Source organism: Brachyistius frenatus, unplaced genomic scaffold, assembly GCF_029030835.1.
Source record: "Brachyistius frenatus isolate BFR_SWC_R1_liver_20210118 unplaced genomic scaffold, ASM2903083v1 Contig_19, whole genome shotgun sequence".
In the NCBI taxonomy this organism is placed as follows: Eukaryota; Metazoa; Chordata; class Actinopteri; family Embiotocidae; genus Brachyistius; species Brachyistius frenatus.
The window spans coordinates 316,586-431,268 of record NW_027210618.1 but is presented as its reverse complement, the minus strand read 5'-3'; the positions used below and the strand labels follow the sequence as shown (position 1 = coordinate 431,268).

The window sequence follows — 114,683 nt, the reverse complement described above, 5'->3', positions numbered from 1 at the left end:
TGTCGTCTCTCAGACCTGTGTGTGTATGTCTTGTAAGTCCTCTGCGTGGTCTGCAGGCCTCAGTCCCACAGTGAGTCAACCACCCAGCCTCCACACGGTGACACACTCCACCAGCACCAGTACCATTCTTCACAGAGAGGAGCCTATAATTAGGTGCTAATTTTCTCTGGTTCCACAGTGACATGATGCTGGGGGCCATGTTGAGGCAAGACAGAGCGAGCGGGTGCATCTGATGAACAGTGGCGAGAGCTCGACTCCGGACCATCTGGCCAAGTGGCTGGCGCTGCCCGCTGCTGTCTGTGGTGACGCTGGGAGCAGGGCAGGGCCCACCCACGTCAGTCTGTCCACCCCATCCTGCTCCTCCGGACTGGGACCTAGGCGTCTGTCCACCACAACATGTTTATCTCGAGTGGTTGCCAAGTGAATCGTGGAATGTACGTACTGCTCCTCTGCGTGCAGTCAGCAGCGACCAAGCAAGCAGAGACAAAGAGGGAGATAGAGAAGAAGGGGGGCAAGAGGAGGGAGGAGAGGGCAAAGAGAGAGGAGGAGAGTGTGGGAGGAAGAGAGCGAGGAAGATGGATTAGAGGAAGAGAATGGGATTAAAAGAATCCAGATGGAAGAATGGGAGACAAACAGGCATACAGACACACACAAAAACACAGAAACAGACAAGCAAAAGTACATTTGAGACAACCTGCAAAAATACAGATTGTAAATGAATCAATCACTTCCCCAAATTCATCTAGAACATGCCAATGCAGTGTATATCTTAACCTTCAAAGCTATCATCAGTGTTGGACTTAGTGAAACGGGTGATCAGTTATTAATTCTGTTCTGCATGGAGATGCTTTTGTCTCTCTTATATCTCTCTCATCCCCATCCTCGCTCTCTCTCTGTCTGTCTCTCTCTCACACACACTAAGAAATCTGGATTATGTTAAGAGTAAAATTGTGTAAATGCATGCCCCCAAAATCTTTGAAGTGGGTGCTCTCAGGGCAAAAATCTAATTCTCTAGCTTTCCCCTATCATGCTGACTCCTGCTCTCTTCTCTCTCCATCTATTCTAATCCAGTCTCTCCCTCCCTTCCTCCAATTTAATTTTTCCTCCCTCTCTTTAAATTCCAATCAATCTAAGCCTCTGCAGATCCAGTGGTTTATTTCTCGTCTCACTTCTTCTGTCACCACAAGCCTTGTCCCTGGACCGGCTTCTTCTACCTTTGACCTTTATTTATCAATGCGGTCTGTCTCCTCAACTCAGTTGGAAATCCCTATAGATTGGGTCATGAGGCACTGACATCTCCAGAAGCCGATAAGAAAAAAAAAGGAAAAACTTTCATGGCTGAGCGAACAGACAAACAAACAGCTAAACGAATGTTTGCACAAACAAATGGCCGCCCGACTGGGTTAATGAATGGACATGTAGAGAGAGTAGGGAGAGGGATTGTTGTAGGGATTCATCCATTCGATTTCCATCCAAGCCCGAAGGCTCTGGTATGTAATTGCTTCATGCATAGTTGATACACTGCATAATCAACCAAATACATTAGATTTTCTCTGTGTTTATGTAGAAAGCTGCACTTTGCAGGCGTTTGGCAAAGTTAGGATTTGGGTGTCTTGTAATGGAAAGCTCATTCATATCTGATTGCTCATCTCTCTCCTTTAGAATGGGCAGATACACACGGGACCAGTGAGAGGTATGCTGTCCTGTAGTTGAATCAGGACCGTGTTGTGTTTTATTCATATAGAACAAAGATGAAATATTCATACCTGAGCGTTGTTGCTATGCTTTGTTCTGTGCCTCGTACCTCTCATGTACACAAATACTGATTAATAATCAAATGGTCTATGGCCGCAAATTGGTTCCCTTCTTGTAGGAGTGTAAAAACAATGCAGATGGATGGAAGGAGTTCCCACTGGGCGTCAGCAGATTGTGTTCATGCAGCATGCAAATGCATGAGGCATGAAGCTGGTCCAACCTACCTCAACCCAGTTGCTGAACATGCTGCACTATAGAGAGGGATGGATTTCTGTTGATGGAAGCCTCGGACGAGAGATGCATGCCAAGGCATTTTTACACCGGCAACAGAGAGCAAGCAGATCCACAAGATCATACACATCTCTCCCATAGACAAATACATACACATAAGCTTGACCAGCCATTCATGCTCACAGGCTCACACAATCGGGGAGCACCACACACATGAAAAGAAATAGAAAATGGTTTGGCTTCATGAGGCTTATGAACAGCAACAGCCCGAGGCAGGTGAAATGACAGGAAGAAAAGCTATCCTTTTGTGTGAGAAAGGTGTGTTCACACTTATTTTGTGGAGCAGCAGGGACATGTCAGGGGCAAAGTCCCCATGTCTCCATCTCTAATTGGAGCGCATCCCTCTGACCTGTCCCTATCACACTATGGTGGAAGCAGGATGCTGGGCTAATGGATAGCCCACCTGTGGAGTGCTTGTCCTTGATGTGCTGGGTTGACGGCAGCCATGCTGAGGGTAGACTGCAGATTAGAGGCAAATCAGAAGATTTGTTTGTCCTTTCCAAGCGGGGCGGGACATTCAAGGAGAGAGACCAGCCATGTGCTGTGATGGAGTGGGTTGGATTGGTACGACAGATGTGTGTTAGTGTGACTGATGTGTTCTAGGTGAGCAGGCTGTGCTGGGTCACCGACACCTGCAGAACGAACATAAGCCTGTCCAAGAAATGCCTGGGCATACTGATGCTGTGTTTCAGTCAATCAATGTCCAAATGGCAAATGAACAGAGCCGAAGGTAGCTTTTTGTGATAACACCTTTGGTGAAGATTTCGGAGGAGATAACAATGTTGTAATTACCTGTGCTGAATTGGAACTGTGGATGCTCAATGAGCTATAAACAAGGTTGCTTTGGTCTCCTTGGGGTAATTGTTTGAAAAGCCTGCAACAGCCTGGTCCAGCGATGGTGAAATTGGAAGGGGTGGTATCCTGTAATTTCTCAGACCACTGAAGCATGTCCTGTGTGTGGGCTGAAACTCAGGCTGATTTGAAATGGAAGCATAACTTTTTGTTCCCTCTTACTGTAAGAGTCAAAGTCATTGGTCTCAATCAGCTTTTAACCTAGAGATGATAGGAGCGTGTGGGTCATTGGGCACCACCTGCACTGCTTTTTACATTTCACTGAGTATGCCAATTCCTATTACAGAATATTTCTTTGGTCATGGCTACAGAGTTTCTGTGAAATGTTGGAGTGGAATATGTATACAGGTGGTTAAATCAAGGTTCCCTGAGCAGAAATAGCTGGGAAGAACAGGAATACAATCTATTTGATGCTCCTTGCAGATGGCCGTCAGGTAACATTAGCATAATGGTATTCAGAGCACTCTTGCAGAAATTCACTAATTCATCACAGCATCAGGCCAAGCTAAATAATGCTGTGGCCCTTGAGCTTTGAAAAAGTGACGTGATTCCAAATATTGGAGCAGATTGACTGTGTGCAGCCTAAACAAGTGCTGGACTTAATTGTTGAATGTTAATAAAAGCAGGCAGCATTGCATGGCGAGACAATGTGTCAGTCATGCAGGCTTGACCATAGGAATACTGTGAACCGAAGGATTTTCCCTCTGATCTTGCTGGCTTACTCCTCGGCCCACATCGCATCATGTAACTGGAAATCGTATGCACAATCTTACTGCTGTGATCTCAGTCCGATTTACAACCTTCTTTGCATTTTGTCCTTTGTATCTGGCTGACTAGCAGGGATCACTTAAATACAGGAGCCACAGTGAGTTTTATCAAAGTTTGATTACTACACAGTCTCCAGCTTTGACTGTTCCGAGCGAACACTGGATTTTCTGTAAGACTGGAAGATGAGAGAAATCACAATAAATGTGCCGCAGCATACAGATGCAGGGGATGTCATTTTTGACTGCTGTATGAGAAAATGTAATATAATGCATCACTGCTGTGCGAAAGTCACAAGGTGTACATAGATTAAAACACCCACACAGATGGACACACACACATACACACATGTGCGCACAGACAAGCACGCAATGCATGCATTGGAGGCACTCTGTTTTCCCGACGTGCTCCCAGCCATGATTAATAATGTGTTGCTTACATTATTTTGAATCTTTAAACTAGATGCCTCCTCATTAACATGCATATTACATTATCATGTAGGTTCAGGCTACATTAGTGTCATGTAGGACCATCACAGTCCCCATGAATTTAATTGAGTATGTTGCCTTTAGTGTGTGGGGGTAGCTGCAGGCTGCTGGAGAGGACATCATGTCCAAGAATGTTGTTAATATTCTACATACATCAGGCATCCCGTGTCTTTATTAGATACATTCAGTAGATTTGTCATCCCTGAAAAGTGGGATGATGAAGGTGGAAGGGAGGAAAGATTGACTTATTGGAAAGACTGGAGGACAAATCCGGTAACAGAAGTGATCATGACAGTGATCATCATAGGAAATCAATCCCTAATCTTTTAATGAAAGTAAGCTCGTCTCCATATCTAGGGTGCTATAATTACCGCATTAAATATCCCATGCTGACATTTACATAGAAGATACGAGACGATGCTGTGCCTATAAAAAAGCAGTAAAAGCAGAGAGTGTCATTTTTAACCATGGAAATTAGATATTATATTCATGAACTGATGATTTTTAACTGAATAAAGTGTTTGATAACTTAAATGAAACCTGTTTTACTGACGTGTTCACCAACATGACAAACCCTTAGTCCTAACCCTAAGCCCCGATCCATCAGAAAACACAGATATCTTTGAGTTAGCTCTTGCCTTTCCATCAGCCAGTGCATTAAAAGACCAAGTAATCACTGTTGGAGTCACGGAAGGTTTTAATACGGTTTTTAAATTTTGATGATAGACTGACCTTGTCGTGTTCATTTCTGAATAGTTTTGGATTATGCGGAGCTTGTGCTTTTAAAGCTCCAAAAATCCACAACAGGTCAGACAACTATATGTTGTGTGTGTGAAAGGAGTCACTGAGTGATAAACAAGCGCACAGATAATTATTATCAGATTCTGTAGCTGCCCTCAGTTCTATGGACCTTTTTTAGTGTCTTTTAGCACGTTGTTTTGGTTTTACAGCCTGTAAATTAACTACTTCTGGCTACCTGCCAAGGACACAGTCAACAGGAATTGCATTGGTAGAGTGGACTGAAACAAAGCTTCAATGAAGGCTAATGTTGCTTCAGGTCTGCTTTATGTGAACAGACAGCTGTTTTATAACTTTATAAGATGATAATATGCCAATATTGATACTGCCCTAAGTGTTTGTGTTTCACATCAAAGCAGAGCAAATGAATGACACACTAAAGGCATAATTACATGGATCAAGTTGGTAATGAGATGTGGATCGACCTTGATTTTCATTTACAACATGAGAAGCCTTATTGTCATGTGCATTTATTGCCTCTCTCTCTATGACGAACATTTAAAAATTGTTTTTATTTACACGACAGAGGAGGGGTAAGGGAGAGCTTACAACTGTGCTATTATTCCCAGTGTGTCCTGTTAGGCTAAACACTTCAAATCCATCAGAAAAGACACAATTAATCTGGTTCATTTGAATGGGATAATAAACCCTGTGTAATAAGTATTATATGAAAATGATTGGCAGCTTGTCGTTTGGCCTCTAGGTAAGTGTTGGGAAGCGAGGGAAAGCGAGGGAAAGCGAGAGAAGGGATCACATGTGCTCGTGTGCTAATGTGTATGCCCATGTGTGCATGTGTTGTTGGTCTATGTGTTTATGATCGTGGGTGGTGCAGTACAGTTTTGTCTGTTGTGATCCAGTCCCAGCTGTGTCTCATTAACTGCTGTCATTTTAATCCTCTTAGTCAAATCCCATAATTTTGTCCATCAACAAAAACATAAGCAACAGGGCATTGATTAAGCTACCCTGTTTCAGCCGTTCCGAAAAGAGGAAGTCAAGATAGAGTCAACGCAAATTCCAGTCACATCCACCCTGGTGTTATGTAAAACAATCGTGAAGCCTTTGCTTTATATTTTCATCGACTTCCTTGGTGCAAAGCTACTGTTAATCTGGTTTGGACTCTGTAGATTTCATAGAAACTGAAAGGATTTGTTGTTTGTAGCTTTACTCTGTTCAGCTGCAGAATCTCTGGGGATGATGAGCAGTTCGATTGCGTTATGTACCACTCTGGATTCCTGCAGTCAAATTCTGGTTTACCCATGTGAATTTACTTGAAAATATATGACTGATTCAGTCTCTGCCTCCCCGTGGCCCAACAGTCCTCTCCCCTTTGTGATGAAAGCTATTTTCTTCTCTTTCCCCACACTGACAGCTGGTGTGTGCTCTTCACCAGCAACACTTCAGCTCAGACCAGCTCTATGTATAGATTGCTGTCATTGAAAAAGCCTATTTCAGTGCCTCTTGCTGCTATGAATATATGCGCAACATTCTGCCGTGGTTTATTTCCAATGCAAATGCCTCTTTCTCTCCAAATGAGTCCAATAATGCTGCAATGCACAAGCTCTTCAGGGTACATAAAAATCCAACTTTCTTTGTGGGGAGAAACTCGACATGATTGTCCAAATGTCAAGCTGTCCCCTGAGAGGTATTGTAATGTACACAGAGCTTGTGGTTGGTTTTAATTGTGACATTTATGAGATGTAGGAGAGCTACATTTGTGCTCCCTTTCTCCTGTGATAAATCTCCCCAGAGGATTCTTTTTTTCCATGAGAGTGAGTCGTCCATTAATTGTGGGTACAACTAGTGAATCGATCTATCAGGTAGTATTTTCCCGAGCTGTTAGACGAACTAAGAGAGGGTTGCAGTATGTCTCTACCTAGTGTATGGTAATACCACACTGTTTCCATAGCTTCCCATGATGCCCATAAAGTTCAAAATCAACACATTGCAATTACCATCTATTCCTCAGTGCATGGATGCCTGTAGTGACTGCCTCCACCAGGAGAGTTAGGACAAGCTTCACTGCTTTATTCTCCTGTATGTCATCCTGGGCTGAAAAAACAGATTAAATTGGTTCTGCTCAACTATTTGCTGTCAGCTAAAAGTAGATGGTTCAGCCTGAGAGAAAAAAGGTATTCTGCGAATCTGCGCCCAAACACTCACTCAAACAGACAATAGAGGTGTGGGCATGCGCATCCTGGATGCATGTGGATGCAGATGCACACGCACAACCTGCCACTCATACGCAAATAAACCAAGGAAATTCAAAGGCAGCTTCAGAGATGCACAAAAAAAAGCATGCACAGAAAGATGCTTCCACACACTCACACAAACCAGGAAAACACACACAGAAGCACACAGACCACACAGTCAAACATTAGTGGCGTGTCAGAAGTCTGTCATTTCTTGTTTGGAAGATGTGAAGGCGTAGGCCGGATTTGTGACCTTTGTTGTGACTGTGAGGCGTGTTTCTCCCTCTTTGGAGAAGATGATTAATTTCTGTTATTTACATTACTGCCCTGAAGGCTTCTCAATAGGCCTCACACATTTGTCATTTCCACAGCACTGTTTTTCAAATGGAAATGAAATAGAATGTACAGCCTCCTGGGTCTGTCTCGCCAACACTCTTTTGAGCCGAGAAGATGCAAGAAAAAATACTCATGATAATGCTCATAACAAACCGTCCGTGTCAACATGGCGCCGCTGCGTCCACTCAGTGGAGTCCATTTAGCTACAGTAAACAACACGCTTTCACCAGTCCACCGCTGCTGCTGCTGCTTAATTAGTGCTCTGATTGGATGGGCACAGTCCATAAATACTGGTTCTGTACAGCTGCACTGCTTTTTAACAGTGGTTTACAGCCCGCAGGAACCAGGACATCCCCAGATTTCTGTCTGTGTATTCCCACATATGCAGCCAGCACACACACACATCATAGAGAAACACCTCGTGGATTTATGTTCACCTTGTTCTCACTTTCTCTCCGTTCAGGGCAGATTTTTTTTCCCCCTCCTGGGAGTGTGGCAATGGAGTAAAAAAGTGTGAGGAAGAAACAGGGAGTTAAAGGCAAAGTGAAAAAGACTTGAAGGTGTCCTGAGAGTGCTTTTGCTTTGTGGAAAATGCCACAGCTAATCCTTCGAGTGTCACTCTCCGCATCCTGAATAAGAACATCCTTTGTATGGTAATTACAGATTTCTCACAACGTGACTGCCTCTCCCCCCCAAAAAAAACAACAAACCAAACACACACACACACACACACACACACACACACACACACACACACACACACACACACACACACACACACACACACACACACACACACACACACACACACACACACACACACACACACACACACACACACACACACACACACACACACACACACACACGCACACACGCACACACGCACACACATACACTCACACACACTTCTTGTCCCTTCCACAATTGCTCATGCAGCCTTGAAAAAACAAGAAAACACTAACAATCAACATTCACGACTTTTTCTTAATCATGACTTAATCATCATTAGGTTTCACTACCTAATTTAGACCTTTTTGCTGTTCGAAGAAAAACAAAAGTGTACATTTTGTGTTTTCTTCATTAGAGCTGCTGAGTTTCACTGAAATGGTCTGATTGGAAAACAGCAGCCTCTGATGAGCCATAAATGAGTTATGGTCATTGACACTAATTGAAGCCACACACTACACACTACACACACCTCAGTCCATGTTAAACAAATGCTTTATTTTCCCAATGAGAGGGGTTGGCATTTGTTCCCCGGGGTTGTATTACTACAGCTGGCCTATAGCTATGATCATAACTTAATGGCTCCATAATGGGCTTGGCCCTCTAAGCAAGCTGACCTGTTAGGCCTGGGACTGCTTGACAGTGGTAATTACACATGAGCCATTTAAATGCACAAGATTAGCCAGTAACAAGGTGGGAGAGTGAAAGGAGGTGATAAGACAACTGTATGCTGATTCATCTGCCTGTGGGAAAAACCAACCCACTGCAGGTGAATTTTTGTGTTGCTTTATGCAGTAATAGTTGCTCTAATGATGTTTATACTCATGGTGGTGAGTCCAACCATAATGAGAATCTTAAATTGTAATAAAATGTGGTTTTACTACTCTAATTTGAACAGAAGGTACACCAAGGTACAGTGAAATGGAAGTGCTTTTATGATGCTGTGCCTGCTCAGGCTGTGGAAATCTAGTTAATATCAGCAGTTCAGTTTGGGTCGCTCACTTTGTGTTTATTTCAGGCTGTTGTTTAATTTAACCACATGCTTGTGTTGTCAACATAGCCCCTGAGCTACTCTCAAAGCCCCAGCCTTGCCCTCTGGCACATTTCTCCCTTTGCAGATAAAGAAACCCATGGCTTAGCAAATCAAAATATTGCACTTTAATATGGCAGGTTTATTTATAGGATGAGGGTTTTATAATTATTTTAACATCAAAAGACACGCTTTGTGTCATTCTACAGCTTGTATGTACTGCTTTCCATCATAATATCTGACAAGCAGCTCCAGGCACTTTACCATGTACTGTGAATAAGAGTCCAATCCTGACAGTGTTTTTGTGAGATTTCAATAATGCTCTCTGTCCAAACTTTGCTCCATTTAGATATTCATGAGCGGAAACACATCCCTTCGCAATCACTTTTTCAACCACTGTGGGTGTACAAATGTTTAATCACCTATACATTAAAACATTTATGGCCAGGGCTGTTTCTAGCTATTTGAGGGCACTGTGCAAATTGTGTTTGGCGGTGCCCCCCTTCCTATTTCAACCACTAAATACCATGAATACAATAAATACACAAATGAATATGTACCTTATATATCATGTTCCATATACTGCGCAGATAAATGAGACCAAATGCTACCTTTTACCTATACAAAAAAAACCTGTATTAATTCAACAACCTTTTGACAATTGTTAACATTGATTATAACATATAAGAACCTTTAAAAAAAAAAACCTATTGTTATTTATCTTTAGTATGTAATCACGTGAACAAATTCCAGTGTAGCAATACAATTCTGTGTTGGTTTGGAGTCAGTGGGTCACATGACATTGAAGCTATTGGAAAAAAAAGAGACTGAATTTGGATAAAAATATTAATTTAAAATAAATTAAGTACTTAAATCCAATTACTGCCTCTGCCGAACAGTGAGTTGTACTTTACATCCATATCTGTCCAGACTCATACAATAGCTATATGTAGTGAAGCCTGTGAAGGAATCCTTATGTTCACACGCTTGGCCAATAAAGGTGATTGACAGCAGACAATATGCTTTCAATATAGATACTGCTGCAAAGAAGCAACCAATTCTAAACCTAAAATGCATTATAAACACTTAAATACATTATGATATCACATTGAAGTTTACCTTTGACCTTTGAGATATAAAAATGTTGAAATTTCATCATTTTATCCTGTTGGACATTTTAATTAAATGTTTGTCATAATAAGCTCATCAGATTCTTGAGTAATGGCGAAAGATGTGAGGTGATATCTTCAAACACAAAACCTAATCAGTTCATCCTTGAGTCCAGGTACATTTTTATATCACATTTGAAGAAATTCACAAAAATGTGATACTGAGTTTACAGTGAACTTGATTTTTGACCTTTGATGTGAAAAACTGATAATGACTTTGAAATTAATTTGCACGTAAGGCAAAGCTCTCAGAATAAAAATGACCTTCATACACACGTTCTATTTTAGCCTTTGTGAGCTTTAACACTTGACATTTGAACTTGACTCCACTGTTATCTTACAGGAAGCCAAACACAATCAAATGTTTGCATCAAATTAGAATCAGTGATAAGTGGCCTTCATACATGTCAGTAATAAAGCAGGACACATCATTAGTAAACGCTCTCAAATGTACATAGCCATGCTCAAGCACACATTCGATAATGATCTTTCACTCAACTTGAAAAACGTATATGGCAGTAGGCCAGCTCCAGCAGCCATTGCCATTAATAACATATTAAACGATGTATGTCTGCTTTGAAATTATAATATTTTTGCAAGGGCTCAATTTTAAATCCATCACGAGTGTTGGGGGCTCATTAATGGTATGTAGCTGAGGAATTATCGGAACAAGGCCCTTCGTTGCCTGTCTGTCATTACAACACTGTCAGATGTGCTTTGGGTAGGGGGGGCTGTTAAAAGGAGCACGGGGACTTATCTGCTCAGCTGTAAAATGATTTTCTGTCTCTTCAAGAGATACTATGAGTGTGTGTGGGGGGTATCAGTGATCTGAGAGTAATTAAGATATGGGCTCACATCACACAAGGGCTTTCCATGTGGGAGACGAGCAGATAAAATTGAATGTGAAATAGTTTGAATTTAAAGGGGGGCACTTTGATTAATTACAAAACTCTCAAAGGATGGTCCACCCCCTCTTAAATTGAACTGCCACCCAATAGCAGCTGCTCTGGAGCTGATGACCTCAACACCTCCACTTTATCTTTAATAGGCAGGTTATCTAGTTATTCGTTGCAGCTCACCCATTCACTTCCTATATTGCGCTTTCTGCAAGACTGAAATACATCATTATCTTTGTATCAAGCTGTTCCATGTAAAGATTTTCTTTAAAGGGTAAAACAATTGTGTCCTTGGTGGAATTTCAATTGAGTTTATGACACATACCTCCATTCGGCTTTTCACTTTCATTGCTCAAGATGTTGATTACAAGGTTCCCATATTGGTACATAACTCTGAAAATAGCCCCTGACATTGTTCTGATACCTCAAAAACATAGAAAAAAATTTTTAAGGAATAGTATGAGACATAATAGACAGTTTGGAGGAAACACTTTTTTTCTTGATGGAGTTATACAATATAAGAATAACATCACTCATATCTGTTCAGTGAGTAGCTGGTTAACTGTGTTTTTGGATGATTAACAAACAGGACAAAAGTACAGACTTTATGTTTAGACACCAACAGCCTAGCTGCTTCTCTCTGTTTCCAGTGTTTATGCTGAGCTAAGCTAACTGTCTGCAGGCAAAATATTAAAGAGAGATATGAGAGTGGTATCAGTCTTTTCATGTCTTTCCGAAATGTCCAACTATTCTTTAATCTGTCTCTGCTGGAAACACCGTCCTCCTATGAGATGCTGTAGTATGCATTTGTTCTGTTAAATTCTGGATTGCTTGAGTTCGAATTCTCTCAGAATATAATTGTTAATTGTGGGAAGACAATAATAAAATATGCTCAGAAAAGTAGCTCTCTATTGACTTTATTAATGATTGATTACCATATGCAATCGCTGTCATTGCCTCTTTGACCATGTAATTTTCTGTTTCTAGTAAAGCAGAAATCATTTTATAAAACCAGTTCAAAGAAGCTTTAGACTAAAGTGCTGATGCTTATGGCAATTTACCGATAGGATGTATTTAGAGAAATCCTTGCTTTGTTTAGTATTTCTCCGAGCTGTAATGCTTATAATTGCTAAAACTTTCAAAGGTAGTAAATTAATATTCCTCCTCCTGGCAGGTTAATAGGCCACACTTATATACACTCAAAAACACTCAAGTGTTCAATTTGCCTTTCAACACTTGTCTCGCTCGGCTTTTGAACTAAAGCACAAGATACCTGCTTCACAGATCGCTGCTCACTGGTTGTTCCACTGAGCCCAATTCACAGATGACTGGCGACTCCTCCAAATGGGACAGAGACACAGATATAAGCCCCCCAAAAAAGGAGGGGACATAAGACAGAGAGCAAAAGAGAAACAAATTTTGCAGTCCACATAAAGGGGGAGGTGTGAGAGCTGCGCTGTGCCTTCATGATGATATTTCACCCTGAACAAACAAGCTGAGCCTCACACAGAGAGGAAGGCATCGATCTACCCGGCTCCAATCATAATACATCCACTTTTCCCCAAGTTTACTTTCTGGCATTCTATCAGGACTTTATAAATTATTTTGGGTGACAAATCGATCTGTTGCTTTGCCCCCCTCTCTCTCTCGCTGCTGAGAGAGGGGAAACTTGATTGTGAGCGGTGTGTGTGTGTGTGTGTGTGTGTGTGTGTGTGTGTGTGTGTGTGTGTGTGTGTGTGTGTGTGTGTGTGTGTGTGTGTGTGTGTGTGTGTGTCGGTGTGTGTCTGTGTCTGTGTGTGTACGTGCGTGTTTATGTAAATGTGTGCTTGTCTGTGCGTGTGTGTGTGTGTGCGCGTGTGTGTGTGGATACACTTGTGTGTCGTCTGCTTCGGAGGCATCATCTGCCATCTGGCCTCAAAGTACAGGGGCCACATGGTGGGAAAGCAAATGTCACTGGTCAGGCTAGCCAATGCCAAGTCCCGACAAATGACGTCAGGAGAAGCCCACACTGTCACCGCCTGAACAAACAACCCTGCCACCAAGTCTGATCCTCTCCTGACCCTTTGCTTCCCTGTCGGTTTGCTTGTAATGATGGTGATGGTATTCTAGGAATTAAAGATTATCCCAGTGTGGTACTCAATGACAGTCCCTCTGGAAATGAGCTGAATCCTTAACACAAGAAAAATCTATCTTTGGGGAGTGTTGAGAACTTTAGGGAGTCTGAAAAAAAACACAGATGGCCTAAACTTGTGAGTATTTTTGGGCTGTCTCCCCAGTCAGATCATCTAAAAAAACAACAGACAGCAGATCCAAAAAACTGGATTGAATACCTTTGTCTGAGCCAACTCTATTCAAGCCAGTGACATTTAAGTATCAATCCGTGGAAATGGCAATGCAATTCAGAATATAATCCATTGAAATGGTTCCTCACATCTGCCAAACAAATATGATTTTAATGGTAAAGTAGATTCAATTGTATTTTTTTCTATTTTGGATGCCATCCCGTGTGCTCCAACATAAATGTCATACAAATTCATGCGCACTAGTGATGAACAATGAACTCTGAACGTCCTCGTTAATGTCTGATCTGATTCTGAGCTGAACTCAAACAGCTAATTTCAGTCTTTTCGCAGCCATCACCTCTCTGCAAAGAAGCAGCTGGAACATAAAGGTTTCAACACTTGCCATGTTTGAAAAAAAGAAGAAGCTTCATTTCAATTTGGGTCTGCGGCTACACTGAGACAGTGTGAACCTGTTAAAAGCCTTGTTTAGTTTCTCACAAAGCATCTGCTCAGCACCTCTGCAATAGGGAATGTGTTCACCAGATGAGGCGGGTAACCAATGCAATGTCCTTGCAAGGAATTACTATTTCAATGAGGGTTTGCCAGTCGGGCTTCATGCTGTCTTTGGTTTTTAATTACACTATATGAGACAAACACACATACAGCATTTCTCTAGGCGTCACAAGGCCAAAAGGAAATACTTACAAGGTTGAGCAGACAAGGTGAGGTAAGGGAAAAGTGCTTCTGCTTAGTTTCATGGCCGTGCTTTACATTTTCCAGCTGATGTGCCCTTGTGCAGCGTTGGTTGAGGGACTCACGGCTGATCATGCAGTGATGTACTGTACTTTACTCAAAGCCCCAGACACACGCTGCAGTGTATGTGCTTTAGCTATAGGCAACAGCACTCACTGTGACAGACACCTCCTTTTCCCCTGTAATCCCTCCTGCACCTCTTCACCAGCTGACAAGAGCTACTTTCACTATAGACACAGTGAGAAGGAGCCAGGTGAACAACCTTGAATAATTTGCGATGGGTGAAACACTTGTCCCCATCTTATTGTATCCCATCCAGAAAGTGCTGTATATATAGGATAGATTGATTTAATGTGTATTTATACAATAAATGTATGCTTTCAGTCTGAAATGCTTTAACATATTCGGGTGTCTCTAATGCCAGCAGTGAGTGAAGTAACACAATTATATGCTTTTAATTAAAAAAAAAAAAAATGCAGGTGGAATTACAACTGTTGTGAACCACACATGTCTTATTTGCAGCTTTCTGACAACCAGCAGTTGTTAAATTACAGATTATCCCAGCAATCCTGACAGGGATAAAACTAGTCAAACAATCCCCAAGCATCAGCCTCCCACTCCGGGCAACTCTCTTCCATACGGTACATAGCATATGAACACATATATAAATAGCTTCACACATGACTGCGTGCAATTGTGTACACACACACACACACACACACACACACACACACACACACACACACACACACACACACACACACACACACACACACACACACACACACACACACACACACACACACACACACACACACGCATCACAGACATAAAGATGTAAACACAAACACACCAGCTGCCATGTGGAATAAAGAGCCAAGAAGACCTACTCTATTTTACACATCCGCAGGGGGTCAATAACTCATTAGGGCCAAGGAGAGGCAGAGGCAGCTGAAGGAGATGACGTGGTGGGAGATGGGCTGTGTGGCGGTGAGCTGTTCACCTGAGGATATCAGCATGTCATTGTGCCCAGAGGTCATGAGGACGATTCATGACTTCATTAGCAGCATTTCACAAAACATGCCAAGGTGTTTCCAGGCCTGAAATAAGGTGCTACATGTAATTTGCCTGTTTTATTCTTCTCAAACTTTTTTTTTTGCTCCCTTTCTGGGGTTGTTACTGCTCATTCTATTGTTTTTTTTTAATTTTTATTTATTACCCTTTTATCGCCTGTCATGAACTTGCATCTCGTTGAAGTGCTCCATAAAAATAAAGTTCATAATGAGGTTGAAGTAGACATCTGTCCCTCTAGCAAGCCGTTGTAGAGCATTGGCCTATGGGATTGTCTTTAGAGACAACAGAGGCATCGAAGCAAGTATATGTACCGTCCATGATTCATCATGCTCACTTGTTATTTCTGTCTTAAACTCATAAGATTGCTTCAACAGTTTCAAATATTATGAGTTTCTTTATTGATGACCTGAATCAAATGGTGGCTGGCCCTTCGCTTCTTCCTTAACAAGCCCTGGCAAATCTCCAGTGAAGGGGACTCATCTGTTTAATCATCTCAATCACTGAGCAGGACCTGACTAAATATAGAATACAGAAAACAGGCAGCTGTGTGGGCTGCATCAGTGTACTACAGTGGACAGACTGCTGCTGTCAATGGATAAATGCAAATATATATATATATATGGCTCTGTGTATATCTGAGCCCACATGAATGTCTAAAGGTTTATCAGACAGGCAGTGTGCGTGTTTGTTTTTGCTGCATGCCTTTGAGTTACAACACAGAGCACAATTTAAGGACCTGTTTACAGAATTTATCCTGTTACACAACCTAATCCCAAAAGCTTCAAAGTCACTTCAGTGGTACAAGTTCAAAATATCAGCAAGCACTATGTGGAACCAGAGCTTGATTATATGTATTAGTAAAATCCACTGAAAACCACAAAATCTGCATGTTGCTTTAATAGATTTCGGAATTTATTTCAGACTCAGAACAATGATTTCCATCTTTGAACTGATGTCCACACAAAATACCACAAAAATGCCAGGATGAGGTGTTCAACCTTGTTAAGGACACATGCTAATTACTTGATCCAAAGACTAAATCCATAAACACACAGACAATGTAATTAAATCATGTGCACAGCTCTGCGTCAACACCAATCATCTGAAATGACCTTGGAACTTCTTGGAAATGGGCGTATTCATAAAGTATGTCAGCACCTCAGATGATGTCATTAATGATCATGTATCATGCACCATGCATAGTAACAAGTTCATATGGTTCTTTGGAAAAGGACACAGGGTGAAACTTATTTCACTTAGTGAAAGATCTTCTTGACTGAAGGCAAATGCAAATGAAATATGCAAACTGTGTTCACTTCATCACACACCCATACTCATTTAACAGAGTAAGTGAAACCTTGTTTTTTTTTTTTTTTTAAATATTGTAAATTTGGACCAAAAGCTCAGCTTGATTTAGATTACAGGATATGTAAATGCTAAATAACCACTTTCACTACCTTTTAGATTAAAACACCAAGCTTGCAGCGAGTCTGGCATCCAACTCAGCTGGGATGCCTGTGTTTGGTGCCATTTGGCAACCACTGGATTATTTAAATGCCCTGATGAATACATAGCCCCTGGGCCAGACTGCTCAAACTGAACACTGAGTGTGCTCTGACATGCTCAGCATACACTAATGGGACTTCTGACAGTACTGTGCATTCATCCTACAAAAACCCCGGCACAGTGCCAGAGGGGACCAGTGGCTGGGTGTGAATGTAGTACACTGGCTGAAGATCTAGAAATGAAAGGCCACAGGTCTGACTGGTGCAACATCTAATGTGTCCATCAGTGGCCACTTATACTGTCAAACTGTCCTTGGGTGACACAAAGAGCTCCTTCCTGCTCATTTGTTACAAATTACAGTATTTTTGACTGGAGCAACAGCTGCAGTAAATTTCCTAAATAGAATGGATTTACATCTCATCTCGATTTTCAAGAAGCTCAGTGGCTGTGTGAATTTAAGCGTGACTCTGAACCCCTGTGCGCTAAGCTGAAGCTGGAGAAGATCCACGGCTATGTGACTGCCGTGTAAAACATGTCAGGAATTAGCAACTTGCACGCATGCAGTGGCACGAGACACCGACTCGCGCTGCAGTGTTGATCGCTCGGGTGCTGTCCATGGTGCTGAAACACACACACACAAAATTGTTAAAACGGGACGTACATTTGCACAAAACTCAGCGGAAACGCGGCCAATCTATTTGAATCTGACGCCAAATATGGTCCACGAAGCAACACATGCTTCACAGTGGACACAGCTGCCTCGGATCCCCTCGGAGATGCCAGTGTTGTTGCCCTATGGAGCACAAGAGGCATCTCATTGATTATGGTTATTTTGGAAAATGTCAGTAGAGCAGTGTAGGCCGAATATGTTGACCTTTTAAGATGGAACTCCGTTCAACGCCATTGCAGAACAATGCAATTCAGGAAACAATATTGATCGTGATTTGTTGCAGATCTAAAATCCGTATTTATTTTCATTTAGAAAAAAAATAAGGCTAAATATTACAAATAATCTCCTATACTTCGACACCATGCGCATGGTATCATGTAACGGTTTGAATAGCTTGTCTAAAATCCCAAAACTAGACTCTTTTTTTTTCTCTGTCTTTGTAAAATATGGAATTCTCCAGAGAAAAAAAGGAGGACAACTGAAATTGACTTTATGGGGTTTTTTTGTGTCTTGAAAGCCCAATTGATTACGACCTCAACGGAAAGCATGCCACCTCATTTAAGATATTTGTGTAACAGGAGGAACCGCACAGACAAGAATTAACTTGAGCTTCTGGTCAGCCGCCTGGTTAGACTATTACGCATTGATCAACCCCCCCTACACCCTCTTTACACACACACACACACACACACACACACACACACACACACACACACACACACACACACACACACACACACACACACACACACACACACACACACACACACACACACACACACACACACAGTGAAGCAGCAGAGGAATTTGTGGGTGCAGATAGGACCACTCCTCTCTCTGCCTCTCTGCATACGATTTTCTCTCCTCTCTCCACAGTCGGGGCTCGGTGGAGAGGAAGGGGGAGGGTGGTCTTGCAGTCGACGAGAGGAACAGGAGTTTATTGAGGAGTAGCTGCAACGGGAGGAAAAAAAAAAAACCTATGCACATGAGCCTTGCGGATGGTGAGAGGAGGGGAAAAAGACAGGATCGCGCGCGGACAAATGACCCCTCTCTGCTGTGAAACTGCCTCTTGAATTGTTTAACTTGTTGATGCAACGTTATCGTAGCTTGTTTTTTCCTCTATCGTCTGGCTGCAGTGACAAATAGATGGGTGGCGGAATCGCAAGTATTCTCTTCCGAGGATAGGTATTTTTATTGAACTCATCGCGGATGCAGTTTGAAGAGCAACCTTCTCTAAGGTGGGTGTTTTTCTTGACTTCGATTTTTTTTTTTTTTTTTTTTTTTTTATTGAAAGAAAAAAAACACATTCCGGGTTATTGATGGGTGCAGATTTCGAAATCCAATTCATATATTCTGCCGCAAAGTGGGCTCCTATTACTGAACAGTTACCCTGTGGATGAGGCTTGAGAGTGATACTTAACAGTGCTATGCGCATTATCAGTATAAGTAAATGAGCTCGTGCGTTTTCTTGTCACATTCTGTTAAGCCGAGGTGCTTTCAGAAGCCTCTAACCATCAGTGTCTCTGTCTGCTGTTCTTCCTGCAGATGCAATTCATCTCTGAGCCATAGCACTGTGACAAACGGAGCAGGGTCGTATTAAACGCTATAGGTCAGCATGGCAGCAGGTGTAGCGGCGTGGCTTCCTTTCGCCCGAGCAGCAGCCATAGGATGGATGCCCGTGGCGAGCACCCCGATGCCCATCCCTCCTCAAGACAAGAGGAAAGCCCAGGACGGACTCATCATCCTCAACGTGAGTGGGTCCAAGTTTCAGACGTGGCGAACCACTTTGGAGAGGTACCCGGACACTTTGCTGGGGAGCACGGAGAGAGACTTCTTTTTCCACGAGGAGACGAACGAATACTTTTTCGACCGTGACCCTGACATCTTCCGACACATCCTCAATTTTTACCGCACGGGGAAACTACACTATCCACGCCAAGAATGCATTTCTGCGTACGACGAGGAGCTCGCTTTCTTTGGCATCATCCCCGAAATCATTGGGGACTGCTGTTACGAGGAGTACAAAGACCGAAGGCGCGAAAATGTAGAGAGGCTTCAAGATGACGAGGAGATGGACCAGAGCAATGACGTCACTCCGGTGAACCTGTCGTCCCGGGAGTACCTGTGGCGGGCTTTTGAAAACCCTCACACCAGCACTTTAGCGCTGGTCTTCTACTATGTCACAGGATTCTTCATAGCCATATCAGTGATGGCCAATGTGGTGGAGACGGTTCCGTGTGGGACTTTGCCCAACAGGTCAAAGGAGATGTCCTGTGGAGATCGTTACGCACTGGCCTTCTTTTGTTTAGACACTGCGTGCGTCATGATATTCACTGTTGAGTATCTCCTCCGTTTAATCGCAGCACCCAGCCGCTACAAGTTTATGAAAAGTGTGATGAGCGTCATTGACGTGGTCGCCATCATGCCTTACTACATCGGCCTGGTGATGACCGATAATGACCAGGTGAGCGGTGCTTTCGTCACCCTGAGAGTTTTCCGAGTCTTTCGGATTTTCAAGTTCTCCCGGCACTCCGCCGGGCTGCGCATCCTGGGCTACACCTTGAAGAGCTGCGCCTCCGAGCTGGGCTTCCTTCTATTCTCCCTCACCATGGCCATCATTATCTTTGCAACGGTCATGTTTTATGCAGAGAAAGGCTCCACAGCCAGCAAGTTCACCAGTATCCCCGCAGCGTTTTGGTACACCATTGTCACCATGACAACACTGGGGTAGGTGGCTGCATATGTTCATAAAACCTTAAAGCTTCTTCAGCACATCATAAATCACCGCCCGGGTATATGAAACCTCCATGTTTATTCTGAATGAGATGCAAAATAAGTCCCCGATTGCTTAATGACGACAACAGTCTAATGAACGAATTACTGCTTCATAATTTTGCTCACTCCTGAAGAGCAGGTTCGTTAGCTCTTAGATCCTAATTTGCACAAATTGGTTGGCCATTGTTTAAGCTGATTGTGGCGCGGCCACAGGTGTGCATCTATTGGGCATATTAAGGGCTCCGAGCCCTGCTCAGCAAATCCGAGGGCAGGAACGAGCTGCTTTATTGAAAGCGTCTGTGCGCCATCAATTGCTTATCAACGAGCCCACACCTCGCAAGCATCCATCACCGTGTTGAAGGTTAAGCCTCGTCCCTGCCCGTTTTCAAGGGTCTTCATTGTGCTGGGGTTTTTTTTTTTTGGAGAGGGTTGTAAACATCCCAGGATATTATATTAGAACTACAGGACAAAGGATGGCTCCTAACTAGCCAAGACACCGCATACCGCATTTATAAGCCAAACAGAGGCAAGAGCGGTGATTAAATTGAAGCCAAAGTACTGTGCAAAAATGTATAGGCTACGCGCACACACGCACGCGCACGCACACACACACACACACACACACACACACACACACACACACCTTTCCTCTCCTCTCCCAGCACCGCCTCCTCTCTGCCTCTCATTCATTCTCTCTCGCAGCTCCTCTCTCCTCCTTTCAGCGAGGTACAGTAAATATTTGAGTGCTAATTTCATGCTCATGAACAACGTCAGCTGTACTATGTGCTGATGTAGCATAAATTAATTAAACACCGTTAAGACGATTACATAAAATTAATTCGCATTGATGAGCGCGTTCAACCGCTCAGCTGCTCGGAGTGGGTTATCATTATTGTTGTTATTATTACCATTATTCACTCCAGATCCCTGTAACGACGTGCTTTCCAAGGTGCTACAACTTTTGACACTGAGACCGTTTGGTTGCCAATTGTTTTTTTTTTTTATTGTTTTTTTTTTTTATTCGTTCAAATAAATCAACAAATTTGGGAGTTTTTAAATTATACGAAATAATAATCAGAGCATTTCTGATTTGTGTGTAAAAGGCTTCCTCTTCATTACTGCTGCACGTATATCGACCCACTCAGCCAGCGTTAGTCCTCACGTCCTCCTCTCCACCGATGGTACAGAAATGAGGTCCTGTTGATATAACGCTGCGTTTTAATTTCAAAGTCATAACGTCGCGAATCAACCATTGTAAAACAAAAATGCCGCTGGCTGTGTGTGTGCTTGTGTGCGTTTTCGTTTGTGTTTGCAGTTGTGTATGAGTGTAAGTGAATTGCAGTATGTGTACAAGTGTGTGCTTGAGATGTGTCAGGCAAAAAAAATACTGTGAATATAAAGTTTGAATGTGATCTTGTCTGCATGCAGGATCTTCACAATACAAACAAACTGATCCAACAATCCTCCCTCTTTTTGTCTTTCCTCACATCTGCATTGATGCAGCCGCTCTGCACCTGGTACCTCACAGCTCTGCAGGCAGCATATGTTATTATTATTAATATTTAAAATATTGTCTGTCTTGCTAACTTCTCTCTGTCTGCTCTCATGCGGTGGATGACACTGAGCTGTGGATTTCCTGTCTTCTTAATGGCATACAGCGCTTCCCCCTGAGCTTTCTCAATACCAGTCGAACTAGCACTCACCCTCGAAATGACCAATGAGAGCGTAATTATATGCACGATCTGGTGATTGAAGCTGCCACCTCAAATGTGATGCTGCATTGGCCATGCTTTCCATTTCGATTCAAAGCGCAGATGAGAGATGGGTTGTGTAAGAGGGTGCATTATTTATCTTTGGGGAGCAACAAAGATATTACTGCATTCAGCTCGAAGTCCCCTTTGTGTTGCTCAAGATGGACTTGAAAAAGATGTTTTGCCGTGCGAGAACAAAACTGAAATGTCCTTGGTAATGGGGACGTCTCTGTCACTCCATTGTGAACCATGACAGCCCGGCTGACAGATTTGCAACCTGAACTGAAGCCTTATAGTGGTGCAGAATGCTGCATAGTGGACCACCGAGGGAGAGGCTGAATACCCATCACTGAAAGACAAAGTCGTACCTTTCTTACGATCCGTCATTGTCTTGAGGTGTGCTTTTAAAAATATATATCCTAAACAAGCCTGTAGAGCTGAATCATGATTGTCATTATCTACAGATACATTGGAAAGAGGAAAACAACTGTTTTACTACTCTCCGCCAGTAACCTTCAAATGCTTATCTTATCAGGGGAAATGAGGTATTCCGACGGTTTGTTTGGGAACCGGGCATGCAGAAAAATTGATCCATGTCTAACAAATAGTTATTTAGGCCGATATGAATGGGGTAGTCTTTTCATTCGGCGGCAAATAAGCTCTTTAAAGACTAGTGGGGGCGCTACTGGCTGGAACCTCCATTTGAAGCCTTTGAAAGCATTTGATTTCATTCTGATAGTCAATGATGCTTTATGCCTGCATACTATCGTGATGCCTTTCCACTACATATATTTTCAATTTCCCTGACTCGCACCCTGTGGAAGTAAAGACAGTGCCGTGTGTTCTCTCCCCTGCTGATGGCCCATTGATTGTGCTTAAGCAGACGTGCAGACATTGGGAGAGCAGGGGCTCCTGTTCAGAGGCACTTGGCAGGCAGCCTGAATGAAAGGAAAGGGTGCCTAGAGACCAGCGGAGAATCAATAGCTCTGTGCAGCTGCGTGTCATGCCTCTGTGTGTCTACTGCTCTGTGCCACCAAACACAGGACAAGACCCACTTATCCCTTCTTATTTATTGAGCCCAATCTCTGTGGCTGCTTTTGGATACCCAACAAAGAGGAATCTGCTTCTGTCAGAATGCTCTTGGTAAGATCTTCAAGAATTGGGTGACTGGGTGTAAAATATGAGATTATTATCTGCGGGGCTGTGCTTTGCAGTATCTCTGAAAACGGCGATAAAGTCTGAGAGTATAATTTTGTGACTGGATTTAACATTGGCCATTTAAGGCAGCAATAGATTCCAATGTAAAGATGGCGATTCACTTATTAGGCTGGAATCAGATGTTGCAGTGTTTTCTTGCTCTTATTTTTTTCGAAATGATCCACATGGCCGAAGTGAATTAGCCGCAGAGGGAGTTTTTGGTGTTTCAGATCTTTTAAGTGATTTAAGGTGTAATGGAGTGCACTGCTGAGAGCAGCTGTGAAAACGGTGCAAGTCAAGCGCAACCCACAAGGGAAGAGGAGTGTGGAGGACAGGGCTTAGTCTGGCAGAGAGACACACATGTTCCTCTGGACACAGACCGACATTACCTTTGATAGACACGATAGGTCTCGGCTCTGACACAAACAAGCTCTTTTCCAAAGTGCACACAATTTTTCCTCCCTTTCCTCACTTCAGGATCCTTTTTTTCAGTTCAGTTCAGTTCAGTTCAGTTTAGTTTTAGTTCCAATAATGGAGAAAGGATCATTGTAATTCGTGATTTATTTGTGACATTTACTATTGCCCCATGGTGCAACAAACATGCCTGTACACAGCCACTAAACAGATGCAAAATTTATCACCATGTCATTTGTCTGTGCTGCAGCTCCACCCACCAAATACAACTGAAAAGGCTTGACAAGTGAGCCCTATAAACCTCTCAGCATAGGATTTATAAGACAGAGGAAGCAAGGTTAACAGACACGAGGGTCACTGTAGGGCCCATAAACCACCAGAAGTATAACCATTATCATGCTTGCCAGTTTTGACACCTCAGCCCCATGGCAATCAAAGCCTACAATGCAAAGCATTAACTTCATGGTTCAATGTGGTGCAGAGCAAAGCTTTTTGAAGTCCAAGCCCTTCACTGCATGTCAAATGTAATTGAAAAATGTACAGGAACAATATGGAGGGTCTTTTACTTTATCCGTAGTCTAAAGATAACAAATGCATTCTTGATGATGTAGCCGTTGTGTGTTGGATAGGTTACCATGCCCGGCAGGCAATGCAGAGAATCTTCTCCCTTGTTTTTCTTCCTACTGAGAACGACAGTCAGCTAGAACATTTGGTGTGTTTGATTATGTAGCGCAATGGGTGTAATTTTTTGTGTTCAGTGGAATACATTACACCACTTGGCGTTGTGTATGTTATGCACATTATGAAAATCAGCAATCCATTATGAGTGAAGTGATGTATTGCTGTGTAAAACAGAAGTGGCTAATGTGAGATGTGTAGGCTGCCATTAGCCTGTAGGCTCACAGCGCCCCTCCAGGTGCTTTATTGGGGAGGAGAGGTGATGTTAATATGAGGCTGGTATAATGGTCTTGAAGTGACAGGTGACTTAATGAGAGGAACCTGGCACTGAAATGTGTTCTGTACGAGCTCCTTTCTGCCCATGCAAATGACTGAGACAGAGGAGTGAGAGCGAGGGGCGGTAACAGGCAGCCTTCTTCACAGGAGATTAAGATCATTGTGAAAGAAAGAAAGAAAGAAAAAAAAAGACAGAAATGCAGGTTTTTTTTTCTGCTAAATAGAAAATACACAAGCGCCTGCGTTTTCTTCATCCTCTTTGTTTGCTGCAACAGTTTCACAACGGCAGTTAGAGCTTTGAAAGGGTGTTATGGAGGTGTGAGTAGAGTGATTGATTAACATTTTATGGGCATTCACATGTTACAGATTTATTACATCACATTTGTCTGATCTTCTATAGATGGAAACTTCAAAGATTTGTATATGCACCTTAAATTCGATTTAATGATATTATTATATTTTTTTCCCTGGAAAATACAATGTCAGAAAGAAAATGTATTTGTGGTCAGTCAACCCTGAACCGAAAAACAGATTATGGCCAACTGGAAGGTTGATGTGAGGTTACTGTGTATGTGAACTGACTCTAAAAGCAGGCATGCGTCACTGCGGATGGTCAGATTGATAAATAATCTATATGGCAAGGACAAAATGGCTGTCCCCCCATTTGATTCGATTTCTTTGACAACCCGTCTTCGAGGCAGCACCAATAACACTCCTTCCACGTGGGGGATTTTCATTAATTCACTCTGTATGTGCTACATTAAGCGGGGAAATAGACTAGCATGTTCTGCACTTGGGCCTGGGTAACGTAGTGTGAGGATGTAAAATATGGCACCAGTGTTTTTCCCTCTGCTCAGCATTTTTATCTTCTTTCTATTGCGAGCAACGTCAAAGATTAATGGAATTTTCCGGAACAAGATTAAAGTTACTCAGAATGAATGCGGCATCACTGCATTAGGAAATAAGGAGATATGTGAGAAAACACATCACCTCGATTTCATTGTTGTTAGAAAGCATTTGCTCTGCCTGGCTCCACTTCCATCCAATCTAACAGCCCAGAAACCCTGACCCATCTTGATTGAATGAATGAAATGAGGAAATATTGCCTCTTATGTGACTGTGTCCTATCTCGAAAGTTGATATGTTGTAAAAGATATCGAATGTAAAGTGAATGCCACAAGATCAGTGGATCAAATAGTGTGCAAATGATAAACCCAAGTTGAACAGCTATCTCCTCCTTTAGTGCTGCATGGCTTATTTACATACTCAGCATTTACATACAGATGAAAACGGCTCGTCTGGTCATGAAGATTGGTATGCAGACACACATAATGCCTCCTCATCACTTTGTTAAAATGTACAACCGTGTTTTAAATGCAGTCGCTGGAGGTTTAGTGTTCTGATTACACTGTGCTTAGCATTGGATCAATTCAGTTATCATATCTGGATCAATAAAGATGCGTTCTGCAAAGATATATTTAAGAGACGCAAACACACGAATGCAACACCAGAAAATGTGGTTTTGATATGACACTGTGTCACACCGGGGACAAAATCACCAATATCAGTCCTTTCATGATAAATGTGGTGATATCAAACGAAGTAATGTAAGATGCAGCGGAGGACTATGTGTCATGACTGATGAGGTGAATATATTTCTGAATATATTTTCAACATCACCAAAATTACACATTTATTTTTTTCTATTTTTTGTTGTACATTAACTCTCATGCAATATCAAATGTAAGTAAGTTATTAATGGCAAACAACAAAACAAAAACGACTTTGTTTTTCCATTTTCAATTTGTATTGATCCCACTGATGCACATATTGATACCCAAAACAAGACTTAGTGTTCGTAATATTAGTCCCTTGGGTATTTTTTTTTTTTTAAATGTCACTTGAGTGTTGTCAAATTGGTCAATATGTTTCTGGATTTAAATGTTTTATTTGTTTGCAGAGTTTTTTTTTATTTGTCTTAATGTGTGAGCCTTCTAAATGATGAAAGCCTTGAAGACTACAGAGCACTGAACTGTACTGCTCCCTTTTTTACAGGATAGTTTGTCTGTTTTCCTTCCTGCAATCGTTTCATCACTGTGTCTGGCCAGCAAACACCATAAAACCACATGCGGTTTTTAAAACAAATTAAGAAAAGAGATGTCAACGTGTTGATCAGTGAACCTGAGAGGAGCTGGTTTTTGTCACGTTTGGTCAGAGCCATGCGAGCTGTTTCAACCTGTTTCCATTCTTTACACTCGGCTAAGCTAACCAGCTCCAGACTTCTCATCTGAGACCTTCTTCCCAAGAATTATGACAGCATCAGTCATTTCACTCAGGGCCACTAAACAAGAGAGAGAGAGCATTGTCTTCATTTTTAAGACAACGACCACAATCATTCTCAAACTTTAAAAAAGTAGTCATTTTGACCCAAACCTCAATGTTCCTTTAACTGTATTTAAGTGTTTATATCTTCACAAAAGTATAACTTTCCAATTGCGAATCCAAGTCTTTTTTTGTCTCTAAACCCAATGAAACATTAATCATAGCATTGCCACATAATAAAACTGATTTATTTGAAAGACACAGACAAATGATATTGTCCTGCTGATAGATGCATCAGCAAATATGAACGACAGAAATAGACAGAAATGCAATCTTCTTGAGGGTATGGACCACAGACTGTAAATGAAAGTGGACATAGCTTTCGGGTCTGAAAAATTAGGTCAATGCAGAAGTGCCTAAAGTACAATACCACTGAGGGCCACTAGGAGTTGACTCCAAAAAGGCTCCGGCTCCATAGACTCCCATTCAACTCTTAAATACAAAGTCAATAAATTTTTTCCACAAGTTATTGTAGTTTCATCTGGTAAAATCATTCTTTATTATAAGTTTTTGGTCAGTCCATCTGAAAATAATCCCATCATTAGTCGGATATTGGGCCTGAAAAAGCTGGATGTTTGGGGACGTGTCTGTTTAATTGACAAGCCTGTGGTGCAGTCAGGTTTCTGCTATCAGTGAGCGGGGCGTATTATTGTCAGGTTTCCAATCAGATAGAGTCAGATCCATCGCTTGCTCCTCCCCAGCTCATCCAAATCACTTCTGGCTCAAAACTGACTGTCATACATTGGCATTAAGAAAAAAGTCACTTAAACTTTAGAGTTTAATGCATGCAAGTAATTGGTCTTGCACTTGTTGTTTTTGTATAGCTTTTGAACTTATCAAGTAAGCTGCCTTTGTTTCCATGGTGAGCTCTAACATTTTTAATGTCCACTATGCCTACTATTACATTACTCCCAACACTGGCATGTAATGAATGCTGGCTAAGAGAGAAGCAGTTGTTCTTTTATTTTTAGACCCCACTGTTGCTGTGGTAAATACTGTTCATTATGATGCATTTCGCAGATGCTAACCAGCCTTTGCCCCGTCCTTGACCTCGAAATCCAGTTTTGCAACACATGAAAAAGGGATGAAAAAGTTGTGACGAATGTGGTGATGGTTTCACCCACCAGTGCGAGGAGTTTGGGAATGGCGTGTTGCTCTTTCCACCGATTATTTCTCTCAGGCGCATGGGACAGCATAGCAAACACAATATCTTGAAATGGTGCCAGCTTTTATAATGCCAGAGTGTGAGTATCCCTCCCCCTGACATTTGTCTCTTTATCAAAAACACCCCTCAGCCAACAAGCTAACATCTGTGATCAGCAGAGATTCAGAGATTATAGCTAACAGCAATCACCAGTCTGCTGTGTGAACCAAACAGAAACAAAAGAATTCAAAGATTGATGTGGCTTGTGCCTTTCTGACACCTCATTTGAGGAGTGATAGGATTTAACTGAAGATACCGTTTTAAAAGGAAAGCTGCTCTGATTTTAAAGCCTCTCAGCAAAAGGTGAAATGGGAGAAATCCATTCATTTGACAGTTACCCTAGTTTTGAAAGTACCTTCCTTGAAATGCTGCATAGCATACATTCATTTCACAGAGACAGACTTTCATTGTATAACAACGTGTTATGTTTACACCGGTGACTGTCTTGTATCCTGTGAGAGCGTGGAAATCAATACAGACTTTCATGTCCAAGAGACAAACAGAAAGCACAGCTCGTCATTAGATTCAGAGAGAACAATGAAACTTTGATACAAATACATTAATTGAAACTTTGTTTACAGCCATTCATAATACCTGAACACGAGCAGATTTGTGGCAAAGTCATGAATATTGATTCAGCCTGTTATGTCAGCTTGAAGCCTTGTTTTACTCGTCATGAACCATCTCATTTTTTTGTTGGAACTGAGGAATTTTGTGCAAATTTACAGCGCCGGAATGCCACAATAAAAGCTTCTCATGATCAATACTGATCCCACTTGAATGAAATCCATAGTAGTCTCTGTAAAAAAAAAAGTATACAGAGCTCTGTAAAACGCACAAGTGTGGCTTTGAATCGAGCTGCCCATACTAGCCACTGTTAACCCAGTTTCATTGTTGAGTCTTTGCCACAGGCTCCATAGATTATTAGTTTCAGTATGCGGTATGAATGATAAGAGGCTATGTCCCATTTCAGTTTAGGTATAAAGAGCTTCCTCCTGTCTGCCTGGCAGGGTGGTCCTGCTGAGATGAGGGATGTCAGCCTGTCACCCTGACGCATGGCAGCTGTTTCCTGCCTGCCCCAGCTTCTATAAATAGCCAAATATATCACCTAATGTAGGCCATTTGGTCAAACAGAAACTAAACAGGGCATGTGCTCTGGGGCTATATTTTTCTCTTTCACCTCAAACTAATTTCTCATGTGCAGGTGTGTCATCAATGCAGCCTTAATATTTTCTATCTTCTTTAACTGTCTCCATGCAGTCTCACATGGATTGATGACATATTAAGTGGTGATCCTATAGTGCCATTATTTTATGTCAAGTTGAAACCTTCACACACCTTCAGCAGATCATTTTAGCTGATCTAATGCAAGTGCAAGAGTCCTTATAAGATAAATAGTATAAATTATTAGCTATCATTCTGCTATCGATCATTTTAGATGGGAGACTGTAAGGAAAAAAAAATGCCAGTTACTACCAAATAGTTACTTCTTAGGTCCCTGTATCCTGGTAGTGATGACAGTAAATAAACTATTCCAATAAAAAAAAAAAAAAAGGCATTGTTTTTTTTAGTTTTGTGTGATTGTTTTGTGTTTGTTGCTTGTTCTGATCAAAATTTCAATCACATATAGCCCTATGGTGCAATTAAATTACCACAAACTATGGTCTTAAAAAAGTACCGCAGTGTTAAATCAACACTTTAGTGTCATAGCCTCGAGAATTGAGCTTTAAATCTTCAGAAAGAGAAATGATGATGATGGTTTTATTGTGCCCGCCTGTTGTAAATTCAGAGCTGTTTCATGACAGGTGGATGGTATCACATATCAGTGTCTTTCTCTTGTCTGTTTTTAAAGCACAATTTACTCTCCTGCTGTGATAAACCAAGAATATTTTCTGTCAGGTTTCTAAATAAAAACAGCAAACATTGTTTAAGCCAATTTATGTGTGGCTTCATGAAGGGCAAAGCTGGTCTGTCAGTCAGTCCACCACTTTGGTCCAAACTGAAACATCACTATGGTGGGATGGACATTAAATGTTTAGCTCATTTGAAAGTTTAAATCGGTTACATCTGATAGGGAAGAAGGAGAGATAAAGCAACGAGCAGAGACAGAAAAAGGACCTTACTGGGAGAAATGAAATTGCAATGTAAAACAATGATATTTTGGAAAACTAAGGAGGCTACAATAAACACTGTAGATAGATCCATATGACTGGCAGCCCAAGACTGGATTGCAGCCCCTCAACCACTGCCTTCACCACACATACCTGAACTATGAGAATTATTCTGTTTTTGGACTGAGTGCATGCTTTGTGTGAGTTTAAAAATTACAAATCACGAAAAACAAACAGTTTTGCAGTGGCTGCATGCAAGATATTATTTGTGCTCAAGGATTTTTAAATCTTAAACAATTTTAGAAACATAGGAGACCGCACCCAGGATGACAGATTTTAAAAAAAAAATTTTTTTCAAAAGAATATTAGACAATACCGCCAAGACACACCCACTAGGCGTTTATACGATCTCAGAGTAGCGATTCCAGGAACTTGAGATCTCACAGAAACTCGCGAGATCAAACGTGAGTTCAGCGCAAACGCTGATTCCGAAGCTACGAATGAGAAGCTGACTTCATTCCTTGGTCTTTACGATTACGGCCGAGACACATTCGTTTTTAATGGTTGTAACACATACTGTCATAGAAGCGTCGCAAATTCCAAATAGTAACATCTAAAAATATCCATAACACTCCAGCCTGAACCACAGCAGCAGTTAAAAGTCTAAACAATAACCTATATAAATCCAGCTTCACCATCACAGCAGACAAGAGCAGCTGCAGCTCTGCTCACAACGAGAAGCTGAATACTGTCGGGGATCGGCCTTTTAACATGAATGAGCACTCAATGCACAACGTGTCACATCATCTCTAACTCACGTAATATCTGAGAGTCATAGCTGGCATGGACCAACACACTGCTGTTCACGAGGAGCTGGATGCAAACAGACATAATGGCTCACAGCGAACGGAAGAAGAAGAAAACTATTGCGTGGTAACGCAAAAGTAGTTCTTGAGAAAGATCCTCCCGTGACCCTTCAGGGCCTCCGTAGCTGTTTACACCTGCATGCGCTATGTTTTACCCCGCGAAACTAAAGACAAGAAACAAACCTGTGGATAAAATAACGACTGAGAAGATGGAATCAGAATTGCTTATACATTTTGCATTACGAGCCGCAGGTGAATTAGAAATAAAGTTTCATTTTAGTCTCTAACTGTGTTAGTGCAAGCTACTGCGACAAGTTAACATTGCTGTCATCCGTATACAGGTGGAGGGTCTCCCCCTCTGTGACGCCTGTATTCATTATAAATGTAATCATTTGTATTCTTTCTCTGACTTTCCACATGGAGATATCGATGCATATTAATAGTACTGAGCTTTAGGCTTGTACAAATGTTAGTGATACTCCCGGGTCAGCTGGCTCTCATTGGCTGTTACATTTTTCTGCTCTGTATTCCCTCGCTGTTCTCTTCACACCCAAAGGTTTTAAATCGTATTATTAGGGAGACTCTGCTCCAGTCTGTAATATTAAGATGACGTCTCTAAACCTTTGGTAGCAGATAATCAGTTCAGACCATCCTCAAACCATGAGTGTCCCCACGATTGTCGGAGGAGCAAATACCAGAATCTAAAGTTGGTCCAATTAGAGTACGATCACACTCGATCCTTGTACTTGAAGTGGGCGGATGTGTGTAGTATTTGGTTTTGTTGTGTGGACATGGATGGTGGTGTGATGTGACAGACATTCCCTGTAGTGACGTAACAGTAACATTAGCTGTTAAACACCAACATGTTAGCGTGCTGACGAGTTGTGCAATGAAAATACATGTTAAAATAAATAAAATGTGTTTGGGTTGTTGTGTAAATGCTTATAGATGGTAAGACCTTTAATTTCTGGTTCTAATATCATTGAATGACTTCCACGTATGATTGCGCTGTCACTGATCGTCACTGCTAAAAGACATCTTGTGAATGTTGATTCATTCACATATTACGGAAGCATTAATCATTCTGCTGAGCTTTATTCAAAGTACCCATGTGGGATGCCGGTGTTCCCCTGCTGATGTGTCACCTGTGACACCCACCATGTGCTTACATGTCATACAACAGGATCACATAGAGGGAAGTAAAAAGGGTCAGGTATTGTCCTCAAGTACAATTTTAAAGTACTTGTACTTCACTTACAGATTAATACACCCCACAGCGTATAAAATATGTTAAAAGTAGCCCCACATCCCCAGCAACATTAAAATACTGCTCACACATTAATGTATCAGTAATTCGATTCCATTGATTAAAAAAAAAACATAACAATAACAATTTCTGAGGGACGACTGAATTATCTTCTACATTTTTTTTTTTAAACATCTGACCAGATCCTCCCAAACTGTAGACATGAACATTTCAAAATTCAAAAAGCTTTTTTTTTAATAGTGTCATAATTTTATTTTAAAGCCTTCATGCAGGTAGGAAAGACACACTGCAGGGGGTGAGTTAGGTTTACAACTGACAAGGTCGCACCAGGTAAGCACATTAAAGCTGAAGATAAAAAAGCAAAATGACAAATCCTAATCCTATTTTATCAATACCCTCTGATGCTGTTCTGGTTGGATTTCATAGACTTAAAATGACAACATTTTAAAAGCTTTATTTGTTATAGGACGCATGGTAGCTCCTGTAGATTGTTATGTTTGTCTAGGTGTTGCTGTCGCACAGGTTCAGCTCCCATCTAGAGGATTTCCTGCCTGCGTGTCTCACTGCAGTTGTCCTACACAAGAGTATCGTAACTGCTTAAGGATTGCATTTCCATGTGGGGATTTTCGCTTCTTTTTCAAGGTATTAGTGGAAAACCGTAAACAGTTTATTATTATTTGTATTTTTCCCCTGGCCAATTGTCCGTAATCCCTGAGGAAGAGCTTAAGAGTTAGATTTCTGGCATGCACGGCCTTATCTTTACACAACGGCCACAGACAAATGGAATGTATCTCGCTTTGACTTATAGGCCAAAAGGCAAAGACAAGTGAGCTGAGCAGAGAAGAGAGCTGCCCAGACAGTTAACATTAATAAAGCCGGACACTGCAATCAATTTCAGATCCAGCTTGGTCTCATTTACTTGCACATACTGAATCGCTCTTACAGGTATGGAAACACTCGTGACACACACGCCATTTGCATTACTGATGTATCCGCTGGTTGCGTATGTGGTGGTGTTGGATGCTCTGCTCCTTGCTGTCCTCTGGAGGTCACAGAGGAATCACGCCTCAGCATCCAGGGAGACTGATCCGGCATCAACCTCTCCAATGTGACATTCAATTACCTCCAAAGGTGAAGTGGCCTCATTCGGCTCCAGAAATCAATTTTGCATGGACTTTCCTGCAGTTTGCTCCTCCACGACGTTGTGTACACGTGTTAGCGACAGAAAACAAGCTGCGGTGCCGTTGTTCCAACTCCTATCGTCTTTTCTATGAAATGGCATCCATCAAAGTTAATGGGCTGTAATCATCACCACAAATACACTGTCACACGTCCCACTGCTCGCTCCCGAGTATTCAACTTCCAGTCAATGGGATGTAAAGAGTGACAAGCATGAGGAACACAATTTCCCATATCATTAACAGTTCCAAGTGGGAATCAGAGGAGAATCCAAAAAGTTTTTCAGATTTGGACTCTGTTTTCTCAACAGTTTTGGGGATTGCAGAGGAGACACATTTATTAGATGCGCGTGAGGCACACAGTCAATACTACTGCCGCAGTGATTCAGGCGCCCATCAACATTGTCATTTTGTGAAATAATTCTTATTAAAGTATGTCACTCGCTACCGACAGATCTGCTGTGCGGTAGATAGATTAGTTTCCCAAGCAGCAGATTCTGCCAGCTTCAAATCAAGAGTTCAGCGTGCGTCGAATATCTACTTATCTCCAGGCTGTATGCTGCTGGACTTCTGATTATATGTCACACAGATGCACACACACACACACACACACACACATACACACAGATTTGTGCAGATGTCCTTGTTAGAACATTGTATTGACTTCCATTTGTTGTGAGCAGCGTAACCTTAACCCAACCTGAACTCACACCTTAACCTTAACCAGGATCCAGAAATGATGTTTTTCCTCATTAGGACTGAGATTTGGTCCCCATGAGGACTACTGATCCCGACAAAGTGGGTGTTTATACTGGAAAAGGTACCAAAAACATGAACACACACACACACACACAAACACATACAGACTAGTGTTTCAGTGCCTGTTTGGCAGAGCTCCAAGAAGAGTGTCCCCGATGCATTTGGGTGTTTGATAGGATGTTTTAGAGGTAGCATCCCCAAAAGACAATTTTCAAAGCTCAACAGATGGAGAAGTCCAATTAGAAAGCGGGTGACTGGATGGGGAAAAAATGGGAGATGAATGTTTCTCTCTCCCTCAGGACAGACAGCTAATCTTACAGTACAGGTACCAAACCAACATCACATGTTTGGGAGGGAAACATCCAAAAAAGACAGATATAAAGGATGAAAAGGATATGGGGTGGTGTGAGTGGAGCTGTGATTTGATTTCTTAACACTACACAGTCAAAGAAAAAGACAGTGAACATGATACAGTTTGCTCACTCTACATCTACAGTATGTATAAATATCTCCTTCTGTTGTCTGATTCTTCAAGGGCAGATGTCCCACAAAGCAATTGCCTTGCCATCAGCCAAGACCAAAAAAAAAGGGAGAAGAAATGAAAAAAATGCTTAAATATAGCAACCCCCTGGGATGGGAGAAGGAAGGGCGTGCTGTAGTGTGATTAAAATGAATAACCTTCATTCAGTCATGATTGTTAACGGTATTCGAATGTGCTGTCGGTGGTGGGGGCCAAAGTGGTGCCTTTACTCCGCCTGTCCTCAGAGTTTTTACATCATTATTCATCAGGGGGCCTGTCCTCTGCAGTGATGAAGATGTTGAAGTTATAAATAATGGGAGTTGTGTCATGAAGTATGCACTGGCCCAGGGTCAGTTTAATTCAGGCTAAAGCCACCCCTGCTGTGAACGCAGACATGGCAATAAACCCGCTGATGACCGGGTAGATTGTAGGGATACAAGACCAATTTTCACTGGCAAAATGACCTTTTGGTTGTGTTGTTGTTGTTGTTGTTGTTGTTGTTGTTGTTGTTGTTGTTATTGTCATGGCCTGTGGTTATTATTTTTCATGTCATTTTTTTATTTGACAGGCGAAGTCTTGTGGAGTGAAATGGAAAAAGTAATGATGTCCCCATGCTTATGAAGTGCCGCGGTGCAGGTGGGGTGATGGTAGATAGGGCTGCAGCTCGTAACTCTGCTCTGCCCCAGAGGCCAGTCAGCAGCTGTTAGAGAAGATGCAACTCTTCCCAACACTTCCCCACAGGTTCTCGCTGGTTACTGGTACCCGCTGTTATCTGGGCTCGCTGCTGTCGCCAGTCTGGCTGCTGTCCACACTCCCTGAGAGAGCGCTCAGTACATTTTTACGCTTCGCCACTCTTTCTGTCTCATCCCAACCTCCGCTATTCCCCTCCGTTTCACTGTGAGATTTTCAAGTGTCCCTTTGAACTCACAGCTGTTTTTTGTTTTTTTAAACGCCTGGAATTTGTACCTTGATGTTTGTTTCAAAGACACTCTCTGAGGAATTTAAATTACTTTAGTGGTTATGACAAATATTCTCAGGCCAATTCTGCATTGAGTTAACTACCCTCGATGTGTGTGTGTCTTTGTAAGTACAGGAAGCCAACCTGAATGTGAGGGGCTGCAGCTGTTTGGCGTAAAAAGCTGATATAGACAAATTAAAGTTGCAGCTCAAACAGAATTTAAAAGTTTTCTGGTGTTGTGTGTGTGAAGAAACATGATCCTTTCCTCCAACATGTAGTATCCTCCGGAGACCTTTGACTTTCCTCCAAACTCTGAGCATTCTTGTTTTTGCTTTTTTATCTTTTGTTGTAACATTAACCTGCTCATAGGTCGCAAAATGATGCCTAAATAAAAAGTCAGATATTAAAGTTCCTTTTTGGATATGGAAATAGTTAATCACATTTTCTGGAGCTTTCAACCCAGCGAATTTTTCAGTCGTCATGACGATGGATCAGTCGATATGTGAGCTCAGTTGCGATGTCAAAACATTTTGACAGATTTCAGCCTCTCAAATGTGCTGCTTTGTGTTCTGTAATTGGAAATTAAATAACCTTTGGGGTTTGAACAGTTGGTCAAGACATCACCTTCAGCTCTGGTAAATATTGATGGACATTTTCAATTATTTTTCGACATTTTACATTCAGTAGTTTAAACAGTTGATAAATTAAATGGTTGCTCTATTTAATGTTACATTTCCCTACAGTTGGGGGACTTTTGACAGACAGATTGAAAAAAAGAATGATCCAAATTGCCCGACTCCCATAAATACAACTCAAAAGTATCTTTCATTAAACCCCCTCTGGTGAATTGACTGGTAAATTTCTTCTTCTTTCAAACCCCAAACAGTTCAAGGCTTTATCTTATAAAGTCTCCGTGCCCAAGCACAGATGACCCTAATGGCACCCGTGTGACATAACCAGGGGTTATACTTGATAAAGCTCCTCGAGATGCACAGAAAATGTTACACAACATTGTGAAGAAACACAGTCTTCATCTGTAGAGTTGGTGGAGTGCCCCTTTAATCAGTAAAACACTCAAGAGATTAAGTGATGCTGAAAATAATAATTAAATATAGGCCTAAAAGTGGTGCTTCAGTTATAAAACATATAAATGTTTCTTTACGCCTGGTGCAATATTACCAAGAGCACAAATTCATTCATTCCAAATCCGTTGACACTGTATCTTGCCATTAAAAAGCAGATTTTGAGATACTGCAGCTCGTGAATGCACACGCTGCAGACTTAGAGTTAAGGAGCCATTTGGTGGAGGAAGCTGATATCCAGCGGCTGCTCTGTGTGGAATCGCACATCAAAGTTAATCTTGCACCGTCTGCTCTGGCACTGCCGAGCACTAATCTGCTGTCAGTGTGATGAGGCTCCTGGACCAGTTCCCCCTTTCCAACACAGAGGCACTAATCCACACAACCTTTCACGTTTTTATTTTCACATTGTCTGTCACCTGACCAGACAACAAAGGTCACAGGGGTCACTTTGAAATCTCATGGTCAATACTGGTCGAGCAGCAGCGCACGTTCTTGTGCACATTATGTTTCAGTAAGAGGCAAATTTGTCAGCATCCTGACTATACTAAGTGTACGAATACTACTACTAGGCTGCTACTGTTATTACCAAGGGTATAAGCTTATAGGTTTATGGAGGACCTGAGTGCAGTAGTAGCGGTGGCGGTCATAGGGTGGAGAGCAGTTATTTCACAAAAAACTATTGTTCTCACATGGACTTTTTTCGATGATGATAGTTATTTAAAAAAAATTATGTGTGCCATAAAAATAAGAATCTTTAAACAATGGCGAAGGTTATAGTGAATGGATTTGAACAGACTCCCTAAGTCAGTCTGTATCCATCATCTGTAGGGGACAGGCATGGATAAAATTTTTGTTTTATCTAATCCATACTCTAATCTGTCCTCAATACTTTTATTGGCTCTTTTTCAATACAAAATAATTGTTTTGGGTTTTATATTATCATTTTAAAAAAGGAATAATTTTGGGCAGGATAACTATTGTATCTTCAGAAGCAACAGTCACGTTTACAACAGAGTCACTTAAACTCAATAATATCTCAGTAATATTCCTTAAAATACCGAGTGAAGTTTAGAAACAATAAAGAGCACAGACAGCAGTTAAGATATGTCCTTTCTTCCTCCTGTCCTCTCTCCCTCATCTTCTTTTCTGTCCTGCTCCTGTCCTCTGTCCTTCCTCCTGTCCTCTCTCCCTCATCTTGTCCACTCTCGCTCCTCCTGTCCTCTGTCCCCTTCCCTCTGCTATAGGTAGAGGGAGGGGGGGCTGCTGTCTCAGCCAATATGGTTAAACAATTTGACCAGTTTTAATAAACATTATAACTAAACTCAACTCAACAGCCAGACATTTCTGAGATCGTGTCTAAAATCGAGGCTAACCTTCTTCTTCTTTAATCAGCAGGTGGGAACATGGATCTGGTCGTGAGAAGCTGTAGCATTTTTTCAGAGAGAAACAGTCTAAACTATCCACACACTGCACTGCGACGATCACGCAGCTGTACTGTTAACTTTATGCTGTACTCCCGTCGCGGGCCTCACTGTCACAGTACCACAGTGCCATTAAAACACGCTGCGCCAACGTGTTATAATGGAAAGAAAAACCCTGACCACTGATTTTTTTTTTTTTTTAATTGATCATCTCTACAATTCCTAGTTGTCACCTTTAACCTCGCCTCAGCCCTTTACATGCCAGAGGTGAGGCAAGTTGCTGCCTGCTCGATCAAAGCTGGCTGTGTTCAAGAAAATGCCACTGCTCTATCGCCTGCATGCCGATTAACCCGTGATGAATACGGAATGAGTTCATTAGCATAATCGCTTGAGTGCCTGATGATTTCATTTTATTATCACGTTCTCTTATAATCCATAGCTCTGGCGCCCCTTCATGCTTCCAACCCCTCTTTCATGTTCCTTTGCCCTCCTCATTCAGCCACGAAGCAGTGTAATTGCATTATCAAAGTATTATACTGACGTTATGGGAATATATTTTTAGCCCCTGGCTTTCTGAAGTTATGCAAGAGAGGATGGGCAGAAATCTAAACATGGAATGACAAATGAGACCCCGAGCCATGTTTGAGTCAGTTTACCTTGGTTTCAACCTGTCCTGACTGATCAAAGACTCGCATCTTCCAGCCTTCCCTCTGACACACACATTATGGATCTTATATTTGCATGCTTGCTGGGTAACATGTGAATCTGTGGGTCCATGTAGACACTCAACCCTCATAACACTTCTATTGATATAGAGCATCCATTCATCTAGTAATTCAAAGATAGTGCCACAAGGAAATGGTTGCAATCATGACGATGAGGAGCTGAAGTAAAGGTGACTTGGCATATAATAGCTGGGGAGTAGGGCTGCTTTTTTGCATAGGACAGCAGTTGGTTCTCAAGTGTCAGCAGGTGTAGACCGAGAGGAGCAGAAGAAAAGAAAAATGTCAAGCAGGGCTGTGCTAGCACTGCATGATAATAGAAAAGGAGGAGAAAAAGAAAGAGATTGAAGCGTTTCATCTCCAGCTCATAGTTAGAGGCATGCAGGTCCAGGCAGAGGAAGGGTGAGTCAAAGTCAGGAACGGTAGAGCGGCAGAGAGGAAAGCTTTTTATCATCCCTGACTCTTAAGAAGATCTCCCAAATGAGAGAGGGCGTGCATGCTAATGTCAAAGCCGCCGTGATAACTGGCCGCCCGGTTTTAGGGGGTGAGGGTTAAGCTGGGATTTGGAGGGCTGAGGGAATACATGTTTGATATGTGAGCGAGACGGAGCTGAGGTGCCTTTGCCAGAACTATACGTGAGGGATTATTCTATATGGTCTATCGCTGTCTGCATGGCTAAAAGAGAGGAGTTTCACTGGTCTTTATTGGGTCTATGTAGTTCCTGAAACTCCGGGGGAAAACGTTCAGCCGCAAGATCAAAGCTTCATTGACACTGCTGCACCACAAAGTCTTCATTTACAATGCACTAACACCGACCGGCATGTGCACTCTATGGATGTTTCCATGAACTTCACATGTCAACCTTCAGCTGCACCCATCTCCTCTCATAAATCTGCTGAAGCTGCGTCTCAGCTGGATTGTGGAAAGCTTTAAATAAAGGATCTTTCACATCTCCTCCACACTTCATTTTTACTGCAGTTCAACATCCAGTCAGAACAATGTAGTCTGCGGCGTTCACCTATCTCAAAGTTGTCCTTCCCTGTAGCTATTGTTCACAGTTCCTCATACTCCAGCGCTCTTGTTTTTCCTACCACACGCGTTACACCAGTCAGTGCGGTCCTCTGGCTCCCTCCTATCTCTGCTTTCCCATCTCCCCATTATGTTGTGTAGTTCTGCCAGCCTCTCCTTCTCTCCCTTATCACCTGCAGTGAAAATCTAGCGGGCTAATCCAGGCGCCTGTGGGATTCCCCTCTCTATAATGATGTATATCTGAGAGGATAGCATCAGAGCAGAGTCCTATCAGCCCACACACTCTTAATCCCATCAGTCTTTGGTGTCCAAACCCAAGAGAGGCAGCATTTCGAATGTTGAGCTGCCGGGCTGTAGCCAGAGATGCAGCGCAGAACATCAAGAATGATAGTTTGTGTTTAGGGATCATGTTGGAGATCATGTCCATTTATTGTGTTTCAGATGCTTGAAACCTCGTGGTATATCTCCCAGCATTGCGGCAGTACATCCGGTAGCTGCACCACTGCACCGAAACATTGTTGCAGGGTAGTAGCCCCTAGTGATGCTGCCAGTCTATCTGGCATCACAAAGATTTTACTTTCACTGTTTTACAGTCTGTTCATGGTGGAGGTAGATAAATACAGAATGTGCTTAATATTTCAACATGCTGACCAAAACAGATGCACATGTGGTACATTAATATAATAAATATATGATACACCGGAGAGAGTTTTGCTTTGTTTATCTGTAAACACAGCAATAATATATTTTCCATCTCTCTTTTCTCACTCCGTGGTCAGATTCTCTGCCTTTTAGCTCAGAGAAGGATGATCAGAGCCTTTTTCTCTTGTTTTTACCAACTACATTTTTATGAGGGCTCTTAATATGACATAACCACCCTCGGGACCTCTCCTGTAGCACTCCATAAATCTTGCAGTCTTCACAAATACAACCCGAGAAAATTTATATCTTCTTGTCACTCATGTTAGTATGCCTTCATGACATGCAGGGCACTATAATCCATTTTCTTCGAATTCTCAATTCATAGTTCATTGCGTGATGGAGTTCTGGAGGAAAATTACATTTTTTTCCCGGTACATCTATTATTTAACTGTCAGCAAGGATGAATATTGTGCTCTTTCAGCCTGGTGGAGAAGGTACAGAGGGCCGTATTGTTGCGCAGCATTGCTCCATTTGCTCCTTGTCATGACTTGTAAAAAATTGAGCCTTTCTCGGTTGGTCAGAGCAATGTGGAGAGCAGTCTCTGTTAGAAAAGATTTTAATGCCGTGTTCACCCCTCACACCCTTTGAGCTTTACACGTCACATCACACCCCGCAGGAGATGTCATCACGTTCGGGGTATCAAATACTGGTGACCTTGCCACTGTCCCGTCATCCCAGCACAGTTTTAATGCCTCCCCGTGTCATTATCAACTTTTGATTGGTACAGTCAGTGACAGTATCAGAATAATTGACAGGTTGTGGTCTCGCAGGTTTGGAGGGCTTGTCTGTGCTGTAGGAGCCATTGAACTGTGAAACTGAGCTAGTGAATTACCTCAGGAAGCACTGATTGGGAGTCGCTCTGCAATGAGATGTGCAGTGAAGGTCAGACAGAAGCGTTGCATTCACAGAATTATCAAAGATACGCAGAGGACACTCGATGCGGAGAGCATGTTTGTAATTTACCAATCTAATCTTTCTGAAATGCTAAAATACATCATGTTAGTCTTAAAGTGGTTGACGCAGACATATTTTTCTCAATGAGGTGCTTTCTGGTGAGGTGAATGTCTTGTTTTAGCAAGTTCACTGTGGCTCTCAGTATGATTATTCATATACCTCCACATAATACAAATGCTGAGTGGGATGTGAAGTTGAATCGTGGAAGAAGGTGCAATTGAATTTAATTTGGGATTGAGATGATCCGATTGCGCTCCCCTCAGTAGTTATTGCCATGAAACAACATGCATAGATGGTGCGTGAGATAGGACAGTGTGCTTAATTCATCTTCATTCTAATCAGCTGATGAATCAAAATGGGTAATGTATTAATCTAATTAGTTTCATTCCACTTGCTTCTCATGGAAATATCAAAGTGGAGTAGATCAAAGTGCAATTTGATAAAAGAGAAATTGTATGTCTTTACCGTGACAGATTTAATAGGATGTCACCGCACAGTCCAGCAGCTTCAGGATCCTCAGCACGAGTTTTCTTCTTTTCTGCACCTTGACCTTGATCGCTTATCAGTGGAACTGAGTCCTGGGAGGCGTTTTGAGTATTAGCTGTTCCCTTTGCTTTTATTAATATATTTTTAGTACAGTCACTGCTGCAGGAGGTGAGCTATAGTTTCACGGTTAAACCCGGGAAGTGGAAGTTAGGGGTAGCATGACAGAAGTGGATGACTGGATTTTAAAGCTGTCGACAAAGCCTCCTCAGCTGGGAGATCTGCCACAATCCCTCTTGGATTGTCAGCATTGCTAAGCTGTTGCCAATGATCTCAACTGGAATGTAAGTTGATGGGACAGCAAGACTTGCTTTAGACCTCTGTGCTTACATCAGAAACTTGAACCTGTGCTTAGTAAAGAAGGGTTTGTACGTTTCATAATGTTGCCGTTCTCCTGTAACACTTTATTTGTGTGCAGCAGACACAGCGGTGCAAGTCACCAGGGGTCAGGGTCGACAATTTAAGTTCACTTTACCTGCAAAGATTTCATTTTGTTTTGTTTAAAACTAAAGGACCTGCCCGGTCTCTGAGAAGAGGAATAAACAAATGACGTGTCTGTAAAGTCATCCAGATATCTATTTATTTTTTTTTTTTTTCTTCACTTCCCACTAACCAGATGGCATTCAGATTTCAGACGCAGGGTTCTGGAAGACAATCAAGGAACAAGATTGCTTTTTCAGGAAGGGGTATTGGTTTAACTAGATGTCAAATTAAAGGCCCTTTCACGCACACAAACACTGACACACGCATACACATGCACACAAACAAACGAGTGCATGTTCTCGTGTCTGCCCGTGTGTGTGTGTGTGTGTGTGTGCGCGTGTGTGTATATATATATATATATATATATATATATGTTGCAGGCGTGTCCATGTTTTCGGGTGTCGGCGTCCGGTGTGAGGCGGTGAGGTCATGTACAGAAATCTGTCTCCGCACCCCCCTGGTGGAATAGCGCACCGCTTTTAAGGTCAACCGCACAAAACTCTGCCGCGCAGGTTGATACAGGGACTCATGAATGTTTGATTGGTCTATTATCCAAGTGAGGCGGGGACATTCATCCCCCGGTTTTGGAATTCAAATATTCCTTTTTGTCCGACATTTCTCCCACGACGTCTGAGTTTCACTCCGTCACCGTGCCGGGCTTCATCTGCAATGCTGTCATCTCACCGTAGGACAATTCCACCGAATGCGCTGCTTTCAAAAGCAGCACGAGCACGAGCACCAGCACAGTGTGGTTTCAGGTGGGTGGAACTGGGGAATTGATACTCAGTCATTCCGACATTCCTCTTCCTCCCTCTGCAGTGAGGATAAGAATCTGGCCATCCATCTTTGTGTCTCACCCATGTCAGCTTGGGGTAGCAAACGTGGGTACCTGGTAGTCAGAGACAACAAGAACAAAGAAGGAACATTACTTTAATCTGTCGCTGCTGTTAATTCCTACCTCTGCCATCATCCGGGAGGCAGCGCTTTGTGTATCTCAGCTTCCCCCTTATGAACAATCCATCACTGTTAGTGCTTCTCTCCAGAGTGCTCTTGCTCCTTTTTTTCCCACCTGCTCACCACTGCGCTTTGCTTTCGAAAGGCGACATTGCACTAAAAGGGCGGCAGTACATTGTATCGCCCACCTGACGTGGCAGCATCTCGCCACTCCTCCCATTGGAATTAAACATATGTGAGAAGTCACACTCATGTAAAGGGAAAGCTGCATTTTTTTTTTTATATTACATCTTTTTATAGGCTTTCAACTGGACATCCAGGATGTATAATTGACAGCTGCTACCAGGCTTTGTCCGTGATTACATAGGAATATGTCTTGACCTGTAATGAAGTGTAAAACTAATGACATCTGCGTGAGATTAGTCAACTTGAAAGCAAACTGTTGTACATGAAGCCCCATCAAGCGTGATATTAAAATGTCCACTTTTACATCTTTCCACCCAGGCTCAGTAAAAGCCCCGGCTGCTGGGCCCAACGTGATGGAAACCTGAAGCTAATGACTCAGGCAGACGGCTGTGGGCATTAGACAACTTCATTTATGAAATAGTCAACCTCCCGTGTAGCGATACATTCACATTACCGTGCCTCACTTGAGAGACGCGCTGCTGTCACAGCCGCCGAGCAGTGCTGATGTCCCTTCCTACCTGCATTCATCTTCCTCTCTGGGGGTAATGGTCTTCTTCGGTCATTTGCGCATTAAGTTCTCGATCATTCATCTTGCCCACCTGCAATCCTGTGAACTGCCGGTCCTCCGCAGCACATGAAGGGATGTTTACAAGACAAGGGAAACACACATGCTCTGAGTCGTTTGGGTTTTTAAATCACAGCGTCGCCCGTGGCTACAGCGTGGTGTCTGCTAAAGAAAGTGAGGTCATGAAGACAGTTTTTTTTTTTTTTTTTTTTTACCCTGAGCACACACAGGTCTGACTGTTTAATCGCAGACGGGGGGCGATTCAGTCAACCATGAATGTGTTTATGTTGCAAACAGACTGTTCAACATTTAAAAAATGACTTGCTATTACTTGTGTTTCGGTCCACTATCAGATCGGTGTTGTGCAGGATTTCCAAAATTATGTTTTTTCTCTTTGTGTTGAATCAAAATTGTTGGTTTCACTCTGCATCTGCGCTCCATATTCAAGGCCCATTTTGTTGTGCGAAGAAGAACAAAACGCTGCTGTCGTGGCCCACTGACTTAAACGATCTCTCCAGGGTTCGCCGTCACACTGTTTCCTTCCCCCTTTTTGCTTTTACTCGATGTGATACGACTCCCTGTATCTTTCACAAGCTGTTTGGCTAACAGAGGTCACAAAGGATATGTAGCGCATTTGGTCACGACGTGAAAGCATTAGCGAGTGCCAGCAGGTGTGTAATTATATATGAAACAGGGCTTTAGAAGAGGAACATCATGGTGGCATGTAGAAAAGTAGGCCAAGAATAAGAGACTTCAGAGAAGTCCTATTTATTCCTTACCCACTTCAAATGTGTGACTTCTTATTTGAAGCTGTGAAATATTCCAAGGTCATCGTGACTATTTCAAGACTATTCAAAATACCATTAAACACACAACAACTAAACATGCTAAAACAAGACTCCAGGGTGGATTCTTAAAAAAAAAAAAAAAAAAAAAAAAAGTGTTGTTGTTTTTTTTCTGCTTGTTTTTCCACCCAGCATGCTCACTGTTATCCATTTTCTGTGTTTTCAGGTACGGTGACATGGTGCCAAAAACAATCGTGGGGAAGGTGTTTGGGTCCATATGCTCTCTGAGTGGAGTGCTGGTCATTGCCTTGCCTGTCCCTGTCATAGTGTCAAACTTCAGCCGAATCTACCACCAAAGCCAGCGGGCGGAGAAACGACGAGCCCAGAGGGTACTGACTGCCTCTCTCCTCCTTTTTCTCCGTGTCTCTTTATTTTGCATCTATCTGCCCTTTTCTTTCTCTGTCCCTGTCTTATCCGCACGTAACAGAGTGACAGGGGCAAACACTATCTCCCAGAATATTAATCTTATATTGTGCTTCTGTGTATGTGTGTATGGGGTGGGGCTAAACTTGCATGAGTATATTTCAGTGGGAGAAAGGAATAAGAGAGGGAATGACAATGACTGAACAAATGATCTTCAGAGTTTTGTGTCAGCAACTTTTTCAATAGCAATATGTGCATTTCTTCCTGAAAGTGTTTGCTAAGGCAGAATTTCCTAATCGTAGATTTAAGCATAACCTCTCCCTACTAAATACTGCGGCTGCCAGAGGGAGACAGAGCCAATTAGTGTGACAGGCAAACTGTCAGAGGCTAAAACAGAGGTCTGTTTGTTCAAACAGAAAACGCGCCTTGCTAGAATCCGTGCTGTGAAGATTCGAGGCACTAATGCCTATATGCGCTACAAACAAAATGGGCTCCTGATCGACTCGCTGGAGGAGGTAACGGGGCCAAGCAGCAGCTTGGGGGCTGACTGACCGGGGCCTCGCTGACGCTTGCATGCCGCTCTGCTCGGGGGGGGAGGGGGGCCATGCCGCCACGCACACATGGGGGGGGTGTGGGGGGGAGCTTCTCATGCTGTAACACAGGGGGCTGCTGTCATTCCTGTGCTTCAGTGTGATCGTCCTCTCTCTCTTACATCACACCTCTCAGCTGCAGCATTGACATGCTTCGTCAACACTCTCTCTCTGTCCATACAGCAGGAGGGCCAGGCAAGGCACACTTGCCTTCTGGTGGAGCACAGCCATTACAGTCACACTGACTCATGACCAAGCTCTGCATGTCTGTCCAACAGGGTTTGGAGGGGAAGGAGGGGACCGACGGCTTACTGGACAGTAGGTCGCCTAAGGAGGTTTTCTGCTCAGCCTGCATCTCCTCGAAACTCTGTTTCTGATCTGCCGCGTGTCCCGTGTGTTATTTCTCGAGCATCCAGGATGTAGTGTCGACTAATACAACATACCTTCCATCCCACAGCCGTGCAGAGCTCCATCCAGTGTGTGTCCAGTGTGTGGTGTTGTTCTGGTCCAGAATCTGTGCTGTGTTTGGTACAATCTGTTCGATCTGTGTCTAGGTGTGCCACTGCTGAAGCACTGAAATGATCTCGGTGCGAATTTGAATTTTCTGATCCTTCTCACCAAATCAGTGAACGAATGGTAAAAACTTCAATCCTATCGGTGACACATGTTGCTGTCCGCCACTGTCCCTATGCATCTCTAAAACATCCACCATCTCACTAGGTTCAGTAGATTGGCTGCCGTGCTACAGATCAGCATTTCAACTCTCAGTGCTTTGCGTACTCTCCACTACATCACCGAGCTACTAGCTGTTGCCTGAGACTGTTTCCATGCAGAGTCTGAACCTGCTCAACTACACTGCTGATCTTTATGTCTTTCAAGGCCTCCAAGCAGGCAGGACAAGCCCTGTTGGCAAAACCTGCCACCCCTCCTTTTGAGAGCCAGCATCATCATCTGCTGCACTGCCTGGAGAAGACCACGGTAAGCTTTCTTTTTTTTTAAAATTTTTTCCTACAGATCTTAAAAGCCATGTCCAGTGGAAAACAATCACTTTGACATGTTTCAGTTTTACCATCACAGTGACCGTTTAAAATAGCTTTCTGTAAAAGTCCCTTTTATGTAAAATTGCGTCACTCCTGCAGCCTGCTCTGTATCATCAGCAGTGGCAGCCGGGTACAGTGAGTTGCAAATAGAAACAAAGTGTGTTTTTTCATCCTTGCTCAAACTGTAGGATCTATTTCATATGCGGCACAAGTTTAAAAACAGCCATAAATGGAGTTGGGAGACTTTGAGTCCCCTCGCCCGTAACATGCTAAAGATAATGTGACTCTGCCTGCCAGTAACACTGTTTCCTCCAAACAAACCGGTATACTTAATTTTACACTATGTATAATTTAGAGATGTAAGAGCCTTTTTAATGCTTAGCTGTGACATGAGTTTTACACTTGCAGCTGTAAACCTCATCCAGGGACACAGACAGGCAGTAAATCAGTGTTCCTCCTCAGATGATCCCTGTTTGGGAAAAGCTCCATAAAGACTGCATACCATTTAGATGGCAAATGTTTACATCAGGCCTCTCCTCAGTTGTGTGCATTATAGATACCACACAGAGAGGAGAGCAAAAGTGACAGAGGGAAGGTACAGCAACAGAGACATGATTCAAGGCATCAGATCCTGCACGGTGTCACTCTGCCACCTGCTGGCAGGGCCGGAAACACACTCGAGGCCTGACCTTCACGTCATACTCATTTGTCACAGGGATAACAGTTGTGAATGTTTTCACAGATGGCACTTAATATGGACATCTGGGCCAATATATTTCTATTCCCTTGATGATTCATTTTCCAATTATTAAAAATGTTGCTGTGGATTCTGTTCAGTCTGTTTAGTCTTTACTGTGAAACATCTTCACTCATTATTTAGCAGAGCCAATCATTGATGTAATAGAGTGATTCATAAGTAACGCTCAATCCAAATTTCCTCCGCTCCAGAATCACGAGTTTGTGGACGAGCAGACGTTCCAGGCCAACTGCATGGAGATCTCCGTGATGAACAAGTCGGGCTCGCGAGCCTCGTCGCTGTCCTCGTCTCCACACGGCCTCAGCTCGTGCTGCTCTCGACGCCACAGAAAGAAGAGCAGCTTCAGCTTGCCCAGCACAAACAACCAGGAGCTCAGCACCATACAGATACGAGAGAGGCCGGTGGCCAACAGGTAGTCTGTCTGACTCTCTTGGGTCTCTGGTTTTTTTTCATACGCATTAAATGCACACAGGGCAGCATGGTGGTGCAGTGGTTGGCACGGTCACCTCACAGTGTGAAGGTTCAGGGTTGGAGTTTGCATGTTCTCCATGTTCTGTTGTGGGGTTTTCTGCGGGTACTACAGCTTCCTCCCAACCGTCCAAAGACATGCATGTTGGGTTGATTGGTGAATGTAAATGTCCCGTAGGGGTGAATGTGAGTGTTAATGCTTGCATGTTTCTGTCTTTCTTTGTTGGCCCTGTGATTGGCCCCAAAGTCAACCTGGACAGGCTGCAGCCCCCCATGACCCTGTTAAATAGGTATAAAGCTGATATAGATAACAGATGGATGGATAAATACCCATATACACATGCAAACATCTTATCCTGTATTATGAAATATACTTCATTTTCATTTTTATTTTACGTCTTACTTTGTCATTTGTGTTGATAATGCACTTTATAATTGTTCTTCATGTTCTGTTCCTCCGACTAGTTTTTAGCTACTTGTTTTCATGAAAACTGTTGACAGCATGTTCAGAGGATTATCCAACAACAGGAACATAACATTTTTCTACCAGGAATTAAATATCCTTTCTTGATACTTCAAGGATTAAGTGGTAAAGAACATAATTGCACAGATTGGGTGAACTATTACAATAATCAAATTTGTTTCTTTATTATGCAGGTTATTACAGCATGAAACACATTTATAAAGTTTAAGATACAGTATGTTCAGCGTAGACCCTTGATTTCATATTCACATTCAGTATCGTTTGTACTGACTTTGACAATAAGTCCAAACTTTATACAGATATATTCCTGAATGAGCAACGTGAGCCAAAGCTCGTTTATGAATTCACACTGCACAAAGGCGGAATTTTTTTTTTAATAGTGTCTTTTACACAGCAAAAGAATGTATGAAGGTGCTTTGTGTAATACATTTGCAAGGTCAGCCCTCTCATGCTCTCTCATCCCGTGTTTTCTTTTGTAGCCGCTCCAGCCTGAACGCCAAACTCAATGAGACTGTGCCCTTCAAATGTGATGAACCTTACATCACTCCCTCCATGGTCAGCCTATCTGCCCCGGTGGTTACCTCATCAGACGGGCACGGCTCCACCACCACAGCATACTCTCAGAGCAACATTGTCCGAGTATCTGCCTTGTAAGATGTCATGCCTATCTGATCAGCAAACTGGTCTCAAGAAGCACCAGATGCTAAGGAGAGGGACCACCGAGCATCAACCTGCCATAATCTAGAGGGATTATAAAATTAGCAGAGGTCGGGTTTTTTTTGAAGTTGTGATTTCATCTGATGTCAAACTCTGCATGGTATTAACTTGATGTGGACAGCTGCCTTGGGAGTGAAAAGTGAACCAGCAGATCTTGCTCCATTAAGCACAGCCGAGCAAGGACGTGTTGGGAATGCGTGGTCATCGTTGTTGCCTAAACACATTAAGAAAAAAAACTTTATTTTTGAATATGTAATGTAGTCGTACCTGTTGTCTCTGATTCAGAGGAGGAAAGGCAGATGTCTAAAGGTCATTCTCGACGCCCTCTGATGACAAAGCACACATATTCATGACCTGAAGGCCATCTTTGTGAATATTCAATCAGACCACTTACACATTAGAGACATCCACTTCACTGACCGTCCAGTTTCATGGATTGTTTTGAAACCCTCTCGACGAAAAGGTTTCTGATCTTCCCCCTCACTGTTGTAAATTCAGAAAAACATGCATCCACTGGAATGGATCACTGTTGTGAATATTCATGAACTGACTCATTAACTGGTTGATGTCATCGCTTGATGAGTAAAATATACTAAGCATCCTGACATGTTTGTGAAATGTGCAAGTGAAAGTCAAAAATGACAAAAATCTATGTTAGCTCACATATTTGACATCCTGATATGGATCCGTGTGGACGCCACCGTCGTTAGTTACCAACTGATCTTGAGAACTATACAGGGTATAGATTAGTTAGGTCACAAGGTAGAGATGTAAGTGAATGTTCTCGGCAAAACTGAACTAATACCAACCTTGATGTGGACACATAGTATTTGACCTGGAAACCTATATGAAGGAGTGTTGAACATTAATTCCATATTGACTTCCTCATAAATTATAATCTTCAAAAGCGAGACTTGGTAGATTTCACTGTGTTAAAGGGCCATTTTGTAAATTTTTCATATTGTAAATATCTCAGTTAGGACTTTATCAAGCGCATTTGAAGTTGGCTCCTCTTATTTCTAGATTTAGTTGACAGTTGTTGCCATACTATTTTTGTCTGTTAACTGGTTGAATTAAGGACTTGCATGCTGTCATTGCAGAATTCTGTTTATTAAAGTATGTCTCTGCTTCTTGTTGGAGGTTTGTCAGTAAAAAGAAAAAAAAAAGATTGCTGGAAGGAAACACAATGAGGCTGGTATGTTATGATGTAAATTCTGCAACACTTTGCTTTTAATGAAATACAAAAATCTTGCCATGGACTGCATATGTAAGGGGCGAGGAAAAGGGACAAATAATCACACATTGTGCATTTGGTGCAGTGATTAGAATAAAAACTGTAGCTCTACTGAAATGTCCGTTTAATGACCCATGTCTTTTCTATTTTTTTTTATTTTTTTTTAGCTAAAACATAATTAGATGGATTTCATAATGTTTTCCCTGATCACTGAAAGAGCATCACAGGATGGGATAATAATTAGGTGCTGCTGGAGGACATGCGAGGACCTGACTGGCCCAGCGGTGGGTCCTGGCTGCAGGGTCTCTGGAGGCAGACAAGCAGCCCTCAGTGATTGTTTGACAGAGAGCTCAGCAGTCCCTGCTGAGCTGAATTCACTGGTCCGGGCAGCTTCTCCCAGCATGCTGCCCTACACTGTTTAGTAACTGCTGAGAAGTCAGCCTGAATAAAATCTAAGATAACACAGCAGTGTATTAAATAATGGACCTTTATACTCAAATAAAAAGTCACAATTTGACAACTGCGATTAAATTTAGTTCATATTTGGACACAGACTAGACAAACATTATTCATTTCAGTATTCAGTCACATAGTGAATAGAAATATAGCCATTTGGTCTTGTGCCAAAGAAAATCAAACAGAAGCTTAAATATCATCACTCTTATCAAACATGGCTTTAACTCTAGTTTTCAGCCGATAAAACTCTGTCCGAAATTGAGGGTTCACTGCAGCATATATTATGGGGTCACTCAGTGATGTTATGCAGGCAACAGACACTGACAGGATCCCAACGTCCTGCATGATCATTATCTGAAAAAATAAAAGAGAATTTAAATAGAGATCCTTTGATAAACTTTGTATAATAGAACAGAGGTTTTCAACCTTGGGTCTGGACCCCTACATGTGGTCACCTGAAATCCCCACAAGGTCATCTAAATGTCTCTAGAGTATTTAATAAAGTTAAAAACATGTCAAACTTTATTATTTTATAGCTGCTGCCATCATGACTTACCTGTGTGTTCTTGTTTTTGTGAACAACAAAATTCACCAGGATGGTGGTGATCAGTGGCAGCCAGAAAAAGAGGAAGGTTACGATTATGTAGCCAGCACGCCTGGCCATTTTACTTTCTTTGTTTTTGCTTGCCCGCTCTCTGCTTGCTTTTGAAGGCATCATGCAAACAGCACCTTCGACCTCCACGTGCTGCTTTACAGCTTCTGTTTCAGGGACATTGCTTGAGCCTGGAGGTAAAGAAGACACTTCACCTGGTGGTGCAGCAGCCAGTGTTTCTCCTCCACTGCTGCTCTTCGCTTGTTTCGGTTCAATCAGTAATGCAGAAGCAGATTGTGGATTTTCTGACTGTGCAGATGGGAAAACACCGGGGTTAGTTTCTGTGGTTGCTATGTCCGATTTCAGTCTTTCTTTGGACTGATTTCCTGTTTTCAAACTGCCTGACACCTGCTGCATACATGTATGTGTGGTTGAGCTCTTAACATTATTAGATTTCTCTTCAGTCTTCACTGCAACCTGCACTGCAACAGGGTGAGGCTGTTCTGCCTTTAAGTCTTTTATCTCTAGCGTATCGTGTACTTCTTTATTTTTCTCTGAACTGAGCGAGACACACTGCAGAGCTTTTGCTGAGGTCAGCAGAGCAGTCAAAGACATTTTCCTGGATGAATTTGGTTCAGCCTGTGACTGAGCAACACTTACGCTCAGGGTAAGGTTTTGCTCCGATTTTTCACGTCCATCTTCCACGACCGTGGTCTCTTCTTTTTTCTCCTTGTCGTCTGTGGTGTCTTTTTTAGAAAGAGGAAAAGCACCTCTATCAAATATTTTGCGATTGTGTGATCTCACCAGGGCAAATATGCGAGCATAGAATCCAATGATGACCCCAAAGCAAGCTGCCCACAGTGGGAACAGCATATAAAGTCCAAAGTTGTCATAGGAGGAGGATGTTTCTCGCTGTCGTCCTTGGCATCTCACATGCACGGGTGAGTCCTTTAAAAATATCAGACAAGAAACAGCCACTGGAATAGCCAAAGTCCATGTGAGGGGAATCAGTACCATAATCCGCCTTTTTCTGTTACTTGCTTTGAAGGGTTGTGCAATGGCCTGGTATCTCTCTGCACTTATACACGCCAGTGTTACCAACTGAATGCAGCAGCTGAAGGAGAAAGAGACCAATTGTGTATCACAGATCAAGTCGCCCACACGTCCTCTCTGATACACAATGATAACGATGGATAAAAGGATGGGGCAGTCGATCGCACATCGCAGAAGGTCTATCACAGCCAGATTCACCACCAGTGCATTGTTGGCATTTTGCAGCGATTTTTGGTAATACACTGCCAGTATGACAAAAATGTTTGCTGCAATCCCCACAACTGAAGTGATTAACAGAATCAAGCTGTTTGCCACTACAAGGGCAATGTCAACGTATTCCTCCCAAACGGTGCTGTTCCCAGAGTCCCGTGCAGATACATGCTGGCCGCTCATCTCCAGGTTCAAAGAGTCACAGCGTTTAATTCTGTGTCCTCATTCTGCTCTGCTCTGACTGAACTTACATCTGCTTCTTCTGTCACCGTGTGTCTCCGCTGAATGAATATTATTAATGGATAAGCCCGCAGTTTGGACATGTCATGCCAAGGTATCCGCCCTGTTCATTATCACTCCGCAGCAGCAGTGGGTCACCTGGGAGTTCTCACTGTTCACATTCATTAAAAACTCTGCAGCGTCTTCACAGCAGAGACAACTGGGGGAAAAAAATAAGAAAGATGGCTGTTAATTGAATAGCAGTTACGTCACTATTGTCTCAATCCTGATATACAACTTTAAAAAGCCAGCCGAACAGCTGTCCGTTTCATTTAATACAGTACCTTGCAAAAGGTTAAAGGCTTTACATTAATCATGCCAAATGGATGACTTGGGAGTTCTTGAATTGGCTCCGGAAATAAAGGGAGCAATGCTGCAGGATTATAGCATGACATTGTGTAATCCTGTTTGAAGATAAAGTGTGAAATGCTCTTTGCTTCAAATGTGTAAGCTTATGGACTAGGCCAAATCTGGGATTAGATCAACACAATACATTTTGCTACTGACCATCCTACATATTAGAGCGATCAAATGTCTCTCAAAGGCAGACGGATAAAAAGTGGAAGTTCTGGGGGAAGAAGTGTGCTGAAACACCACGACATCAGATGAGACAAAGCAATTTGAAATGACAAAGGCTAAAAACACTTTAGTTTGGAGCTGATTCCAATTTACAATATTTACATTAAGTGTGCCAAGGAGCAAAATAAGCAAAAGAAGATAACAAATTCAGCCGAAGGATTTTTACTAACAAAACCAAACCAATCAAAAACAGCATGTCTCCAGAAAGACTGTTAACTTTGTACAGAAATCACTTGTGTGTGCACGTCATGAAAGCTGCATGATGCTGTTACAGTGCAGTCGTCAAACCACAGTATGTCTTCCCTGATGCTTATAGTCCTCTCTGATGTCAGGGACTGGATGGCTGGATTTCAATCTGACCATTAATGTCTATTACTAAAAAAAAAAAAAGGATTGTAGGATTCAGTAACTTAGATTCATTATCCCGTTCGTTAGCAGCAACCTAACAGTAAAAACTCTCCTCAACTGCGTGTTTTTACTTTACTCAATGATGCACATTACGCTTCATGACTCATTGTGGGCTCAGGCGTGCACCATGTGAGACACGATGTCCTGCCTTTTGAATCAGGCCCAGGGACGTTGATATTATGTTATCCTTCTCTGAACTGTCTAATGCCTCTCTGAACTGTCTATAATGATGAAAAATACAAAATAACACAAAAACCTGCCAGACCCCAGAGCAGGCTAACCAAGAAAAATGAACGTCTTTTACTGACTGACCGATTCCCTGTTGTTGAAGCATGCTCAAGGTGAGCTGTGCTGCAGGCTTGCTTAACAAGTGCACCCAGATCTCTCATGTTTTTCTAGTGAGGGCAGCGAATAATTGATTCTTGCATATTTTGTTGAATTTGTTTCCCTGCAAATAAACAATAATTGGGTGTATGGTGAAGTCACACAGGTGCTTATGAGTGAAAGGATGCCGACATTAACTGCAGCATTGTTTTTTGCTGGCTACTGACGGCTTTGATCCTTTTCTTTTTCAGTGTACTGTATATTACATCAAATCAGAGTTCAAAAGGTTGCAGAGCCTACTATATGTACGACTCAATATTTCATTACCCAGCACCCTGAAAATAAAAACTTCCTTAAATGAGGACACATCCTCCCACACGACATGAAAACAGTTCCGGTGCTTTTTATTTGTGAACAAAAAGTCAAGGGCGAAAGGCTTCACTTTGTCACCGTGTCTCTCTGCAGTCTGGCTGTTTGACTTTGTGTTAAAAATGCGTACAAGAGGAAAATTGCAAATGGAAACCGCATTTCTCAGAAAACACTCTTTTCAGTCAGTGTTTTCAGCCCGCTCAAGGTCTCCTTTCGTTTGTTACATTCATACACACTTGCAAACATCAATATGAAAAAGGTAAGAGTCGAGTGATCTACAAAACAATCACAGAGAAAACTGTCTTGTTGAATATTGTCATTGTTCCAGATTAAAACAAATGAACAAAGACTACAAGAACACCCAGCAATATAACGTAATTCAAAGAAATGCCAAAACAAACTAGTCTCAAAAAGAGATTCAAATACATTATATTGGATTGCATTATTGCATAGGCTATTCTACAGTATTGTCAACGTCCTGAATTTTAGTCTCTGAGCTCTCGTTGGGCAGCAGTGAGGACCTCTGTGAAGGACACCAGCCTGGAGATGTTCAGGTGTGTGTCCTTGGTGCAGCTCCATTGGACGCTGACAACCCTGGCAGCTTCTTTGTTTGTGCGGGCCAAAGTCACAGCGGCAACACTTTGCTGTGCGTGTTGATGCTCCTCCCTAAGGAAGGCAGCCGGCTGCACCTGTTCAAGGAGCGCATGTGGATGCTGACAGTGGCGGGCCCGTGAGGGATGTAGCGGCCGCACGACAACAGCTCCAGAGCGCCATCACGGAACTGGCAGATAAACACATTGTCAGGAAATATAAGCAATAATTTCACAAGCAATTAACATGAGTTTCCTATCTTCGATTCAACTGAAGATCTCAGTTCCACATTTGGGCAGCTCACCTGTTTGTTGGACAGAAAGTAGATGATGGGGTTGTAAACAGGGCTGGTCTTGGCAAAGTACATGGGAGTGGTGGCGAGCAGCGGAGGGATGTACAGCTCTGGATCCACAACCACCACCACTGACAGAGCCGTGTAGGGCAGCCAGCAAATGAAAAAAGCTATAATCATGGCCAGGACCATGCTGATGGCGTGATCATTCTCCTTCTTGCTGGAGCGCCCACCCTGCAGCTCCACACTCCGGTTCAGCTGGTAAAAAGTACATTTGGACCCACAATCAAAGCCAATAACTGCTCTTTAGTGTGTACGTGATAGACTGCAGTCAGACAGGGATGGATGAAAAAGTACAATAAAAATGTAGAAGCCCAGTGTGAGCCCACCTTATTCATGGCTGTCAGCACCCTGAAGTAGCAATAGACGATGATAGCAACCGGCAGGATGAAGCAGAGGAGTGTATAGAGGAGGAGGTAGCTGTAGTTGCTCCAAGATCTCTCCTCCCAGGCCAGAGAGCAGGACGTCTGGACACCCTCAGGTCCGTACGAGCTCCAGCCGAACAGCGGAGCGACGGCCCAAAACAGGCAGAAGCTCCAGACAAACAGGAGCCCCATGGCGCTCCTCCGCATGCTCAGCTTAAAACCAGCTTTTGGCTTGCACACCACATTGTACCGCTCGTAGGCAAGAAGGGTGAGAGTGCAGAGAGAAACCAGACCTGGGAGAGAGGGGCAAATCAACATGTTTGAGAAAAGAAAAATAAACTTTACTCAGAGAACTTTTTTTTTTTTTTCATGACCTCTCAAGAGGTCCCGGAGGTCATTGACAAGAGAGAAAACTCTATCCACTGAGAAGACTGTGACAGTGCTCGAAAGCTATTGAAAAGCTTAGTGATAGCTTGAGTTAGTTAACAATATCTTTGTTGTACTAAACTGTCAACTTAATGAAAGTTTCAAGGAGGAAACAAATGGGAAAACGATCTCCCAGAAGATAATTTAAAACTACAGTTAATCAAAGTGAAGGAAAAGTCAGAGTCCTCCTGGGCATTAAGTCATAAAAAAAAAAAAAAAAAACCTCCCCTCTCATATTCAGACTTACCAAAATAATTGACCGCAAAGCCTTGAAACACACACGCTCCATGGCCGATGAAGAAGGAGCCGTGGTAGTTTGTGATGGTGACGACCAGGGAGCCGCACAGGCTGATCATGAGGTCAGACACGGCGAGGCTCAGGATGAAAATGTTCATGGGCTGCAGGAGAGACGGATTCCTCAGCATCACGGTTATGACGAGCCCGTTGTTGAAGACTGACAGCACTGTGGTGATGAACATGAGGAAGGAGAGTATGCTGTAGCCCACCCGGGGGAAGATGGTGGGCGCTGCAGTTACCAGCTCGGAGTGGATGGATGGAGGAGGAGGAGAGCTGCCGTCCATGGTGCCCAAATGATCCAGCTACTGTGAGGCCAGAGACGCAACCAGCATACACTCTGTTTAGCTCAGCAGCCCACGTCATCGATTTTTATCATTCCTGATCCCTGTCGAACCACTCGGCTTTTCTTATTTTCCAAGATCTCAGATTGTGCACCTGTCAGATGGAGAAAGCCCCAAATGTAATACGGGAAATTGGTTGGTAACACGATTTGGGGGGGGATTAATCCCAATAAACCCACTGCGATAATTGTAAGTGGAAATTGGAGTGGTTATTAACAAGAGATCAATTAGTGCTCCAAATGTATTTTCAAATTATGAAACCTTTAGTTGTTTATATGGCCAATAATATAAAATAAACAAAAAATAGCACAGAAGCAGACATTCAATAAACATACCTGCTAATTAAATCTAATTGCAGCAGTTATCATACAAAACAAGTTGCTTTAAATGAAGGACGGAAGCACTGGTATACGATCAGGCCTTCACTATTTTAATAAAGAAATGAAAGGTAAAACTGCACTTCCTCAACACAGTTTAAACTACAGAGACAGAAATAAACTGAGGTCTTGGTTGTGGCTGCTCTTATTTCCTTTTTTTTTTTTTTAAATAGATTTCAGCTTATGTAACAATTACAAGCCTTCTTTACAGCACGTGAAAACATGTCAACTAATTCCTGCAAACCATAAAAACTCACTGCTGCTTCTTTGACAGATCAAATAGCAGCATTCATGCTAAATATAGCAATGATGCTCCATTTTTTTTCTGGAGAAATATCAATATTTCTCATCTGCTAAAAATCTGATGTATAGGCTGTGTGTATGAAAAGGGCTAAAAACTATTATATTCAAAGGTCTCAGAACATCAAAGTGAAACGTGTGCAACAATGCGCAGCGCATAATGACATTAACCGAGATGCTGGATGGCAAAATTTGAAAAAGCTTCATTACCATAAATTACATCTAGCTATTACAAACATATATCAATGCAGAGATGTGAACGACAGATGAAGGCAACGGAGTGTATGTGAACGTGAATTCTCCCCTGCAACAGATGCACAGGACAAAAAGGCAAAAACAATTCAGAATACTGAATAACATGACAAACTTGATGTGTGACTGCCCCCTGCTGTTCAGACTGGGTAAAATACATCTAGTTGTATAATCCAACTTCTCTCTCTCTCTCTCTCTCTCACTCACACACACACACACACACACACACACACACACACACACACACACACACACACACACACACACACACACACACCGAATTCTTTGAAAGGATAAACATGTAACTAGTTTAAAGCTTAGTAAACCTCAACAGTTTACATGATTGTTACCGCTTACACGTCATATTTAAATATGACGTATTTTCTAAAATACTATTTCTCATTACAAAATAAAGTTGAGCGGAGATGATTCAGTCACAGTCTTTCTTCCCCCTCTGATCAGTCTCTGCTCTGTCCCTGAGAGGCAGGAGAGGAGACGCTCAAGCCAGCAGGATTGTATTCGGATCAGACAGGAGACTCGTGCTGCAGAGGAGTGCGGCGGGGGAAGAAGGTGTGCTGGAAGTCGTAGTTGAGCATGCAGCTGATGGAGGCCATGTAGATGTCAGCGAAGCGGGACAGTCGGCGTGAGAAGTAGGTGGGGTTGTGGTACGTCCGGAAGAGACTCCCGAACTGAGCATTGAAGATGTCCTTAGTCTGCGGCCTGCCGTGTAAACACAGGCCATTGAGATAGGGTTACGTCAGCTCCATAAGATCTCAGTAAATTATCCAAACTGCTTGTGTTTGCCAAAAGAATGATCTTCGTTACCTCATGCTTTCTCTCTCTCTGATCCACTCCTCGACTACAGCTCGAGATGCTGGATCCCTGTGCACCTGTTTGGAGGCGGTACGATACACACAAGTTAGACACAAAAATGTAGGAACTGATGCAAAAAAGGAGAAAGAAACAGCGCTGCACAGATAAACTAACACAAAAGCTGAATCTCCCGACCTGCATCTGCTCGATCAGTCCTGTCAGCGCCTGTAACCACGTCGTCATGTGCACGTACTGCTGCGTGTTCATGATCTTGATCTCCTTCCTCAGCTCAGGTATGATGGCGCCCGTCCTCCAGCCATGTTTCAGCGTTAGATCCTGTTGAGCAAAGGATCAGGAGATTCATATTGAACACGCGCTACTGTGCGCTGCGTGATCCGTCAATGATTTCTGCCTGAAGGTTTGACTCATGGATCAATAAGCGGGAAATAAATATGCAAGCAATAATACACACAGGGGGAGTGAAACCATGAACAGGCTTTGCGGGATTAAGCATATCATTCAGTACAGCTTAAATGTGAGTGCATTATTGTTAGTTTACTACAATGTCACACTCATATTAATCACCAGTTCATCAGCAACACAACAGTTGGACTGTGAAGTCGAAGTACTGTTGCTTACTCAGTCAAATTTGACAGCACTCACAGCCCAATACAGAATCGATGTAGTTGTGCAAATGAGAAGAAAATAGACTTGAAGCCTTAATCCCCTCCCCTCCCCCATCTCTCTCTCTCTCACACACACACACACACACACCCCTGACTGCAGTTCTGCACCTAAAGCTTTAGTAAACACAGACCTGTCAGATGGCCACAACAAACATCTGAAAACACATCTGAAACACATCCTGAGTAGCGAGAACACTTTCTTTTACTCTGTGTAATTGAATCTACTCCTGGGTAACTCAGAGGCGTGTCTGCTCCCACTTGCAGTAACGATCTCCTGCAGCCGGAGAGTCTGACTGCAGTCAGTGTAAACCACAAACGCCAAGTTCTATCTCTCTAAATGAGCAAGACAACATAATTGACTCCTGGCCGCCTGCCATCGACAAGGCAGCGTGCCAGAGATGTAAACGCTGTCTTCTTATCACCCTATACAGCTGATCAAGCATGTATATGCGTGTATCCGAGGAGCTACAAAAAAACAACAACACGACTCTATTAGCTTGTTTGGTGCAGATGACGGACAGCTGCTGGGCTAGAGGTGTAAAAAGGTCAAATGAGGTGCGGTGATCCTCGTCAAAATGTCTGTCAACCAAACTTAATGCAGTGCTTCAGTAACTGGGCTTTAATGCAGCAAGTATTAGCTTCTCAGTACATGATTGTATTTCAGCCATTCACTCAGTTCTCTCTAAGCCTAACAGAGCAGTAAGACTGCAGTACAGATGAACTCAGTCGGGATCGGCCCTGTAAGTTCAGGGAAAACACACTTATCTTAAATGACATCTTAGATGAAGCATGGTCAGAGCAGTGCTCATATTCACAATATAATTTCTCATGCTGCAGTGCTGATAATGAATCCTTTGTTGTAAATATGTCTGAAAGCCGCTTACTGCCAAGTCGCTGTAGATGTGATCTCCGAAGTAGAGTACTTTGGATCCTCTCCAGCCGGTGAGTCGGAGGAACTCGTAAAGGTTTCCCTGCAGATCAAACACATACATAAAAAGAAAAGAATCAACCATGTGTTATATCACTGCGTGCACCCCGAGTCATTTATTAGACATATTAAACTGGCTTGTCTGGATCATTTCCTGGTACAGCACCTGTTTGTAGATCTGCCCTTTTTCCAGCTTGTGAATTCTGTCCCATAGCAACGCGCCTTTGTCCGTCACTCGCCTGAAAGGTCTGGGACAATATACAGACACATAAATCTGACCCACTTACAATACTGTCAGATCCAAAGAGGACATACAGTACAACTATGCACCGTGCAGCCATACTGTACATGTTCATGATGCCCCCGAGTGGGATGTCCAAGGCATGACATGAAGACAGTATGAGCTGCATACAGAAGCATACTTACTTTCTCCTGTCGTTGAAGAAACTGGGTTTGTCGGCCTGAACAATAACAACATCAAACAGGTCCCTCCAGTCCTTCCCTACGATGTAGGTCATTCCTCGGTTCCTGACGAGGACAAAGATTCAAAACTTCACTTGGTCAGCAACGTCCTAAATCTCGACATGAGGGTGCAATGACACTTGAGCTGAGGCCACAGCTATACAACAGCACTAATACTGTACAACCGTCATGTTTGAACTGGCTGTTCCACGTTAATTTGTAAATTAATTCAAGCTGCAAACTGAACTCTACAAGATTCTCAATATTTCCATTGGTGCATTTTAACATTTGTTTATTAAAACATTTAGGACAGTTGCAGTTTAAAATATTCATGAAATATAAACTTGGGAACTGAAAAATGTCAATGTGCATGCAGCCCCTTGTTGCCGTGACAACTCAACGTAACAACTTAGGAAACCATTTCTGTGTGTTGGGCTCTGGAAAGCCTTCTGAGGTCGGATATGCACTGTTGGTCATTTTGAACAAACAACCCCGACTTCACAAGACTTCATAGTCAATGACTTACAAGGAATTACAAATACTAGGCTGTTGATGTGTGTTTGCCCATCCATAAAAGTTGGTATATCATAATTAAACATCAGCACACCAACAAATTGACATTTTCAAATTAATTGTGCCAACAAACACTTGTACTCTGTTTGCTCCCACTTACACAAAGTCAAAGGGGCTGTTGGTAATGAGGAACATCTTTTTTCCATGCTCTGACAGCTTCATCAGCACAGCGTGGCTTTGCTCACCGTAGCAAACGTATTTCTCTGGAAAGATGAGATAGTAGGGTCAGAGTGGGGGTTAATGATTTGATCTGAGCGAAAAAAAAAAAAAAAACTCTGCTTTTTATTGTTATATCAACACCTCGTTATGCCTAAATCCTGTTTTTATTTCTGAGATATGTCCACATAATTTGTTTCATTAGCCCTGATGAAGTAATACAAATCAAAGAACATTACCAATATCCGCCTCCACAGCTCGGTACATAATGCCCTTGACGTGAACATCTCTAATAGCTTCCTGTGGAGAGGGAAAGTAAACAGCCCTCAGCCAGGAAATCATGACTTCAGTGACATCATGTTAACATTCAGCTCCAACGCCAGCTTTGCTCTGTAAATAAACAGTTGACTTGGAAGCACAAAGAAAGTGCATCTCTGAATACAAATTCAATTTGAGGAAAGCAGCGCCTAGAGTTTCCTTTCTTTGGTGACACAGTGAGAAAGCTTTCGAATCAGCGAACGAGTGAATCGACTCCCCACTGAAAACCTGCACATTAAAAGGCAAACTTTGGCATTTTTCAACCCAGATTCATTCAAAAACAGACTCCAGGTTAAAAAAAAAAAAAAAAAAAAACTTTTAAATAAGTTTTCTTTTAAGGGAATCTTCGGGCATTTATTGTACACAAAGAAGGTCTGAAGCATAGAAAAGTCAAAGGGAAATAAAAGTTTAGAAATGATAAGATCAAAACTGCATCATAAAGCATACTTGGAAAGACAGAAAGATAAAAGACGGTGTCCTTGAAAAGATACGAGAGCCATTTGTGAAACAGAGAGCGTGTGTGAGACAGCAATCTGTCAAAAACGCCGCAGCAACACGCAGAGTAGACGGGAGCAGCATGACAGCTGGCCTCTGAGGGAGAACACAGCACTGATTTCTCGCCGCTCTCCCTGTGAAGTAGTCGAGCCCCCAGAGAGCAGACGAGCTGCAGGCGAGCTTGATTGACTAAAATTAGACTCCGCTCTTCAGAGCTAAAATTAACATGGCTGGAGTATCACAGCACACTGCAAACAAGTAAATATGTTAACATTAATATGCACGTGTGGTTAGTTTTCATGTGCTTACACACAGTGGGCCATGGGAGACGCAGCCAGGGAAAAGACGAGGACTGCTTAATCATCTCATTACAAATTTACACAACACTGATCAAACCACGATAACAAAGCACATCACCTTGACGTCTTTGTAGAGATGCACTGGCTCGTAGTCGATGTTGTGCTTCATGAAGAAGTCGTTGACACACGACAGGAGGGTCATCTCAGGCAAGGAGAAGATGTCCATGAACTGTTTCATGGTGTGGCCGTGTGAACTCTGCAGGACAGACGTTATCATCATTAAGTTATTGTTGCTTATTTTGATGTTAACATTTCCCGTGTTAAGAGTTGGATGTGACCATCACCTTGCCGTAGAAGTCACTCATGTTCTCCAGAGGGACGTGACAGCTTTCATACATGGCAATTACCTCCTCGTCAGGGACTGGATGGAGACCCCTGAATCAGAAACAAGAAACATCCCAAATCTTTAGACAATGACAGAATTCAGAGAGCCTCATCTGTTGCTAACCCACAGAAAGGCTGTAAGATCTGTAGCCTGAAATGCATTTGGACATTAGAGAGCTTTGAGCTGACGTGAAAAAGCGTTAATTTGACATTTTTCAACAGTGTTTTATTTATTTCCCACCACCCTGATGTGAGAAGCAACACAGTGCACAGATACCTGTATACAGTTCCCAACTGGATGTAGTGGAAAGCATCTATCTTCATCAGCAGCGCCTGTTGCACATCATTAAACATTCACAAGAAAATGATCCTCACGTTGCGACATGTGCAAAATATTGTCAAAATTGTTTCTCTTAGTGAGACAAGAAAAACTTTTCTCACCTTCTGGACATCATAGTGAAGTCCCCGGACAGCAAAATTTGGAATATAATCGTACTTCCGCAGAGCCTCTGGATACTAACAAAATATAATAAAAAAAATTAGTTTGAGGTTTTAAGTGACATCACAAGCATTAGATTGACTGAATTGTACAAAAACTGAGCAACATCACTGAAGTAAACCACAAAGCTGAATCCACAATCAACCTATACAAGAAGAAATGCTCAAACACAGTCACAGCCCAGTTTGGAAGATGTCTGAGGGTTAGATGCTTCTCTGATTTTTTTTTACGACTAATTTATACAATAACAAACAAGGAACACACACGCGCAGGGCTACACATGATCTTGTTTTGTATTTTTTTTTTTTGTTACAGCAAACAAAAATTGAGCGATTAGTCTGAAGTGCCTGGTTGTAAAGAGTCGCGCACACACCCGGTGTTTGGAGATGAGGATGTCCCGTGCTATGTTGAAGATGAGGGTGTGGAGGTGGCGGGAGTAGAACGCCAGGGTGTAGTCGTAGTCGAAGCCGTAGATCTCTATGTCTTGCAGGCTCATCTCGTTGTTGGCAAATATGGTGTCTGGGTTGACGAAGCTGGTGGATATAACTGGGATCAAATTAGAGAGGAGAGAAAAACACCTCAGCTCATTTGGCAGTTTACGTGAATTCGGGAATATCATACAGTATGTTGCATCTTGGGACAGGAGAACATCAGATAACAAAGTTTCTTGAAGGTGATGGATAAGTTGCTGACTGCACCGCAGGCCTGTTTATCAAACAGACATGCCCCCCCAAAAATGCTGCTTTTTGAAGCCTAATTACTAATTAATTATGTGATTATTATAAGGTAATAACACCCACAAAACTAATAAGAAAGAGTGACTTCAGCAATCGAGACCATTACAACTCGCGGAAAAAATTTATTGACTTTGTACTTCATGTTAAAAGTTAAATGGGAGTCGATGGAGCCAGAGACTTTTTGGAGCCAACATCTAGTGGCCCTTGATGCTACTGTTAAAAGGCACTTCCACATCGGTCTCGTTTTTTTCTGACCGGAAGCCATATCCACTTTTATATACAGGCTATGATTGCAACCAGCTGAACACCCTAGCATGCAGGAGAATCTACCATGGCCACAAAACAAAGTGTTTGGGTAATCATTTCTGGGCCACGGTAGAGACATGGCAATGACACAGGCCAGACTCTGTGAAAGTGGACCCACTGCCTATGCAGATATGAACAGCTCACTCTAAGGGCACAAAAACACAACTATTCTTAGTTTCAGGTGTTATAAACTAATGAAAACAAAGTTATGAATATGATATTCCATTTCTGCCAATAGATCTTGTGCGATTCTGCGCTAGGTTATGTTTACAATAATACAACATATATATATATATATATATATATATATATATATATATCATATTAATTATATATAGGTCGTATTATTTTTTGATTTTTGATTTTATACACTTTATTAATCCCCGAGGGGAAATTTCTTCGCTACAGCAGGGGGGCTCTCAGGGGGGCGATGCTGCAGCAGGCTGCCACTAGCGCGGCGCCAGGTAACCTGACCTGAGGTGCATGTTTTTGGATGATGGGAGGAAGCCGGAGAACCCGGAGAGAACCCACGCAAGCACAGAGAGAACATGCAAACTCCGCACAGAAAGGCCCAGGACCGGATTCGAACCCGGAACCTTTTTTGCTGTGAGGTGACAGTGCTAACCACTGCACCACCGTGCCGCCGTATTATCAACTATTAATCCTAAGGGGTAGACGAAAGGCTGTGTTTGTGAATGAAGGTGTAGACGAAAGGTTGTGAATGAAGGTGTAGACGAAAGGCTGTGTTTGTAAATGAGAGTGAGAGTACTGTGCCAAACCAAAAGGTCACAGGAGGGGGTCTGCAACTGTGGGGTCACATACTGTTGTTCTTTGAGGCATAAACAGGAACAGACGGCTGTCTGGAGAACTCCAGGGTGTGAAGGAAGACAACCACCATCTCCACCAACCAACAAAGGACACATCAATACACATGACTTTTTTGGTGTCTGAACTATAAGAAGACCGGGTGAGGGAAAGTCAGGAGCTCAGACTTCGTGAACTGACACATACTCTGTTGCGGTCAGGGAAACATAGTCTGGACCCAGAGCTCCGTAAACTGATTATTCTGCTGCTGTTAAATAAATATCTTGGGAGCCTGACATATTCTCCTATTGCCTCATTAAAGAACACGCAGGACTGGGGGCTGACACATTTTGGTTACTTTAGCAAGTCCAACAATCTCCCTAAATCCAACACACTGGTCCCAAAGTTGAATGAACCCTTCTCTGACACGTTCTCAACACATGCAGGACATTATAATCTTCACTGTGGATTAATTACATGGCTGTTCTATTGACTCGCATTATATTTGACCTATTTTCTGTATACCGACATCTCAGCACATTGAAGACGGTACTTTCGATTTGGTGTTAAGGAGGTGGGCAAAAACAACAAGTACCACGAGGCTGTGGAGACACGAGTCATGACAGGGTTATAAAGCGACAGCAGTTTTACCGCGTCGCTGCATCTTAATGAATGGACAGCGCTCTTTACCGTCAGTCTGCCTCTTGGTCGCATTGTAAACAGCCCACAGCCTCTCCGTCGTGTCCTGGCCGTCTGAGGAGCTGCTGCGGACACATTCTGCGTACGTCTTGGCTCCGGGCTGCCGGAACAAGAGTGGACCGACACCCCGAGGCACCGCACCGAAATCCCGTTTCCATAAGCGGGACCGGACCGGTCGGTGGTGCAAACCCTGTAAGACATGAGAGAAAAAGTTCGCCCTCTGCAGGCAGTCTGTGAGCTTCAGGAGAGACAACGACATGGGCGCCATGGCTCTGTTCTTTACGTGGTGGGCCACGTGGAGGTCGCAATGAGCTCCTTGACTACTGCACGCGAGTTGTCAGTGTAAATACTGAAACAGTCGCTCACTGTATGTGGCTCTTGCGTCACTTCCGTGTTTGATGATTTAATTATTCCCCCCCCTCCCCAGCCAACCAGCGAATCAGAGGCCGGTGCGTCTTGCTCAGTAGCTCCTTGCTGTCCCTGAACCAGCTCGCACAGGTTACCTGATACATATATTATATAAATGGTATGAACACGCAGTCCAGAAAACGACCCGCCATTACGCAGAACTACTGTAATGTTCAGGGCAACAGGAGCTTCTCCTTCTTTCAGCATTAATATATCAATCCAGAAACCTAAATCAGATTAAATGTTAGTATAATAACATAATAAATAACATTGGTAACTTCAAAATCATAAGATGTGTTAGAAAAATTACTCAGAGGCTGGATTCAAAATCAAACATATCGGACATTTATTCTTGCAAGAAGGAGCAAATAAATACATGTCCACTCAAAGAAGGCTGTCCAGCATTGCTCAACGTCACTCCTCCCAGGGCAGCTTTTACACCTTGTGACAAACAGCTGACAGTCACCCCCATTCCCTTTGTAGCTGATTTCGTAGATAACACCCAGTTCGTCGTAAATGAGACAACATTCTTACTACATAACTTATAACTATACTTCTTAGGATACAGATGAGAAGAGCTTTTTTTTTTCTAACAGTAAAAAAAAAAAAAAAAAAATCATGATAAATACAAATTGTAGTAAGATGAGTCATAATTTAGTCATAACAGGACACTTTAATGAGGTAACCTGCAATATTTCACAATTATAACTTGATATAAGAATTTTGTTGGAGTACAAAATCCTATTAAGTAAAAGTACAAAAGTATCAGCATCAAAAAGTACTTAGAATACCAAAGGTAAAAGCACTCACTATGCAGAATGACCCATTTAATGTATTATTTGCTTGTAAGTGTTGATTAATTCATATATAGGCTATATTACTTTAATGTTGCAACTGGAGCTCATTTTAATCGCTTCATATACTGCCAGCTTAATTTATAATAATACAACATCATTTATGAGGTGATTTATATTTCATATTAATAATCTGAATCTGCAAAGTAACTAGTATCTTAAAATAAATGTAGTGGAGTACAGAGTACAATTTGTAGAAAGTAGCATAACAAGGTAATACTTCAGTAATGTAAAAGTACATCAAAATAGTAGGCATCATTTTAAATACATTTCAGCCCCATTCAGCCTGACATACTTTGGGATCTGCACATTAAGACTGTATTATTGCCTTTTGTTTTGTGGGTTTGAACAAGGGTTGAATGTCCAGCATAAGTTTGTAATGACCAACCCACCAGCGGGGCACGGTTTGTTATGAGGTAACTCATATGTTTGACCGAGTATCTCATTATTCTGACTTAGTATCACATTTGTCTCTTATCTCGTAAAGAAATAAATACAAATTAGGTAACATTGGGTAATAATAATGAACTAACTCATTATGAAGGCCTTTAGATTTAAGGTATTGAATTCTAGTTGGAAAAGTGTCATACTTTATGGATTTATAGCAGCTGACAAAGTGCTCATGTCAAAGTTTAAAATCTTGGATCTTTTATATTTTATACTGTATGTATGTAACACGTATTTTCTAATGACACTCATTCAAGATATATTAACAGTAGCCCTAACATAGACACACATAATACAACAATGACTGCTATTTGACACCTGTGGCCTGATACTGTACGCCCACCCACATAACCAGACACACACCCAAAAGACAAATGAAGCGTATAACACAGTATTATGTACATTATAGCAACCTTGACATCCTGTTTACTCACCACCGGTTTATTCACCACAGGTATGACACAATCTCACTTTTCTCAAATTGATCTTGATATAGTATAATGGAGGAATAAAAATGTCGTCATCGTGTACACATTTGAACTCACTAACTGAACAGTGCCACCTTGTGAATAAAGATGAGTGGTGCATATACCATGTTCTCATGCATTGTATGTCTGCACAAGCAGAGTGCTGTGCAGAAAGCCAAAAATAACATAGGACTATCATAAACACATGCATAAATAAACATGATATGTTTCATAGCAAGATATAATGAAACAGACACAAATGTAATGGCCGTAGAGCCACAAACCAACGCGTTCGTCATCTTCAATGTTGTCCGGCTTTAAAGGTGTCACTTAACTGTGACACTGCATAAGAAAATCAAACTTTAACTAAGGTGTGGACAGAGATATTTTTTTTTATAATTTTTTTTTCCCAGAATGAAAGGTACATTTTAGGAAGTGATGTGCCTGATTACTCCTTCTTAGCCAATGGTGTCGAGACACGATTTTCGGGTACCGACTTATGTTGAAGAATTTGATTGGACGACACGGGCCGTATGCTCTGCTGCGATTGGTCGAAGGTTGTGCGTGGTGCGCAGCCATTGGTCGGTTATCACGGGTTTAAGAGAGTGGGCTCTTTTGGTGGGAGAGGCAGCTTGTCAGTCTCTAGTAAAACCCAGTACAGCACGCGTTGCTCTTCCCCCCCCGGCTTTTGTCTCAGGCGTTGAAGACTCACATCGTCATTCAAAGCAGTCTCTCAACATGAAACGAGTTTGGCTGATAGGTCTTCTTTTCGCACTTTTAGCCGTTGGTGAGTAGCGGAGAGATTTACTACCTCGTCTCACTTTTCGTTATTTCAGCAATCACTAGCAATCAGGAAGCTAGCGTCAACTTGGTGTCCGTTGCTTTATTCGTGACAGGGGAGCCTTCGTAGATCTCTAGTTTTCCGAGCCTGGTTTTTGATCTCGTGTTAATGAACGTCAGCGCGATTCATTTTACGTTGACCGTGTATCTTAAAATGGACCGTTGGTGTCCGTTATTCCTAATCGGGTTTCCAGAAGTTTCTGATGGGAGTTGCAACGTCTGTTGAAGCCGCCTCACGTTAGCTCGCACGCCCGTGAAAAGTGTTGCTGCTCCGGAGATGTATGTCCACAAATTCTGGCCAAATAAAGCAGGCCGACCGACCAAACGTTACAGATGACTAAAATGAGCATTTTCGGCCGTGCGTTTTGTAGAGTGTACTTCTTTATTAAAATAATCCGAAATGATCAACATTTCCATGGAAACACCAGCAGCCGTTACTGAAAGAGACGATTTAAATCTAACAACTTTTTTTTTTTTTTTTTTTTGTCCCTTGCCAGCTTCTGTAAAGGCAGATGATGAACTTGACGTCGACGGGACAGTAGAAGAGGACCTGGGTAAAAGCAGGGACAGCTCGAGAACAGACGATGAGGTGGTGCAGAGGTAGGTCCTGCTTTGAATATCTGTTTTAGGTCATGCCTGCTGAGTGAACTGTAACTGTTGTGTCAGGGAAGATCGCCTAAACCTTAAATTTACAACACAAGGTCAACGTGACCAAACTTGTGCACACAAACTCTCGCAGCAACCCAGGACTTGAAGCCAGGGCAGAGCTCTGCAGGGTTTGCTGCACATGCCTCAATGAGAGGAACGACCTTTGTGTGTCTGCTTCCCTTCAACTTAAATCATGATCCCCAGTGGGGAGAACAGACTTTTTGTGGACAGCTGTGATTTGCTGTAGTGCACTCCTCCTCACCTCACCTGTATGTGCGCCTGTCCACCCTCAGGGAGGAAGAAGCTATCCAGCTGGATGGTTTGAACGCAGCTCAGATTAAGGAAATCAGGGAAAAGTCTGACAAGCACGCCTTTCAAGCCGAAGTCAACCGCATGATGAAGTTGATTATCAACTCTCTCTACAAGAACAAGGAGGTGAGCAGGAATACGCAGCATCTTTACATGCAGTCAGTAGTGCTGAAAGATGATTACTATAGATGTTTGGCATGTCTTGCACACCTCAACATCATCACTTGGTTATCTGTTTCAGATCTTCCTCAGGGAGCTGATTTCCAATGCCTCGGATGCTCTGGATAAGATCCGCTTGTTGTCTCTGACCAATGAGGATGTAATGGCTGCTAATGAAGAGCTGACCATCAAAATAAAAGTATGGACACAACAGAGCGGGGGTTCACATTTCTTGAATGTGGCAATCTGTATTGGTGGAAATAATACCTCTTCATCCGTTTGTTATTTAACTGTATTGTTGCCATCCACAGTCTGATAAGGAGAGGAACATGCTCCACATCACTGACACCGGCATTGGAATGACCAAAGAGGAGCTGGTAAAGAACTTGGGCACCATCGCCAAGTCGGGCACCAGCGAGTTCCTCAACAAGATGACAGAGATGCAGTCAGAGGGACAGTCTACTTCAGAGCTGATTGGACAGTTTGGTGTGGGCTTCTACTCTGCGTTCCTCGTCACCGACAAGGTCATAGTGACATCCAAGCACAACAATGACACCCAGCACATCTGGGAGTCCGACTCCAACCAGTTCTCTGTCTTTGAAGACCCCCGCGGTGACACGCTGGGTAGAGGAACCACCATCACGTGAGTCACTTACAAAGACACCAGTTTGTTTCCTTTTTTTTTTAAACATTGAAAAAAAAAACTGCTGTTGGATTTACTTCAACGTTTCCCAAAACCTATGTCATTGTAATTATGGAACAACTGTCCATATGTCGTCTTTATAAATGACAAGTTATTAAATTACAGCTTTTATCGGCCTAGGCTTAGGATGTAGTTGTTGTTTTTTAAGCACCCTCCTCTTAAATGTTAGAATAACATTGACTTTGAAGTTAAATCCCTGCTTATCTTTATCTGATTTTAGACTTGTGCTGAAGGAAGAGGCCTCAGACTACCTAGAGCTGGAGACCATCAAGAACCTTGTCAGGAAATACTCTCAGTTCATCAACTTCCCCATCTACGTTTGGGCCAGCAAGGTGATTACTCAAGTTTTCTTCCACACTTTGACTCAGACTTGAGCCCAATGCACTTTTTTTTTTATTATTATTATGAAACTTGGCAAAAAATGGAAACGAAAAAGCAGTTACATCATTTCTTTCTCAATAACCAGACTGAGACAGTTGAGGAGCCCATCGAGGAAGATGCTGAGGCAGCAGAGGAACCGGAGAAAGAGACTGCTGAAGATGAGGCTGAGATAGAGGAGGAGGAGGAGGACAAAGACAAGCCAAAGACAAAGAAGGTAGGATGTGAATGGAGAAGTGGTTGTTATGGACTGTATTTACATTTTATTTTAAAATAATTGACACTATCTGGTCTAAATCCTGTTTTAAAGTCTCTGGTTTGCTTTTTTTATTCAGACAGGAGTTGGTAACTTCATGTCTTTATTATATTGACACAGTAAGATGATACTGAAAGACTATTACCCAGCCTCAAGTTGATGAACTGATTTGTCCAATTTGTTTTAAAAGGAATGTGTTTTGTCTTATTTTTGGAACTGTTTTCTTGTGTGTCGTAGGTTGAGAAGACTGTGTGGGACTGGGAACTGATGAATGATATCAAGCCCATCTGGCAGAGACCAGCGAAGGAAGTGGAGGAGGATGAGTACACGGCTTTCTACAAGACCTTCTCTAAGGTAGGCACATGAACAGCCCAGCATTAAACAGTACTGTAGAGCGGTTGCCATTGTTTGTTTAATTTTCTAAATTAGAACTGTGTTTGTCTCCCTACAGGACAGTGATGACCCTCTGGCTCACATCCACTTCACAGCTGAGGGTGAGGTTACCTTCAGGTCCATCCTGTTTGTGCCCACCTCAGCTCCCCGCGGCTTGTTTGATGAGTATGGCTCCAAGAAGAACGATTACATCAAGGTGGGTGCACCCCAAGCAGCGTTCAGTATTATGCTAAGTTGTCTTTGCTTTGAGAGAAAATGTATTCAGGAAGTCTTTTTAAACAGTTTCAAAATAAATGCCTTTTTTTCTTTTTTATCCCCAGCTGTTCGTCAGGAGAGTTTTCATCACAGACGACTTCAATGACATGATGCCCAAGTACCTGAACTTCGTCAAGGGAGTGGTGGGTTATATTTAACTCTAGTTAAACAACATGTCCTAATATAAACTGCTTTGCCTCTGCTTTACCATCACCTGCACTTTGATTAAGGGACATTTATTTTGTCAGGTTGACTCTGATGACCTTCCTCTGAATGTGTCCAGAGAGACTCTGCAGCAGCACAAACTGCTCAAGGTGAGCCCAACATGCAGCACACACACAACACTGTCTCATTACCAAGGTTTTATTTTTGTTTTCAGATGTCACGTTGTAGTTTAATACTTAATGACCCTTAGTTTACTGTCTTGTCTGAAGTATTTTTGAAAGTAATTTTGTAATTAATGCAAATAGAAAATAGGCAAGAAAGCTTAACTTGTCGTACTTTCTGTAGGGCACAGGTCAGAATGTCCTTTCAGGATGAGAAAGGGGGACGTAGAGGTGGTTACAACCAGGTTACAGTTGTAAATTCAAGAGAAAGGTTAGGAATAGAAAATCTTGCATATATTTTAAAGGGAATATGAGATTATCTCGTCTTGCGTAGCCAGATTGATTTCCTCCAGTACTGTATGTCTGGCTGCACTCATCATTCTGCTGTAGAAGACGCTCCTGCTTCTCTTATTTCTTAAACCCAATCGCAATCTTTTTGAGTGGCCTTCAGCGCAGGATGCCTTGATGGTACCCTTGAAGAATAGCGGCAGCGGGGGCCTTGTTTTAGTGGAACATTGCCATGTGGGGAGGCGAGCCCTAAAATTCCAGTGAAAGACCAACCAAGCAGGCTTGCCTAATTGCATGATCAAAATCTTTCTCAAAAGTTGTAATTTTCAGCATGTAGATTGCTGCTTGCAGATTGTTGTCTCTTGTTGCAGCGGGGACTTGAACAAAGCAAACACACACATCACATAGTGGAAAAGGATGTAGACTGAAATAGTCGGTCAGTGACCGATTTTTATAGCCGCATTCACCATCAGGTGACTCAGACTGTTATCTTGTGCGCCTGTGCAGGTCATCCGTAAGAAGCTGGTCCGTAAGACTTTGGACATGATCAAGAAGATTGCAGAGGAGCAGTACAACGATAAGTTCTGGAAAGAATTTGGAACCAACATCAAGCTGGGTGTCATCGAGGATCACTCCAACAGGACCCGTCTCGCCAAGCTGCTGCGCTTCCAGACCTCCAACAGTGAAACAATCCTGGCCAGCCTGGAGCAGTATGTGGAGCGCATGAAGGAGAAGCAGGACAAGATCTACTTCATGGCTGGAACCAGCAGGAAGGAGGTGAGGGAACATGTTTGGTCGGGTGAAATGCTCAGTTATGGTAAAAGGAGTGTAAGCCGTCACGTACAAGGTGGGCTGAAATCATCCGTCTTGTTTTCCCTCCACAGGCGGAGGCTTCTCCCTTCGTAGAGAAGCTGCTGAGGAAGGGCTACGAGGTGATCTACCTGACGGAGCCTGTGGACGAGTACTGCATCCAGGCGCTGCCCGAGTTTGACGGGAAACGCTTTCAGAACGTAGCGAAGGAGGGTGTCAAGTTTGACGAGAGCGACAAGGCCAAGGAGACGAGGGAGGCCCTGGAGAAGGAGTATGAACCTCTCACCACGTGGCTGAAGGACAAGGCCCTCAAGGACAAGGTAGAGAGCCAGTCATGGTCTAATATTCATGGCTTGGGAAATAAACACCAGCTGCGGGAGGGCTGCATTTTTATTTTTTTTTAAATTTTGACTGCAACAGCCAAGCTTTGTCTATTCAGTTACATTATTTAGTAAGTTTTTTTTCTTTTCCAACAGATTGAGAAGGCTGTTCTCTCTCAGCGACTGACCAATTCACCATGCGCCTTGGTTGCCAGTCAGTACGGCTGGTCAGGAAACATGGAGAGGATCATGAAGGCACAAGCTTACCAGACAGGAAAAGACATTTCCACAAAGTTAGTAATGAGAATCCTGAGCGTTTCCAGTGATGGCTCTGCTCATTATTGCAGAGATATGTCTGACTATTACTGCCACTACTACTAATGCACTCTAAGCTTATGTGGTAATTCATCTCTCTCTCTCTCTCCTTCCTCAGTTATTATGCCAGCCAGAAGAAGACACTAGAAATCAACCCCAAACATCCTCTAATCAAGCAGATGCTCAGCAGACTTGATGTAAGTTTGACCGTTGTGACATCTATTGCTTTAATGATGCCATATTATGCACGTTATAAAATAATTTATTGCTTTTTTAGCATCCTGCTAGATGTGGTTTCAGAGCAAATTTTTGAACATAGTAGAGCAGTTGGAGCTGAGCTGTGTGATTTTTGTTTTCTCAGGACGATGCCGAGGACCAGACTGCGTCCGATCTGGCTGTGGTTCTTTTCGAGACGGCCACGCTACGCTCGGGCTACCAGCTGGCCGACACAAAGGCTTATGGAGACAGGATAGAGCGCATGCTCCGACTCAGCATGAATGTACCCCTGGACGAACAGGCAAGTCAACGCCAGCTGTCACATCCTGTACTACTTTGCATAGCCAATGCTTTTAATTTCGGTGGGGGGATATCTCAGCTCCTCCTCCTCCTCCTCCTGGTGCTGCTTTTGCTTCAGAAATTGTTCCACTTCCCTTTTTGTAGTGTCTTCTGTCTTTGTAAACATTTTAAGCATCAGCTTGATGACGGTTGGAGACTGTGTTGGATTATTTTTTGAAAGATCATGTGACTTTTCTACAGATTGAAGAAGAGCCAGAGGAGGAGCCAGATGAGGAGCCTGAAGAACCAGCAGAGGATGACTCTGAAGATAAAGAGGAGATTATGGATGAGGAAGATGAAGAAGAAACAGTGAGAACACTTGTTGCATGTTGAGGATGCAGAATGAAGAACTCTGATGTTGGCATATTGACTCTTCTGGGTGTTAATTTTTAACTTTTTTTTTTTTTTTTTCTTCGCAGGCAAAAACAGACAAGGATGAACTGTGAAGCACTGAACGGGTGAGCGAGTAACAATGGAGCTGGAAACTGGACCTGAGTCTCGGTCCAGTGCCGCCGTGGTCGAAGTTATTCTGGGTGGGGTCCCTGGGTAGCGTGTTTTTTTTTTTTTTTAAGACGAGCATTGTTTGTTTTTGAATTCTTTTTTTTTATTACATTCCTCATGACTGTAAATTTGTTAATATTTAACTGACCTGTTTATGGAAAGATGCGAATCCTGTCTATTGATGAAATAAATGTTTCCTGGAAAAACCACATGCATTATTTTCTGTCTGGTGTTGGTGTAACTGAATGGAAGGTGCTTGGATTCGATAACTAAATGTGTTGTTTTTTAGAAGTAATTGGGAATAAGCAACATTACATCGTGGATCATGGGTGAGGTGACAACAGACATTTGGATGGATTTAAACAACTGACAAAAGACTGAAAGAAGAACCTGTACAGTTGCATGCAGAAGTTTCCCAACAGCCATTGGGCAGCTACAATGTACTTACAGTATCTGTCATTCAGTACTTTGTGAAAGCAACGCGGGAAGAGCATAACTAATACTGGGATTTTGGGGCTGATATAAGGGAGTTAAAAAAAAAAAAAAATCATTTTTTATATCAATAGATCAGCTGAAATATGGATATCAACCACTTGACAAAGAGATACAATGGAAGTAGGATATATTCGACTTTAACGATGAAGTTACTTGTTAAAACTTAATAGCATTGGTACACTGAACTTCACCGGGATGCCTTAACCACTTGTCCAGTATTTCATCCATCATACATTACTCAAACCGAGAAAGCTTTTAGCCTTGATGTCTCCTGCTCTGTCTGTGGTGTGTATTTGGTTTGTTATTACCCATGGTGCCGTGCTGCTACTAACTGTCCTGGCCTGCTGGACGTGTCGTCTTCTGCTGCTGCTGCTGACTTAGACGAGAGGCAGAGAAAGCAGAGCTGTAAGAATCGTACACAGTTATCTATTCTTGTGGTGAAGGTTATTCATTAATGGTGTTACATAATTTCAGACTGAAAAGATTTGAGGAATCATGCAGAGATGAATGTTAACAAAACATACGATTTGTGGCATTGAGCATCATTCCACTTTGGTCTGCTGAGAAGTGTGTCTTTGTGAAGAGGCCTGAAGGCTGTGTGCGTGGATCTTACTGGTGAAGCTTCTGAAGGATGGTTTTCTCAGCTCCTACTGCACAGTATGTCTCCACTGAGCCGTTTCACCGGGCATGCTGCAGTTTAGCTTTTCATTTTCTTTCATTTATAGGAAATGAGCTTGACAGAATAGTAGGATACTGTGGTTTTTACTTTTGTTACTGTAGTTACTGCAGATGTGTGAATACAACTTGGAGTCTGCAGCCAGGTGTTGGCAAGACACTCCATCCAGTAGAAGACCGGGAGCTTCCAGGATCACCATGGCCAGAACCAATCATCTACCGAGAGGGCCGGCACTGATTGCAGGCCAGAGGAGAGGGGCAGTATGAGGCCTATAGGAGACCAAAATCTACATTTATAGTAGAAACACAACTTTATTAAAGTAGTTTTAATTATTTTCCAGTCAACGCAACATCAGAATAATGCAACGAAGGAGTTTTATCTCAACTTAGTTGTTGTGAAAGCTCTATGGTAGACATTTCTTATCAGCAGCTCCTCTGTGGTTTGGTAACAGAAATCTGATAAGGCCAAATAGAATGGGCTCCTCTCAGAATGCATCTATTGTGAGAAGTTGAAAGACTTTATCGTGATTTACAAAACATATTTCCTACTAAACCCACAGAAATAATTTTTTTTTTTTACTTATGGTAAATATTGTTTTACACATTTATAATGATGTGTGACATTTAATATACAGACACACTGCATCTCCTTAAGAGTGATGATGTAGACCTATTCTCCCCTGCAGTTATCTAATGAATTGATTGTTTTCCACATTTTATTCCCTCTTAAGCCCTCATATGTCTTCCAGCACACTGTGAGCCGGTGGCAACACAAAGGTCAGGAAAGGGTTTACCTTCACTTAATAGATGATCTCACTAAACTCCAAAATGATTAATCACACTTGAAACACGCAACACTGCATTATATTGTAACCATACGTTGTAATGTAATGCCTTGCCCAGTAGGTGACACTGTTACCCACAACTAGAAAATCTGAGGGAGGTAGTTTTAACACAACCTTTAAAGCAAGATACACACACTATATCAGCAATACAGTATTTACTGACGCCTCTGATGTAGTTATTTAAAATTTTTGACTTTGCAAGCATAGAATAAAATGATCTATACAGCTTTTCCAAGGCTGAAACAATGATCTTATTTAGCGTTACATCTTAAAGCTTCCAAAGTTTACATATAAATTTCCAAACTTATAAATGAAGCAGTACGAGGACCTCCTCTGGCTCATAATGTGCATCATTTGAATATTTTAAAATGAACACTGCATGATATCCCCTCACCTGACACATTATTTAAGTCCTCGTGATGGAGCTAATGAAAAATTGCAACAGCTATCAGCCTCTTCCTCGGTGCTTGTAGTGTTGCACAGTGGGTTACCCCATAATTTCTGTCCTAACATCTTAATTCAGGTTTCTTTGGGGTCGTCAGCAGAGGCCAGTTCCTTAATGTAAGGAGCCGCGTGTTCTATTGCGCATTTTGCAGTCTTAAAAGCCTTATTGCAACCTATGAGGATAGTTCAGGAATTCTTTGCATTTTAAAGTCTAATAACTCCATAGCTGCAAGCTCCACTGGTCTGTTGAGAAGCATTAAGCAGAAACAACCTTCAGGATCCACGGTTCAGAGAGCAGGGCTGATGCGCAGAGCTTGTTTTCTGCAGCTGACTCTTCCAGTAGACACTGTAAGATGGCTTCGTACTGTACTCGTCCAAATAAACTCACACAGCTCATGGTGGTTTTGACTGGCGAGCTTGAGAGCGAGCTGCTAAACAGCAGCATTGTGGCACTACAGGTCAGTCCATCGATGTGTTCCCATATGTTCTCCAGAGTGAGAAAATGCTGTGGCTTCTTAATAAAAGGTGACAGATATGGGCCACAGCAGGGTGTGTGTGTGTGTGTGTGTGTGTGTGTGTGTGTGTGTGTGTGTGTGTGTGTGTGTGTGTGTGTGTGTGTGTGTGTGTGTGTGTGTGTGTGTGTGTGTGTGTGTGTCTCCTAGTGGAGTCACAGAGGGCTGATGGCAGATCTAGCATGTGCTCCTTTACGAGGTTGTATTTCCTCCAGCACAACACGCTGATCTGTACAACATGGCACAAAGGAGGCTTCTTTGGCAGTCATCGTACAGAAGTTGTACCACCATGAGTCCTGATCACAACGCTAAGCTCAGATCTGCTAACCAAAGACTTTTCCCTGTCCTTTAATCTAAGACTAAATGCTAGAGACGGGTATTTTACTTCACCTTCTCTGGCATTTCTTCTGAAGCTATGGATTGTTTCCTCTGTGGTTTATCTCTGTGCGCTGCCATGAACAAATATAAGGTCACCTTTGCTGGATTTCTTGTGCTGTAAAGTCCTTTAAATTATGTTATGACGTGTTTAAAGTGCTATACACTCTATATAAAGTTTAGTTGAGTGTTTATCCAATCATTTTTTTTCTTCTGTTGCGAAAAAGTGTAAATGAAGAGCTAAATTTGAACCCACATCAATATTTTTTAAAAACCAAAATGATCTGCATCATTTGTTGAAGCCTTTCACTGTAAAAAGTTTACCAAAAGTCATGACTACCAGGCTGTAGTTTCAGACCAAGACTATTTTTTTTTGTCACAGTTGTTTGTTTGTCTGTTTATTTTTTACATTAATTTTTCATTCCATAATTAAACTTTCTGGTGTATCTGCCTGGGAGTCGCAATGTTCTGTGTCATAAAAAAAATGAAGCAGATTTATACATTGTCCTCTCTGGAACAAAAATGGGCTGCAAACTCTATGCTTTATTATTATTATTATAATGAGCTTTTGTCTTAAAACTTAAAAAATAAATCCAATGAATAATTTGAATTCACTCAGTCTTATTATATATACAGTATGCATGGGCCCAATAAAATGGTTTTAATTTATTAAAAATCCACATTTAATATTTATGAATCTATGGTAGCATATTTTTGTCTTTAGCCTGGCTATTATTATATATTTCTGTATTTTCATAAGTAGCCTACATCATTTTCACAATGTTCTTATATTTTTAATTATTGTAAAATAAGCCTGTAAGAATAAACAAAGAAACCTTAAAAAAAAAAAAGGTTCAATATGGACTTCATATGTGGTCTCATCTCTAGTGAAACTCGATCTCTGATCTGACTGATACCCGTGGGCTTCTCCCTCCCATAATTTGTATTTTGCGACTGACTGCAGTTTCTGCGCTGCTGCTGCTGCTCGTACGCAATCCCTGGATAGGTGGTTGCCATGGATTCCTGGGTCACATGCGTGGGTTTCCTGTAGCCAGAAGCAGCAGAAGATGCTTGGACCAAAAATCCAGAGCCATTTTCATTCAAGAAAAAGAGAGGATCCGCTGTGGAAGGCTTGCTGACTGGGTGACCAGACTACACCCGTCTGATCATATCGGCTTTTTCTTTCCATCTCACTGTGGGCTTTTGATTATTTCAAATTCGCAGCAAACCGGTTTTGTCCACATCCATAGACTGATAACAGGAATGAGTATAGAAATTCCTGAAGGACTGACGGAGCTGTTACAGAGCTTTACCGTGGAAGTGTTAAGGAATCAGCCCAGGGATTTGCTCGAGTTTGCATTACAGTACTTCACCCAGCTGAAGGACAGCGAGACCAAAAAGGCCTCATTTGGCAATGACCAAAATTCGGCCCCAAGACCTGGAAAAGCGGTCAATTTCATTGACGAAGCCATGCAGATCGATTCGGAAAACGGAGAGGAGGAGGAGGACGACGATGACGAGGAATTCATAGGTGGGCAAAACGATTAACTCCGGAGGATGCTGTGTGTAGATGTGGATGAGATGTATTTATTTCGAAGTGTGAGCATGTGTCGCCGGGTGCTCGGCTTCTGTTCCGCGAAAGAGAGACACATTGAGCGCAGCGCAGAGATGCTCCGGCGCTCGCCACCCTGCATCTACCACGGCCCTGTCATTTGCCATATATGGTCACGGGGGCTGATGATGGTCCATAAACGTGCCCTGCTCTTCATCTGTGAACACGCGTTTTATTGTGGCGTTAAATGAGACTGTGTTTTTGTCTGTCTTATATGCGTCTGCCTAATAAATACGCCGCACCTCTGGATCATTTGAATATTTTCTGGTCCAGGTGCAGGCCCGATGGGCCTACCCTGATTAGCTTATGTAGCAAAAAAAAAAAAAAAATGACAAAGCAGATAAAGGTATATAAGCTAAAGCCTACTACATGATGATCATGCTGTGTATTGCTTTGTAAACATGACTTTGACGTCCCTATTGTTTAGTGTTTACTTAAGTGTGATCGTATTGGACACAATTGCCAGTGCAGGATTGTGATGAGGTGCAGCAAGTAGCAGCAACCCACACGCTCTGACACAGCATCCCAATGAGTAGTGGGGTCTGCAAGGCTGGCTGCAGTGGTTATATGAGGACAAATGCACCATATTCAGTTGTAAAACTTACTGTTGTCGCGATTTTGGGTCACAATTGTGCCCCATCACACCTCCAGTGTGTTAATGTTCCAGTGAGATTCCCTGATCAAGTCTGGCTGCCAGGCTGTCAATAGATGAGACCTCCTATCTAATGTATATTTCAGACCAACCTATTGTGCAGGAGCTTGGCACTTTTTTTTTGCAGTGTTTTACATTTTAATTTTCTTCTCATTTAAATTTGATTCAAAGACCCAAATCCACTTCAAAGCAGCTGCCCGTATTCAGGGTTTATCCTGATGAATGTGGACCCTTAATGAGCTCAGAGGATATAGGCTACTGTACATGTGCTGCTGTAGATGTACGCGGTATTAACCGAGTTCCTGCCAGACAGATTTACATTATGATGAAATTTAACATGCTCATGTGTATTTTTTATTCTTTGCAGCCCCTGTGATGAGCAGATTCATCAGAAGAGCATCAGGTGAGTTGCCATTTGCTGCCTATAAAAGCCTGTTGTATCAAAAGAAAACACTCTGAACAGTGTCAGTGCAAGAAGCATAAAAAAAATAAAAATAAAACGTCTTTATCATATCATGAACACTAAAGCTGCGTTGGATTTGGTCCAGTACAGGCAATATGGAAGTATTTTTCCATCTGTCTTTTATTACTGTCTTCCACTTATTATAATAGGGTTGATTTATTGGAGCGTGTGGAATCTCTTTGTCTTGCAACTGGTCAATAATGTCAGTGTGTGATGTAAGTGGGGAGACTGGGACTAGTACTACTAATGATAATCTCTTGCTCATACTAATGGTGAGCTTTTCTGTACAAGGACTGATGGCTGCATGTTTTTCTGAGTATTACTCAGTAACATTTGAAATTATTTGTACCTTTTATTACATCAGATGGAAAATTCACATCTTCTACAGAGGACACTACAATGACAGTAAACATTAAACCAAAGAACGTGTACTTGTATTAAAAATAGATTTAAATAGGTTATTACAGGTTGCTCTTAAAATTTAGAAGGGAAAAATTGTAGGAGTGCTATCCACCCCCCAAATCCCCATACTAGATAGGAAGAATGAAATGGTGTTAAATCATCACTGGAATTTGGCCTTTTTTTTGGACTGGGATGACATCTGTGCCATAGATGCCCTGAATATAAACATTTATTTTTTCAGAGGTTGCGTCAGGTGTCTTTTTCGCCTCCAAAAAGTTCTGTTTTACTAAATGTGTATATTGTTTACGACTCACATAGGAACAGGTGTATTGGCGAATGAAATCATGCAAACGAAGGTGTTGGGCACCCGTTCACTGTCCGTCACCACAGTACACTAAAAAAAAACCAGATATAGCTCTTAGACAGGCACAAATCATTCAGTATGAACAACATGAGCGACAGACTGCAGCAACCAATCCAAACATTACAAGCAGTCTTGACGTTTACAGTGTCACTAAATGATAAAAATGCATCAATAAAATCAAACAGTGTATTCTAAAACCCATAGAATACAGTAGAACCCCCAAAACTAGAAAATATACTGGATGGACAAAATAAATGATATTTATCAGCAAGAGAAGTTCATTCATTTGTTGATCTCTTTCATGCAGTGTGTGCTGAAGCGTTCAATCCTGATGAAGACGAGGAGGATAAAGAATCATGGGTAAACTGTAAACCATACCACAATGGCACTCACGCATCCATCAAGCCCAAAAGTCCACTCCTCTATGATATGCAAATCCACAACTTCAACCAATACATATGTCTGGATATATTTCCAAAACTATGTCACAATATGCTTGTGCCTCGCTGAAGTCTCACATCTCAGCTGTTGCACTGGTTCAACAAGGACAACTGTCCCTGTGTGCTGCATAATGACTGCTTTTTGTATTAAGTTTCAGTTAGTACACGTGTATCCAGAGATTTACTGGTACCTGTGAATATGGAGTCTGATATGGAGTCTTTGTATTTCTAGAATGGCGCATGTTGCTACTACTACTACTAAACTCTACTGTTATCTACTGGATTTTAGGATTATGGCATTTCGTATCTCACAATGTAAAATGAAGGTGAAAAATATTTTGTGGCTCCACCCTGTGATCTGGATTTACTCAAATATTTAACAGCCTCTTTCTCAGCTCTATGCTACACCCTTTAACCAAGTTCCGCGGTAGTTTTTCCACAATCTTGCTCACAAGCAAACAAATTGCAACAAAAACATAACCTCCTTGGTGGAGGAAATGATCTAGTTGTCATTATCAGTTGAATTTTAGAAACATCATGGATTGTAGCTCTGAATCTGAATAAAGTGGTCAACAATCTTCTGTGTGTCAGACATCATTAGGCTACTTCACAGCAGCGTGTTTTACTTTGCAGGTCACCCACCCAAAAACCGATGAGCAGAGACAGAGACTACAAGAAGCGTGTAGGGACATTCTTCTGTTCAAGAACTTGGATCCAGTGAGTGCATTATTCCATAAACACTCCTCTAGTTTGTGCCCTGCCATCTCTTAAATTACACAAAGGAGCACATGGCCTGATGCCAGCAGCTTTTTGCCACATGCTCAATGCACTCTGCCTGATTTATTTTCAAGTAGAGGAAACAGCACAGATTGGATTCTGCACAATTGCTTTAAATGTCTGTGCTTTGATGTTTCTCTCCATCACAGGAAGAGATATCTCAGGTGCTGGATGCCATGTTTGAGAAGTTCTGCACAGAAGGGGAGCACGTCATTGATCAGGATGATGATGGGGACAACTTCTATGTTCTTGAAAGGTGGTCTTTCACATCCCTTTCACAACATTACCGCCTCAGTATCTTTTGATCCGATCCTACAGTTGTAGATTTTTTTGAAATATTTGAAAAGTAATACCTAAAAATCAAGGTTTTAGGAGATGCCAACATGCGGCTGCTATGTATTTTATTTGTTCTTATTGTTTATCTTTCCACTGTATTTTCTCTCAGTGGGACGTTTAACATTTTTGTGAAAGTTGAGGGCACGGACAAGCTGGTCGGCTGCTATGACAACAGAGGCAGCTTTGGAGAATTGGCATTGATGTACAACACCCCCAGGGCAGCCACAATAATCGCCACCTCGCCTGGAGCCCTTTGGTGCCTAGTGAGTAAACCGTAACATCCTCCTGCAAGAGCACAGTTGGCTCCGCACTCAGGTTTTTATAGCATGCTGTGCTGTCAGTTGTCATGATTTTAATAAACACCCTGGGTTGTCAATGGCGGTGTGGCTGCCTTGTGCCACAGAGTGAGATCATGTTGTCTAACTGAGAGTTACACACTCTATAAAACCTGACGGATTCAACGAAAAGTGGGAGCGCGCCAGTCATGCCCCTGGATGATTTTAAATGTTCATTAATGCATATATTAAGCCAGTGAAAGTGCAAACTGAGCTCAGCTATCAAATCAGCACAAACAAACAAGGCTAATCTTGTCTGTTTAAGCAGAGTGTGGAAAGTGCTGACGCCATCATGGAGATGAAAACAGTTGCTCTTCCCGCCTGGCTGTGATCTTTTTATTTTGCCTAAACAACACTGAACTGTTTTATAAATTAAGGCCAGAACTGCTGTTGTGAATATTCAGTTGCTACTTGAGCTTTTTTACTGTGAAGCTGCTTGTGTATTAATGACTCAGTGAGGGTCGTGTCCTTAAAGTGTGTGTAACAGCTTTGTTATGTCATATCGTGTGTGCAGATGGGGCAGGTTACCCTTGTTGACCTGAGCAACTGCAGTGTGTGTTTGAGTCTGTGAACAAGCAGGAAGCCCAGTTAAACCAACGATGGGCTGAGGTCCAGGAAGGACAGTGCTGCCAAAGGGCCTCTGACAAAAAAGGAGACTTTAGTAGGAGCTTTAATTAAAGTCAGATTTTGGAATTAAATTAATGGAATTAAATGTGTAAACAAATTTGTGGCAGCCTGGTAGGAGCTCTGAGTCCAGGTGCCCACCCTGACTCCACTAACCATTTTACCATGAGGTTTGATCCTTGTTTGTTTGTTTGTTTGGGTGAAAGGAAACCTTTTCCAGCTAGGGGGCGCCCTTGGTAGCTGCTAATGTTTCCTGTGTCTTCCACTGCATCTTGTCATCTAAACGTGTTATCCGGAAATTATAATTTAGAGTTTATATCTTTATAAAATGATTTACAACAGAGATTTTTGAAGTTTGTCATTCAAAGTAGAGAGCCAGCATATGAATGCTGCTTGGTGGTTTTTTATTTTATTTTATTGAGATGCCTGGGTTACTTAAAATCAGGCCTACAGTGACCCCTACTGTCCCTACTGCAAATTGTAGTTTCATGTGAGCTATTGTTTGGTGATCAGGCAGCAGAACAGTCCAGATCTGTAGGGCAAATGTAAAGAAATCATGACAATACCAGACTTCCTGGGCATTTCTTGATTCTTTCTCCATAATGTATGTGGTTATTATCACATCTCTATCATGTATAGCGCACTGATACAAGAGCCTCAATATCAGTTTCAAGATGAGTCATCCTCAATGCTCTTTAAAAATTTACAGGAAGAGAAAAACAATTCGTTTGATATAAAAAATACTGAATAATATTTGTCTTGTCATATGTGCATATACAAACATATAACAATGCAGAATATACTGAGACTTTAAAAATGAATTAAACTGATTTTCTTCATCTGAAATCTGTTTAAGGATCGTCTGACATTCAGGAGGATCATAGTGAAGAACAATGCCAAGAAGAGGAAGCTGTATGAGGCATTCATCGAAACACTACCACTGCTTACATCTTTAGAGGTTAAGATTAGCTTTATGCTCTGGTGTTAAGAAAGCACACTACGCATTCACACAAAAACAACTGCCAACTAAATATGCTGTCACCCACAGCTGTCAGAGAGGATGAAGGTAGTAGACGTGCTATCCACTAAGGTGTACAACGATGCACAGCGGATTATTGCTCAGGTGGGGAATCTGTTTGATTGGTCTTTTTATTTTCTGCTTCACATTTAGAAACACTGAGTCACTTTTTTTTTTCTTTTCTGTTGCTCATTTACATTTACATCATTGCTTTGTATTACAGGGTGATTTAGCAGATTGCTTCTACATTGTTGAGTCTGGCCAAGTTAGAATCAACATGAAAAGAAGCCGGGTATTTTTTTGCACAGTATCTCTTTTATATTTACTAAGTGTGAACAAACTTCTAATAAGTACTTTGGAGCTTCTTTCTGTTGTCTTACAATTTGTGTTTCTTTCTTGCCAGACAAAAAAAGATCAGGAGGAAGAGGAGGTGGATATCGCCACATGCTCCAGGGGCCAGTATTTTGGAGAGTTGGCTCTTGTTACAAACAAGCCCAGAGCTGCATCCGCCTATGCTGTGGGGAGAGTCAAATGCTTGGGTACATTATGTGCAATTTTAGGTTCATTCCCATAGTGTGTCCAACACGTACATTTCCCAGCATACCACTTATTAGTTGACATAACTCTGTCTAATCCTCTTTAAATGATGTCTGCCTCTGTTGTTCTTTGTCAGTAATGGACGTTCAAGCCTTCGAGAGATTGTTGGGCCCGTGCATGGACATCATGAAGAGAAACATTGCTAACTATGAGGAGCAGCTGGTGACCCTGTTTGGAAGTAGCCCTGAGATTGAGCAACAAAGTGCATGAGGTGGCTCCAATGGACCATGAATGGGTGGATGGAAAAAAAAAAAAAAAGGCTTGTATGGATGTTTTGCCCTTAACCATTTAAACAGCTTTTCTTACAAAAAAAATGTGAATATCCACTACATGACAACATTTGAGTGTCAGATGAATAAGTCGGACTACGTCAGATTCCCATTTGAGTCAAGTCTCATTTTAGTAGTATGCCACAGTGCGTTATGACTGAAGTAAGCCAAAGCAGAGTTGCTTAAAGCTTGTTTAAATTACATTTCCCACGACTCTCACCTTAAAAATGTAAGTGTACATTTTACTTGTCGGTGTCGGGTGCATTATTTGTTTGTATATTGAACACTTTTTAATTAACTTGCACCTTTTCTCCACAGTGTTATCGCTACACCCTACAGTATAATATTCTTTGCAGATTTCGAAACATTACTTGTTAAAACCAGATGCCAAAGCTAATTTCTTACCGGCTAATCTTGAGCAAATGTGTCACATTCTCTTGACACAGCTGGGGTCACACTGTCCCCAACTACAAGAGCCCCAACATTAGAAAGGACAAACAATTTTTCAAGGGCGTTGGTTTGAATAACATCTCACACTTTCATTACAACAGATTGTAGACTTGGCAGTACCTTAACTTTTTTTCTTTTCTTTTTTTTTTTTTTACAAAAATGCATTTCTGTTTATCATACGATTGAATCCCTTGAATACATGCTCATAAAGTGAATATCACTGTTGGTAAGTGTTTGTGGCTGTTAGCCTTATACTATGCTTTTGCAAAAAAGAAGCTAACTTCAGACAGATAGCTGATAGTTTTGTAAGAATATACAACACATTGCTGTACAATTTTAAAACTGAGTATTTACCGTTATTATATAGGCCCACTTTTAACTTAATAAGTTGCCCCGCTAGACTGTAGTCATTATAGGCAATGTGTTGAGACAATTGATTTTGCTGTGTTTTAATGTAAAATCTAAGTCATACTGTTTTTGTGTAGGTGAAACATACATTAATATGACATCCATTATTGCTGTCTACCTCTGCCAACAACTTATACTGTTTTCCCACTCAACAGAACTCTAAAGTGGGTTTCTGTTTCATTCCCTCTCTTTTTAAATCAATAATTGAGGTCCTCTGTATTTTGTCTGCAGCTTAAGATGTTTAAAACTGGGTTGACATTAAAACACAATGATTTTATTCCCCTCTTGGTGGTAATGTTTGAAGGCAAATCCCACAATCCTGGCTAAAAGTACTGTGTTTCACTTTTCATGTCAATAAAGGACATTTTATATGTGTGTGTGTCACATAATTATTTGTTACAATAAGGGAAAGATACACTTTCAAAGCCTTTCATTCATTATTCACTCATTCATTCATTCCTTCATTCATTCCTTCATTCATTCATTCATTAGCCAAACAGTCCTGAATTTCTTCAGATCTCGTATAAAGTTAAAGCAATGATTTCATTGCAAAATAGAGAAATTAATCTCGAAATCAGGGGGTATAGTTGCTGTAGTTGCAACATTGCAGATTAAAAAATAACCATGTATTGTTCCTGTTATTGCCAATCAGCTGTTACTGGGTAGTAACAGGCATATACTTTCATCCAATGATACGATGATCAACAAACTAGTCCCCGCCTTCCTTATTTTTCTCAAGTTTACTGGCCAATAGAATACCGGGATTTTAATTATCGACGTTCTTATGCACCAATAGGAGGCTTCCTCTGGAAACATTCATTCCCACCCCTCGAGTGAAAGCCAGAGTTTGTTCTTGATGGCGACAGGTCTGGTAAGTGGGAAGTTGACTACTTTTTTTCGAAGAAATAAAAGCTTCAAACAAATTTTTAACTCAATCTCGGCGTGATCCATGTCGTTGCAATTACAGCGAGGTGTTTTAGGGAGGTTGTCACGCCTTTATTTGACGTCGACCGACAGGTTGAGGTCGACAATGTTCTTTTTTTTTTCCTCTCTCTCTCTCGCTATGACGCTTGTTGTTTTGATACCAAAGCCGCCCGACAACAGTTTTGTGCACTAAAAACAAAATCCTGTCGTGCGTAAAAGCTGGCGCGGTTCACGTGAAAGGGTCCTTTGAGGACTTGCAGAGGTTTTGGTGTCATTCATTTTGAACGGGGCAGAGAGGTTGCGTCATGCCTCAACTTGTTGACATTCTTTTGTTTACAGTGTTAGAATCGAAAGCCTGTGTTGTTTGAGCTGAGGACTCCGCTGCCGATTTTGAGGAGAGGGGGAAGATTAAGTCTGGCCTTCAGGCCGGCTGGTCGGACCACGTACTTTTGAAGCCTTTTTCGTTAACGACATGTTATCATCGTATCCGCGTTGGTGAAGTCGAAGCGGCGCTTTGTGAGAACGAGCAGCGACCTTTTGTCGGCTGTCAGAACAACAATCACCGATCGGTTCTTCCTCTAACCTGGAATCAATTGGTGCTCACAGCGTTTTTAAAAACACATTTATATCGATTTTTCTTGCATTGCACGTCGCCAAAGAAACCCATCAAATTTAAATAAACGTAAAATATTTGAACTTTTTACTGATATTCATACACGGTTTTTTTGAAAACTTGGTGTTTTCCAGCTTCTATCCGCCACTTTTCAACACGGATATCTGCTATTTTTCACTTTGGCTGCGCAGTTATGAATGAATGAGTGCTGGTACGCATGCGCCAAATCCTCTTGAAGTTTATAAACAAGGCCTCCACGCAGCGAGTCACATGACGTGGTTTACTGTGTCGATTCAGAGACAAAGGATTCCCTAAAGACTGCCAACCTTTTCCATTATATTGACGCTATAACATGAAATGACGACATGTTCAGGGTATTTTTTATTTACTGCGGTCAGAAATCTTTGGCACCTTATATGTGCATTATATAAATTCTGTTTTAATTCCATGGATCTTTCCAGTGTCCCAATGAAACCATATTACTATAAAAAAAAAAAAAAGAATCCATGTACCACTATATTACTTATGTATGAAATTACAAAGACACCATTTTTTTTCAGTAATTTCATAACTCTAAACAAAATGTAATTGTAAACAGACGTCAGCAGCAGTTTCACTTTGACTGTGAGAGCTCTAATTTTGTCTTCTTTTTCTTTTTTTGTGCCTAAAACCAGCTGATGTGTCAGATTATGATGATGGAAGCTAAGTAAGCTGAACTGTAGCCTGTTTTTATTAAAAAAAAAAAAAAAAGAAAGAAGAGGAACCAGCAGAACATTGTGAGAATGGACGAGTCCTTTGATCCGCTGAAGTGTAACGAGGACCTGCCTTCACCTGGGTGCCACATGGATTATGGTAAAATGTTAAACCAGCAGCATTTACTGGTAATCAAATTGGGCTTTAGCACAATATTTAGCATGAATACAACTGTGATATCTACGCAGATGACATGCCAGAGCTGCAGGAGGTGGAGGAGGACCAGAGGTCTCCAGGGTTGTTCCAGGTCGGAGCGGTGTCTCACCAGGAGCTCAGCTGCTCCCCGAGCACCAACTGGCTCACTGAGTTGGCCAACATTGCCACCAGTCCTCAGAGCCCTCTGCTGAAGGACACCCCACACAAGAGGTTTGTACAAATACTTAGTAACTCGAAAATCAACAAAGTTGAATAAATATTAAGATAATATGAGATAAACAAGGACAAATTGACACATATTGTAACATAAGTCAATACCAGTACACCTGGGGGGATTTCACAAAGCAGGATTGGCAAGTTAGCGATACAATTTCGAAAACGTGTTTGCAAAATATCCCCAGAAATTGTGTTGATTTTTTTTTTATTTTTTTTTAGCAGTTTTTGACTAAAAAAAAAAGCTCATTATGTTTACGTCATTATAACCAGGAATTTGTTAAATCAGTTTCACTGTAATCCTGGGTGAACAATCCTTTCACAGGTGTACATTGATCTGGGTAAAATATCACTTTTCAAATATACAATATGACCAATACATGTATTCACAATAATGTTCATGTTTGACAAATGTATCACCACTGTTACTAAGTAACAATTGACTTAAATTGATTTAAAATGTATTTTCAGATCGTCTCCAGTTCACATCTTTGGCAACAGTAATAGTTTACATTCCTACGCCCGGCCCCCATTAGCCAGTAGCGCACCCAACCCGTCCAGAGGCCACCTCAGGGAGCGCAGGCGTGTCAGGGTAACCTTTCACTTCCAACCTCTGAAAAACTAAAAAAAATCATCCACTGCTGTAGGCTCTGCGATGGTGTCCTAATAAATAATGTATAACATGCAGTCTGAAACTATTCACTTTACTGATGTCATTATAAGAGTCTTCCTTATTATCTACAACAGGCCAGCAGTGAATCTGAGTCTGGGGTTTTCTCAATGTCCTCTTCGTTTTCTGATGACGAAGACATGGCCTGGTCTCACTCCTGGCCCTCTACAGCCTGGCATTGCTTCCTAAAAGGTACATGCATACACACTCGTATACATAGGCGTCCACCAGTGCTCGCATGCACACACCGAGACCTCACTTCACTCAAACGTGTTAAAGTTAACCCTGAGGTTTTTGAGGAATTACTTGAAACAGCAGCCTTGGAATTATGTCTCACAGCATGAAGGCTCACAGCCTGGAGTAAACACGTACAGCTCTTTGGAAAACAGTGAAGTCACTCAGTAATGTTTAAACAGAAATACAAACTACACATTCTGTTTTAAATTGGATCACTTGAGAGCCACACATGTTTTTTTTTTTTTTTGCATGTGTAGGTCCGATTCTTTAATGATGAGTTTTGGATGTCAAAGCCACACTGATTACCATTGTTTTGTTAACATTTTTTCCCAGCTGAGATGAGCAGGATTTACAAAGATTTGTAAAGAAATGCTCCCCCTGGTGTTCAAACAGCAGTATTACATCCATTTTCTAGCACTCTCTCAGCAGCATTAACATACATCTGCTTATTCATCATGTTACATTGTTATGCTGATATTCAGGAACACGCCTGCGCTTCCATCGAGGTCCTAATGTGGAGTGGCAGGAGGCTGATGAACTCCGGGATTCAGATGATGACTCAGATGATGAAACCATGATGCCATCCTCATCCTTTCTCAAGGCAAGGCAAACAATAGTGACTTTAATATGTCTTAAAATAATGTAATTTATTAATTAACAATAATCTGACTAGATAAGGAAATTATTGTTGTTGTCTGTATGCTGTACATTAAAATTGCTTGGACGGACCACAAGATGGCTGACAGTGAAAGTACAGAAATCCAGGAACTGCATGCAAAAATGAGTCTTGATGGATAATTTGAATTGATGGTCTTATTAAGTATGACAGAACCCAAGTTCTCAGCCAATCAGACACTTGCTTGTCGCCACACTATTTCCTCTCTGGTAGTGACTTTGCATTGCTCATCTAAATAATGAATTTGGTTTGCTGAATTCACAGAGATATGGTTCAGATGGACTGAAGTTGGTGAGCCACGAAGAGACGCTTTCTTTTGGTCAGGCAGCTCTTAAACTGACCTTTGACCCGGGCTCTCCGGATGAAGGTCTTCTAACAGCTGAATGCCGATTGGATCATCCATTTTTTGTCAAAAATAAAGGTATGATAACCTTTTTCCTTCCTGTTGAGCAGTATATGCCGCTGCAAGTCTTGTCAGTCTTTGCCAACTGAGGCTTCCACTGACAAATAATATTTGCTTAATGCAGACCATCTTGTTTTGTGTTCAAATAAGCATGTAATATACCATCTTTCTTTTTTAGGGTGGTCTTCATTTTATCCAAGCCTCACTGTGGTGCACCATGGGATCCCTTGCTATGAGATGCAGCTGGGAGATGTGTGCCTGCCACCAAACCACCCGGATGCCATTAACTGTGACGACTCAGTCGTCTTTGATACTTTCAGAAGGTACACTCTCAAATTAAGACTTCATGCTGAAGTACATAGTGACTTTTACACATAAATGAAGGTCCGTTACGTTCAAGCCTTTGCCAAATAAGTTCACAGTGTTGATCAAGCCTATCGGGTAAATGTCTGTATTTAGGGGATATATATTTTCTCTGTATGTAGGGGAGCAACAGTTGCGACAAGAGGAGTAGGCTGCAGCAGCTAACAGTACGGCAGGAAAACATAATAAGCACCCAAGAAATGTTTCTGGAGTGGATACTCCTGATAAAAAAAAGAACATTGGTGTTCAGAGGAAGAAGTAAGGCAAAAAAAAAAAAGTAAACGCTGTTCTCGTTGGAGAGCGCTGAAAGAAGAGAAGGGCGGACACTGATGTGGCGTTGCTGCTCTCAGACAGGTTGGTGTGAGATATCCAGAGTAGGCTTTCACTGCCAGGGTCGACCAGGTCTGCACTTCTGTCTATTTGTGTGAACAACTGTTTTCCTCATGTGGATAACTGTCAGTCTTGTAAACACATGGTTAAGCATTTAATCGGATTTGAAGTTTGATATTAACTACAGACGTGTTTCCTTTTAGAAAATGCATAGATATAAACTTTATAGTGTTTAATAATTTCCTCAACAGCTTAATTTGGATTTAATGATGCTCCTATTCACAATGTAGCCCAATTTTCATGAAACTTGAGGCAGATATTCCTGTCTGTCTAGAAATGACATTAAACATCTAAACATTGCTGCTGTGTATTTTTTTTTACCTCTCCTTTTGAGCAACTCATCTTTTTAATGTGACTATTGCTTTGCAGGGCAAACTTATGCCACACAAGGAGAATCTAATCTTCCCCCTGTCTATAAATAAATTTGAATGAACCAAACATCACAGAAATAAGAACTTTTTTCATTCTTTATTTAAAATGTTCTTTGGAGCAAGAGAAATTAAATAGAAAAATGAGTTTATAGGTGACAATGTACTTATGTAATACTTTTGGTAACAAGCAGCACATGTACAAACATGAGAACAAAAGTAAATTACAGGGATAATTTGACAGATTAAATATATGCAATATTAACATGTCTCTCTTTTTCTTTCTGTCTCCTGCAGTTATGACTTCACCCCACTAGATTCCTCAGCAGTGTATGTTCTCAGCAGCATGGCTCGTCAGCGCAGGGCCTCCCTGTCCAGTGGGGGTGCTGTTAGTCCAGACTGTGATAAACTTGAGCGCTCCAGCTCGCCACAATCCTCCAGTAGCAAATCAAACAAGAGCCACAACTCGGGGACGGCCAGTGGTGCCACGCCTACAAAATGCAAGCGGCCAATGAATGCCTTCATGCTCTTCGCAAAGAAGTACAGAGTGGAGTACACTCAAATGTATCCCGGCAAGGACAACAGGTGAGCAACAGTCAATGTGATCCAGTTTACTTATGTGTTTTTTATTGGGGTTTTTTGTAAAGCAGAATTTAATTCTAATTCTGGTGTTTAATGTCTCTATCAGTGTCACATTTTATTTTGTATTAGCCATGTGTTTAACACAATCCCCCTCCACCGGGCCTTAATAGGGGTTGTGATGTCATTCTTCCGATGTAAATAAATATGAAGCGGAGAGTTGCCAAACTGTAAACAAACTATGAGAGCAATGTTACAGCGAGTAGTCGAGTTATGTGATTTTCCATGTACTCTTCTTTTCAAGATATAATGTTCCAGGACATTTTCCCATAAAGCTGATGACATGCAGCTGATGTGTGTCAGATGGGTATAATGACCTCACATTCCTCTCTGTGGATGTCTCCCTTAAACTACACAGTACTGTGCAAAGATTCTCGGCACTGTAGAGGTTTAAGTTCTGACCCTGCACGCAGGATAATCAGGAAGGTGTCTGATCGGTCCCAAATGTATTCTGCAGCATGACGACAATCTCAAATATACAAGTATAAAGAACTAAAGTATATTTAGTGACGATTAGAACAAGTTGGTATGACAGAGGACAGCGAGACAGACTAAATCCAAAGAGAAACTGTAGCAGGTACTTCAAGATGCTTGAAATAATTTACCTGCCGAGTATCTTAAAAACCGAGCATAAGAGTAGCAGAGAGAACTGGTGGTGATTTAAGGCAGTCTTTTTGTTAAAGTCTGTTTTGTGCACTTAGGGCTGTATTTATACTTTACAAAGCTAATGTGAGGCAGCACAAAAATGTAACATGTTAGAGATATGTCATCAACAGAGATTTCACATGGGGCCTTTCAGACTGTGACTGGCTGTTTGTGTTTTGAACAACATGTTTCTGACTCCAGTTTGTTGAGAGTGAATTTAACATTCAGGAAGTTAAGGATAACAACCTGCAGTACTCCTCATCTAACAAAGTGATTACACTGCAAAGCTTCTGCCGACAGCGATCATCACTATAATAACGAGTAAACATTAGCACAGCCATTGTCATTTTCAGTAACGAGACACTGCGAAATAATTTTAGGAGTTAGTTTTTTAGTCCATACAAAGTGCCATAATATTGCAGAAACACACCGCAAGGGTCGACTGTCTCAATGATACGACCAATCTCCACCAATCCAACGCCTCGATGACTCACAGGATGCTACGCTAATGCTACCTTAATATGACTACCCACATTGCTCAAGCATGCAAGTAACACACTACCTTGTACAAAGCCTCAGCAACTAGGTGAGAGTGTGCAACTAGAGATGGAACTCCAGTGCTATTTATTTGTGTGTAGTTCAATGTCGACCTGCATCACAAAGTAAATGACAGAATATAAGGACAGTTACTGTGGGGAAATAAAGTAACGTGTTCAGTACTGGCGGAGGCTTAACCCATCCCATCAACTATAAATCAGCTTTGGTACCTTTTAAAATGATACGCAGTGCTGGATGTTAATCTGTTGCTCTGTAATTATAGGACAACTGTTGACTGTAGGGGAAATGTAAATTCCCCTTTCTTATGAGTCACATTGACTGTTGTATTACGAGGGCCAGTGTAGTAGCCTGATCTTTAAAAACGCAGCACAATGCTGAAGTTAGTCTCTGATTTACAGCTCTTAGGTCAGCGGCTGAGGGAGACTTGAATGACAAACTATACAAAGTAAATGACAGAATATAAGGACAGTTACTGTGGGGAAATAAAGTAATGTGTTCAGTACTGGCGGAGGCAAGCAAACAATTTTTCATTCACTTACTATTGTAAAAAGGTTTTTAAGACAGTGTAGTGTGTCAAAAACAAATAGTGGTGAAATGCAAACAACCTACAACAGCAGACTACCTATATTGACAATACATGGTGAACTATGTTCACCCACGACTATATTCAGCGGTCATGCCATAACAAATATTATGAAAGTTAAACCTTAATTGAAATTAGAAAATATTTTCACACGCATGCAAACACACAGATATGTCTAACCAGGCTCCCATTCATTGAACTCCCAACTCTCAATAACCTGACATGATTCAGGGTACGTTCAACCATTCGAACTTCATCTGGTTTCCCAAACACAGCTGTGATTTCAGATGCCGGCCGTCGCAGAGATCTGACAGTTTTCTTTCAGCAAAAGAGAAAGACGAGAGTGCCAAAATAATTTTCCAGGGTATCTTACCATGTCCCTCAGTTTTCATGTGTTTTTCAGGACTGGAATCTACCAAGTTCCCTGATACAGAATGACTGGAAAAGCGTGGATTAACCCACTATAAAAACTAAGAGGCACTCTTTGTGTTTGATGGAATAAAGTAGATCAGGCTGGAGCTGTCAGGCCCAGAGCTACATATTAAAAGTCCATGACATTATACAGCATGTGCAGCTTTGTAGTATCACACAAAGAGAATTCATCATGAGCCTCTGAAACCCCAAGGGTGAGGATAAAGTAACACTGGAACTTGGAAAAAGAAACTGCATGGGGACTCTTTGGGTCATGCTGTCAGTTGTGCAATTAGATCATTAAGAATATTTGTAAAGAAATGATTCTTACATTGGGCATGAACAGAACAGTAATAATGCCTGAATCAACTGTGAACTAGTGGTCAAAGAACCTGAAGGACTAATGCTTTTAACAAACACTATTTAAGAGCCCGAGATCAATGCACTTATTTCAAACAAGCCCTAGATCACTTTATCTCCCAGAAGATAGAAGACAGTGAATGTTGTTTTTATGATGCTATTTTTCTTTCAGTTTGCTTACCAACATAAGTAGTTTCATTGCAGGAGTAACACCAGTACAACAGTCTGTAAAACCTTTCATGCAATTTCATTTTCCTGGTATATTACATCCTGAATGTTGTTTTTTACTTCTTCATTTGGAACTAGGACCTGTTCATGTTCCCTGAACAACAAAGGAAATAGATGAAATGATTAAGGAAAACAAAGAGATTTTTATCAAGTAAAAAAAATAATCTGAAAAACCGTCTCACTCTGTCTCTAACCTTTCGCTCCAGGGCCATTAGTGTCATCCTGGGTGACAAGTGGAAGAAGATGAAGAGTGAGGAGAGGAGGATGTACACCATGGAGGCCAAGGCTCTGGCTGAGGAGCAGAAAAGACTCAATCCAGACTGCTGGAAACGTAAAAGAACCAACTCGGTAAGGACCAAAGTCACTGAACATTAACATCCAGTAGCTTTTAAAAAAGAAAAAAAAGACTTTCAACATTGACATTGAATGTTATGGTCTACCCTTACATACCTGCAACTCCTGTTGTCTTTCGCAGGGTTCCCAGCAGACCTAGATAATCCCCCAGAATCCCCAGATGCTGGTGTTTTAGCATGGAGAGGTGCTGGACAGAGTCTGACCGACCGCTTGATGCCTCTTTGCTCTCCTGTATTCTTGATACTCAACTGTGATGCTGAATTCACTTGCTTTTTGTAACCTTGAAACATTATAGTGACAAACCAGAATTATTATATACAAACCATGTAATCTAGTCACTAACAGTGCATATATTTTCTTATATCTTTAATGTCAAAGATGTCTTATTCCCCTGAAATAGAAGTAAATCCTCTCAACTATTTCAGGCCATTGCATATCCAGTGGTGGAGAAACAAAGTGGAGAGCCTGTGGTGCTATGCTTTCGCGTAGAAAAAGCAGCAAACAAGTGTCTATTTGTAACTGTAAAAAAGGGGAATTTCAGATAACATATTTCACGACTGCTCATACTGATAGTTGTAGCAGTCAATGTGTTGCACAGGTCGGTAACCCTTTCATACATTTTGTATTACAGTATATATTCTGCCGCTGAGCTATGGCCAACAGTTTGTGATACTGCCCTGCCAAGTCTTTTAAGTTGTTTATACCCAACCACTTGGCCATGTGATAGGACGGCTTTCAGCATGTGGTGGTGGGTTTACATTCAGTCACAAAGCACTTCAAGTGTTTATTTCTTCTGCACTTTATATAAATATGTAATCTAATCCTATACAGCCATTGTATACTGGTAGAAAACCGTTTGTATAATACAGCTTGTATCTTGACAGTTAGCCATTTTGACACAATCATGGCCCAACAGCCATGCTCGGCTTTCAGGTTGCTATTGAATTTCAAGTGCTTTGTTCATAATGTACAGGTTTCACAGCCCCAACAACCTCTTGCACAAAATATCCTTGTATCATATTATAAATAATTTTTTAAACTTCTCATGCAAATGTTTGGTTCTTTTACTAAATCTGTAATCCAATGATAGACATTGTGGTTGACACGTTAACGTGTCTTTATCCTGTTCTGTCCCATGCTTTGAATAATTATCAGTTTCACACATGAGCAAGTGCGTGTCTTTAAATGATACGGCGAACCAGGAACGTTTGATCTCCAGCTTTAAGAGCTCTCGATAGCCACTGATCCTGATGTCGAACCTGTAAAGTCCGATGTTTCCAGGTAACAAAACAGTTAAAGTGCGTTTTATCCTTCTGTTTCTCTGCTGGTCTGCGGCATTAAAACCATTATGCACAGAGGCTAACAAAGCCTTTTAAAGTAGCAATTTTACAGAGGTAGGATTATTCCCTCTTGGCCTAAATGATGCGCTAAAGGTTTTGAATTGAATCTTATTCTCAGTGGAACCTGGCCTCTTCCCCTTGATATGAAAAATGGATCTCAAAGGAAATGAAAATGAAAGAACACATTGTCATAAGCTTTTAACTGGAGATGGCATGTCCAAAGCGATTTTCACATAACATGTGGAGATGTAGGTAAATGTGCAGGATTTGCTTCAGGTCCATGCAGAGTGATGATGCATCCACAGGTTTAAAGAAATCACAACTAAATTTGATGATATAACAATTATTTTACGATGTAATGTAGATTGTTAGAGCCAGAGGGCGCTATCATTCCAGTTTTATTCAGTGAGATGACAAACATCTCACATCTCAACGGTCTCTCAAAGGTAAAAGATAATAGGATTATAATAACAACATAAAGGTAGAATTGATAATGCAGCATTTGTGTTTAAAAAAAAAAAAAACTTGTATAAAAAAATAGCAGAAATCGGTTGGCCTTTCATCTCAGTAAATGAGGAAAAAAGGAAGATCCTCCAAATGATGAAACAGACACTTAGAAGGTTTTACTTTCATGTTGATGAAAACCTTTTGGCTGCTGGTAGAAAATCTTCAGTGTGAAAGGATGGGAGTTACAGCGTTGCATGCGTCATAAAATAATAATGATCAACACCCTGCAAGCCTTTCAGGAGTAGTGCTCCTGGCTTAACACTATTGTAAAGATTAATGGAGAATTAAAAGTTGTCACCTTTGTGTAAATTAAAACAATGTGTCACTGCTGTAAGACAGGATCTCACAAAATGGAAGCACAGTTGTCTTATTTATGAACATTATAGTGTGGACACCCTGAGGAAATGACCGACCCCCCAGCAAAAAAACCCCCCAAAAAACACACCAGTTGTGTCTGATTGGCTGCTGGTCCAATGTTTAATAGAGGATTAAAAACAATCTTACCAAGATGCTTCCTCAGCCAACAGCACCAGAGAACATATAAAGATATCAAGACTGCATGAAGCAGTGATTAATATAAGCTGCAGCAAGTTCGATTTGGAAGTTATTGAAGCCATTTTTTCAGCAAGTCATCCAGAAGAAGCTTATTTTTAGATGAAGGTTTTGCATTTATGCATAAGGACCTTTGACAGGAACAATAAAGAAGGAATTAATACTAAAATGAACAACTTGAATGGAGAAACTAAGAGGGGGATCATCACTGCTGGTTTCCTCCTAAATAAGAAGCTGCACCTTAATCAAGGCTTTCTAATTAGGGGCAATTATCTTTGGTAATTCACTGGGAGAAAGCAGACTGTGCTTTTGTCAGAGCACAGTGTTTGTGTCTGGCGGTAATATCTAAATTGCTTTTTCTTATGGATACATGATTGTCTTTATTTTGTTACCTGTGCCTGTCTCCATTTTATCAGCACCCTTTCAATCAAATGTAGCACGCCGATTTGGCACTGGTCTCAGATCACGGTGCAAGATACTGAGACGATTTAAAAAGAACAACAACAAGCTGACACCATGATTGTCGGTAGAGAAGATAAGTGGAGCTCACGTTTGCCATGACATTTGAAGAGAGTTGTGGACATCTGACGGCTCACTGTGCTGTCAGTAGCCACAGGGAGGAAATATGTGAAGACAAAAGCCCTCATTTTAGGCGATCTTATACCACTTATGTCCTAACAGTCCACATGTCCCGATGCGTTTGGTGTTTGAATTCCGTGGTGGCTCATTTGCAGAAAATATACTTGTGTGTGTTCATAGTCAATAATTTTGATAGTTGGTTTTAAATCGCAACGCTATCACAAGCCCCAGAATCACTCCAAGGCCTTGAGGAACAGCTCCTGATTGATCAGTGAGAATGGAGATGGGTTTATGCCCAATAAATTAAAAGGTAGTTTGGAGGATGAAACCTCCCTTTTTTTCCCCAAGTTATTTAAAGACTGAAGGAGAGCCTGTTTATTTTAGCGATCAAAAGTCTTGTGTGGCTGACATGGTTTCTTTTCCTTTATTGCAGATTATTTTTTTCCCCCTCTTATGACCTAAAGTACATTATAGCTTAAACCCTAATTCTGCTGAACAGTAAGATTTTTTTCAGCTGTGCTGCAATATTATGGACAGCTCGGCACTTAACCTAAAAAAATATCTGTCAATGCTTTACTTTTGTTCCACCTGTTAGGAGACCAGCAAAGAACAGTGAATGTTATCTTGTCACTTTCTATCAGTCGAGTAGAAACCGAGCCACCCAGTGATTTAAAATCAACTGCAGGAAGAGAAAGGTGTAAATCCTTCCCATCACAGCTGTGTGCGAAGGACCAACATCTATCATAACAAAATCTCTGCTCACTCAGGTTAGCCTGCATTCAGGTGGGAGCTGTTGATGCATTGGCAGGATGTTGGTGGAAATCTTTCTGATGGCACACAGATGAAGCTGAAGAAAAGATTCTGATGCAGAGAGGAAAAAACATTCAAGCACACAAGTCACCTATTTTTCACCTTACCACTGGACATTTTTCAACACACACATACGGCTTGTTCCTTCCTTTAAAGCCATATTATAAAAATAATTAGTATTTTATTTGCGACCGGGTGCCCCTACGGGTTCGGGGTGCACTTCACTTTTACACCTCTGTTGTAAATCCAAATCTGCCTTGATGTCCACACAGAGAATACAGAGATAGCTTCTTCTAATAGCTGGCTAAAAGCCCATCGCTGCTGGTGTGTGACGAAGTGTCATAAACCATTACACACTCCTCATGGGAGATCATAGCCACTCAAGGGTCCCATTCTCCCCATTACAAGTAAGTGTATCATCAGGATCATTTAGAAGCAGTTGTTTTTGGGTAAAGTAGTTGCATAATGTCGCTTGAAAGAAGCCAGTTTGTCAGAGATTTGAAACTTGTAACTTGATTGATGATTTGCACATCACAGTGAATATAAATAAATTATAAATGAGTTTGGTCGAAATTTCTTTTTTTTTTCAGCCCTCATGCAGTTGAAAGAACAAACTAATTTAAAAGGCGATCACTAATTTCAATGATGAGGCTGTGGATCAGAAAACTCAGCAAACATGGATATCATGAAAAGGTTCATGCGAGTTGGACATGCCCATGCATTAAAAAAAAGGTGCAACTAGTTTTACCTCCTTATGTTTACTTGCACAGGTTACAGCCCAACCTGGATGTTTGACACTGATATCAATATATATTAGAAGTTTAAACTGGTCAGTGCTCTGTATGATGGAGACACTGTGATCTCAAACATATCTTTAGTGTGTCTATATGTGAAATTCTTGTAGATAGATGCACAGATACAGATATAACTTCAGAGAGGTAATTGTGGCCACTATGTGAGTCCTCGCTCTAGTAGAGATGGTGAGATATAATTCGCAAAATATAGAAAACACGTGTAAATGCAGAGTAATATCAGCATTAATTGTGATTGAGTGATTAAAAACTATACATACATTCAGGTCAACCGTGCACTCAAGGAATTCTATGGACAAGCAAGCATGATGGTACTCAAAGACACCGTATTCTGCTCCTCTTTTGTCTTCTTCTTTCTCCAACTATATTCTCTAACCTGTCACACTACCGTTCTTCTTTTGTCCTTTTGTACTGCCCACATCGCTGCCTGCCCATTGCTCTCTCCCTTGTGTTTCGCTGCTCTAATTGGATGGTGTGTGAACACTGTGAAAGGAAGGGAAATCATTCCATTTTCTTGGTCCACAGGTTCCAGGCTGGTGAGAACTGGATTGAATAAACTCCTGCTGATAGAATTTGCACTTTGACAGCTGAACAACAGAGCAGCCGAGAGGACAGAAATCACCTTAGAGTTATACAAAGCTGTAGCAACTACTGCCTGTCGTACTAATCCAGACTAATGCTTGAAGTTTAGCTGCTGCCCTGGATTACATACAACCGTTGTTAATGTCAGTAACACAGGTCACTTTCTAAGTGACTGATTTTGTAGTCAACTGAATGTCACAACTGTGTGACATGACTTTTTAATACAAGATAAAGTAGAGCTGTTATAATTAGACAATAGGAAAGTCAATAGGAATTTAAGTTTATCAAACATTGGCATGACAGTATGTCAGCTAGACACATTCATATTCATCCTCTGGGGATCACGAATGTATGTGACATCATTTTGTGCTGATCCAACCAGTAAATGGAGAGCTATTTCTAAGGATAAGTAAAAACTGTGACATGCTGGAGGCGTAGATTAAAATCAGAAAATCATAGAAGTAATTAAGATCCTCTATGTACACAGCAAAATTTCAATGAAATCCAGTCAATATCTGGATGGACTGCTGACCTCCTGATTAAATGACAGGCCAACACTGCCAGCTCTAGAGCCATGCTGCCAGCAAGCATAACAAATCCTGGTTGCATCTTTTAAAATGGGATTATTTCCTGCTTTTATTGATATTTTCACAAACCTAAAACAAATGATGGTGTCTGAACAGACCATTTACATTTACAAAGTGATGTGAAATTATGTTAGTTTTTTTTTTTATTGTATAAAGAAGTAATCTCAATCTGTTCAACACTTGGGCGTTAACATGTCTATTCAAGAACATATGCAGAATTTGGGATTGAAATACAAAAGTTGGAACGATGCATCCTTTGAAACTGTAATGGACTGAAAGATTCTTAGACATTTTTTTTTTTTGTCACATTAGTCGATAAAGAAGAAAACGGTTAGTCACATTATAATAGAAATACAAAAAATGTCAGAAAGCAACAACTGTCCCCCATGAGAAAATGGTGCATTGAGCTTTTATTACAGCCCACACATGAATTGATTGATATTTTCCGAGCACAGAGGCTCGAGCCGGTACATGACTGAAAACGGTAAACATAATCAGCCTCATATCCTCATTTCCTGTGTTTACTATGTTGAAGGATACAACTCGAGCTCTGATAACGCAATTAACGTCTCCCAGAGATCAATAGCCCTGAGAGCACGCACCTAATGAGACATCAAGAAATGACAGAGAGAGGAGCAGAGAGAGGCAGACGGAGTCAGACACCTGACCTTACTCACATTATGTTCCAATATCCACTGAGAGTAAATGGGAGCTTAATAAATATGTTTTTTCTGTAGGGTGCCATAAAATGCTGGTAAAATTAGATCTCAACAGGAAATTACTCATTGATTGTTCACATATTTTGGGGTAAATTAAAAGATAATTAGATCCCTGTCATTAAACCATGGCCGCATGCTCATCTAATGTTATTGCCTTCTTATTTGCTCAGGAGCCCTCGTGAGTAGTCGGAGTTGTTTGCCTGATGTAAGCTGCAGTGATATCAGCAGACCAATAACGACATCTGAAATTGTGCAGCCGGATAATTCATCAAAATGGAGAAGCCAACAGGTCTACCATGAGATTCACTGCAGCTCTGTTGGGAGTATGACTTGCTTTTATGGGCATTACTTGTATTTGTAAGTTACACAACTACAGCGATGATAATGGGTCATGGACTAGTTAACAAACTACCGACTGACTGCACTGCTAAGAAGCAGTAACACAGTTTACTGTGACTGTGCAGTGGGGAATAATTTTAGTCTTTAAAGAAGAGCATATGTTCATGAAAGCGTTAAATGTCTAAAACAAGAGCCCAGGAAGATGCAGAGAAGGTCAACAATACGGGTTAAATATACTGCTGCTCTGACACACCCACATATTAATGTCAACAAACTCCCATAAATCCTTCACACACTCATCCCAAAAACTATTAACATCTCTGAACATTTACTATTTACTTTCATTAACTTAATGCTGACTTAATCAGGGCCGAGCAATTTACATATGAATTACAAGGAGAATGTCAGTGGTTATGACTGTTTGTATACTTCTGGAGATACAATAACTTTGGGGTACGTACAAAGTCATGTATATACTTATATCATGATGGGATGTAATATTTAGAGGTGTAAATATCTGGTTGAACAATTTGATTACGAGTCACCTGTCAAAGTTTGACTGTGCAATGTATCTCAATGTAGTTTAGAAGGGGAAAAGGTAACAACTGTTAATTTATGTATTTTCTGTGGCTGCAATTTACAGATGTCCCCTAAACGCTTCATGTACAAACTATCAGTAGACACCACGATTTACCGGTTTTCCCTAAACGCCATGATGTGCAGACTTTCAGTAGATACTACAATTCATCCGATGTTCCCTCAATGCCCTACACAGAGACTATCAGTAGACACCAGAATGGCAGCTGTGAGTATTTCAGCTGCTAGTCACCACTAAGTTACTGCAACACATGCAACTCAGACACGTGAGAGAAAAAATGTGCGAGTTTAAAAAGAAAAGAGTGACATAATTCTAATTTAAATCAAGTGATTTTGTCTGCCTGGGTGGACTGCCAAAGTACAGTATATGCATGGGAATCTTCCATTTTCCACATCGCAATGCATCGGAAAATCGAGAAATATCCAACATCAACATTGGTTCTTTAAAATCCATTAAAAGTGTTGATGGAAGTAACCGGTGAGGAATCATAAAACAAGTCTATAGCCTGCGAGCAGCTCTGTGAGGCGGCAGTGCTTTAAACTAAACGTGACCATCACACAATGACACATGCTGTAAACATGTGACCATCTTAGTTTAGCCTTTAGGTATGCTAACATGAGCTCATATGTAAACACAAAAGTACAGCTGAGGCTGATGGGAATTTTATTAGTTCTGCAGATATTTGTTCAAAAACCAAAGTATTGGACAATCAGAGCTTTTGACCTGAAAATGGCACCAGAGGAAAGTCAGAAGATGACAAAGGTTTTCTAATTTAACCAGAGGGAAACTTGAAAGTACAGTTGCTGTACATACAATGGCAATCTGTCACATACAACAGATGTTGAGATATTTCAGGGGTTCAATGAAAAGTCAATGGATCACCAAAAGCCTTGGGATTTACCCTCAAAAAGCTGTGAATTTCTGGATAGAATTGACCAATTATCAATTCAATAGCTTTTGTCTAGAACAAAGTGGCAGGCAGACAAATTTTGACATTCCTAGAACGGCTAAAACTCCAATATTGACATAAAGCAATCCTGCTCAGTGATTTATATCATTGACCACAAAGACCTTGACAGCTAATAGGGTATAAAAAGTCCAGTAAAAATCTCTGACGACTGACACATTTATATTCACAGTGCACACTGTCCCATTGTTCAACTTTAGAACAAAAACAGTGGATGAACTTTCTTTGCCTCCCACACACACATACTTCCCATGTCAAAGGTAAACGCTGTAGCCTGGCAGTCAACTTGTGCTTTGCAACATAAATATGCCAACATGAATGAGACTTAGCCTGAGCCAAGGACACGGAAGAAGCAAGCGGTGCTTTGGATCTGGGCGCCTTATCTTTTATTGAATCGTTGGAGACATCAATGGAAACCTAATAGGCTGCTGCTCTAAGCCTGCCTGTAGTATAGACAAATCCTTGATATCTGGTCTTCCCATCACATCATGTAAATATTACATCCAACACTGGCTGCCAAGTTTGTTCCATTTGTAACTTCAGTCTGTAAAACAAAAGGCAGCGCTTTCTTGAATTTGTGGACTAATTCTCTGACACTTTGTCATAAAGGTTGTGTTCTTTTTAGCAGTGTTGGTTTTTATAGCAATATTTGTATACAGTATATATCTATAGCAGGAAAGTAAATTATTGTATATTTGTTACAGAGCTCCTAGAACTATTAAACTACAAAAAGCAAGAAATATTGTCTCCAGAAGCTGGTACTGGGTAAATGTTTGGCTTTTTTGCTTCTATCATTAAGTATTTGCAAATATACAGAGTCATCAATAGTTGCAACTTATTCACTGTCATTCGATTTACTGTTTTAGCTCCACTGGAAACTACACAAACGCCCTTTTAAAGGCGCAGAATAAGAGTCTGCATGACGTGAGGACAGTGTCTCACTCATGTTGGCATATTTATGTTTGGGAGCACAAGTTGACTGCCAGGTTACAGCGTTTACCTTTGACATGGGAAGTATGTGTGTGTGGGAGTGGGTCATTCAAGAGTGTGTCACTCTTGAGGTGCTACGTGTCTAATTCAATAAAACATCCGTTATGGCCAAGTTGATCATCGACATTCATAAACCCACAGCCCTGTAACAATTAAAATGTGCTGCAGTGCTGTTGGTCTGGTAGATTTATCACAGCACAGGCCGAGCATGCTGGTCAATTATTCTTCTGACACCTGAGCTGGACTTGTGTTTCATCACTTTGCATTTCAGCACAGAAGATTATTAATTGAAGCAAATACTCAAAGATGCAAGTAAGACACTCATATTTTGTAAGTTGCGGAAGATATTTATAGATAACAAGTGATTGAGCCTTGTAAATGATCATCAAAGAAAGCCCTAAAAGAGGCAGAAGCATGACTGATTTACAGTAGCATGTTAATGTTGTCACGTCTGGTCTACCTCCTCTCTGTTCTTCATCTCCAGTGTAATAACAGACCGAGAGAAGAGCTTTCGCAGACCTCAGATATCATCACTCAAACGTCATCTCCCTCTTAAACTAACGCTCACCTTTTGATGATATCGCACTTCTACTTTCAAACATTAATATCTGCTACACTGATTATTAAATATTTCACCATGGCAGTATTTTTATTTTATTACTTCATTTGTCAGGGAGTGTTGGCAGTGGAGTAGAGAGGGCAATCATCATCTTAATTTGACATGCATGCAGGGGACAGGCACATTAGATAACACCTGTTTAATGTGAGGCAATCCAATAATTTCCCCCACCCTCGCCTTGGACCTGCTGACCGCCCCACCACCTGCTCCTTTAACCCTGCCTCCTTCTCACTTCTCCAGTCTGTGTAGTCTGACCTCTTCTTCTTCCCGAGACACATTATCAACACAATCTCAAGTCTCAGGGCATTGTCCCACTCCTTTCCTTTAAAAAAAACACACACACACACACACACACACACACACACACACACACACACACACACACACACACACACACACACACACACACACACACACACACACACACACACACACACACACATACAATGGGCCCCTTAGGCATCAAAAATGACATTTCTTCCTCTTCCTTTTCTCTCCGAGGCACTTGATCGAGCTGTCTGCTTTTCTCTCACAGAATAAGCTCCACATTTCAAAAACAGGCCAATCAACTGAGATTTCTCTCCTTGCAGTGACAAAAATGCTTCATGCTGCTTTAGAAAACCTCCCGATTTTCCTCACACTCATTGCTCTGTCTTTTGCTTTGGACACAGTGAACTAACAGATCTGTCACATCCGGCTGACATCTCAGGGTGGATGTTAGGTCAGCACCTAAAACTCAACCTAGACAAGACTGAGTCTCTGTTCCTTCAGGGAAAAGGGACCCATCACAGAGATCTCTCCATCACCACTGACAAAACATGGTGGCTACATGGCTTGCGGACTTGGACCTCCAGGAAGTCCTGGTGTTCTTCCAACCCTTTGTCATCTCCTGCCTTCCTGTGTTAAAAATTCTAAACGTGGTGAATACACATAGTAAGGCACAAACTGAAGACAGAAAACAGAGTGCCATCAGCACAGACCAGGATATCAGCCTCAATCAAGCTACAATTTAACTTTCATTTTCAGGCTTAGAGCAAAAAAGCAGGGGTGATTTTATGTGCAGCAGGTGTCCCTGTGAACTGCTGCAGACTGATGTGGACCTGACTTGTCACGCTGACACTCTGTAGATGGATGACAGCTGAGACATTGTGCTGCAGCTGCTGTTACCTGCAGGCCACAGCCCACCGGGCAGAGTCTGTGACCTGATCTGACCATGATGGATGCTACTGTCAGCCCGTCAAGACCACCCCCGACCTCATGAACACATACACAAACATACACATGAGTGTGAGCGGTTTCTATGTCAACTGCACCTCTACTATATGTTATGGAAACACTGCATGCTTACTATATAAAATAAAGAAAACAGAAAGAAAAATGTAATTAAAATAGCTAGAGGGCAGGAGGAAGAAACAGGAACTGGAAGTAGGTGACAGTTATTGAGAAAATAAAGGTGAGAAAAAAAGGAAACAGGGATAGCTGTCATGGCAGCATTCTAAAAATGGCAAAACAGTTAATTACCACCTCCACCCACAGGTATGATACATGCATAATGCCGAAGGTGACGGGACACCTGCTACAAAACCTCAGCTAGTTATCACTTGCAGCTATTCCTGGAGCACCATGTGCCGAGAGACTAGCCCAGTTTGTTTTGTAACAGATTCAGTACATGAGGAGAATGTCAGCATGTGAGGGAAAAACCTGGAGATCTGCTGCTCTAACTGTTAAAGATACAGTTTGACATGTTGGCTCTGCGGGATTTGCCGGAGAGGCTGCTGGTCACTTTCCGGGTGGTTACGCTTCACATACAGGATGGTTTGATATTCCGCCAAAGACCCGGAGAATCTAATAAAGTTGTTAAAATGGCAGATAATTTAATAATATCAACAAACTATAACACTATTTACTGCTACATGTATGTCATCCACTTACTAAAGCATTTAGCTCCTTAGATTAGCCTATTTACAATTCCAGTGTGTTAGTATTTAGTCTCAAATCAACCACCATCCAAACAAACTGCAAGTACATCAAGGATGGCAGAGAGCTTCAGTGTCATTACATCTGGCAGGATAAAAGAGGAAATGACCTGACTCACCGAATTGACCTCAAGCTAAGAAAATGCAGACAAAGCAACTGCAAGCTGCACCAAGAAAAAAAAGAAAAAAAGAGGATTTAGTTTTTGCTCCACACAATGGGCAACAGGCTCAAAGAGCAAGCTTTCTATTCTCTGATAAAATCACTGCCAGGTTACTGTGCAAAGCAATCAGCCAGAATACTGTACATGTAAAATTGAACTTACAACTACACTGCCCACTTTGACACGCTCAACTATGTATGCTTTTCCAGGTTCATTCATCTTTGTTGTTCCTTAGACTTCCCAAGTGACCGTGTGGTGATGCTTAATGTTCACAAATATCTTGAGTATAGATTAAATAAAAAATTTCACATGAAGAATCAGGAATGTAAAAACAGGACCAGACACAACTGATGAGCAGACACAACATAGCCTGAACGTGTCTGTCCCATTTAATCATGTGAGTAGGCCCATTCACTTTAAGTTCTGAGGTCAGAGATGGAGCATGATGAACTTATGAGAAAAATTCACACTGGAATTTATAGATTTATTTCACTATGAAGCCAATTCAAACCGGCTGTGACCTACACAGCCCTTCCCTCATGGTGTCAGGCCAATATAAAAGCATTTGTACCGTGTAATATTTTATATAATATGGCCTTCAACCAGCCACAGAAAAATATCATTGGAAGATCTCATTGAACAAAACAGACTGGTAAGCAGCAAAATTACACTGATCAAAAACTGGGAAACCTTTGCAAATCTTTGACGTCGTCAATTCACATTTATTCTCCCACTCTGACTCATGATTCAGAATTAAGACAGTGTTCCTTTTTGATTTTCCACAGCACAGAGGAAAAACAAGGTGAAAGTATTACACGTGGCTGGTGTTCATGGAGACCAATACCTACAACTGTACCCACATAACATAAAGGCAGATATCAAATCTCTGAAAGGTTGTCCAGGTCAGAGCCCTGCAGAAGGAGGGGGAAAAATTAAATACCGACAATGCCTGCACTGGGTGAAAGAAGATCTTCTGAGCTCAGAAACTGAGCTTGACCCACAGACAACAGCTATACTCGGGGGACGAGAAAGACGGGAAAGTTAGAGGGATCAAAGACAGACAAGTCGACTGCATTGGCGCCCCAGCTTGTTATCTGATTCTACCACTGCAGCCACACAAACACCGCCACTGTTATTTGCAGAGCAAGTGGTCAGCGATGCTGTTTTGAGGATGATGAAATGACTGCTGCTTTTGAACAGCGCATCCTCCCCTTGTACAGGCACATAAATCCTCCCAGCTTGAAGGTTCATCTTTCAGCACGTGGCTTTTTGGCCAGCTTTAGTCGTGATAAGAACTCCAGCACAGGCTAATAATCAACGCTGCCTCCCAACAGATGGAGCAACATGTCTGGACTTTCACACTTTCAATAGGTGATGATCAGGATAATAAGTGGGACTTCAGAAACTCTCTGGTTATACACCATAGTGTTTGCTGTGTATGGGCAGAGAGTCAAAAGCAAACTGCTCTCATCTGAGCGGCTGAGGAAGTCTCCCCAGATGTCTGTACTTCACAAGTTAATCTTTACAGGCAACCATGTGAGCGTCCTCGTAGAGTTTAACATTTTAAAGCCAGAGGTAAAAGGAGGGCAAAAAGTAGAGTTCCATCTCGACAAGTCGTAAGTATAAATCCACACTCTTTAATCTCCGAAGCAAGATACTCACAAATTTGTCACGCCGTGTGTTCGGGAGCTTTATTGTGGCTGCAAGTTTCTCATCAGAGACTGATGATCCTCTCAAACGCTAACAAAAGTCCACCAAAAAACAGGCTTTGTATTATCGAATACAACCATGCTCAGCTGGAATCAAAGGCATTTCTCTATAACTTCTCCTCTCAACCTTTTGTCTCAACACTGAATATGTAATAAATTCTTATGCAAATATTGCTCAACACGGTAGGTCTGCCACCATTTAAAAATTTCTCCACGTGACAAAGTGGCCTTAATTTGGCCTTTCTAAACAAGAGGACAAGCGTGAGAGTGTAAGGAATGAAAAACATGTTGCTAACTAGCTCGCTAATTTTGGATACTGTCAAAGTTTAGTGTAACATTATCAGCTGTCATGTTTACACTTAGCAAGCCCAGCAACGTTACTCGATAAAATGGATATGAAAAAGAAATGATAGTCTGTAAGCTAAGCACTCCAATAGGGTTATGCTTATTGCATTTATATTACTTCTTAAACTAACGATAGAAGCTCCATACCACAATACAAAAAACATTTTGCACTTCAGGTTCTGTGTCTTCTCATGGATCATCCACTAGTGAGCATGCTAACTTCTTGTTTGCAACATGCAACATTTGCTCAAGATATCGTGCATGTAGACATCAAAGACATATTAAAAAACATCTCAGCAAGACTGTTTGTAAATGAATTGTCTGGAAATATTAAAAAGTCAGCTGGCAGCTTTTTCAACAAGTTTTATAAGCACATTTTAGCCTAATTAGTGAGCTGCCTAAAGCTGCTAAAACCTAAAGTTGTTCTTTCAGCTATTAAATTAAAGGTCATCTTTTTTTTAACTACTTCTGTCTGGAGTCAAAGTGAGTAAGAATTTCAAGCAGTAAACCTGCCATGGTTAATAATTTGTACCACACAAGAAATCAGCAAGCTTGACAAACATAGCAACACACACACACACACACACACACACACACACACACACACACACACACACACACACACACACACACACACACACACACACACACACACACACACACACACACACACACACACACACACACACACACACACACACACACACACACAGTATGTCTAATATATGTTACTGATCATATAACTGTTTTGAAGGTCTGAAAATATGGTAATCATTTTTCTTTTGTATAAATCGGCTTAGACCATGAATGTCAGTTAATACATCACAGAGAGACAAAGTAATGTCAAGCTGTCCGTGAGGAAATAACCAGAATTAATGAGGACTCCTCTGAGTATCCCACCATGTGACATTGTGATGAATCCTCCAAGAAGTCCTGGCAGTGCCACACAACATACTGTTAATTCTCAGAGCAGTGATGTGCCAAATTGCCTTGTTACTGAGGTTTCCTGTCACCTTGGTGCAAAGTAACATATGCTCTTGATTAGCTCAAAGAAAACCCCTCAGCTTCAGTTAGAATAACTGACAGAGTTGTAGCTGACTGGAGACAGAACGAGCTGAAACAGGTAAGCCTTCCCATGTGACCCAGGCGGTGACAGAGATAATGGGAAAAGAAAATGGAATGCGCAATGTGGCAGAGAGATTACCATCCAAAATAAATGGGATGTTCAAGAAAGTTTAATATTTTGTTTTTTCCTCCGAGCTGCTGTGCGTACTTCATCTCTAGCTTTTGAGCTTTTTGTTATCTTCACACAGACCTTCCTACTTTTACCCAGGGCACGTCCTTATAAATAGGTCAAAAAAGCAACCAAAACTGATCACAGACCTCCTATGTCCAACGCAAACGTATTATTCCTTCTTCAATTTTTTTTTGTCACACATATGAGTGAGTGTCACTGATTATGGCATGTATGGGTTGCAGTAGTTATTCACTGCAAATTTATACAGTATTAAAAATCTGTGCCAAGGACAAAATGTGATTGTGGCTGTTTTGCTGAAAAATTAGGTTTTGGATTGAAAGACTTGATTTATCCTTTGAATTTGGACGCTGGATGTCCACAGAAAAGTCTTTTCAGATTTCTTTGGTCAGTTAGTGAGTCACTACCTGTGAAAAATGACTGATGAATAGACTGTATTTATAGGTCTGACTTATAAAACAAGTATTGTATGCCTGAACTGTATGTTGCAGTGAGCAGACTATGACACGTGTGACTGTAACTGTTCAACTCGAGTTGTTTCCCCAAATACCATTTAGTATGGCACCACATTTCGGATGACATGCTATAGTATGACATTTTTGTCACATTTTGGATGATATTTTGGATGACATGCTAGGCCACATGTTACATCCTGGCTCTGTCAGGTTCCCCATGATTGACCGAGAGCCTATTCAGTCCCCAGCTGACTAAGATCCCAGACACAAGGACACATGCTGCAACATTATTTGAAAAGAAGATACCGTTTAAAAAAACAAAAAACAAAACATAAATGAAATAAATCTCACTAATGTGGGAATAGGCCTATGTGTGCCATCCACATGGCTTGAGGATTCACTGTCCCACTACATGTATGTTTAAAAAAAAAAAAACATGAATCTGTCCATTATTTTAATAGTTCAGTATTGTATGCAAGATAACGGGTATGTTTATGCATGGCAGTGGCACTAATAGGCCATCACTCATTTTTGTTTCCACATTTATGTTTAACATAAAAACGTCAATTTGAATACCTTGGATGCATGATTATCATGCAATTGACAGACAATGTATATATTGGCATTGGTATCAGTTGACAAGGTATGTCTATAAATGGCAGTGGCAATGTACTCATTGTACCTTGTACATGTTTAAAATAAAAACATGAATATATGAACCAGTGTATTACTTGAATAGCTTAGTATTGAATGTACATTAACAAGTTATGTTTATACTGTACATGGCACTAGGCCCAGTTTAATATAAAACACAATTTTATACAATATATATTGTAGGGGATCCCTGCTCCATTTCTCTAACAGTTTGGGGGGTCCTTGGCCTAAAAAAAGTTGAAGACCCCTGGTCTAGAATGTATTGTCTTGAAAGATGTTGAAAGTGTGTTTGATATTAAAGTTATTAAACCAAAAAAGAAGTCCAAACCATAACAGACGCCCCAGAAGGTCCCAGTAGAACTCGGTGTTGACAGTCTGACCCTGGGGGACAAATTCACGGTGACACAACCCAAAGACGTCAAAGAATACCCCATCTGGTGTCTCCTGACCTGACGCGTCTTCTTCGGTCT

General features: G+C 41.6%; 8 protein-coding genes across 10 annotated transcripts; 4 read left to right on the top strand and 4 right to left on the bottom strand.

The window, feature by feature from the left end:
• Window positions 1-900: 900 nt before the first annotated feature.
• On the bottom strand, window positions 901-67,182 carry nt5dc3 (5'-nucleotidase domain containing 3). Of its 2 annotated transcripts, XR_011310774.1 has the most exons (15): window positions 66,780-67,182; window positions 64,616-64,788; window positions 64,185-64,259; window positions 64,021-64,076; window positions 63,704-63,794; window positions 63,478-63,615; window positions 62,487-62,547; window positions 62,192-62,294; window positions 61,483-61,584; window positions 61,223-61,304; window positions 61,013-61,099; window positions 59,638-59,778; window positions 59,455-59,519; window positions 58,903-59,349; window positions 901-926 (listed from the first exon to the last, which is right to left on the bottom strand). XR_011310774.1 is itself a non-coding variant. In XM_069695165.1 (14 exons), exons 1-14 carry the CDS (start codon window positions 67,054-67,056, stop codon window positions 59,154-59,156), a joined length of 1,647 nt encoding a protein of 548 aa, XP_069551266.1. In that variant the 5' UTR covers window positions 67,057-67,182; the 3' UTR covers window positions 58,110-59,153. The 2 variants fall into 2 exon arrangements, 1 of the variants encoding a protein (XP_069551266.1); XM_069695165.1 differs by lacking the exon at window positions 901-926 and having other exon boundaries at window positions 58,110-59,349.
• Window positions 18,386-51,179, top strand: LOC138618995 (A-type voltage-gated potassium channel KCND2-like). 2 transcript variants are annotated; one of them, XM_069695145.1, is made up of 7 exons: window positions 18,386-18,821; window positions 19,129-20,310; window positions 45,572-45,734; window positions 46,185-46,283; window positions 47,238-47,336; window positions 48,347-48,567; window positions 49,587-51,179. In XM_069695145.1, exons 2-7 carry the CDS (start codon window positions 19,199-19,201, stop codon window positions 49,759-49,761), a joined length of 1,869 nt encoding a protein of 622 aa, XP_069551246.1. In that variant the 5' UTR covers window positions 18,386-18,821; window positions 19,129-19,198; the 3' UTR covers window positions 49,762-51,179. The 2 variants fall into 2 exon arrangements, with proteins under 2 accessions (XP_069551246.1, XP_069551247.1); XM_069695146.1 differs by lacking the exon at window positions 46,185-46,283.
• On the bottom strand, window positions 51,704-52,523 carry LOC138618986 (uncharacterized). The gene is made up of 2 exons (XM_069695115.1): window positions 52,071-52,523; window positions 51,704-51,868 (listed from the first exon to the last, which is right to left on the bottom strand). The coding sequence occupies exons 1-2, from the start codon at window positions 52,521-52,523 to the stop codon at window positions 51,704-51,706; spliced, it is 618 nt and encodes a 205-aa protein (XP_069551216.1).
• Window positions 52,631-53,552, bottom strand: LOC138619183 (5-hydroxytryptamine receptor 1D-like). Its single transcript, XM_069695480.1, has 2 exons — window positions 52,767-53,552; window positions 52,631-52,660 (listed from the first exon to the last, which is right to left on the bottom strand). Exons 1-2 carry the CDS (start codon window positions 53,550-53,552, stop codon window positions 52,631-52,633), a joined length of 816 nt encoding a protein of 271 aa, XP_069551581.1.
• On the bottom strand, window positions 55,954-57,643 carry parietopsin. Its single transcript, XM_069695168.1, has 4 exons — window positions 57,310-57,643; window positions 56,601-56,929; window positions 56,224-56,469; window positions 55,954-56,109 (listed from the first exon to the last, which is right to left on the bottom strand). The coding sequence occupies exons 1-4, from the start codon at window positions 57,641-57,643 to the stop codon at window positions 55,954-55,956; spliced, it is 1,065 nt and encodes a 354-aa protein (XP_069551269.1).
• A 2,436-nt stretch (window positions 67,183-69,618) lies between the features above and the next one.
• Window positions 69,619-76,229, top strand: hsp90b1 (heat shock protein 90, beta (grp94), member 1). The gene is made up of 18 exons (XM_069695164.1): window positions 69,619-69,751; window positions 70,302-70,404; window positions 70,746-70,887; window positions 71,003-71,119; window positions 71,232-71,563; window positions 71,844-71,955; window positions 72,090-72,218; window positions 72,495-72,611; window positions 72,709-72,846; window positions 72,971-73,048; window positions 73,154-73,219; window positions 74,027-74,296; window positions 74,404-74,649; window positions 74,806-74,942; window positions 75,083-75,161; window positions 75,326-75,481; window positions 75,721-75,828; window positions 75,939-76,229. The coding sequence occupies exons 1-18, from the start codon at window positions 69,703-69,705 to the stop codon at window positions 75,963-75,965; spliced, it is 2,406 nt and encodes an 801-aa protein (XP_069551265.1). The 5' UTR covers window positions 69,619-69,702; the 3' UTR covers window positions 75,966-76,229.
• A 4,130-nt stretch (window positions 76,230-80,359) lies between these two features.
• On the top strand, window positions 80,360-88,484 carry LOC138619004 (cAMP-dependent protein kinase type II-beta regulatory subunit). The gene is made up of 11 exons (XM_069695167.1): window positions 80,360-80,897; window positions 81,998-82,033; window positions 83,167-83,219; window positions 83,933-84,016; window positions 84,226-84,332; window positions 84,522-84,675; window positions 86,228-86,329; window positions 86,420-86,494; window positions 86,613-86,681; window positions 86,793-86,928; window positions 87,063-88,484. Exons 1-11 carry the CDS (start codon window positions 80,399-80,401, stop codon window positions 87,194-87,196), a joined length of 1,449 nt encoding a protein of 482 aa, XP_069551268.1. The 5' UTR covers window positions 80,360-80,398; the 3' UTR covers window positions 87,197-88,484.
• Window positions 88,485-88,943: 459 nt separating this feature from the next.
• hbp1 (HMG-box transcription factor 1) lies at window positions 88,944-98,700 on the top strand. The gene is made up of 11 exons (XM_069695142.1): window positions 88,944-88,984; window positions 90,325-90,502; window positions 90,592-90,769; window positions 91,244-91,364; window positions 91,520-91,634; window positions 92,162-92,280; window positions 92,620-92,776; window positions 92,937-93,081; window positions 94,177-94,464; window positions 97,510-97,651; window positions 97,779-98,700. The coding sequence occupies exons 2-11, from the start codon at window positions 90,433-90,435 to the stop codon at window positions 97,794-97,796; spliced, it is 1,353 nt and encodes a 450-aa protein (XP_069551243.1). The 5' UTR covers window positions 88,944-88,984; window positions 90,325-90,432; the 3' UTR covers window positions 97,797-98,700.
• The last annotated feature ends 15,983 nt before the right edge of the window (window positions 98,701-114,683 follow it).

What these genes read in the sequence shown, in the direction of transcription:
- LOC138618995 (XM_069695145.1), top strand. Translation starts at nt 19,199, where the DNA reads ATGGCAGCAGGTGTAGCGGCGTGGCTTCCTTTCGCCCGAGCAGCAGCC. An exon ending in TGATCGACTCGCTGGAGGAG is followed by an intron (nt 46,284 to 47,237) that starts GTAACGGGGCCA and finishes ATGTCTTTCAAG; the next exon opens with GCCTCCAAGCAGGCAGGACA. An exon ending in ACTGCCTGGAGAAGACCACG is followed by an intron (nt 47,337 to 48,346) that starts GTAAGCTTTCTT and finishes CCTCCGCTCCAG; the next exon opens with AATCACGAGTTTGTGGACGA.
- LOC138618986 (XM_069695115.1), bottom strand. Translation starts at nt 52,523, where the DNA reads ATGCAGCAGGTGTCAGGCAGTTTGAAAACAGGAAATCAGTCCAAAGAA. An exon ending in ACAAAAACAAGAACACACAG is followed by an intron (nt 51,869 to 52,070) that starts GTAAGTCATGAT and finishes TTATTTTTTCAG; the next exon opens with ATAATGATCATGCAGGACGT.
- LOC138619183 (XM_069695480.1), bottom strand. Translation starts at nt 53,552, where the DNA reads ATGAGCGGCCAGCATGTATCTGCACGGGACTCTGGGAACAGCACCGTT. An exon ending in AGCAAAACCTTACCCTGAGC is followed by an intron (nt 52,661 to 52,766) that starts GTAAGTGTTGCT and finishes CGCTCAGTTCAG; the next exon opens with AGAAAAATAAAGAAGTACAC.
- parietopsin (XM_069695168.1), bottom strand. Translation starts at nt 57,643, where the DNA reads ATGGACGGCAGCTCTCCTCCTCCTCCATCCATCCACTCCGAGCTGGTA. An exon ending in CTTTGCGGTCAATTATTTTG is followed by an intron (nt 56,930 to 57,309) that starts GTAAGTCTGAAT and finishes CCTCTCTCCCAG; the next exon opens with GTCTGGTTTCTCTCTGCACT. An exon ending in TGCTGACAGCCATGAATAAG is followed by an intron (nt 56,470 to 56,600) that starts GTGGGCTCACAC and finishes ACTTTTTACCAG; the next exon opens with CTGAACCGGAGTGTGGAGCT.
- nt5dc3 (XM_069695165.1), bottom strand. Translation starts at nt 67,056, where the DNA reads ATGGCGCCCATGTCGTTGTCTCTCCTGAAGCTCACAGACTGCCTGCAG. An exon ending in ACATCTACAGCGACTTGGCA is followed by an intron (nt 59,779 to 61,012) that starts GTAAGCGGCTTT and finishes TTTGCTCAACAG; the next exon opens with GATCTAACGCTGAAACATGG. An exon ending in GACTGATCGAGCAGATGCAG is followed by an intron (nt 59,520 to 59,637) that starts GTCGGGAGATTC and finishes GCCTCCAAACAG; the next exon opens with GTGCACAGGGATCCAGCATC.
- hsp90b1 (XM_069695164.1), top strand. Translation starts at nt 69,703, where the DNA reads ATGAAACGAGTTTGGCTGATAGGTCTTCTTTTCGCACTTTTAGCCGTT. An exon ending in CTCTCTACAAGAACAAGGAG is followed by an intron (nt 70,888 to 71,002) that starts GTGAGCAGGAAT and finishes TATCTGTTTCAG; the next exon opens with ATCTTCCTCAGGGAGCTGAT. An exon ending in ACAAGGCCCTCAAGGACAAG is followed by an intron (nt 74,650 to 74,805) that starts GTAGAGAGCCAG and finishes CTTTTCCAACAG; the next exon opens with ATTGAGAAGGCTGTTCTCTC.
- LOC138619004 (XM_069695167.1), top strand. Translation starts at nt 80,399, where the DNA reads ATGCGTGGGTTTCCTGTAGCCAGAAGCAGCAGAAGATGCTTGGACCAA. An exon ending in CGATGACGAGGAATTCATAG is followed by an intron (nt 80,898 to 81,997) that starts GTGGGCAAAACG and finishes TATTCTTTGCAG; the next exon opens with CCCCTGTGATGAGCAGATTC. An exon ending in TGTTCAAGAACTTGGATCCA is followed by an intron (nt 84,017 to 84,225) that starts GTGAGTGCATTA and finishes TCTCCATCACAG; the next exon opens with GAAGAGATATCTCAGGTGCT.
- hbp1 (XM_069695142.1), top strand. Translation starts at nt 90,433, where the DNA reads ATGGACGAGTCCTTTGATCCGCTGAAGTGTAACGAGGACCTGCCTTCA. An exon ending in AAGGACACCCCACACAAGAG is followed by an intron (nt 90,770 to 91,243) that starts GTTTGTACAAAT and finishes ATGTATTTTCAG; the next exon opens with ATCGTCTCCAGTTCACATCT. An exon ending in CATCCTCATCCTTTCTCAAG is followed by an intron (nt 92,281 to 92,619) that starts GCAAGGCAAACA and finishes CTGAATTCACAG; the next exon opens with AGATATGGTTCAGATGGACT.